The 101,826-nt window shown below is 33.7% G+C and overlaps 7 protein-coding genes and 1 non-coding gene across 13 annotated transcripts in view; 3 read left to right on the top strand and 5 right to left on the bottom strand.

Annotated features, from left to right (window-relative positions):
* LOC121261940 (protein SAR DEFICIENT 1-like) overlaps nt 1–1,212 on the bottom strand; it is a 4,861-nt gene extending 3,649 nt beyond the window's left edge. The window contains exons 1-3 of one of the 2 annotated variants that reach the window (XM_041164372.1): nt 1,018–1,212; nt 463–715; nt 304–370 (exon numbers count right to left, since the gene is read on the bottom strand). In XM_041164372.1, the coding sequence (XP_041020306.1) occupies nt 304–370; nt 463–539 (144 nt within the window). In that variant the 5' untranslated portion in view covers nt 540–715; nt 1,018–1,212. The remainder of the gene's footprint in view (nt 1–303; nt 371–462; nt 716–1,017) is intronic. The other variant, XM_041164373.1, reaches the window with a different exon arrangement.
* A 20,454-nt stretch (nt 1,213–21,666) lies between these two features.
* Nucleotides 21,667–39,615, top strand: LOC121261938 (exonuclease mut-7 homolog). Of its 5 annotated transcripts, XR_005940026.1 has the most exons (13): nt 21,667–21,705; nt 21,738–21,828; nt 23,159–23,328; nt 24,329–25,010; nt 25,201–25,285; nt 25,523–25,610; nt 25,926–26,110; nt 27,549–27,681; nt 28,063–28,199; nt 28,425–28,499; nt 29,848–29,967; nt 30,159–30,332; nt 39,605–39,615. XR_005940026.1 is itself a non-coding variant. In XM_041164361.1 (12 exons), the coding sequence occupies exons 2-12, from the start codon at nt 21,740–21,742 to the stop codon at nt 30,255–30,257; spliced, it is 1,863 nt and encodes a 620-aa protein (XP_041020295.1). In that variant the 5' UTR covers nt 21,667–21,705; nt 21,738–21,739; the 3' UTR covers nt 30,258–30,385. The 5 variants fall into 5 exon arrangements, 4 of the variants coding, with proteins under 4 accessions (XP_041020295.1, XP_041020297.1, XP_041020298.1 ...); XM_041164361.1 differs by lacking the exon at nt 39,605–39,615 and having other exon boundaries at nt 30,159–30,385; XM_041164364.1 differs by lacking the exons at nt 21,667–21,705; nt 39,605–39,615 and adding an exon at nt 21,985–22,059 and having other exon boundaries at nt 21,774–21,828; nt 30,159–30,385.
* A 3,762-nt stretch (nt 39,616–43,377) lies between these two features.
* On the top strand, nt 43,378–44,845 carry LOC121261949. Its single transcript, XM_041164385.1, has 2 exons — nt 43,378–44,269; nt 44,500–44,845. The coding sequence occupies exons 1-2, from the start codon at nt 43,425–43,427 to the stop codon at nt 44,540–44,542; spliced, it is 888 nt and encodes a 295-aa protein (XP_041020319.1). The 5' UTR covers nt 43,378–43,424; the 3' UTR covers nt 44,543–44,845.
* Nucleotides 44,846–50,020: 5,175 nt separating this feature from the next.
* Nucleotides 50,021–55,442, bottom strand: LOC121261946 (probable protein disulfide-isomerase A6). Its single transcript, XM_041164382.1, has 11 exons — nt 55,159–55,442; nt 54,126–54,210; nt 53,825–53,922; nt 53,653–53,708; nt 52,165–52,282; nt 51,968–51,995; nt 51,779–51,870; nt 51,454–51,610; nt 51,247–51,371; nt 50,957–51,056; nt 50,021–50,370 (listed from the first exon to the last, which is right to left on the bottom strand). The coding sequence occupies exons 1-11, from the start codon at nt 55,314–55,316 to the stop codon at nt 50,305–50,307; spliced, it is 1,083 nt and encodes a 360-aa protein (XP_041020316.1). The 5' UTR covers nt 55,317–55,442; the 3' UTR covers nt 50,021–50,304.
* A 1,451-nt stretch (nt 55,443–56,893) lies between these two features.
* On the top strand, nt 56,894–62,560 carry LOC121261955 (zinc finger matrin-type protein 2-like). Its single transcript, XM_041164397.1, has 10 exons — nt 56,894–57,125; nt 57,350–57,430; nt 57,527–57,554; nt 57,785–57,867; nt 60,248–60,280; nt 61,278–61,356; nt 61,461–61,513; nt 61,826–61,886; nt 61,980–62,062; nt 62,271–62,560. The coding sequence occupies exons 1-10, from the start codon at nt 57,105–57,107 to the stop codon at nt 62,358–62,360; spliced, it is 612 nt and encodes a 203-aa protein (XP_041020331.1). The 5' UTR covers nt 56,894–57,104; the 3' UTR covers nt 62,361–62,560.
* Nucleotides 62,561–67,534: 4,974 nt separating this feature from the next.
* On the bottom strand, nt 67,535–70,294 carry LOC121261956 (GTP-binding protein SAR1A-like). Its single transcript, XM_041164398.1, has 3 exons — nt 69,987–70,294; nt 69,046–69,177; nt 67,535–67,936 (listed from the first exon to the last, which is right to left on the bottom strand). Exons 1-3 carry the CDS (start codon nt 70,113–70,115, stop codon nt 67,616–67,618), a joined length of 582 nt encoding a protein of 193 aa, XP_041020332.1. The 5' UTR covers nt 70,116–70,294; the 3' UTR covers nt 67,535–67,615.
* LOC121263890 lies at nt 68,448–68,568 on the bottom strand. The gene has a single exon (XR_005940376.1). It is a non-coding gene; the product is annotated as a small nucleolar RNA snoR83 (small nucleolar RNA).
* Nucleotides 70,295–72,934: 2,640 nt separating the features above from the next.
* Nucleotides 72,935–77,067, bottom strand: LOC121261944 (calreticulin). The gene is made up of 15 exons (XM_041164379.1): nt 76,865–77,067; nt 75,569–75,676; nt 75,255–75,447; nt 74,891–75,149; nt 74,736–74,792; nt 74,589–74,636; nt 74,384–74,470; nt 74,244–74,301; nt 74,037–74,104; nt 73,851–73,946; nt 73,693–73,740; nt 73,490–73,519; nt 73,299–73,406; nt 73,079–73,209; nt 72,935–73,047 (listed from the first exon to the last, which is right to left on the bottom strand). The coding sequence occupies exons 1-14, from the start codon at nt 76,962–76,964 to the stop codon at nt 73,198–73,200; spliced, it is 1,272 nt and encodes a 423-aa protein (XP_041020313.1). The 5' UTR covers nt 76,965–77,067; the 3' UTR covers nt 72,935–73,047; nt 73,079–73,197.
* Between the last annotated feature and the right edge of the window lie 24,759 nt (nt 77,068–101,826).

Here is a 101,826-nt window from a genome sequence, read left to right as displayed (position 1 = left end):
AAAAAGGGTGTCTGGTAATAGTACTTGATGAAGTAATCTAAAAAACAAGGAAGTTAAACTAACAAATTGACGTATCCAGGCAACTTTTAAACAGTCAAGATACCCAAGTAAAGTACTCATTAAGATCATTCGATTACTAGCAAAAAGTCCAAAGAATATCCAATCCTTTAGTCAGAAAAAGGTCTGGTACCAGTTGTGATCAACTAATATCAACAAAGTGACTAAGTGAGAAACCAGATAACTAAGAGTTGAGTCCTGAAACTGAGTTAAGATAACAGAACAGGTAACAGAGAATCAACTTACCACTTTTCGAACAACAGGCTCGAAGATATTCTGAAGCTCACGCTCTGAAATCCTTTGTGGAAAAGGCCTGCACAAAACAAGAACAACAAAAACATGACTCACATTTAGAAACCCACAAAACATTAAAGACAAAAAAAAAAATCAAACCACAAAACCAACCCGATCCGAAATTCTCGTCTGCTTGTCGACCTTCCAAAACCTTCGTTATCCTCGTCAAACATCCTCTTCTGCGCCATCAAAGACTCAAAACAAACTTACTCCTCAAGACAAACTTACTCCTCAAAACACAACACCGAGCAACCAAGAGTACCCAATCAACTCAAGACACTAGACCTAACCGCTATCGAATCTAGCATTTTAAAGAGAATCGGAGAAGCCACGAGGAAGCTGCTTCATTGACAAATCTGAGCTCCTTAAAAAAAATAAAACGCGCTAGTTATAAAAGTCATGAAGAGCATGCTCTATATCCCAAAAAGATCACTTGACATAAACAAGATCAACCAACACGATATTATATTAAAAAACCCATATGCATGATTTTCAGCAGAACTTCACATAATGCGCAATGCACCATTTCGGAGGAGTTTACAAGTTTATCTTACAATTTCTCTTACATTTCCATGCATGTTTCCTTTCATTTTCTTTTTGACTTCATGAATTCACTACAAATAGAAACAAATCTAGGAAGTACTTAACATAATGATTGAAAGGTACATGAGTATGAAAATTAATATGCTACTGCGCAAATTTTCCACATGATGTACACGGTTATTTGTCGTCTGTGACGGCTTTCATGAGATTGACACTGATCTAGAGTCCATCCTTTAAAAACAAGATCAGTGTCGGGAACTCGGTTCCAAGGAGTTTCTTCGCAGAGTCGAAGAAATTCAAGTTTCGATTCTTTTAGATATATATATATATATACAGCTCAAAAGAAAATTCTTTTTCTTCTTTTTGTGTGGTGAGAGTCGTGCAAATGGTGCAAATGTATTATCTTTGACCGGTAGGTTTGAGAGGTTGCAGGTTTTATTTTCTTTTTTTTCTGGCAGGGGGGTTAAGTGGTTGCGAGTTGATCTGTGTTTAGTCAATCAGGCGTGCTGGGGATATTGGATTTACAGGGTTCTCTGCAATTTCTGGCGTGTGCAGTTTTTCCACAAATCCAGTTTCCGGGAAAGATTCTTGAAACTTTCTTTGACATTAGTGTTTTGTTTTTACCATTTCGGTTCTCTCCTTTCGAACCACATCAATAAACGAAGCATAGTTTGGTTAGTACTTTGAAGCATCAATATTTTTTCTGTTTTTGAAATTAAAAGAGCATAAATGAGATAGGCAAGAAAACATGATCTAGTGCTATTTTACGAGTTTAATTTGTAGGGTTTTGGTTTTTTGAGACAGCTGACTTGTAACAAATTGATTCAATAAAAATTAATTCTACAAATTGACTTGGCTTTATATAATATATCTTATCTACTTTACAATAAAATTAATTTAATAATCTAACTTACCATATCAAATTACGTCAGTTTGTAATTTTATTTTTGTAAGTTTTTTTTTGTAGGTGAAATATTTATCTACAAAATATAGATTGCACATAAAAAAATAATAAATAAAAAAGACATAGAAAATATATGTATATATTTAGGTCAAGAATCGATGTGAGTGGCTAGTTTGGAATGAAATATTATTCTATCTCATCTCATCTCAATATCTAAACACCATTTAAATACAAATACTTTTCAATTTTAAATTTTTAACTTTTACATCATTACTTTATTATTACAGCATTTCCAAACTTACAAACAGAACACAAAAAATAATTCAACTTCTAATAATATTTTAACTTTATAATATTTTTATTCAACTTTTTCATCTCTTATTTCTCAAAACTCCATAAAACACTTTAACTTAAACAATTTCTAACTCATCTCATCTCCACTCAAATATTTTAATATTATTCATAAATTATCTCAACTCATTTCATTTCAACTCATTATCCAAACTAGACAATTACCCAGATAGTGAGTCTTCACATGCAGTAAAAATGGCCAGCATGTTTCCTCTCTATTAATGGTTATGAAATGTTTGATTAAAACATTAAGGTTAGGTGGCTATGATGACTCATTGATGGACTCTACATCTCAATTAAGGGTAGCAAACAAGAACTTTATTATAAAAAATTAAAGAAGAAATAGTAAACAAGAACTTGATTAGTGGAATTTCACATTATTCGAAAAAGAAGTTCTTGATATTGATAGATGGAAAATCTATAGATGTTGATTTTCTTAATAAAATCATAAAAGATTATTTTTCTAGATTACAAATTTAGAAAAACAAGATGTCACGAGTCTAGACCTAAAGTAGACAATATTAGACGCGTGAGATTTCAGTCGCAATATCTTGAAATAAATGGCTTTAAGGATAATGATTCATGAATTTGTCCTATGTTTTCAACTGATCAGGATGTAGAATTTGTTAGTATAGAAAATGAACTGAATTTTGAATAAAGTCTCACATCTTGTTTTGGTGGACGTGCTCTTCTATTTATATTGATAGGAGTTTGTTACAAGTGATAATTACATTGAGAGATAAGTACACTTGAATATTTGAAATTTAAGCTATAATAGATACATTTGAAACATAACAGATAGTATCTTAAGTGCAGCAGATTCTATCTTGTAGACTTGGAGTTATCAGATTGTAGATTGTTGTGTGGATGAGTTGCTGGTAGGAGTTTGTGTGTTGCTGGAGTCTTGCTTGTGATCTAGAATGTCAATGGATGTCTTGATAAGCCCCCGCAATTCCAACGGTAAGGGACAAACCTTGAGATTGTGACGTAGAATGGAAAACCAAGGGGAAGCAAGTGGCTTAGTAAGAGTGTCTGCGAGTTGATCACGACTGGAAAGAAAGCGAACATGCAGTTGTTTAAAAGCAACCTTGTCACGTACAAAATAGTAATCAAGTTCAATATGTTTTGTACGTGCATTAAAGGCGAGGTTGGCCGTGAGGTAAGTTGCTCCAATGTTATCATAATTTGGAAGTGTTAGCAAGGAGATGCCCAATTCAGACATGAGATGTTGCAGCCAAGTTAGTTCTACTACTGTGTTGCCAAGGCTTTACACTCTACTTCAGTGCTTGATCGAGAGACGATGGGCTGTTTGTGAGAGCTCCACGAGATAATGTTGTTGTCAAGATAAACACAGTAACCACTGGTGGATTTGCAGTCATCAGGGCAACTAGCCTAGCCCGCATCAGTGGATGTGGAGCTACGCCTGATCAATAAGCCAAAAGAGATGGTTTGTTTGAGGTACCTAAGGATGCGTTTAAAAGTTGTCCAGTGCTCAGTACGAGGGCTTTGCATATATTTGCAAACTTTGTTGACTACAAATGATACATCCAGGCGTGTTAAAACAAGATATTGAAGAAAACCAACTGTGCTACGATAAAGAGTTGCATCTGAGAGAGAATGACCATCTGTTGTTGTGAGCTTGGAAGATGTAGATATTGGCATAGACACTGGTTTGGGCATTAGCATACTTGTACGATCCAGAAGGTTATGGATATATTGATGCTGAGACAAATACAAGCCATCATGCATAGGAATAGCTTCAACACCAAAAAAATAGTGCATGTCACCAAGATCTTTGATTGCAAATTCAGGCTAAAGGTTGGTGATGATGGACTGAACTGCTGGAGGAGAAGATCTTGTGATTAAAATATCATCGGCGTATACTAGCACATATATTCAGGTATAGCCAGTAAAAACAAATAGTGAGGCATCGGATTTGCAGCATGTAAAACCAAGTGCAATGAGTCAGGAGCTGAGGCGTGAGTACCATGCCTGTGGAGCTTGCTTTAAGCCATATATAGCCATTTTCCAATTTACAGACATAGTGAGGATGAGTTGCATCGGAGAAACCTGGAGGTTGAGACATATAAAAATTTTCATCTAGAAAACCATATAAAAAGACATTGTTTACGTCAAATTGACAAATTCTCCAACCTGCAGAAATGGCCAATGAAAGAATTAATCGGATAGTGATGGGTTTAATAATGGGACTGTAGGTGACACTATAGTCAACTCCAGCTTGTTGGTGGAAGCCCTTGGCAACCAAGTGGGTTTTGTATCGATCAAGGGTGCCATTAGCTTTTCTTTTAATTCGAAACACCCACTTACAACCAACAACATTTTGAGTAGGTGAAGGTGGAACTAGTGTCCATGTGTCATTGCGGATGAGAGTGTTAAATTCATCACTCATGGCAGCACGCCATTTCGAAGATTTAACGGCCTCTATGTAACAGGTGGGCTCCCGAAGAGGAGCAGTGGTGGTGGAGAGGGCACAAGGGGTTGGGATGGTATCATATGTGCCCAACCTAGGACAAGAAATATTGTCCTATGACTGAGTTCTCATGGAGTGAGTCCTACCAGGCAAAGCCAAATCCATAGAAACATGTGTAAGTGCTGAAGTATTGGGTGAAATAGAAAGTGTTTGATGAGATTCTGAAAGAGTATGAGTAGAGGTCAGATGAGAGGATCTCATACTATTGCTAGGGGAATTAATAGATGGGGAATGAGGTGAAATACAAGAGGGAGTGGTAGATAAACAAATATTGTGGAAGGTAGTTGTACTGAATGAGAGGGACTGGGATTATTGGATAGTACAGGTTAAAACTGCTTGAAGGGGAATGAATATTCATCAAAGATAACATGTCGTGCAATGTAGACACATCCAGATGTAGGATCTAGACACTTATAACCAACATGGGAGTTGCTATAGCCGGTGAAGACACATAGTTTGGATTGAAATTGTATTTTGTGATTATTGTATGGGTGCATGAAAGACCAACAAGCAGCTCTAAATGTGTATAGAAAGGAATAGTCAGGTGGTTTTTGATAGAGTTTGAAATGGAGACTGATTGAAATACTTATCCCAATAAAGATGAGGAAGACCATTGTGGGCAATAGAGCAAGTCCGATCTCAACAAGATGATGGGGCTTGCGCTCTACAACCCCATTTTGCTAGTGTGTGTGAGGACACGTGAGGCGATGCTAAATACCTTGGGTTTGGAGAAAGGAATTGAGAGGTCAAAACTCAACCCCCCCCCCCCCCCCCCAAATCGCTTTGGACTGCTTTTATTTTTCTTTCAAGGTAGCATTCAACTTGTAGCTGAAATATTTGAAAAATGGAAGTACCATCAAATTTTGAGCGAATTGGAAGAATCCATGTATATCTCATGTATATCTTGAAAAAGCATCTACAAATGAAACATAAAATTTATTTCCATTTCTTGAAGAACACGGGGCAGGATCCCATACATCAGTAAAAATTAACTCCAAATGAGTTTTAGCTAAAATATTAGAAATGGGAAAATGGAGTCGATGACTCTTTGCTTGTTGACATGAAGAATAGACTTGAGACACTTTATTGGACGACACTGGTAGTTGAAACTTGGAGAGAATATTGCAGACGATACGGAGAGCAAGATGACCAAGTCAAGAGTGCCAACAATTAATAGAGGTGCACTCACCAACATAGGCCACAGAGGAGATAGTAAAAGAAGTGGAGACATGTGAGAGCCAAGGATACAGACCATGTTTACTCCGACCTTTGAGGAGGCACGCCCCCGTCTTGTAGTCCTTAACACAGAAAAGATCAGAGTGAAACGCAATAAACACATTATTATCACGAGTGAATTGAGAAACAGAAAGAAGATTTTTTTGAATTAATGGAACATGTAAAAGATGAGGAATAACGAGGGTACGAGTGGGATAAGGGAGAATAGAAGATCCAATATGATGGATCAACAAACCTTAACCGTTGCCCACTTGAATTTGATCATAGCCACGATAGTCTTCAACCTAGAGAAAGAGGTTGTTGAATTCTGGGGTAAGATGGTTGGTAGCGCTAGTATCAAGATACCAGTTGGTGTCAAGTCCTGAGGAAGAGCCGATAATGTATGCTTGAGGAGAATTGTTGGTGGCTTGTGGTCCTTGATAGGAAGGATCGTATCTATTGTAGTATTTAGTTATTGTGTAACAAAGTTTGCCATAGACTTGGCAAGTTGGTCTGGAATTACCAGAATTATAGCCTCAGTCGTGGCCTCGACCATGATTAAAAGACTGGAAGGACCTCGAGGAGTAATTGTTGGAGTTGTCATGTGGTGAAGATCCATTGCGAGGACGAGGCTGAGGAGTTCCACATGAGGCAACATTGACTGTAGAGTTATTGAGATCACGTAAGGACTTTTGCTGAGTGAGGCGCAATTCATGAGTTAGAAGATGTCCATAAACAACTTCCAAGGGCATAGGTTCCACTCGAGTGGTGATTGAATTGTAGTCAGATCCAAGACATGCAAGAACATAGGAAACAATATGATCATCATTAAGAGGCTCACCACTAGCTGCGAGGATATCAGTGAAATCTTTATTTTCTGAAAGTAATCAGCAATGGAGGAATTCGCCTTCTTCATCGAGGCCAATTGAATGCGAGTTTGAGTGATGCGAGCATGAGAGCTGACAGAGTACATTGCTTCTAGTTGAAGCCAAACATCTCTAGAAACATGTTTGCCAACAACTTGAGCCAAGACAGTTTCAGATAGAGATGGAAGTAGGGTTGAGAGAATTAATTGATCCTATTGACACCAGTGGGTGTAGGCAACGTTGGATAAAAGTTCAGTGGAACCATTTTGAGAGACAACAAAGACAAATGGTAGATGACATGAAATACTGCCATCAAGATAACCAAAAAGTTGTTGTCCTTTGAGATAAGGAACAACTTAGGCCTTCCAAAGTAGAAAATTATCGCAGATGAATTTAAGAGTGAGGAGAGTTTGAAGGTTTGAAAGAGATGTAGGGGATTCAGAAACTATAGGTTGAGTAGTGATGAGCGGAAGAGTGGTGGAGCCAGAGGAGGCCATGGGATCAAAAGACGTGGGTCAAAAATGGCTAAGTTGATACCATATAGAAATTGAACTGAATTTTGAATAAGTTTCACATCTTGATTCGGTGGACATGCTATTCTATTTATATTGATAAGAGTTTGTTACAAGTTATAATTGCATTGAGAGATAAGTACACTTGAATATTTGGAATTTAAACTATAACAAATACATTTGAAACATAACAGATAGTATCTTAAGTGCTGCAGATTCTATCTTGTAGACTTGGAGTTATCGGGTTGTTGTGTAGATGAGTTGCTGGTAGGAATTTGTGTGTTGTTGGAGTCTTGCTTGTGATCTGGAATGTCAATGGATGTCTTGATACTTACTAATGAGTGAAAAGTATGATCTTGGATTATTGGAAAGTGAGTATAAAGATCATAAAACAATGGTGAAATCTTTATAATTAAAATAAATAAATCGACCATTCTTTTTAAATATATTTTTTTCTTCCATAACCTCAACAAAAAAAAAAAAAAAAAAAAATATAGTGAATCCTATCATCATGACTCCGTCAATTTTCACCAAAAATAAAATTTTTTCTTCTCCAAATGTATATAATTTTTCATTCATATGTTCAACATGAAACATCTAGTGTAGTTTCATAAGCTAATCAATAATGCATATGATCTTGTTTATCTATAATGAAGCCCGTGTTAAATATCATTCTAGTACCATAATTTATAGTAATAACAAAATAATTTATCCAAGTTGTATTTTTTTTTTTATCTCACCTGATAAAAGCAACAATTTGAGTGTTGAAACAGAATCTCATAGAATAATGCTAAATACAATGCTAGGTTAGGGTGTGTCGTAGTCCATTTGAAAAAAAGTGGAGACTATCGTAAAAAAAATGAGTTTAACGTGTGGATGTCACGTGTGAAGTTGTGCTCCCTTTTTTTTTTTCTCAAAAAGATTGCACAATCTAAAAATATACAAGTCATTTTCCAATCTTATGTGATATAGAAGAATGAAAAATGAGATCTCAAACCATCTAAACAGAAAATTTTTATCCTTTCTAGTTATTTGAATCACTTTTTACTGAAAGAAAAAAAAAATTGGAATTGGAATTTCAATTAGGGATTTGCTACCCCTACACCCCACATCTAATAGATTTTTTTTTTTTCTTCATAAGATGTGGGATGTAGAAGTGAATAGTAACTGATAAGAGAAACTATTGTTTCAATTGAGTATGGATGGTAGCAAGTTGGGTATCCGAAATTGCAGCATATGTGTTCCTTTTTTTCTTGCTCCAAAATAATACGAAGGCCTTGGGCCTAAAACATTGATCAAGAATTGCCTACGTTCAAATGAATAAGTAGAGAGGCTCATTACTGCTTGATCCATAAATTTGATTCAAAGTTAAGATAATTGAACATAAATACGACAAATAGTGTTTATATATCATATAATTACCATCCTTTCATATTTTTTAATGTAACATCTAATAAGGATTAAAAAATAAATAAATAACATTTCTATGAGTCAAATCACTCCCTCAATTTGAACTAACAATGATTTTATTTAAACCAAGGTTCATGACGTGGCATTTAAAAACATAAAAGTGTCTATTATTTTATTTTTAAGGCATGTTTAGGGTTGCGGTGGGTAATCTAGCTTTTAATTTAAGGCTTATAGTTGCATAGGTTAAGACCTTGTTTAATTACACAGATGAGATAAAGTTAAATAAAATATTATTAGAATATAATTTTTTAATTTTATTTTTATTTTGATATTTGAAAAAATTAAATTGTTTATTGAATTTTGTATGAAAGTTTGAAAAAGTTATAATGATTAGATAAAATAAGATGATTTGTGAAAACAAACCAAGCCTAAGTAATAAGCACTACTATTTAAAAATTATTTACTATTTAGGAATTATATGTCTAAAGCATTTTCAAACATGTTACATTTGTTTGCAAACAAATTTTAAAAAATCAATTGAGGTAAAAATGACATAAAAAGTCATTTAATTTTTTTTTTAAAGATCGTGATTATATCCTTGATAGAAATCAAATTTTATAATAAAAAAATAAAAAAATAATCTAATAGAGATTTTATTAAGTACAATGGAAAAAATCCCTTCAACGATGCATTCATGTAATAGCAATACAATTATGAATAAGATAAGAGCAAAGTTGTAACTAGGCCAAAGTTATTTGGGTATTTTCGCCTATTAACAATTTTTTTTTAAATGTGTAACTATCTTCTAAAGTATTTGGATGAATATTGGAGGAAAATTTGGTAATTTTCTCAAAAAAGTAACTTTTTAGCATTTTTAATATTAAAAAGTACTTTAATTTTTTTTTTTTTTTTTTAAGATATCAAACCATAACTTGCATTAATCATAGAATATGACCTTCAGCCATTACAATTGTCTTAATACAATCAGCTACACAATTTAGATCAATTATTTATGCTTCATATTGACAACTTGTTGTGCTAATTGATGAGCAACCCCATTAAGTTCCCTCTTACCATGACGAATTATCCATGTTGTGTTTGCTATTAGTTGCTGCAAATCATCTGCAAAACAATGAAACTTTTCTGTAGTTTGTTCCCTTGGGTCAGTCATTGCTTGCACCTCCTAACATGAGTCCCCTTCAAAGATCACATAATTCAAACCTAGTTCTTTACAGAAATTAGCAGCAGTAAGTAGACTCTTAGCTTCTGCAATAGCTGGATCAACACAATAAAAATTGGGTTGCATTAAACTAGCAAGAACATAACCCATATCATCCCTAACTGTGACCCCAATACCAATCTTGTTATTCACAGTTCTAATTGCTACATCCCAATTAATTTTAATCCAATGTGATGGAGGAGTTTCCCAATGTGTTGCTGTCTGTTGATGAGGATTTCTGGTTACAGTTTGCTGCTGCATTGCAGTTTGAAAATTCTCAAAAGCTGTAACAACTTGCTTATAAACCAAGGCTGGTGCCTGGAAAGAACCATCATGTATGAGAGTGTTTCTTTTGAACCAAATGAACCTGGTCAAGATAGCAAAGAACACCAAATCTTGTCTTGACAGTCGAGCTGCAAGTTGCTCAAAAATACTAAAAAAATCAGATGTTGTTATTGAGCCTTTTGTATTGATCTGGAACCAAGCAACCACACATCCCTTGCTGAAGGACATGCTCATAAAATATGGTCTGGTGTCTCATCTTCATGTAAGCACATAGGGAATACAGATTCTGTTATGACATGTCTTTTCTATAAGTTGACTCTAGTAGGTAGACCATACATGAACGTCTTCACTCCATTTGATGTTTGTAGAGACGACAATCTCTTCCATTTCTTCTCATGTATCCCTTGAGTTGAAGATGCCCCATCTAACCATGTCAAGAGGTGCCTATGCAGATGGTAAGTACTTTTAACATAAAAAAGTCCAATTATAGCTCCCCTCCATATCAGTTTGTCTGCAATAGACATGATTCCAATAGCTATCTTCAGTATTTCCTTAATATCACTCTCATTAAAAATATTCTGAACTAGTTCCAAGTTCCACCACCCTGTGTTCAGGTCAACTATATCAGCAACCACAACATCTTCATTGAGTACAGAAACAAGAGATTAGATTTTGCAAGAAAAGTCTCTATTAATCCATGTGTCCTTCCAAATTCGAATATATGAACCATCCCCAACTTTCCACATCATACCTTCCCTCGACAAAGGAATAGCCTGGATCATACCTCTCCATATGTATGAGGGTCTGTGACCTAATTCAGTTTGAAATAAATTCTGGTTTGGGAAATATTTTGCTTTAAAAATCCTGCTAGGTAAGGAATCAGGACATGCCATGAGTCTCCATGCTTGCTTGGCCAGAAGAGCAAGATTAAATCTATGCAGTTCACGAAAGCCCAATCCGCCCTTCATTTTACTGACACTCATTGACTTCCAATTCCTCCAATGAATTCTTGATTGATTGTCTTGATTCCCCTATTAGAATTTTGCAAAAAGGGACTGAAGTTGCTTACAAAAGGACTTTGGTAGCATAAAAATACTCATACTGTATGTTGGCATTGCTTGCAAAACAGCTTTGATAAGAATCTCTCTTCCAGCTTGAGAGAGGAACTTGTTTCTCCAATTGCCAATTCTTTTACCCACCCTTTCTTCTATCCCTTTGAATTCATTTGTTCTAGGATTTACCAACAAGTGATGGAAGACCTAGATATTTATCTAGATTAGATGAGACTTGTAAGCCTACCACCTCCATAAGATATTGCTTAGTTGATGCTCTTGTATTTCTACTAAAAAACAAAGAGGTCTTATCTCTGTTGAGTTGTTGTCTAGAAGCAGCTTCATAGATGTCAAGGATCTGATTCAGATTAGCCCATTTTTGCATGTTTGCTTTACAACAGAGGAGGCTATCTTCAGCAAAGAAAAGGTGGTTCATTGTGATTCTTCCTTTAGCAATTGGTACCCTAGTTAGGATCTGTTTCTGTTCTACTGCAAATAATAAGGAACTTAAGGCTTCAGCACATATAATCAAAACATATGGTGATAGAGGGCAGCCTTGCCTCAAACCCCTCCATGGTTTAAACTTCTGTTGGGGAGCTCCATTAACCAAAACAGAAAAGGAACTGGTGGTGATACAGCTCATAATAAGTTCAACCCATTGTGGTGCAAATCCCATTTTGACCATCACAGCCCTTACAAATGCCCATTTCAGCCTGTCATAAGTTTTGGTCACATCCAACTTCAGAGCCATATATCCTTGACTACTATGGAATTGAGTTTGCATGGTGTGAAGAGTCTCATAAGCAACTAAGATATTATCTGTGATGAGTCTACCAAGGACAAATGCGCATTGTGTTTGTGAAATAAGTATAGATAAGATGGGCTTCAACCTATTTGTAATCATCTTTGTAATGATTTTGTATAAAACATTACAAAGACTGATTGGTCTATATTCAGAAACATGTTTTGGGCTACTAGATTTAGGAATCAGAACTAGATAAGTGAAATTGATAGATTCAATATTAGCATTGGAATTCAAGAAGGATAAAACAACATGACAAACCTCTTGACCAACTACTGACCAGTAATTTTGATAAAAACATGCTTCATATCCATCTGGATCAGGAGCTTTGTAAGGTCTCATTTGAAAAACAGCAACTCTAACTTCCTCCTCAATAAATTGTTGTGGCAAGGCTGCACTCATATCTGGAGTCACTCTTAGGTCCAGGTCTTGTATACAAACATCAATCTGAGTAGGTTGTATTGAATGAAAAAAAGATTGATAGAAATGTGTAAAAGCACTGCCAATCTCAGTTGAGGTTGTATGTACAAGTCCATGTTCATCTTCCACCTACAAAATCTTGTTTCTCTTATTTCTTTGACTTGCACATAGATGGAAACCTTATGTTTCTGTCACCATGTTGTAAACAATGGACTTTAGCCCTCTGTTTCCACTTAAGATGAAGGCTTTCCTGAATCTTACTTATCTCCCTTTGTAATTGTTGTACTTCCTCAACAAATGATGCTGTTAAAGTATTCTGCAAATCCTGTAATCTTTCAGTCTTCTCTTGCAATGCTTTATCAGAAACTGATCATTTACCTCGTGCCCATCTTTTTAAAGTTCTCATGCAGGAGCCAAGCTTCTGTGAAAGGGATTCAAAACCATAAGACTCACCTGTTTATCTCCAAGAGTTTTTAATAACCTCACCACAATCCTCATAAGAAGACCAACCAACTTCAAATCTACACAATGTTTTCATAGGGGCTAAGTGACTTTGCTGCTGCTCCACAGATAGTAAGATAGGACATTGATCAAAAGTAATGAAACGCAATACCCTTATTTCCCCTTCTCCAAACTCTTCACACCAGTTGGTAGAGGCCACTACTTTGTCAACCATTTCCCTAGTAAAATAGTCCTCTATTATAGTGTTAAACCAAGTGAAGTTCCCATAAGAGAGACCCAAATCATGAAGTCAACAATCATTCAAAGTACATTGAACAGATTAATCTGTCTGTCACTCCTTCGAGCACACCCTCTTTTTCACTATGGAATAAAATTTCATTAAAATACCAATGCATAGCCACTTGCCAAGATTAAATGAATGAAGATGTCTTAGAATGCTATACCCTTCTATCCTAATTTCAATAATAAGATGTCCATAAAAACAAGTAAGCATCCAAGGAAGGTTTGGGCTATTACCAATCTAGCAGTTGATGTGTCTATAGGAAAAGCTTTGAACATCCAAACCTATATCATCTTTTCAAAGAATAGCAAGACCACCCCCATGGCCAAAGCCATCCACAATAAATAAGTTTTGAAAGTCCAAACCATACTTTAACTTACCCAACTTTATTTTATGAATCTTAGTTTCCATAAGAAATATAATACTAAGCTTTTTATCCTTAACCATAAGGTTAAGTTCATGAATTGTTCGAGGGTTGCCAAGCCCTCAACAGTTCCAATTTAAAAGCCTCATTTTTCCCAGCGAGGCTGTCTTCCAGCCTCCGTCGATAAAAATAAATATTTTTTTTGCCTAGTCAACTTCATCTTATGATTACTTGTTGTTTTGCCCATAAGCAAGAACTTCCTTTTTCGCGTGACAGTAGTAAATTCAGTAGAGTGTTTAACATTAACATCAGCAGACAATCTAACCTTGTTCTTCAATTTCTCCAGGGAAGATCCAGCATCTTTATCTTTATCCACTGACTTCTTCAACAAGCCACATATCATCCCATCATCAGTAATGGGATTAGAGTCAATAGAAGTGTTATCTGTTAGAACAGGTGGTTGTGGGGGATTCTCTGCAATTTCAAGCATGGTAGTTGTTTCTTTTGCAGTTAAGACAGTTACAGTTCCTGATAAACAGCCAATCTCATTCCCTGGTTAAGGATTAAACTTCTACCACGTCACTTTCTCCTTGTCAACTGCCACATAACTGTCATTACAATTCGCTGAAAAACTGGAAGAAGATAACTGATGTTCATGTTGCATGCAAGGAGGCTGTCCTGCCTTTCCAGGAATAAATTTCCCTACTCCACCTCGAGAATTAGTTGCCTTTAGCCATGAACCATACTGCTTATTAGTGGTGGTAGAGGATGATGAAGAAAGAGATGATACCATACACCCAAAAGGTCCATGCATAATGATTCCACATGTGAAACGAAAACATGACAATCTCGCATATTGGAAGGACACAAAAACTTACTGCCACTTCAAGAATACCATAGTCCCACGTGCTAGTGGTTTGGATAAGTCAATCTCCACAACTATCCGTAAATATTTTCCCCAACCATGCCCATTATCATCCACATCCACATGAATAATATTGCCTATTGTCTTGCCAATCAGAGCACCCAACAACATAGTTCATACAGCCAAGAGGCATGTTATGTAATTGCACCATAAACATGCATGACTGAACACCAGATCATTGAGAGTAGTAAAACCATCAAAATATTGCAGGCAGATTAATTGCTAATCAAAGAGCCAAGGTTGACCCACCTATACACGTTGCAAAGCATGTTCAGAATTGAATTCAAATAGAAATAAATTTGTCGCCACTTCAAATATCTTAATCTCATCAGCAAATTTCTAGACTTTGAGTATAGTAACTTTGAAAGCCTCTTTATTAATCATTTTATCCTCCATAATCTTCCCCACGAGATAGAATTTTCCTTCAGAAAGTGTAGGTTCAACATCATTGTCAGCCACAATTACACCACCCTTCTCCACATTAGTAAGACAAAATTCCTTCCATTTCTTAGTAATTTCATCCGACATTCCGTAATTTAATCAACACAAACCAAAAACACAAAGGTTCAAAAGCAATCCACTACAAACCTACCACCCGAAAGTGAAGGTACTACTCTTCCTTCTCAAAGAACTCATTAAGAGAATTGAGAGGAAACCATTTCCGCTATTGTGAATTTACGTTTAACTAGCAAGAAATATAAAATGTACTTTAATATGTGTCAACCAAACAACCTAATTTTACTATTAAAGTGTTTGTAAAGCTATTTAAGCATTTTTTTAGCCTCCTAATACAATCTGTATTTTCTTTTTTAAGGGGTTACATTGGATTCGTTGAAATTTTGAGAATAACCTTTTTTTTTCTTTGAGTAATGTTGTATGCGCCACCGTCTATACATTGTCCACATAATATCATAATGTGATAGTCGGTATTAACCATGAAAGGTTTGAAATTCGAAAATCAAATTATAAGTGTATAAACTCTAATATATAGTAACATCAATGATGTTACGTCAATATTACCCTGATTGTGCTACAAATACCATTACTCTTTTTCTTTTTTAATTTACATGTGAATGGAGTATTTTAACAAAATTTATCAAATGAACCTACCTTTAGATTCACCAAAAGATCCCAATGACAATGTAAACTCTCATGCTTTTCAATGTGCTTGCAACTTTCGTGTCCAAACTTTAATTCTTTTATGTTAGTCATATAGACATAATAATGCTCTAATTAATCCTAAATATAGATATAGATGTAAAATAATTATAAGTGTATCGTGACCTTAATAAATTGATGAAAAAATATAACTTAATAGATTACCAATTTAAGAGTAGCAATTTGGTAGGGCCAGAGTCTAGAGATGTGATTATTTTAGTGATGAATGCAGCAAAAGTAGTAGTTGATGCATGACGTTTTAATTTAATTCAAGTTGGATAAGTGCAACCCAATTTTGGCAATAAATTATCACATCCATGATTGGCGTATCGGATAAGAAAAATGATAGTTACAATCGTGAATATATAAGTGTTATGTAATCACTTTAAAAAAGTGAATAGATACAAAACCTATATAAAAAAATTAATTAAAATTAATTTTTTAATAGTAAACTTCACTTTTTTTAAAATAACTATACGACACGTGTACATTCGCATTACTCATTATATAAAATAGTGGGTCAACTTTCCATTCATTGTTGCAGACCTATCCTTAATGTATAAATTGTTTAAAACTCTTGAGAGATTAAAGTTTGCCGAGGTCTGTTTAGATATAGAAATGATTTTATTTTATTTTATTTTATTTTATCATTATAGTATTTTTAAATTTTTACATAAAATATAATAAATAATTTGATTTTTTTAAATCTTAAAATAATAATAATATTAAAAAATAATATTCTAACAATATTTTATTTGACTTTTAACTTTTATTTAAAATTATCTCATCTCATCTCACTATCCAAACGAGACCTAATATAAAATGTTTTGTTTTTATCTCTTTTTGGAGATAATATACAAGATGTGCTTATCCACAAATAAATAAATAAATAACTTAAAAAAACCTATGTAAGGATAAAAAATAAATGACAATACATAAATTTGATGGCGGACTTGTATTATAGCCATCTTTTTTCTTTTTTCTTTTTTTTTTGGAGAAGTTCTATTTACAAATCGATAAAACTTAACAAAATATTTATTTGACATAATTTAATTTAAAAGAAAATTTTCAAAATTCCAATATCATAAATCAAAATGTTATAAGGGATAAATATTCTTCTCTCTTTTTCAATTGGTTGTATTACAACTGTACTTAACAAAAAAAAAAAAGCAATAATTGTTGGCTTGTATTGTAATGATATTTCTTTTTTATTCATTTTTTCAGTCATGTCAGATGTGAATCAGTAATCTGATATAAAAATGAATTTCAAATAATAAAAGAATAATTTAGTGGTATTTATTATATATATATATACTAACCTCAATCAATCATGCTCATAAAGTATTCGTGCTCAGGATGATCACCATCGAATGCACCCAACCTCTAAGTATGTAATTAGCACAGGTCAATAAAAATTAAAAATGATGAATTTTATTTAACAATGCATATTTTCTTATTTAAAGGAACAATATTTATTTAATCGGATGTTCTTTTAAAAATATTTTTCTAATTTTATTTGTCGTTATTCTTTGAAGAATATAATCTTGCTGAAGGCAATCAAGATTCTCTTCGATCATTAAAATCATACACCAAGAATACTAAATTCTTTAGGCTTACATGATGTGTGTAATTATATTTAAAATGGGACATTCAATTCGGTCAAACAAATAGAACGAGTTTTTTTTTTTTTTTTTTTTGAGGGGCTTTCGAACTTCAAATTTTCATTTTGAAAGTTGAGGGTTATGTCAATCAAATCATAGGCTTTTGACAACAACGTAAATTATTATGTTATCAAATCGGTGTGTAGAACACACTATCTACATATATAATTTATCTTATACGATAATATTTGATTTGTAAAATTTAAATTTTAAAATTTATCTTTTAAATCGAATTATGCTATATAAACTGTACTTTACTATACATACTCTCCACGCTGATTTAAAAATGTAACTTTTTTGAAAACAGACTTTCAAAATGCCAAACAAATGCTATTAATGTCTTTAGATCTTTTAAAGTCTTTTATCAAAATAAAAGAGGGATATATATACTTGAGTACAATAATATTAGTTAAATATTAACTAATGTTTTCCAAGGAATTTTATTGGAACATGAAAGATGAAACGAGTTTTTCTCTTTGTCCACTATTTCTGACTTCGTTTGTTAATTAGAAATAAAAAAAAAAATATAAAAATTAGTTTAAGGAATCAAAGATATAGATTTTATTACTTATATTTATATTTATGTATTTTATAACTGCAAATATCATTTATCTCGTATTTATATTTTACCATTTCTTTACATGTGGGTCAGATTCTTACTTAATAAAGAAACAATTTGAACAAATCGCAAATAGACAAACTATACACAAGCCTTTGTAAAATGTGAACGGTACCTAAGGGTATAAATTTAAATCAGGAAATCGGAAAAGGACTGGACTTGTTTTGGAGCGGTTGGGTCGGGGATCGGTTCTTGTAACCGTAAAACCAGTTGGACCCGGTCCGGTTCCCGTTTCATGGTTTCCGAGATCGGACCGGACCAATCGGGAAAAAAAATATAAAAATTAATATTTTATATATATATATAAGTTTTATACAAAATTAATATTATACAAAATACTTTTTATATATAAGTTTTATATATAATATATAATTATATATGAAATAATTTGATATTATAATTTATAAATTATGACACAAAATGTTAATATTAAATATGAATATTTGTAATTTGTTTGATCATATGTTGTTAATACAATTATATATAAGATAATGTTATTATAATTTAAAAAATAAAAGTTTAATTTTAAAGATGAAAATTTAATTTATCATATACTTTAAACATAAAATATATATTTAAATTATTAATAACATTTTATTTATAGCTATACTAATATTCCAATATTAATACTATTATATAGTCTAACTAATATTAATAGTCTAATATAGACTATAGTTATATATTATTATAATCTAATAAATCATATAGCTATAATAATATATAACTAATACTAATAGTCTAATATAGATTATGGTTATATTTATACTAATATAGTTATACTAAATCATTATAACTAAGAAATACTAATATATAACTGTACTAATAGTCTAATATTAATACTATTATATAGTCCAATATATTATATAGCTATACTAATAGTAATATATAACTATACTAATAGTCTAATATTAATACTATTATATAGTATACCTAATATTAATAGTCTAATATAGACTATAATTATACTTATACTAATATAGTTATACTAAATCACTATAACCAATACAATAACATTATATATTGTAATATATTATATAGTTATACTAATATATAACTAATACTAATAGTCTAATATTAATGCTATTATATAGTCTAATAATCACTATAGTCTATAACTATGTATTAAATGGATTGCAAATATATATAAATTATATAAATTTTTCCAAACCATAGAATTTTTTTGGGAATAGCCTAAAAAATATGATGTTTACAGCTTCATGGTCATCCTCTGGAACCGGTCATGGGGATGAAGGCCTTCTGCTCGGAAAGGGGGCAACTCTTGACATCTTTGCTAAAGGACATCCACACGCTGGGAGCTACGAAGCTAGCAGAAATGGTGGATCCGCGGCTGGTCGAGGACTATAAATGGGAAGAAGCCAAGGCCATGCTTTCCATGGGATAGTCACCGGTTCGAATCCCCTTAAGGTCATTGGAGATTTACCTGGTCGTTAACTTCAAAGTCCTATGGAATAGTCGAGTTGCATGCAAGCTAGCCTGGACACCCACGGTTATAAAAATATTTATATATTTTTTAAAAAAAGGCCATGCTTTCCATCTCGACCATTTGCCTTGGCCAGTCGCCTGTACTCAGGCCTTCTACCACATTCATCTTGAAAAGTCTTCGGGAGAATATATCTTCTATCTTCGGCCTATTCTCGTCGGAGAAGCTGGGTTCCCTAAAGACCCGTAGACTATAGTCTATGTAAGTAAGTCCTTAATCGTTGAGGATGATCGAACATCGGGAATTGACTGTATATAGGTAGTATATAGAAGAATTGTGTTTCTATATAATTTTAGGTGCTAATGCCACGCCACCTAGGGTGTGCAAGTCATGCACCAAATAGACTGTATATAGAAGAATTGCGTTTCAGGTGCAATTAGATTTTCTGCCATAAAATTTTTAAGGTTAGATATAATCTATTGTGCACAAAATTCATGTACTTTTTTTAAAAAAAATGAGATTTATTATTAAAAAATCAATTTTTTTTATATAATTTTCATATTTACTCAAAATTTTCAAATCTCAAAACAAAAATAATATTTTAATAATATTTTATTCAATTTTCATCTTATCTTATCTTATCTTATCTGTTTAACCAAACGATACTTTTTGTACTTACAATTTTTACTTACATAACAATATGTGTTGACGTGTCAACTATTGATATACTGATGATTGTGAAATCTAAAACTCAAAATTTGAACTTAAAACTAATAAAATGAGTTTTGTATATAAAATTGTAAGTAAAATTATACATAATATAACACTACTGGAAGAGATAAAATATACCAGGCTCAGAGTGTTTTCTTAGCCAAACCTAAGGTGGGAAGACTCATTAGGAGGGAAGAATAAGAAGAGAGAGAGAATGGACAGAAGGCTGAAAAAAGTGTCAGGAGGAAAGGAAGAGATGGAACATAAATAAAAAGTAATGTGACATAAAGGAAGGGTGAAGAGACGTAAAGTAGGAAGATGGGGCAGAAGAGATAGGGGGAGCTAGATGACTCCAAGGACTTTTGGCCAAACTTCTCCAGGGGGACTTCGATTTCCATAGGGGCTTCTTCAATTTGGTGATAGGAGCTCTAACGATGATGTCTCCATTAAAAAATAGACATTCGATATCTATTGTACAGTGAGGATAAGAAAATATGAAAGACTGTAAAACAAGCATATCATAGTGGACTATCTTCCCTCCTCGAACCCTCGTGGACGTAGACCTAGTATTGAACCACGTAAATTTATGTATCTTCCACTATTTATTTTTTTTGTATTTATTTTCTTTTGACTGCTATGGATGTATGCATCTACACTGTACAGCCGCACGACCAGCACCGAACTACTGCAAGGGGCTCCACACCACACCGATCGAGACCCTGATCGCCATAGTGGGTTGTGAATGACTCTTTCTCCTATTCATATCAGTGGTGCTGATTTTAAGCGTTAACAACTACTTTTTTAATGATAAAAATTTGTGAGATGGGTAGGTGTTAGGTGTATAAAAAAATAGATTTGGTAATAAATTTTTTGTAATTGAAAATATGAAGATGAGTATAGAAATATGAAAAATTCTACTTATTGTTTCCTACACCAAGTATTAATATGTAATTTGTTATTATTCGAAAAATTATACTCATCATCCTCACACCACACATAATTTTTTAATTTTTTTTCTTATACCAAATGTGTGGTGTATGGATGAAGAGTAGAAAAATGAATAATACAACCAAAACAATTTAAAAAATAAAAAAATAAAAAAGTGTGGTGTGTGGAGATGATGAATAATAAAATTTTTTTGTCCTTTTATTTTTATTTTTTTTAGGAGAAACTTTCATAAAAAAACTTACATTCATGATTGGATATATTATATGATGTTCTCATATCAAACATGACGTCATAAACTAAAATAATACATTTGGAGCTCTAATAAACTTCGAAATATGTGACGACTTGCAAAAGTAATATACTTATCTCTTTTCAGTCATAAATATTATATTTGAAAGGTCTGATAATAGTGAGTCAGGCTGATAGGTGTGTTGAGAATAATTGTCATAAGGGATGGTACATAAGGACCATACATAAATGTGAGTGGCGCTCGAGGATATTAAAAATAAGAAATCGCATATTGAATAATGATATAGAGAATAATAAATAACGTTTCTCTAATATTGAATGGACAGAATACAAACGAATTAAAAGTATTATATTTTTGAAAATAAATAGAGCTTAAAAGCGTGGTTTTGGTGCTTATCTACTCCAACCCGAGCCAATCGGGATCAAAAAGTCGAAAATGACCATCCGTTGCCCTCTGCAGATCTCCATGCGCACGTTAGCCGCAACCGCTGCAGATCTCCATGCGCACGTTAGCCGCAACCGCAGCTATGCACAGAGGTTTATGGAGAGAGAAAGAGAGAAGCAATTTCACCCTTTTTGGAAAGATCCGGTGGGCCCGCGCGCATCCTAGCATTTCCTTTTCTTAATGATATCACTCCCTTTTATTTTTTTTTCCTTTGTAAATTGAGAGTCTTCGCTCCGTTAATGAATTCATATATATATTCAAATTCAAACAAATGAACACATAAAAGTCAAATTCAAACAGTAATTGCAGCACAGAGTGAGAGAGAGAGAGAGAGGGAGAGATTCAGAAACTTTAGAATTTCATTGAATCATTTCGGTATGTTTCCCTGTGTCTACTTTCTTTGTTTTTTGTTTGGTTGTTAAGAAAAATTTGCGAAACGAAAAGCTGGCTGTGAAATGTCTTTATCCCAGTCTTTCTGTTCGTACAAATTAGTATTGCATTCTACAAGCCTGAGAAACTCGACGCTTTTAAGCTTAACATTTTTCCTTCCTTCCTTTCCATTCCATTCGTTGTTTGGTTGCTGAGAAAACCGAGGGAAGGAAAGGATATTTTGGTTGAGTTTTGTAGGTTGAGGAACTAAGGAACCAAGCTAGATAATTGCATTGCAGCGAGCGGAGGGTTATTATTTGTTTTGATTTTTTCGCTCTGAAGTTTTCCTCACGTTTTCTCAGGAACCAAACAGGCTAAAAAGCGTGTAAATTTGTGTTGAAAAAGCTTGAGATCATTTTTCCTGAAATGCTCGATGAGCGCTTCGTAGTGGAATTGACCTTTATTCTCATTATTATCTGTTTTGTGCCACGACTCTGCCATTTGCTAATGCATGTGCTTACTGTTTTAGTTTATTGTGGGCCGTGGATGATTGTGATGTTAAGTTTTTTTTTATTAGTTTAAAGTTACGTTCTGTATTTTGGTCCAATTGTTGCTTTACTTTCTAGCCTGAATCGGAAGAGTATAGAATTGAGTTGGGAGAAATTAAATCCAGCACTAGCATTGCTCACCTGTCTAACGTATTTATATTAAGAAGGGCGGCTCAAACAAAAAAATCAGTAATTGAGAACTCAAATTCTCACTTGCTAAGAATTAACCCATCCACCAGGTTCTGGAGCTATCTGCATATAGATTTCTGTTTCACCTATTATAGATTCGAGTTTCTTCTGCCTTATTGTAAAAGCAACTTGTCTTTCCCAATGGAACTTTCATTTTGTGCCTCATTGATAGTCTTTGAGTTGTATTTCTTCCTAGGCTTTGAAGGCCCATTTTTAAGATTGGACTGGATTTGTTTACTTTCTTTAAATGATCTGGAGGACAGTTAGTTGTTGCGTAACTTGTGCAGTTGGTGGACTGGATTTATGGCACCGAATTAATTTTATAATTGATATGGATATTTCAAGTTAATTTTTAATTCTGTTTGTAGGATCGTTACTGATTTTTCTGGCATGGGTTTGGTGGAAAGATCTACAGACCTACACAACAAAAAAGACAAAAGTGACCAAACAGGGACTATATTGGTTCATGCCTTTTCAGATCTAACCTACATTTCTCCGGTGGTATTCTTATACCTCCTGAAAGAATGTTACATTCATGGTATGGTGTATCTTCCAATCATCACTTGTTTCATTAGATAGCTTCTCACCTCAACAGCTCATTTGGGTGGGTGGGATAAAATAGAAAGGGAATGATGGGAGCCTTTATCTTGTTTTGAGAGATCTTTTAAGAAAGGAATTTTTTTCCCTTTATCATTTTTACCGCTCTCTTGGAAAACACAAAAGAAAGAGGAACTGGTTGTGAAATCACAATTTTTTCCGTTTCTTTCCCTTCCTTTATAAAGTCCAAATCGACCGGGGGAACACCCCAGTCATTTCTATTCCATTCCAGTCCATCTTAACTCATTATTTCTTCTCCATTCATTCCTTTATAAATTCCCTAAAACACCATGACTTTCGGTTCTCAAGCTAGTATATTGATTTACTACAATACGGTCAGTTACGTGTTGGATCACTGCCAATGTCATCCTGCTTGGATACTGGTTGTCATAAAGTTGGATTTAATGGAAAGGTTTTGAGTATTTTGTTATCCTACAATCTATAATTACAGCAGCGAGGTGTAGTCAGATCTTAGGTTTATTATTGGACATAATATTTCATTGAGCAATGCTACACTTCATTATAAAAATTTATCTTCCTTAGTCACACCCACTTATGTGACAGATATTAAGTAGTTTCCAATATCAAGCACTTAAATATAAGTTACTGATAAAGATATAAAGAGTCACATCAACCGACGTAACTGAGGACAACAAAACGAAAAATAAAGAATAGCATTTCTATCTTTCACTAGATGTTTAAATTGGCCTCACTGGAGCTTGGAGGCTGGATGTTAACAAATTACTTTAGTATTGTCCAGGTCTTACTGATTTTCCCATTATTTCTAGGATAAATAGCTGTACATTGTAAATTAATCACTCTGGGACATTATTTAGCTGGTCCTTTAGTGCATCTACTTTGACCACTATTTGCCAACTTACTTAGTATTTACTTTCATGCTTCCTTTCGCATGTTTGCTTCTCACTGAACTCATTTCGTAGGCACATGTAAGGCAACTATGAAGTTCCGAGCTCTTCAACAACAAGTTTATCAAGTGCTTCATAACAATCCCCAACCTGGCCCAGCTACATTTGTCATTCGATGTCTATATATCTTGCCCATATTTACATTATATTGTGAAGGCTTCAGTCATTTAATTGTATCTGCCCTACGGCGTTACCTAAAATTAGGACTTAACCCCACAGATGCCTTGGAAGCAAAAGACATAGCTGCTCAGTTATTTCTTGATATTGTAGGGGGCTTTGTGAATCATGATGAGAGGATTGTTGTGAAGATAGTTGAAGTTTTTGATATCAAATTGGATAATGTCGAGAAAGCCATGTGCCAACTAAAGGAAAGGACTGATAGTGGTTGTGATGCAGCAAAAACATTCGTTGAGCATTATGTTTTTGAATTGATAGAATCCCAGTCATTCATGACAGCTGTATCTCTATTAGAGCAATTTTCCATCCGCCAATCCGGAAAATCTTTTCTCTTTAGTATGATACAGAACAAAGAATTTAAAGCAGCTGACAAGTGGGCAATATTTATGGGTAAGCAAATGTTATGTGTACTTGTTCAGGAATACATTGACAGGAACTTGCTGAAGCACGCATATGATATTATAAAGAAAAACAATCTGCAGCAAGAATTTCCAGATGTTTATCATAAGTGTAAAGAAAGGTATTTTGAATGATTTGCATTCCAGGGCCATGCCTATCTTTATTTATCATCAATAGAAATTCTTATTTACTGGTAAAAAAAAAAAAAATGATTTGCATTACTCATAACCCATATATTCCAACACTGTCCTCCCCAAGGATATGAACAATCTTATATATATGCACAATCTTATATACCACCAACATTACAGCTCACTAAAAAAGCTAGCAGAAAAAGGATGTTGGGATGTTGCAGAGGCAAAGACAAATGATGATAGACAACTTCTTGAATATTTGGTTAGTAGCTTTTGGCATGAGTAATTGTCACAGTTACATATATATCATTTACTTGCTTTTGGATGAGAACTGTGTCAAAACTTTACCTGGAAGAGAGTTGTGAGATGGATAATAATCCTACAATGATTGTTTGGAGCAATAGTTACATTTTCTTTGTTTTTTATTTAAAATACTTCTCTTCTTTTCTGGAGGGGCTAATTTCTTAGATTTTGCTCACTAATTCTATTACGTTTTAAGGTTTATTTGGCTATGGAAGCTGGTTACTCTGAGAAGGTCGATGAGCTATGTGATCGATACTCCCTTAAAGGTTTTCTGGATGTCAAAGGTATCTCTGACAGTCAAGTTTATTAAATAGATTTTTCATCCTAGTACTCAACCTTTTGCTCTTTATAATATGGCTTGCATTTGCATATTGATAGGACCATCCACTATTTCTTGAAGCTCAATCTCTCCCCCTAACTATAAATTTATATGTAGAAATGATGGGCATCCTATGAAGAAAAAATTCTGAGGCCATTTATATTGTGTAGAGAACTTGTTTTACTTGGCGTTCAGTTATCAATTCTAAATTATTACTTGTAAATTTGTTGTTGAATTTACACAAAAATATCCTTATATATCACTATTTGACGTTATATAGTGCCTGAGGCAAGTCATCTACATAGTCGCTATCTTCATCTTAATGAATTGGTTGTGGAAGACATCATTTGGGTTGATAATGTTGATGGTTTGCAAAATGCAACATGCCATATTGAGGGGTGTAAAGTCGTGGGTGTTGATTGTGAATGGAAGCCCAATTATGAAAAAGGCAGCAAACCAAACAAGGTAATCAGATTGATCTACCATTTTTCTTGATAGCTCTCTCTCTCTCTCTCTTGGTTTTTTTCCCTGGATAAGTATCTCTCTGGATTTCTGTACTGGATCCTTACTAGATAGGTGTTCTCTTATTACTGGATCCTGAGTATATGCACTTCCTGGTTGGCATACTAAGGCTGCGTTTGGATGTTGAGATGATCTCAGATAGTTTATTAGTGAATAGTAATATTTTGTGAGTCCCATTGAGATGTGTTTGAATGTAAATAGGTTGAGATATGTGTTTAAATGTATGAAGTAGGTTGAAATGAGTTTAACTTTTTATGGGAAGTTGAAAAAGTAGTGGATCCTATCTATGATTGATTTGAGATTTGTTGAGGTGAGTTTGTGTTCCAAACATAGCCTAAATATGGACCTTAAGGGCTTGTTTGGGAAGTGAGATGATCTCATCTCAACATTTCTCATAATTTCCTTCCCAAACATCACTCAAATACAAACACTTTCCAATTTGAAATATTCAAAATTTTCATCTAATCATTACAACTTTCTCAAACTTCCAAACAAAACACAAAAACAATACTACTTTTTTAAGTTTCAAAACAAAAATAATGTTAAAAATTATATTATAATAATATTTTAACTTTTTAATATTTTTATTCAACTTTTTCTCTCTCCCTTCCCAAAACTCAATAAAACATCTTAACTCAAACCATTTCACTACTATTCACAGAATTCTAATCTTATCTCACTTCTCAAACAAGCCCTGTTTTAGTGGTTCCTTTTTTTTTCTTTGCTTGACTTGGATTAGAAAAATGCTCTTCTGAATCTTGGAATGTTTTGTGGGCTTTATCTAAGGTTGGCTTATGGCAGAAGACTACTTTTTCTTTTGTTGTAGTCTAAATTTACATATTACTTCACCAAGTACTCTGCTATTAAGCAGAAACCCAGTTCAAATTTCAATAATATGATCTCCTCCATGTGCATATAATGCAACGGAAGGTAGAAACTCAAGGACAAGGTGTAGCAGGAAATTCTTGCTCCCATTAGACCATTTGAATCTATATGCCAATGGAGTTGGAAATATCTTAATTCTTTGTGGAGCAATACTTTTTTATCACAAGAAAGACCTTGTGTGCAGGGATGTATATACTAGCATGGCACATCTATCAGCATCATCTGCAATCTGATGAATGATTATTATGTCTGTTGCTAGCAATATTTTGTTTCTTCGCCATTATGATATCTGGATAGTGCCTTCTATTTTAGTACTGTATTTTCCCTTCTAAAAGTAGCTTTGTTCCATGTCTCAGGTTTCTATCATGCAGATTTCTGATGAATATTATCTGTTGCTAGCAATATTTTGTTTCTTCACCATTATGATACCTGGATAATGCTTCTATTTTAGTTCTGTATTTTTCCCTTCTAAAAGTAGCTTTGTTCCATGTCTCAGGTTTCTATCATGCAGATTGCATCTGAAAAGATGGTTTTTATCTTTGATCTGATAAAGTTATTCAAAGACGTGCCTGACATTTTAGACAACTGTCTGGCCCGCATTTTGCAGTCTCCTAGAATTCTAAAACTTGGTATGAGAAATCTAAATGCATAAGTTAGGGTTCAATGACTTGTGAAGCTTTATACAAATCTGTGTCTACAAAAGTTCTCTACCTGACTTCTGAAATCTTGTATAATATGTTAAAAAAAGAATTCTCTACGTGGAGGGACAGAAGAACCCTTGCATTCCCTGTGATCTTTTGTATTTATTTCAATCGACCATGTAAACAGCTGCTAGGAAAGTTCCATCAAACTATTGAAGTGGAAATAATTAGGTGATAGGTTTTTCTTTCAGATGTGGATGTATACCTCTTTATGTTTGTAATGTTGATGAGAGTGTTGGAAAGTTCATTACTACAAAAATCTTGAGCTTATTTTGTAATGTTGATGGGGGTGTTGATAATGTTGTGTAGGATATAACTTTCAATGTGATACAAAGCAGCTGGCCCATTCATATGGAGAGTTGGAGTGTTTCAAGCAATATGAAATGTTACTGGACGTCCAGAATGTGTTTAAAGAACCTCAAGGTGGTCTCTCTGGGCTTGCAAAGGTAAATTAAGGATAGATTTATTTGAGCTCCAACTGTTATCTCTTGTATATTATATTATATGTTATCTAAACTGCTGTTTACCTCTCTCTCTCTCTCTCTCTCTCTCTCCCTCTCTCTCTCTCTCTCTCTCTCTCTCTCTCTCTCTCTCTCGGTTTGCTGTTGCAATACATCCAAATAAGTACCTAATCATTTGACATAACTTCTTGGTGATTATTACTATACTAGAAAATATTGGGGGCCGGTTTGAACAAGACAAGACGGAATAGCAACTGGGAGCAACGACCTTTGACACAGAATCAGGTAAATTCATTTTGTTCCTTTATCACAATGTAACTTCCTCAAACTGCATGAGGAAGAAGATTAAGAAAGATAATTACAGAAGCCTACTATGATTAAGGGAAATGAAGAAGTTCTCCTTTCCCATCCAATTACCGTGGATTCATGTTTGCAGTCCAACATATGATTATATCTGAGAAAGTATTAACTTACAAGTTATTTTGATGATAAATTATGAGCATCATTTAATTGCGTTATTAAGAGTTCTTTTATATCTAGTATGATGTGGATAGTAAACATAGATGACTGCTTGTCATTTGAGAACTTATTCGTACAAAAGATTTTTCACATATCCTTCAAATGTAAATCATTTGTTAGAATCATTTGAACCTAAGATTTTTGTTAGTTTTTGAGATTGGGAACATGGGAAACTGGGTTTCTGGTGTGCATTTGCTTTTTTTGTTAATCAAATACACATCACTCTAAATTACCAGGGGTTTTTACTTTACACCCCAAATTACTAAAACTGGCATTGCATTGAATCCTCCAACTACCAAGACTATCAAATAGCACTCTCCATCCAAATATGATAGTTAAGATGAAAAAAATAAGCTGTGGCACTATTTTTCCATATAATTCTAACAAAATGTGTTATTTGCTAGTTCTTAGTAGTTGAAGGATTCAATGCAATGGGTCAGTTTAGTAGTTTTAGGTAAACGTGTAATACCTATTAATTTAAGATTGAAAAGCAGCAAATAATAGCGTTCATCTTCTAACTACCATAAATGGCAAATAGCACCCTCTGTTAAAATTTAACAGTCAAGATTGTGCCATCTTGCTTATTTTTTCATCATCTCAACGGTCACATCTGAATCGAAGGTGCTATTTGCTAGTTCTCGATAGTTAGAAGATGAATGTGTTGATTTTGATAGTTTAGGATGCAGAGTAAAAAACATGTGATAGTTTAGGGGAGCAAACCGTAGAGTTCTACTGCCTATAAACACCACTTGATGTAGGAACCCATTACAGTTATAAAAAATAGAACACCAATACTTTGTTATCTTAGTTGATATGTAAGGCTTCCACATCAGTAGTGTGTTGGGTGTGTCAATCAATTGGTTTGCAAATAGATTTTTTCCGAAATGTATTCAACCCCTTTTAAAGAGGAGAGGGATGTGGTGTGCTCTTAATCTTATTGTGACATTGGCATATGGTCTTCTGAACTTAAGAGATGATTTTTTGGTAGAGTTATGAATATGTTATCTCTTTGTTGATTTGATCATGATTGACATTTAAGATCTAAAATCATTTATGCTTGGTCTTAAACTCATTGATTTATCTCGTTGAAACTGAAACAATACCTTGGATGCAGCTAGAATACGCTGCTCTGGATGCTGCTGTACTTGTTCACATATTCCTCAATGTTCAAAGTCATTCTCATCCTGCTACTGTCAGTGAGGGGCATGAGAAAATTGAGTGGAAATCCCACATTGTAAGTGGAAATCCCAAGTTGTGTTTGTGTCTGGATTATTTTTCTACAGGTCAGAACACGGGTAGCCAGTACAGTCATGCGAGTGTGAGGATACACACTGTAGCCGCCTTTAGTGCAGCGTAGAATAGTTGTATGCATGTATTAATTTTTCTGTCTAAACCTTTTCTTCGATGTGTTGGGACTAATGACAGGTTTCGCGTATGGATAATGTCAAGAAGTCCAAAAAAGGAGTTAGAAGTAAAAAGCAGTCTAGAGAATCTCCGACCGACCAGCATTGTCAATCAAGTTAGTGCCATGTTACAGACTTTCATGCTCACTGCGTTAGACCCTTATCATCTGTAAATATTTTGAAGCAGACAGAAACTGTTGCTGAATATATTCTGCATGTTTGTAAGGAGTAAAAATCTGTTGTTGAAAATGATGCGTCCAGTCCTGTTGTTTATGATTTTAACGCTAATGGTGGTCCATACAAACAAGTAAAATAGGTGCATAGAGCGGTGAGTGTCAGCTGCACAATAATAATTGAAGCAGCAGCACAAACAATTCCCGTCGAAGCTGGGGACTACTTTCCAGTTTCCATAGAAACAAACATAACCCAGAAAAAATCTTATGATTCTGTTTGACTATATTTGCTTAAGAGGATGCGGCGGTATTCGCGCTGCTTGACACTGTTTGAGTTTGATAGGTACGGAATGTGGAGTATGGATGATGTAGTACTCTCATATTGTCACAAGAAAATTATTTATATAAGCACTAATTATGAAATTCAGAAAGAAAACGGTAATTTATAATGAGAATGAGAGTATTGCCTGTTTGATTTTCGAGATTTTTATCAAGCATATATTCTCCCTACTCTTTTAGTGGTACTTAAATGTCAGTCTCAAGGCAGTATCCCTTTATTTGTCCAAATAATAGTTCCTACTTTCAGGTTTTCTTTCTTTTAATGTTAGCAGTGTACCCAAGAAAAGTAATAAACAAAGAGAATATAACCCAGCGAATTTAAGGCGATTCAGGAAGTTTATCTATATCACAGCACAGGGCAGCAAGGATAATACCTTTTTTAAACCCTCTAGACTTTAGAGTTTAGACTAGTGTTAGCCTATTTGGAACATTAATATCATTAATTTCAACATTTCTTTGATGCATTTTGGGAATAACATAAAGCATTTTAACTCCTCATGGTTGACTCAAGTGGTAAGAGTCTCGGCGGTATCCTCCCTTCAGGTTTAAAATTCAAATCTTTGGGTGTTAATAATTTCTAAAAGTTATAGGATTGAGAGAAATTTCTCCTTGAGTTACCTTATGTGCACTTATGAGAAACTCTTTATTGAGAGCTTGTGAACCTCCTAGATTAGTCAGTATTTTGTTATGGACACTCTATGCAAATAATAATAATAATAATAACAAAATGGATTTAGAGTCGAAGTTGAAGTCGGAGGGTAAAGTTGGAGTTGGAGTTGGATCGGATTGGAGTCGGAGTTGGTCCAGTGATACCTCCAACTCTGACTGAAAAATTAAAAAAAATATCTAACTCCAACTCCATTTTGTCTTTAGTCGGAGCGGAGTTAGATTCATAGTCGGATTTTTAAATTTTTGCTTAGCACTAGATAGGAGACAACCGAGAGGTGGATTGTAACTAATCTAATTCATAGAAAGACAACATGGGAGGTTCAAGCATGTTTGCAGTTCAATCCACTTATAATTTGTACCATCATTTTTGTGACTGGTTTTATTATTTATGTTGATATTCATTTAAAATTGGACACATAGCTCGGACCGTTATATACCTGTGAAACTATTAGTAGACAGGTTATCCCACACCTCAAGCTAATTTATAATTTGAGTAATTTTTCAAAATATGATGAACACGTGGTATTTTGTGATAGGATAAAGAGTAAACGAATAATACATTTTTGGGCATAACCAAAAATATTGGAGAAAGAATACCGACCAATAAATTTCCCCAAAAATCTGGGACCCTGTCTCAAGTCCTTCCGCTCCATCCCCCAACAGAAAAACACCCTCCCTTCATAATAAAAAGGATGTGTGGTGTGTGGCAAAGGAAGAAACTTGGAGGAGATCGAGATCGAAGGGATGCAGGGGCTGCGGTACAGCTCCTATGGAGTTGGCCTGAACGGAGGTCAGAACTCCGTGGGTCGGTCTCGCCGCCGCCCTTCGTTGGATCCTTCTTCATGTTCTCCGACAAAATACCGAGCTTTCAGGAGCACAAAGACCTCATCATCATCCAAGAAATGGTGGAATGATCCTGAGATGAAGAGAAGAAGGAGAGTCGCTAAATATAAGCTTTATAGCGCTGAAGGTAAGATCAAGATTTCTCTCAAGAAAGGGTTCCATTGGCTCAAGAAAAAGTGCATCGTCATGGTAAGTCGGTTATGATCAAAAGAGACTGCAAAAATAAGAAAGAAATAGAAGAGAGAGAGAGAGAGAGAGAGAGAGTTTCTGTATTTAATTTCCCATGCAAGAATCTTTGGTCGTTACGTACATATATATATATATATGAGAAGTTTTTTCTCTAGCTTAATGTGCTCTTCTTTTCCTAATGTGTACGTATGTTTTTATTTTATTTTCTTTTTTTAACAACCAGACCAATACCCATGCATTGCTTGTTATTCTCTCACTGCTTAATTTGCTTTGTTAGCATTCATCCTTATAAATTTTTTAATTAGTTTTCTAATAATTTAATATTAGGCATGAAAAGAATGATGAGTAATAATTTTCTTTATTTAATGTATTGACCTTTAGTTTCGATATCGAAAGATCATGGAAATACGTTGATCGAATCGTGGGATTCAAGAAAAAGCCCCCAAAGATAGGTAGTGAAATTTAGAAAAAGGTTTAGGGTTATGTTTTGACCCGCTACTTTATCAACTTTTCATGAAAAGTTAAATCTATTTCAACCTATTTTATATATTTAAACACATATCTCAACTTATTTATATTCAAACACATCTCAATGAGATTTATAAAATATTATTATTTACAAATTAATTTAAATCATCTGAGATTAACTCACTGAATGTTAGGATTTTTCAAATCAGTGCTATTCTTTTGCTTTTAATATGGGGTTTTAGATCTCGATTCTGAACAGGAGCGACTACTTCTCATACTTTTATCCTATTTATTGACAAAAGTCTCTTTCTGATGAGTTTTTGTCTGTAAAAATGCTATATATCAAGAAAGTTTATATTTATATTTATGTTTAAAATTAAAATTTTATGTTATAAGATTGAAACTTATATGTTATATCAAATGTTATATTAAAAATTATGATTAATATTATGTTATTTCAATTTATGTTATAAGATTAATAGACATGAATAATAAGATAAAACTTCATTTTATATTAATTAACAATTTGACATATAATATCGATAATATAATATACAAAACTTATATATAATATAAAAAATAAAAAATATATAAATATAGAAACCATTTTAGTTCAAATCGATTTTTAAAATGTGGAAATCGATACCAGACCGGTTTTCAATTGGTTTTTGTTTTTAGAAATCGGAACCAGACTAGGTGGGTTCGGCCGGTCTGACCGGTTTTCCAGCTTATTTTTACAACCCTAAATACAAATACAGTGTGCCTACCATTATGATTCACGTATTGTATCAATATCTCTTTAAATTTTGGAAAGCCTTTGAATCAGCACATTATAAAAAATTTCAATATACTCATAAGACACAGTCTGAGTTGATGTTGGAAGATATTGCACAGGATCAAACCAGTAAGGTTATGGCCTAGATCTCTTTGATCTGTTGGAGACTAAGGGAAATGGATAAAAAAGAGAAGGAGAAGAGTATTTCAAGCTTGGGCAGAGGGTTCTATTTGATTGTGTGAATGAATATTGGATTTGAGGTATTGGCCAATTCTTGTTGGAAGATGCAAATCAGGGGCTAACTTGGTGACATGGCCTGGTAGGAAGATGTGGGTTGCAGAGGAACTGTACAAGGAGATTTTAGGATGGAAAAGCATTGAGAACTTGATGCTAGATGAGCACTCGGCAATCGGCATGGAAGTGATTAAAAAACTTTGATAAGAGAGAAACCGAGAGGGAAGTCGAGAGAGAAGTTTGGAGAAAATTCTAGAATATTATCATTCATCTGAATATGTATTTACATGAAGTATTTATATGCTAGAGTAAAACTAACTAAAGCACATGCTAGCTTATAGTGCACATGAGTGTAGATGAGTTAAATAAAAAATCTATCTAAAGCTAAAGGTTTACTAAAAAAGTCTGCTAACTAATGTTCAAAAGAAACATGAAGAGTTACAAGATCATTATTTTGAACCATATCTCTAACTATATAGCAGTTTATTTTCAATGTGTTTAGTTCTTTCATGAAAAACTGGATTAGCTACAATGTGGAGTTCTGCTTGACTGTCACAGTAGAGAACTAGTATTGAAGAAAAAGAAATCCCAAAATCATGGAAAAGATATAGTAGCCATTTGATTTCAAAACAGGTAGAAGCCATTGACCGATACTCAACTTCTACAGATGATCTGGAAACTGTGACTTGCTTCTTGGATTTCCAAGAGATTAAAGAATCTCCAAGAAAGAGACAAAAACCAGTAACTAATCGTCTGGAATCTGGACAGGTGGCCCAATCAGAGTCACAAAATCCTCTAAGTTGCAAGGAGGAGTTGCTGGGGAAGAATAAGTTTTGTCTTGCAGTAGCTTTGATGTATCTCACAACTCGGACTTCTGCATCATAGTGTATTGACGAGGTTGATCCATGAATTGACTCAATGTTGCAACAGAAAAAGACAAGTCACGCCTAGTAAGAGTCAAATAAAGAAGATGTCCAATTAATTTTCTATAAGAAGCTGGATCATCAAGTAAAGAACCTCCAGAATCAGTTTTGGATAATCTTAAATTATGATCCATTGGACTGCTAGCAGGTTTATCAACTAATAAACCAGAGTCAGAAACTATTTCAAGTGCATACTTTCTATGAGAAAGAGATATGCCCTTAGTAGATCGTGCAACTTCCAAGCCCAAAAAATATTTCAAAGTACCAAGATCTTTCAACTTGAAATGCAAATTGAGAAAGTGCTTGAGATCAAGAACAGAATGAGAACGGTTAGAAGTAATGACAATGTCATCCACATAAACCAACAAGGCCATAAAAGAGTCACCAGAACACTTGGTAAACAAGGAATAATCAGACTTTGATTGAGTAAAACCATAAGCAATCAGTGTGGACGAGAATTTAGAGAACTATTGTCTAGATGCTTGTTTCAAGCCATATAAAGACTTGAAAAACTTACAAACCCGAGTGTCTCCAGATTTAGAAAAACCAAGAGGAAGCTTAATATACACCTCTTCATCCAAATTGCCATGAAGGAATGTATTATTAACATCTAATTGATGCAATTGCCAATTATGAATAGCAGCTAAGGCAAAAAAATAACGAATAGTGGTTAGTTTGGCAACAGGAGAGAAAGTATCAAAATAATCAATCCGTTCTCGTTGGGTATATCTTTTTGCAACCAACCGAGCCTTATATCTTTCCAAAGTGCCATTAGATTTCAACTTACACTTATAAACCCATTTACAACGAATTGACTGCTTGCCAGGAGGTAACTTAGTTAAGATCTAAGTTTTATTAGCTTCAAGAGCAGTAATCTCAGTTGTCATTGCATCCCTCCAATGAGAATATGAAATGGCTTAGTGAAAGAATTTGAGCTCATAAAGTGAATCAATAGAAGCACAAAAGTGTTTATAGCAGGTTGAAAATTTGGAATATGACAAATATAAAGAGATAGTATAAGGAGTACCTGATGAGGAAGAACCATCAACCAGAGTAGATATAGTAACTTTTGTATTTGAAATCAAGGAATAATGATAATGCTGCAAGTAATCAGGTGTCTTTTTATTTCTTGTAGATTTTCTTATAGGAATTGGTGGTGATGTATTTTGAGTGGAAATAGAAGAAATAGGAGGATAGAGAGATCCAAAAGTTAATGTAGATGAAAGAGAAACATCTGAAAGGGGAATTGGTAAAACAGGGTCCAATGAAGAAGGAAGAGGATTCTGTTTTTCCAAAGACAAGTGATGATATGGAGAATCTGGTTTAAATGGAAAAAGATGTTCATGAAATATGACATCTCTAGAAATGAGAATTTTATGAGAATGAAGATTATTTAGTTTGTAGCCTTTGATACTAGTAGAGTATCCAAGAAAGACACAAACTTGAGCTCGAGCAGAGAACTTGGTAGACAGAGAATTACCAAATGAGGAAGCATAACAAAGGAAACCAAATGTTCTAAGGTGATTATATGGGGGTTTGATAGAAAAAAGTACTTCATATGGTTATTTAAAACAGGTGTAGGTATTCTGTTGATGAGGTAAACAACAGTGATGATACAATCACTCCAAAAATGTAAAAATATATTTGATTGAAAACGAAGAGATCTAGTAACATTAAGAATATGCTAATATTTTCTTTCAACAATAGCATTTTGTTGAAGAGTGTATATACAACTATATTAATGTATAACCTCTTTACTAGCAAAAAAAATTTTCATATCAAATTCCAAACCATTATCAGTACGAATAGATTTGATTTTGCAATTAAATTGAGTCTTCACAAGAGTAAAAAAGTATTGTAAATATGATCACGTTTCAGACTTGGATTTAAGCAAATATATCCAAGTACATTGACTGTAATCATCTACAATGATAAGAAAAAATCGAAAACCATAATATGAAGTGACTGAAAAAGGTCCCCAGATATCACAATGAATTAGTTCAAAAATAGAACTAGTAGTAGAATAACTTAAAGGAAAATGAAGTCTTTTCTGTTTAGCAAGTGAACAAACATCACAGTGAGTATTATTTGTATTTGCAGAATAGAAAATATCAAGAGCTAAAGCATGCAGTCTAGAGTCAGAAATATGTCCAAGTCGACAATACCAAAAATAAGAATTGTTTGTAACAGTATTACAATGAGAAACTGTAAGTCAATTACATGAAACAAAACTACCTAAGACTTGCAGTAAATGATATAAACCTTGAGAATGTTTAGCTACTCCAATCGTCCTCCAATTGAAGAGGTCCTGAATATAGCAAAAGTCATGTAAGGAAAATAAAAAACAAGATAACTGAGAAGTTAACTTGCTGACTGAGACAAGATCAAAGGTAAATGTAGGGACATAAAGAACATCAATTAAGATTAAAGAATAAGAAAGTCTAACTATACCTTTATGTGTAACTTGAATGCAAAAACCATTAGGTAATTTCACAGATATATTTACAGGGATTGGTGGTGAGATAAAAAATGAAAGAGAATTAATCATATGATCAGTTGCCCAGAATCAAGAATCCAAGATTATTGATGAAATGCAAGTGTATCAACAGTAGAGAATACTGAAGGATGAGAAATATCAGTAATAGATATGCCTGGAAAAGATTGTGCATGGGAGGTTGATGGTGCAGTGAGCTAGAAGGAAATGTACCTGATTGATTCACATAAGAGATATTAGTTTGATTTTAGAGAAATGTAAGGAGCTGTTGACATTGCTCTTGAGAAAAATGGAAAGTTGGAACCATAACCGAATCCGAAACAGATTGGCTAGCAGTGTCCTAATTGGCAATGGCCTGATTAGGATTTCGTAATTTGGCCTTATACCCTGGTGGATAACCATAGATATTATAACATTTGTCAATTGTATGGCCTGACAAGCCACAATAGGTACAATAAGGCTTATCCTTACGAGGAGCCGAGGGTTTATCATTTCTAGATCCAACAACAGAACCTTTCATCTGACTATGTAAATGAGCATAAGACTCATTAAACCCCATAAAAAATTGCAGGACATAATCCTCTTATTGGTAATCAACAATCCATTTGATAGCTCCACAGGAACAAGGAGGCAGAGGATGAAAATGAATCATTTCTTCTCAAAAACTTTTCAAACGTGTAAAATAGGAACTTATAAAAGTATTTTCTTGAAGTAAAGAAGCAACAGCCTGCCGGATTTGGAAGATACGAAGCTGATTGCTTTGTGCAAATCGTTCCTTCAAGTCACTCAACATCGCTTATGCAGAATCAATGTAAAGGACCGGGGATGCGGTTTCTTTGGACAAAGCATTAAGTAGCTAAGAAAGAACAACAATATTACAATGAATCCAAGCGTGATACATAGGACACTCTCAGAAGGTTTCGTCAAAGCACCATCAACAAAACAGAGTTTATTTTTGGCAATAAGAGCCATGGACATAGATCTGTTCCATGTAAGAAAATTATCACCAGTGAGGGATTGGGAGACGAGCATCACACCGGGATGATCTCCACTCTGAAGATAATATGGATTCAAATAATCCACACAAGAATGAACAGCAAAAGGGTTAGGGTTGGTAGAAGATGATTCATCGGTGAGAATGGGCATGACGGCGCTTCAGTGGTCGAGAGTTAGGATTTCATCTGATACCATGATAAGAGAGAAACCGAGAGAGAAGTCGAGGGAGAAGTTTGGAGAAAATTCTAGAATATTATCATTCATCTGAATATGTATTTACACAAAGTATTTATATACTAGGCTAAAACTAACTAAAGCACATGCTAGCTTACCGTTCACGTGAGTGGAGATGAGTTAAATAAAAACTTAATACAATATATGATAATAAACTTGATTCCTAAAATTGATTAAAAAACTTCTATTCTGGTGAATATGCAGGACAATCGTAAGAGTAGTGTTAATGATGTTACAATATAGACAGTGGGGAGATTATAGATATGGTGAGTTAAAGGTGGTTGGCCACAACCACTGCCGCTAAAGCCATAAAGGTGCCGGCAGCTTTGAAAATTGGCTACTGGCACCAAGTTTCCACATTCAGCCAGGCCCACATGGTCATCCGCAAGAAGAGCCGGAGTGGGGATTGGGATACTGGTATTCAGCCTCACCCCCAGTCCATTTGAAAACAGCATTTTGAGCTTTGATTTGCAATGTTAAACATATCTTGACGTCTGAATTTACAAAATGCATAAAATAAAACGTATGCCTTTTATTTTCTTCTTTAAAAAGCCAAAAATAAAGGGTTCATTTATTCCGAGAATCCGAGTGGTCATGGGCTTAAGCATAGCCTGTTAACAAATAACAAGTACATTGACCGACTTTTGCATTAAAAAAAAAAAAGAAAAATCTGTTATATACAGTTATTTTTATATATTTTTTTTTATGTATTATATTGATGTAATTAATTAAAATAATTATTTTATATTAAAAAAATAACACAATTAATTATATTAGTAAAATGCATAAAAAAAATACCTAAAAATCATTCGCTTGTGCAAAATTTTTATTTATTTTTGAATAAATATAGATAGAAGTTATTGTTGGAAGTAACTATTTAGTATACATGATGTGACATCATCTAAACTACAATCTTCCAAATTTAAAATAAAAAAATAAAAAGTAAAAAATAATCATATAATGAGTGTAAAATATATACGATTACAATAACTTCTTTTTAGTATTATTATTAATATTTTTATATGCAAAAGTCGGTCAATGTACTTGTTATTTGTTAACAGCCACATGGCAAAGTTTATCCTCCTTTTTGTCCTTTTCGTTTTTGTCTTTTTCTTTTTTTCCATAAACGAGGCTAGTTTTAACATTCACTTTGCAGGCTTGCTGATGGGAAAGTAGTTGTGTTTGTTTATTTTCAATTGGAGTTGCAATGCTCAATGTCAACACTCCTCACATGGCCATGGTATGGGGCATAGAAAAAAAAAAAAAAAGCATATCTAAGAACATATCACGTGTAATTTCCTCCACAGTTTCTCATTTTCTATCACCATGATATTTTTATACAAGTTATTTTCTCTGGTGATTCCATGAATTTCATCACCCTTTCTAGATTCTTGACTACTGAGGAGATATCCAAAAAAGAAACCCAGAAAAGAAAACAGCAAGATATGAGATTATCTAATGTAGATTTTGCTGCAAGTGTCAGCACATCCGAAGAACCAGTTCCAAGACATAGATAGTCCTAAGATTACCTGAGATCTTGGGTAAGGATCTCAACCCAAATTGCTTCCCAAAAAACTTGAACTTTCAACCTCTTTTTTTGTAAATGATTGAGGAATGGAAACGTTTTGTGAAGAATTTTATAAATCTAACTCATCTCATAAAATCGGTTTTAAAAGAGAGGATTGTACATTCCTTATAAACATGTCCAAGATCTTATCTATCGGTAATATGAGATTATTCTTCAATACCCTCCCTCACGTGCAGATCGATATTTTTTTCTAGTCCTTGTCACAAGGTAAATAGTATGGGCCCTGTTCGTCCTGTAACAGATTCTTATACCATAAAAATTTTATGGACCTAACTCATCTCATAAAATTAATTCTATAAAAGAGAATTGTCTATTTTTAATCCAAGCATATACATTGCTTCAAGTTAACTGATTTCTGGGTAAGAAATTAAGAATCTAAAATCTGAAGTGCCAGATGTTTGCTCTCAAATTCAATGCTTTTTTAATTCCTGTGATAGGGCTTGGACAAAATGCACATGATTTTTAATTGGCTGGTGCATTCTCTTTCCTACCTATTACAGTATGGCTAACACCAATATTCTTTCTTTCTTGGTTATAGGGAAACTGAAAAGAGACCCTTGCATTCTTTATCATAGTCTGCAGATTAGTATGCTATATTTATTTGTTTATATTTGATGAATGAATAGTTTAAGGAAGCAGATTATTGTTATGATGATTAAGGCTTCATTTGGTTATTTAATTCCTTTTAATTCATCTCAATTTATCATTATAATTTTTTTAAATTTTAATATAAAATATAATAAATAATTCAACTTTTTTAAATTTTAAAATAATAATAATATTAAAAATAATATTCTAATAATATTTTATCATCTCAATTCAATTCAACTCAACTTAACTCACTTCAACATTCAAACACAACCTAATTATTAATAGAGAAGATGGTGTGTGGATGCAGACCCTCAGCCTCGTTGCTGCTGCCCTAAACTTAGGATCCTATGAAGAGAGCTAAGACTCTCTGTTTCAAAGGTGTACCTTGGCCTTAGATAAAAGTCAGGTAGAAATGGCTTTTCGCCACCTTGTAAACCCTTCTGCAAAACTGGGTACTATGAATAAGAGCCCCTTTCCTCTTCTTTTCCTGAAATCGAATAAAAACAGTGATTGTGCCAGAATTCTAAGATGGCATCAAGTTTTGTTCTAATTTTCTCAGCTTTGTTGTATTTAAAACTCACTTTAATTTAATTTAATTTATCTTATTTTATTATTATAATTTTTTTAAATTTTTATATAAAATATAATAAATAATTTAACTTTTTTAAATTTCAAAATAATTTTTTTAAATTCTCACACAAAATATAATAAGTAATTCAACTTTTATTCTACTATTCACAAACCATCTCAACTCATCTCTAAATTCAAACCACTCCTAAATCCTCCAATTTTAAGAAGAAGACTACTACAACCACAAAGAGATTACATAAAAAATAATTTTACAAAATAACATGGCTTCATCTTTTAGATATATTTCACAATAAAAGTAACTTTACAATCTGACGAACCATATCATATCAAATAAGTTTGTAAAATTATTTTTTTGTAATTTATTTATGATTAGAACTATCTATGATTCTAAATATCCCCCTCTATAAGAAAATGAACATTTTGATGTTCCATTTCAAATAATGACTGAGCAAAATAGAAAAAGATACCCAAAATTAAAGGAGTGCAGCAAAAGAAAAACACTTATAGCAGATCGCTTTTAATGGTTTTTTTCCCCAACACAACTTGTAAATGCCATTAAATGCTCTAAGAATTCAAAATTTTAACGATAAAAAGACATAACAGATATCCAAATATTAAAGAAGTGCAGCAGGAAAACTTCATCACAAGATTTTAATGACTTCTCTCTATCTGTTTTTTCGCATGATACACATCTTTTCACTGCCATCATATTCATTGCGAAGAGTTTCAAGCTTTGAAATTTGCATGACATTAAAGAAAGCTGTACAACACTGCAACTTCCGACTCAGATTTTTCTACCTTTGCTTGGGACAAAGGTGGAAGACACCGACGTCTGCATTGTAGTCAAGGCGGGTCCTACTGGAAAATGGTCGGTCTGCATTAGCCAGGAGAAGAATCGTGGGGTGGCAACACAGAAGAACATAACCTACAAACTTGGGGAAGGTGAACGTGCCGCCCCCTGCTGTTCTGCAATGAATTTTTTTTAGGCTAAAATGGGACCCTTTTCCATTTCCCCACGCATACAATCAATCCCCCGTTCTCCTATCTCAAGTCTCAATCTCACTACTCCTTTTCATTCTTTTTAGGTCACATTTTCCCTTATAACATTCTATTTCTCATGTATATCCTTCACCACCACTATGTTCTGCAATTTTTAATAGTTTTGATTAGTAGTAAATTGAGAATATCATTTTTGTGTATTTTGAAAAGTAGAGAGTTTTTCTTCAAATTTCGTCTAATTCATCTCTAAAAATAGATAATTGTCTATTGAACATGTAATTAGTACATATTTTTTTTTTAGAATAATTCTTTTTATTAATTACTATTTACTATTCCACATCTCACACCCTATAAAAAAATTTAACGCATTATAAAAAAAATTATCAGTTATAAAATGTGAAGTGAATAATAGATAATATATAACAAATTCACCTAGTATATATATTTTCTACTTTTTTTTAACTAGATATTTTGTATATTCAAGATCTAACTATAAGGTACACATTGCTAATTTTTTTAAAAAGAAAACGCTACTAAAACATAACATACCTAATATAAGAAGATAGGGAAGTGTTGCATCTGTAAAGAGATTTTATAAAAATAAATTTATAAATTGATATAACGAGATATCAAATATAAATTATTCATAAGTTTATTTTTATAGATTTTTTTTTATAAACTAAGTATTTCTCAACACAAACGTGCAAGGAATACTTCTGTAATTCTAAATAAGATGTACTTACTTTAATAAAAATCTTATAAAAAAATTCTATACGTTATATTATTATTTTATTTTTATTTTATTATATAAGATGTGACATATTTATTAATATTAAATGATCTTTTATTAGATAATTTTTATCAATTAATAATAATAAATATGTTATATCTTATATAATGAGATAAAAATAAAATGAAAGGATGAAATATAACGTACTCTTACAAAAAATTAATTGTCATTTTTCACGTGATAAATCAATTATAATTTATAAATAAGTTTTTATTATATCAAATCATATTAATCTTTCAAATAGTAAAAAATGAAACTTGGCATTGACGTAATAAAACCCAAAAATAAGGGGCAATTACACTCACCCACTCCCACTCTGTGTGCATTTCATTTGCTTTGCCTCGCACAAATACAATTCACTCATTCGCAAACGCTGACAAACTAACGACGCAATGGACCTCGAAACTCCGAACCCCAACAACAACAATGGGGAATCCTCAAACCCAGAGCTTCCGAACCCCAGCAGCTATAACGCAGACGAAACCCAACCCTGTTTCGAAGACATGGATAGCTCTTGTTCTACTCCTTATGTCAGTGCTCCCTCTAGCCCTGGCCGTGGCGCCCCTGTCTCCGGCTTCTTCTACAGTGCCCCTGCGAGCCCAATGCACTTTGCACTCATGAGCTTGGCTTTGACATCATCGAATACAACAAAGCCTCATTCTTCTTCAACAATGGACGACTTTGAGTTCTCTGCGAGGTTTGGTTCGGGAGGGTTGGGTAGCACAGGGCCGTTTATGAGCTCTGCGGACGAGCTTTTCTTGAACGGGAAGATCCGCCCCATGAAACTTTCCACCCACTTGGAGCAGCCTCAGGTCTTAGCTCCGTTACTGGATCTTGGAGCAGAAGTGGATGAGTATGACGCGGATCAGCATGGCGTGAGAGGTAGAGATCTGAGACTACGCGATAAGTCTCTGCGCAGAAGAACCAGATCTATGTCTCCGGTGAGAAACACAGGACATGAGTGGACGGAGAACGAAGATATCGAGAAAAACACGAGCATGGCAGAGAAGGGTGGTTGTTTGGAAGTAGAAGAAAATGAGAGGGAAAAGATTGAAGAGTTGTGCTCAGAGACTACCACTCCTTCGGTTTCTGCTTCGTCTTCAAGATCTTCTTCGGCTGGGAGGAGCTCAAAGAGGTGGGTTTTCTTAAAAGACTTTCTCAGAAGCAAAAGCGAAGGGAGAAGCAACAAGTTCTGGTCTTCGATTTCGTTTTCTCCCATTAAAGAAAAAAAACCTGGAAACCAAACGCTTCCAAGCCTCGTTGCAAGAGATAAGGATAACAAGGTTACCAACTCGGTCACTGCGGCTTCAGAATCAGAGAAAAGTAAGGGAAATGGACGAGGTTCGGCCAAGAAACCGGCCGGAAAGCCCACCAATGGGGTCGGAAAGAGGCGCATGCCACCGTCGCCACATGAGTTGCATTACACAGCTAATAGAGCCCAAGCTGAGGAAATGAGGAGGAAGACTTTCTTGCCTTACAAGCAAGGGTTGCTTGGGTGCTTGGGGTTTAGTTCAAAGGGTTATGGAGCCATGAACGGACTCGCCAGAGCTTTAAACCCAGTCTCCTCCAGGTAAATATCTCTGCTGGGGTTGAAGAAAAACTGTACAGATTTTTTTTTTCCTTTCTATTTAGGATTTTTATGATTATAATTATCTAAGTATTTATTGTTGGATCTTCTCTGTCTGCTTAAAAGAGAAGCTGTCCCTCATTTTGATGGGGTTGATGAAGTAATGTTTTGTTTAGAGCTAAAGTATTGCAGCAGCTGTATCAGTTTGATATGTAATGGAACTTTCTCTAATGGGGTTTGTTTGTTTGTTTGTTGTAAGCAACCACGAGGAAGATGAACTGTGGATTGCTAAAAAGTTAACAGTCAAAGTCAATCTAGTTGTTGTACCAATGATCTGAGGCTTTTTCCAGTGCTGTAATGGTGAACCCAAACTGCATCATTAGGATGCAGAGGCTTTATTTGGATTATTGTACCAATAATTTGAACTGCATGGTGTGTGTGTGTGAGAGAAAACTGGAAAGAGCTAGAGGAAATGTACGCGTGTTTGGTTGTATCTTCCTGGCTCAAGCGCTATGATTCATATGGCGCATGTTGCATGATGCAGTAGTTGGGATTCTTTGGAGTATAGATTAGACAATCCGAGATAATATCTACAAATCGGAGATTCACAATCTCCCATTTAATTTTATTATAGTACATGTTTTGGATTAAAGTACCCTTTTTTTTTTTTTTTTTTAAAGTTGCTGTGGCGGATTTGGCTTTTATTTCAATAATGTCTTTATTATGTTAACAAAAAAATAAACTTGCAAATAGATTTTAATTTTTTTCTTGCGACGGAACCTACTCGAGCACTTTCAATTGGATTAGTTAAAATTAAAAGATATTTTTTTTTATGAAGGTAAAAAAAATTTGAATTTTGGCTATTCTATTCACATAAATTTTTATATTGAAATAGTTATTTTTTTATTATTTAATAATAAAATAATATAAGATGAATTTAATTTTAATTATTTATATTAAATTTTTATATTAGATTATATATTTATTTATTATATAGTAATAAATAATTAATAATTTTAAAAATATTTAATTTTTTTAATTATTAATTTATTTTATTTTATCATGTTTTACTATTCTATTTATTATATATTAATTAATAATTATATTCTTATTAGATTAATATATCACTATCTCAAATTATTATATTAATTGTAATAAAATATGTGATAGAAAGAAAGAGTGAAAAATAATTAATAAAATATGTATTTGATGTATGTACAATAATTTTTAAATTTAAAAAATTTTTTAAAAGTTATTATACAAATTCTAAATATTTAGAATTTGGTTAATTTAATATAAATATATTTTGTTTTTTAATAGTTAAATATTCATTGAATTTAACTTTTATAGCTTTTTTAACTAATTCAACGAGTGCTCTATGAAATAATTTTACTTTGATCGCAATTGAACCAATTAACTAGGGAAGATCTAAATGTAGGTGATTAGGCTAAGGGGATATGAGATTATTTATAAATGGTAATGAAAAAATAATGAATAAAGAATGATAAAATATTAAATAGTAATAAGTAATAAAAAGTAATGAAAAGGAGGAAAAACAAAAAATAGATTACTGTTTCATATGAGATTATTTTTTCATATCTTTAGATATTTTTTTTTAAAAAAATTCATATCATTTAAAAAATACTTTAGAAAAAAAAATTTGCCTCGGGACTCATCTTCGGGACGGATCTTGGTTAGTGTAGATTTAGAGTGTGTTTAGATGTTGAAGTAAGTTGAGTTGAGATAATAAAATATTGTTAAAATATGATTTTTTAATATTATTATTATTTTAAAATTTAAAAAAATTAAATTATTTATTATATTTTGTGTTAAAATTTAAAAAAATTATAATGATGAGTTGGAAGGAGTTGGAGATCCAAATTAAGTCTTATTTTTTTCATATTACGTTACTATTATTCACAAGTTATATATTATTATTTACAAACTATTCATTACTTATTAAGTGAATAATGTTAGATACAAACGGCCTAATAATCTTTAAATTCAAATGGGTCACGCTGTCACAAAGGTTCATCTTATTAATGTTAGAGCTGGTGAGATGACAAGGAATAGAAAATAGAAGCAAACTGCAAAGCCAAATCATATTGGTCCCCATACCCATTAGTTTTCATTGGCTTTTATATCCAAATTTCCAAGGAATCAAACAGAAAGTTGGGGTTGTAGTAGAAAAGATCCGGGTGAAAATCCCACACCGTTGGATCAAAATGTAGGTGGACGTACGCGGAAATGTTGGTTACTTCTGGTCCCATTTCATCCCTAAATCTCCTGTCTAAAGTCGAAATCTATGACTTTTCTTCACCAAACCCTATCTTCTGAAAAGAAAACTGTCTTCTCCCTATCCTATCTTTGCATTTAGTTACCCCTCTGTAATCGCCACAGAAGATAAAAACAATTACTGTCAAATTTTATTTAACAAGAGGGATCGATCTGAGATAGGCGTTTCTTCTGATACCAGGGAGCACTTCTAACTATTTCTAGTTTTTTTTTTTTTTTTTTTTTTTTTTTTTTTTTTTCAGGGCGAGACAAAAATAAAAAGCCATGAAAAAAAAAAACCCAAAATAAGGATTTGCATTTGGGTTTTAATTCTTAAAAAAATAAAAAAATCAATTTTCTCGACTTCTTTCAACTCGATAAAAAAAAATTATTCTCATTAATTACTATTCACCACTTCATACCTTATGAAAAAGTTCTGTATTAAAATATAAAAATAAATAGTAACAGATACAATACCTCTTTTGTAGAAAGGACATTAAAATGACTATATAACAATGTGAATTCTATATGAATTTGCATTTGCTTTCGTCAACCACGTTGAAATCAAAATTAGAATTTATTTTCCAAGAGGGTAGGTAGACGATTCTCAACTTAATCCGAGAAAGCAGGATTTGAAAAGATCTGAAAAGAGGGAACTTTGCAGTGCGAGTTTACCAAGGTTTGGGTAAAAGCTTGTGTGTGTGCCAGCATCAAAGACAATATGAAAGGTTCAGTTTTCTTCAATAATAAGAGAATCGAATCTAATACGAAGAAAGTAAAAATTCCCCAACCCCCAAGAAAAATCTCTTTGCAATCACATCGATCTCATCGATCCCTCCCTTCGCACAATGTGTACATGAAGCTCAGGGATGTGACGGTGCGAGGGCGTCCTTTTGTCTGTTCCTAATCTGAACAAAGAAGCTCACACCACATCATGAATCATGAAACAGTCCACACTGCTACTGCTGCTGCTGCTGCTGCTGCACCCTGTGGGACTAATGTTAAGCACCACTTTCTGATTGGATTGCCTTGGTTCGTGGTGCGTGATCCATGTGAAACTTTTCAGAGTCCCTCTGCAGGCACTGTAAAAGTTCTTCTTCATTTTTCCTGGTTTGAGTTTTGTTTGGGACTTCAATCGCTCCTTAATCAGCTGGGTTCGGTCGACTGGCTCTCCTGCAAGACTGCAACTTCAATCCGCACACATTCTGTAATTTTGGAGCTTAACATGTGTTACTACTCTCACTTGGTTTTGCCCCCATTGGCCTGCCTATGCACCAAAAAGCATGCAATCTTTACAACAATGGTGGCCTATGTAATGGCGTAATACACAAACACTGTCAAAGCTGAGCACCCATCTCTACTAGGACAGAGGCATTAGATACCTCTAGGGGAATTGTTACATATCTAATTATCCCAATTTGCTGGCAAAATATCAGATCAGTTGCTCACCTTTATAATCAAAGGGAATGCAAGTTCTTTGACAGAAAAGTCTGGCACGCTACACAGTAGGGTTTGGCTGGGAACACCCAATAATGTGAAAAGAAATGATACTATTCTCTCATGATTTATACCATTCATTTTGCCAGTGGGGCCACAATATACTGCCACGTCACTTGTTAAAAAATTAAAAATATAAATATAAAAAAAAAAAATCTATTCATTATCTCAACTTTAAATATACGATAAATTTATAAATAAAATATAATAAATAATTTTTAATTATTTAATATCACATCATAAAATAATAAAAGAATAGAAAAAGTTATAACGATAAGGTTGCTAAAAAAAATTATGAATTTCAATATTTCTTCTACGCCATGGAGGCTACCCTCTACTTCTCTTGTTTATTATTGTAGCTTGAAAAAGTGCAGAGTGTTGAAAGAAAAGAAGTGCGTTAAAGGCCCACTGAAACAGTATATATTTCCCACGCTCAAAAAATAGAAATCCAGGTACTGGATTGCTGGTACCTTCAGGCTTCATGCTAGATAGGATAGTCTCACTTGCGACTCTTGTGGATCACACGAAGGTAGAATCAAAGGGTAGATAGGATAGTCTTCTTGAGAGTAACTCATCTGTGCCTTCTCTGGGCTACTGTAACCCACAGTACACAAAATATAGGAGTACGCCGAGTATAAATCTGGTTCATGGGAGTTGATGACAAAAGGGAGACAGCAACAAACATTCCACTTTTTCATTCTATTCTTAAAAATATATAATCAAGATTAACTTTTTCTGTTTTCTATATTAATTTTTACAATATATAATACATCAATTTATTTATTTTTTATTTATATCATTTAAATATTTTTTAATCATTTCAAATATTTTTTTCTAACTAATTATTTTCGTATCTTTTTATATTTACAATATCTTTCAGTATATAATGTCATATAATTATATATTATTTTAAATTAACCCATATTTTCAACATCTCCATGTTATTTATTTATTTATTTTCCTTAAGCTTCAACATCTCCATGTATTAACGATTCGATTCTTTCTGTTTTGTAACAGTGGCTCTGGCCCCAGTTGGAGTAACCATCATTTCTAATACCGACAGCTAGGTTTGGGCTGGTGTTTTGAACTTGGTAAGCTACATAAAATCAAAACCTATGTACCACTTGCCCAAACCCAGAATGTAATGGACAAACGACTTGTCTCACTGATGAACCGTCCTCAAGAGGGCATTAATTTCTAGGGATGAAAGCCGCAAAGGGGTCGGTCAATAAAAGGAGCCTTTGGTTGTTATCGGATTTTCGCTTGAAGTGGGATTTAGCAAAGGAAAATGATGCTATGCACTGAGTTTGCCCATTTACCGTTTATATATTTTATTTTATTTTTTAATATATTTTTTATTTACTTAATAATTAAGGAAGTGATTATTATAATATGTATTGAAGTTTTTTTTTTTTAAAAAATATTTGCACATTTAAAAAATGTTTGAAATAAAAAGCTAAAAAAAAAAAAAAAGTCATCGCAGGAGTATTTCTATAATCAGATCTTAGGGTAGATTATTCTTCAGCTTCCTCGTCGAAAATTCTTCAATCTTAGTTTTTATTAAAAATAAAATAAAAAATACAAAAAATATATTCAAATAAAAAAAGATATCCAAAAATATAAGAAGAGACTGAAACATGTTGTACAGTCTTTCAATCAACGTCTAGTCATGCCATAAGGAGCATATGATAATTCTGATTTCCAATGTCAAAACACTACATTACTGTCGATCGTGTACTGACTAACCTTATCTTCTCTGCTACAATTATAATTTAAAAAGTTCAAAATGTGAAGAAAATCATAAGCATTAAAGGTAAATAGAGAGAGTATATTTCCCGAGCTACAAAACCTCAAGAATAGAAACGCTTGTAACTGGGTTGCCCATACCTCCAAGCAAAATGGAAAGAGGTGGCTCCTCCTATGAATCCCACAGATCAAGCGAAGGTAGATAGTATATTCTTCTTGAGAGTGAACTCATCTGCCTTTGCTGGGCTTATAGACTGTTCCAACAACACAAAATGAAAGAGCCCATTGAGTTATATGCAGGTTTGTGTGGGTGCCAATGAAGGCATCCGGGATACCTCTCATTATAATTAAGAACAGCACAACAACATGTCACATTTGTTACCGTTCACGTATTAGTTATGGACTATTATAATTGACTTCCATATTATATTAAGAACAAATCATAGTGGTATGACATGAAGTAATATATCTCATATTTTACACAATTAAGAAGTGTCAAGTAATAGTCTAGGTCGACTGTCGCCTGACACTGTTCATACATACAAACATTTGGGTAGTGATAGGGTTACTACCTTATTACTACCCATTTACTACTCATAGTTCATTTCAAGTTTTTTATTTTTTTATCATTTTCTTTTAAGTATTTTTTTAACATCCTTAACTATTAAGAAAAAATTAAAAAAATATATAATTTTATTAATAGTCAATTCCTTAACCATTAAGTAAAATAAAAAAATAAAATATAAAATGAGTAGTAAGAGGGTAGTAAATCTATCATTTTCCCAAACGCTTTTATTCTTTGTGGAGAAGGATTTATGGAAAAGTGATGAGATATATTACCTTCTCAAGAATGCGCTCCAGTCGCTGAACTTCATTCTTGGCATAATCGGCACCTTTCTCCATACAGTTCTTCGCAGCTTTCAAGTAAATCTTGCCATATCTAAAAGGATGTAATTAAGTCACAAACTTGGAAGAAGAAAACTCTAGTATTTTACACAAACAATTCCTGTGGCCAGTAAAAAATTCATACATGGTGACAGCCACAAAACAATTACATTCTGACAGACTGTTTGGGTATAAATAAAATCCAACAAAAGTATTGGACAGGAGTATGAAGTAATTGATATAACCTGGTGGTTGAACCTGTGAGCTTCTTGACTTCTTCTTCTATCTGGCTAAATACTGCCTTCTTCTCTTCACTTCCCGCACTCAATAACTCTTTCACCAGGTTGTCCAAACTTGCAACTAGACCAGCCTACATCAAGAAAGATAACATCGATCAAGAAAGTTAAAATATGTTACCCATGACCCATTTATGATTATAATCTCTCACTAACTTTGGATGTGAGTTGCCCTTTCCCATCACGACTAGTGCCACATTTCTCATTAATGAAATTTACGAAGTCATCTAAATCTCGGCCGCCAGCAAAATCTTCACCAGCTTTGTTGCTCTTTGGGAAAAACTTTATCGTGGGAAATCCACTGACATCATACCTGCAAAAGCAGCATTTTTGCATTGCTCTTATTCAATCCTTTTACAAAAGTCCTATTTGGTTTGGTGGATTTTAACAGTCCCATTTAAGTCCATAATTATCAATCACAGAAATCTGAAATTTGATGGCAAACACCCTAGATATCTTTCTACAGTACTAATGAACTCACTTTTCAGCCAAATCCTTGTATTTATCGGCATCAAGATTAGCAATTACCACGTCTTCCTCCAATTTAAATGCCGTAGCAACCTTTTCATAAATCTAGAGAACAGACAACAGACATAAGAATAACCATTTTTTAGACACATGATAAAGATCTGCAACGATAATATTATCAAGAAGCGAACAATATACTGACCGGAGCAAGGGATTTGCAATGGCCACACCTGCCACACAAGCACGCACAAAAAAAGGGCAATTTAGAGATGTCAAATTTCAAGTAACCGGAACAGACCTTTTCTCCTTATCTGAACTGAAATAGCTTCACTGATTTGCAATGTTAAGATCGTAGAGTACATGAAAGGGTCTAAGGAAAAATCGAACGCCCAAACTTACCAGGGTGCATAGAACTCAACCAGAACATCTTTAGTTTCATCTAGGACAATCTCATTAAAACTCTCTGGTGTTAGCACCACTACGTTGGAAGGGATTGAGGCTATCTTCACATTGACCCCTGGAACAAAGCAACGCTTTGATATCAATATTTGTGTTGACAACTTTGAATGCAGCATGATATACCATGTAGAAGTACTAAGATGATAATAACTACAGAGACCCTTGAGATGGAGCCCCATGTAACAAAGTTGCAGCAACAAAACAAATAGGCACCAATCAATGGAGTAACTCAGTGCATAACATGGCAAAACTCAAGAAGAAATCCGCTGACAGGCATAAGGATCTTCAAACATACCTACCCATATCTACTCAATGACTAAAGGAGCAACATTGGAAAATAAATTCTCACCTTCAAGAAGTTGGCCAATGGTAAAGTTATTCCACCGCCAATATTATGGTAGGTCCACTCGAGCAAATTTTTTTGATAGGTAATAGTAAAATTTTATTAATAGAAACACAATCAAAGACAGAAGCCCAAGTAAACAAAGTGTTGGAAAAATAATCGCCTCAACTCGCCCAAAATGCACTCCCAGTCTTCGAAGCACCTACCATTTCTCTCCATCCAAATGCACCACATGATACAAAGATGAATCATTATCATTTTCCAAACAACAACAATATGAGCATTACCCCCAAAGACCTTTCCAACACTGAAAAATATCCACAACCCTATTAGGCATCACCCAAGTCGTGCCAGTCCAGTTGAAGATATCATCCCACAAAGACCTGGACATCTCGCAGTGTAACAAGAGATGATCCACAGTTTTCCCATTTTTCTTACATAAGCAACACCAATCCATAATGATAAGACTGCATTTCCTCAAGTTGTCAATGGCAAGAATTTTCCCAAGGGATGCAGTCCAACCAAAGAAAGCAATCTTGGAGGAAACTTTACATCTCCAAATATTCCTCGAAGGAAAGTGGTTACTATGAGGACCCAAAAGAGACTCATAAAAGGATCTAACTGAAAATTTCCCCTCCCATTTGGAAACCAAATTATTCAATCCTCCACAGCATTACCTAAATTCAATGCATTAAACAAACCAAAAAAAACCAGCTATACCATCAAGTTCCCAATCTTGTGCCGATCTAATGAAACAAACATTCCACAAGATTGAGCTATTGGAACAATTCATCAAATCAGACACTCAAGCAAAATTAAGGTAAGATGTGCAAGTATTCCAATGAAATTTGAAAAAAAGATAATATATCTAGATAATACATAGGAAGTATTCAAACTCTCAAAAATACATATGCGACCAGAAGAAAAAAAGGATGAAGCAAACGAAAAAAATCCCAAGCACAAGAAAGAAAGATGGAGCAACTTAGAGGGGGGAAAACAGATGCAGCCAAATACACATAATGAAGGAAATATCGACAAATTTTTTGGGATTGCCATATTCAATTGCATTACAAGCATATTAGTACCTGCTTCCATGTTCACAAACTCAGCAAGGGCTTCTGCAGTACGAGCACCTTCATACCTAAAACATGTAGAATTTGATTAAAATCTTTGAAGTAAAATTCTTCAAGGCCACAAGAGTAGTCAAAAAAATTGTTCTATGGAGGGCAGAACTTTGGGGTAATGGAGGGCACTCACTTCTTGGGTTCAAGGGACCCTTTAGGAAACCATTGAATAGTTGGGTATCCAGAAACCCCATATTTAGAGCATACATCCTTGTGTGCATCACAGTCCACCTACATCAGAAACCGTCAGATGAAGCGAAATAATATGCCCATGAATTTCCATTGAAAGTGTAGCAACATAAGAGCAATAAGTCATGCTAATACAATTAAACTTACTTTTAATTGGCAACTGGAACAATTGATCGAAAATCTTACATCAAGAAATATAGCAATATTAGAAACAAATAAAAAAAAATAGGATTCGTGGAGCCGACCTTCCCAATAAGAACAGATTTTGCTTTCTTGAAACTTGTGCCAAGCTTCTCATACTCTGGGGCAAGCTTTTTACAGTGCCCACACCTGCCATGGGGCACAAAATAGTTAAGACTTTACAACTGACATCATAAAACAAGCTTTCTGTCAACCGTATTACAATGATAGAATTTAGTCGGGGGTTTCAAACAAAGCTGAGCCCAGAAACTAATTCATCAAAAATAGAAAAAACAGAGATAGAGTCAGTTAAGCTTCTGATTGAATTAATGAACCCCATGCTTTCACAAAATGCAGCAAGGACACCAGAGTACCGCACTTCATTGTTCTGTTTAATACATGCAACACAGGATATATCACAGATGCCTTGATCCAAGAAATTATGTACCTTCTTATTTTATAATTTTAAAAATACAAACAACTCCTTATTCTAACGAACGATAAGAAATTATCAACAGGAACGGATTCATCCGCCGTCGAATTAAGTCAATGAACTATTTGATCATTTACAAGTTAATAAAATGCAAGCAAGTAATAGGCTAGCATAAGTCCAAATTGAACCCACTAAATACACAGATCAAAGACAAAAATTTCGGAAAAGCATTGTATTAATCATTTGAAATTTACGCTTTATAGCATTGAGCAAAGTCAAAGGACTTTCTCTACCCCCAAAAAGATAGTTTCCCAGATCTATATAGAGTCAATCGGCCAATAAGGATTCCAATATGGCAATATCGAGCTCCAAATCACAGATCTCCAATCACACAGCTTCAATTATCATCATATTCCAAAAAAAAAAAAAAAAAACTGTAACAAGGTACGAGGCTACGAGCTCATCGAACACTGATCTGATCCGTAACAAGCCGAGAAAACTAAAACGAAAAAAAGAAAAAGAAAAATAAACTATAACTCTTAATCTTAAAGTCTCTCAGTCCAGTGAAATTCATCTTAAGACTTTATTTTCGTTTTGCAACGTTTTCTCAGGAATCGAACAAAGAATCGGGAAGGGAAAAGCAATGATCGATCGATTAGTTGTACCAGGGAGCGTAGAACTCGACGAGGGCGCCTCGATCTTGACCGACCTCCTTGTCGAAGTTGTCGTCGGTGAGCACAACTACGTCTTCAGCGAGAGCCGATGAGGTAGCGAGTACCAAAGCCAGGACCACCAACGCGAATCGAGTACTTGAGCTCAACATTTTCGGTGATTTTTCTGTTTGATGCTTGCTTTCTTGTTTTGAAAATGGAAAGTGGCCAGAGAGGTATGCGAAGATGTATATAGCCTCGATTTCTATGTTCTTCCCTCTTTTGATTTTTCAACTGAGCAATACTTAATTTATACAGAAATTTTAAACAAAAAAAAAAAAAATTATGTAGTAACCTAATTTAATGTAATTTATTAAATTGTAATGATTTAATTTAATTTATTATAAAATTTATTTATTTATTATAGAACTTATTTGAAAATTCATTTTAAATTGTAATAATTTAATGTAATTTATTATAAATAAAATAAATTATAAAATTTATAATTTATTATAAATAAAATAAATTATAAAATAAAAAATAAAATAAATTATAAAATTTATAATTTATTATAAATATTTATTATAAATAAAATAAATTATAAAATTTATAATTTATTATAAATAAAATAAATTATAAAATAAAAAATAAAATAAATTATAAAATTTATTTTACTAAAGATATATTTTAAATTGTAAAATGTAAAAGTTAAATCATGTTATAAATTTGTTAATAAAAAATATGAAGAATTCTACTTATTATCCTCACACCACACATATTTTTTTATTTTTTATTTTTTTTCTCTTACCAAATATGTGGTATATGAATCATTAGTAGAAAAATTCAATTAGTTTAGGAACAATAAAAAATTTTAAAAAATAAAAATAAGTATAGCATATGGAAATGATGAGTAATAAAACTCAAAAAATATTAATGATGAATGTTATTGTCCAAATTTTAAGAATGTGAATGTAGAATTTTAAATTGAGAAGAACTTCATATACAAAGAAATTATATTAAACTAAGCTCATAAATTTGACGTGATTTTATGTGACTTGCTATATCTATTTTATGATAAAAGTTATTTTACAATCAAACTTATTACATCAAGGCATGCTATTCTGTAGATATATTTTTATGTAATTTCTTTATAATTAAAGTGTTTCTCTTTTAACTCTCTTTGTAAGAACTAAGAATAATGGATTTAGATTTTTTTATTGGTTTTCTCCAAAATCTGATGAGGCCAATAATTTTCAATGTGAATATGTCATGAAGAAGAATTTAGCAGTAGAAATTGAAGGTATATGCATGTACTTTTTTTCATGTGCTTGCTTTCTTTTATGTTTGTTTGTTTTTTTCTTTTTTTTTTTTTTTTTTTTTTTTGGTCCATTGTTTCCAACAGTTGATTTGTTTATCCTGGTAATTTGCAACTATTTCAGGTTATGGCAGATGATATTTCAGCTGAAATCTTCATCCAAATTACATTTTTTTTTAGAATAAATTTTTATAGTCTTTATAATTATTTATACAGTGTTAAGATTTTATGATCTTTCAATCAAGATATATATTTTAAATGGTTTTATATATTTAATATCAATCTGTAAGTGTATTTAGGATAATAAAAAATTGGATGAAAAAACGTTTTTCTCAAATTTATTTGTAAAATTATTTAATATAAATAAAAAATTTAAAAGTATTTAATATCAATTATAATTATTTAATATAAAACATAAGTAAAACAAAAGGAACATACTATAAAATTTTCCCGTTATAGTGTAGCTTTACCCGCCCCTTCCTGTCCTTCGTCGGTTCCTCGATCCTTGCTCACTTTTCTTCGACTTCAGTGGCTCGGAATCTGAATTAGGGTTCAGCTCGAATTACTTGGAGACTGAAGAATTCAATTGCGGTGTTGGGCTAATCTATAAATTACCTCAAGAATTTCGTTTTTTTTTTTTTAATCCATGGCACACACCAGCGACGATGTAAGTTCGAGTCCCTTACTATTACTTTCTGAAGCGTTAAAATTTTATCCTTTTTTTCTGTTTTGTTGCCGAGAAAATATTGGAAATAGAAAATTAAACTAGATAAGACTATGAATCTTTTTTTTTTTTTTCTTTGTTTTCCAATTTATATTGTTTTCTCCCTTTTTGGTTGGGGGAAGTGTTGACCTTAATGTGTTGTTTTTTGCCTGCAATTGTTTGTGCAGGTTGTAGGGGTTGATAACACTTTCAGAAGGAAGTTTGATCGGGAAGAGTATTTGGAACGAGCCAGGGAGCGTGAAAGACAGGTTTTTTAATCCACTTTTTCTTTTTCCTGGTTAAATGTTTTTCTTGTTTCCTGATTAATATTGTTAGTTGACGCTTCTTAGTTATGTTGTTTATAGGAGGCGGACGCGCGGGTTAAATCAAAATGTGAGTCATTTAATCCGACAATCTTATTCCTTTGATTGTTGCTGGTTGGTAGATTTTTATACGTATTTGTGTGTTTGTTAATTGGACCCTCTGAACTGTACAGTACTGGTTTTGTGGGCGTTATACTCGTGTGAGTATCATGTTGGGAATTTTTTGCTTCAAAGAACCCAATGTAGTGAATTCTAGACTGATGGGTGAAGAATTATTGTTATTGGTTGCTTGTGTTGCAGCGAGAGGTCCTCCAGTGCAAAGGAAGCCCTTGAAACATAGGGATTTTGAAGTAGACCTTGAATCTCGCTTGGGAAAAACTCAGGTGTGTAGCTTTGTATCTATATCTTTTCTAGAATTGTGTATCTACCTAGATATGTGTCAGGTCATTTTTTTGTAAGTTGTCCTTTTTGGTAAGCTAGTCTTATATGAGCTACTCAATATTATGTTCATGACGTTGTTTGCACTTTTTTTTAGGAGTACAATCACTTTGCATAAGCAATGGTTAATGGGCGTTGTGCATTAGATTCCCTGGTTATGGGTCCCATACAATCTATCAAACATGATAAAGTTGGCTTTTAAGACACAATAACAGCAAGAGCATTACTGTGAAGTTACTTATATTAAGGAATATATATATTTTTTTTCGGGTCACCAGTTAATAGTATCATTTGTGTGCATTGCAAATGACATGGTTAATCTGTATAATGCTGGTAGATGTGCTCCTTTTTTTTTTTTTTTTGATAGAAGGACATATTTCATTCATAATGAAAAACCAAGTACAATCAAAGGTAATTACATAGCAGCATCAATCATAACTCTAGAATGGATAATATCTAGACATTGATACCACCACTGTACTATGTCTTCCACTAGCCTAGCATGTCTGGCAAGCAAATGAGCTGCTTCGTTACCTTGTCTTCCAACATTGAGTACCTCAAAGTCCCTAAATCGATTCAGTAGAACCTGAATTTCTGCAATGAAAGGTCCTTGTCTTGATAAATTATCTTCCCTTGATCTAATAGCTTCAATAACAACCAATGAATCCCCTTCTAAAACCAAACTTGAGATACCCAAGTTTAAAATCATTTGTAAACCGCTTAAGGCAGCCATAGTCTCAACATCTTCAGCCTCTAACACATGCACTTCCTTCCTACTCATAGCAAACAAAACTTCACCTTTATCATCACGTAAAATAGCTCCAATTCCTGGGGCATTAGAGGAACTGAACAAAGCACCATCAAAATTAAGTTTAACTTAACCTTGTGAAGGTGGTTTCCACTAGCAAACTCTCCTTCTTACAACATGCTGATGGTTCTTGATAGTATTATAACTTTCAACATATGCAAGACAGTTTTCATGACTTCCTTAAGAACAGTCCAAGTTCTGAAAGCATATGGTAGATGTGCCACTTTTGAGAGCACCAAATAATGTCTTTGCTCAACTTGGTGCATTTTCACATGATAATTGTCTGTAGCTTGCTGGGATTCTGATTTTTTATTACTATTGACAGTGGCAGAACCGGCAAATTTTCTGAGGGGGGGCCAACTTTTCTACCGTGTGACACGATTATGTAAAATAAAAGAAGACAAATCTTAATCTTAATAGTTAGATCTTGATAATTTGCTACATACATGTAGAAGTAAACTTCTAAAAACACTACTTAAAATTTGTTTCAGATTTCTAACGACAATGTTTCATGGAATAATATTCATCTATTATTATTTTTGTAATGAAATATTTAGAATTTTTTTTCTTCATAGAAACTATCAAGTGATCTCTTAGAAGACCTTGTTTCATTCTAGTATGTAAGTTAGTTTATCAAGTTTCATGTAAAATCTAGATATTTTCGTGTCACATTAAGCATATAATAAGTTTATAATTTATTATTTCTCCTAAACTAAGTTTTATTTTAATTTTGGTGGGGCACATCGTCAAAAATAGATAATATATAGAAATTATACAAAATTTTGGGGCTATAGGAAAAAAAATTGAGAGAGGCATTTCTATTTATATTGAAATGAAAACTTTAGAGCGCATAGGGGGGAATTATAATTTTTTTGGGGTTCCATTTTCTATATACATGGAATTATGAATAAAACTTAGTGGATATTTTGAATTTCCCAAACCTTAGATTCCTCAAGAATCTAAGGTTTGGGATTGACACTGCTGGTGCTAGAGATTGGTACAACATTGTATAATATTTAGGTTTCTCTATGTTTTTAAATGCTACTTTAGCGAAACTAATGATTTGAAAAGGAATTGGATGGGGTGACTGCCGATATAGAGGATATCACACCTTTGAAGCAAGCATGCTTCTAACAGTTGCCCATCTTAAAATCAGGCATTCCAATTTTACTTTGGAAGTAGAAATACAGTGTGTCTCATATGGTAAAAGAAACAAATACTAACATCCTATAAGAGTATTGTTTTTCATACTTAAGCAAAACTTGTGGGCCTTAATCATATTGACGTGCAAAATATAATGGGCGGTGCTTGGTACAATCGTGGGGTGTGTTTTGGCTCTGGCTTTCATATGTTTTGATTTGCCTGCCTGATTAGTTTGTTGCACATATAGCATGAATTTTTATTTCCCTGTTAGTTTCAAAAGTTTGAAACATCTCTCAGAATTTATGTCGATATTTTGTGCACAACTCTTTGCTCGAATAATTTATGCCTTCGCTGTGTTATTTTTATTTTTGCAGGTTGTTACTCCAGTGGCACCTTTAAGTCAGCAGGTATTCGACCATGTTCTCACATCTCCTTTATCATGATGTCATCATATAGTTACTGTTGATGTCTACATTCTCAATGTACTATTTTAATGTGAGTATGGCCACCTTTTTTCAAAGTTAAAGTAATAAAACATATGCACCAGCCAAAGAAACAAAACCTAAGCCACATTTATGATTTTTTGGGTGCTATTTTGATACTAGTTGAATGTGAACTAGTTCAATACTAGTTCATATTTACAGACATAAAAAAAAGACCGTTGTAAGAGGTTGGTTGTTATTTAAATTTCTATGAAGGTCTAGTTTAATATGATTTTTAATGGGATTAAATTTTCAGATTTGATTATATCTGGTCTCTATATGAAAATAGTGCTTGGTTAAACCTAGGATAAGATTAAAGAGTTTTAAGCTAACAAATTGACCACATCGCAGTCATATAGGATAATGTGATTGTTGTTGTGATCTTAGGCGTTGTATCCATGGACTTTATTTCAAGCACAACAATAAGTTCACTAAATTGGTTGTGTTGACTGTAGATGTCTATTATCTATATCAATGCATCAAAGAAGAACATTCGTGACAAAAAGTATTTCCTTTGCTGAAGGAAATACTTAACTTGTGACTGTGTGCTTCTATATTTGCTTTACCCATTTTTCATCCAGGATTGCACTGTGGTACTTTCTGATAAGCGATTATTTGGTTTTATATTCATTGTCGTTAGTTGGGGATGCTGGAAATGTCTTAAACCTTGTGGATGATGTACATCTCTTATGACTGCATTTTAATTCATTACTAAGAATGGAACACTAACTATATTAGCCTCTTGAAGAAACTGGAATTTCAGGCATGAGGACTGTCTTTTTTTATTTACTGCTATATGAAGGTAGAACAATAGTGGTATTATCATTGAATGAGCTGAGTTGAGTTTTTAACTGAAACTCTTTTCATGTTTAAAATTTTTGTTTGCACGCATCAGTTTGTGAATAATTATGTTCTTTTGCAGGCTGGATACTACTGTTCCGTTTGTGAGTGTGTCGTGAAGGATTCTGCAAATTACTTGGATCATATCAATGGAAAGAAACGTATGTGGTTATCTGTAGACAATGTTGTTTAATCAATTCTTTTAGAGACCTATATCTCTAAGTTCTTCCATTTTTCTAATGGTTCTATTGATTTGGTTTCATAGATCAAAGAGCGCTGGGTATGTCTATGCGGGTAGAACGGGCATCTGTTGAACAGGTATGCTTCGGAAAGTACTTTGAAGCTTCATTAACGCACCAATAATTAAATATGCGAGAAAGGATGCAACCTTTACTTATAAGTGAGACTTCTCTCGAGCATAGTTCATATGTAGGCGACAATGTTCACAAGTGAACCACATAATATATAGAATATAGAGGCTAAAATCCTACCTTCTGGAGATTTTGGAAGAGGAGTTTGCCACAATTCTTTTGAAGATAAATCAGTTCGTCTGGCCCAGACATTTCATTGATCACAAGTTCATATTTATCTAGCAATGGTGAATGTTAGCTGCAAGTTTTATGGTCGCAGGTCAAGGAGAGATTTGAAGTTCTCAAGAAACGTAGAGTTCCTGGCAGCTTCACGGAGCAAGGTAAAGAATTTGAAGGTTTAGATGAATATGCATGTATTTTTTCTTTGGAGGTTTATCTGATAGGTGGTGGACGATTGATGTCTTCTCTTGCAGATCTTGATGAGCGGATCTTAAAGCAGCAGCAAGAAGAGGAGGAACGGAAGCGCCAACGTCGAGAAAAGAAAAAAGAGAAGAAGGTCAGCACTCGACCACCATGGTTTGCTTGTTATACTTGAGAGCCATTAGGTTGCAGGGGCGAAAAGCATATGATGTTTTTGCCTATGGCCAGATATTTCTCACAGACCAGCATTGTAATTCAAGATCGTATTTTCTTTTCAATGTGTAAATATAGTATGTTTACCATTAGTTTCCTGATAATTTTTGGCTTGTTTTTTGTGAGTTCAGAAAGAGAAGGCAGCAGAGGAGGAAATTGAAGTGGATCCTGATGTTGCAGCTGTGATGGGATTTGGAGGATTCAGTTCATCCAAGAAGTGATCATGTTTGATAGTTGTATCCTGTACTGGGAGTGAGCTTTATAGTGCTTTCTTGATGTTCTATATTTGTGTCAAAAAGCAAAATTCACGGTATGACTCAACATTTATGATACATTTAACAAGTGATGTCATTCATGTTCATTCTTGTACATTTCTCTTTGCAGGAGATACTGAAAGTGAGATTTAAGGCTACCTTGTACATTTCATCCGGCTCTTGTGAATTTGGAAAACGCAATTTTTGCTTGACATGCAAACCTTGTGTAAAGTAATAGTGTAATAAGAATCCCACAAAATCTCACCAGTATCCTCGGAAATTCAGAAGATGGCAAAAACGTAGTTGCTAACCTGAGAGTGGGGGGTGGGGGTGGGAGAGAATGGGTTCTTGCACCTCCTCCCTCCCTCTCCTTGGGCAAATGTATACATGAGTGGCAAACTGTGAGGTTGTATTGCTTTGTAGAGATTTACTGGCAGATTGGAAATAGAAGCAGGCTGGGTTCCGGCCCATCCTCACAGTGCCTCCTCCGTGAAAGGTTGGGTTGTCAAGCTTGCAAGACAGAAGACGGGGATGGTGTAAGCCACCATTGGCAGTTCCCGACCGAGGAAGACTTTGGTGCCAAAGTTTGTATGGAGGGGGGTTATTACCTGTTGCTATTGTTCTTAAGAGAGTAGTTGAGAAGAAGGGCTTACCTTCCAAAGGAGGACAAGACCATTTTTACTATTGTGCCGTTTGTGAAAGGTTGAGGTATCATCGTGTTAGGTGTAGGGCTTATTGAGTGAGGTTGAATTGTTCTGTTGTAGAGTTAACTTAGGATGACTACAACTTTGAGGACTTTTCTTTCTTGGTGGATATGCAAGGTTCCCTGAGGCCCTTGAGTGCTGTTTGAACTATTCATATTCCTTGAAAGGCTCTCCTGAGTAGGAAATCTTTTGGCTATTAGGCTGGTTTGGAACGAGAGATGAGATGATATGGTTTTAGATAAAAGATAAAAGATAAAAGTTAAAAAAAATATTGTTAGAATATTATTTTTAATATTATTATTGTTTTGGGATTTGAAAAAGTTGAATTGTTTGTTATATTTTGTGTGGAAATTTAGTAAAGTTGTAATGATGATATGAGATGAAACACTTTCCGAATTCAAACGGGGCCTAGAGTTGTTTCCCAACAGTTCTTTGTAAAGATTTTTGTATCAACTTCATATATTTAGCTATTCGTGATGTTCTTCATACTTGAATGTTAGTTTCCTAGAGTTGGGGAATATTTGCTGAAGCTTGGACCAGTACAATAAAGATGGCTCATGTGGCATACTGGCTGCTTTCACAAAAAATGCATGGTTTCAGGCAAAATGAAAACCCACGGTAGCATGATTAGTTCGTTTTCTATTAACTGAGCAAACATGGAGGCGATAAAGAGCTTGCAAGCCAACACGCGGAATGCAACGTTAGTCGTTTTACTTGCAATTCGAGCAAAAAGCAACCACAAACGACTCCTCGTTTAATATACCTCACTTCTCGCAACCCCACCAAAGTCTTTCAAACTTCACATATTTTTTATGAAAAATTTTATACATAACACTATCATCCCACTATATAAAATGTGGCATATTTATTACAATTAGATGATTATTTATTGAATGATTCTTTATCATTTAATAGTGATAAATATGTTACATCTTACAGTAGGATAAAAGTAGGATGTGAATGTGGTGTATAACATTATTCTATTTTTGTAAGAAAAATTCTATACACCATACTCTCATCCTACTTCTATCCCACTATGATGAAGTGGCATTGTCCATCAACCTTTTATATTTATTCTTTAAAAATAAAAATAAAAGATAATCCAAGGGTGATAAATGTGCCAATTTTATATAATGAGATGAAAGTAGGGTGAGAATGTGGTGTATAATATTATTCTTTTTGTATTCTTAATCTAAGACTGTCAATTTTGACATAATCCAAGTACTAGATATGAATCCAACACCTAATAATAGGATTAGTGTTAGACATAATTGAATTCGAGTCAATTTGGGTCGACTCGGATTTGACCCAATTAATAATCGGATCGATCTCAGGTTCAAGGGTTAACTCAAGTGACTTGATTAGTCAAAAGAAAAAATATTAAAAAAATATTATTTGGGTCAGTTCGGGTCACAGATTACTTGTCACTCGGGTCAACCCGTTAGCTACCACAAGCTTTAACTAGAAACCAAACTTTAAGGCCTCATTTGGATGCATAACTTAGCAGAGTGTACTTTATTTTAAAACTGTTTTGAACATCCAAACGCATGTTTCATCCTCTTCTGAGTGCAGTTCAAATGTGAGATTATTGGCTGGGCCCCACACCTGACAAAGTTCAGATTTTAGATTATTGCTGGACCCCACCTGACAAACCCACGTGAGCCTACTTTGGTTGCAAGTGCAGCTTCCGTTATTTGCCTTTGATTTTTTTTTTCTTTTGCTTGCAAGTTTGGCACCAAAAGTGGGACAAATGTGTCATATGAACAATATTGTTTAACGGAGGAATCAATTATTTTACGACTTCTCATAAATATATATAAACTCAGTTAACATTTAAACACACTTTAAATTCGTTTTAAGTGTATCTCACAAAACTTACTCAAACATTTCAACTCATTACTATTTATAAAGCACTCAGTTCAGCTTAACTCAACTCAACATCCAAATACAGCCTAAATCGAGAAATATACACTTCTTTTAAATATTTTCTTAAAACTTTTTATATAGCCTTTGTCTTATTATCCAATAGTAAGAATAATAAAATATTTATGACTTTTTTAATTTTTTTTTTTAATTTTAAAGCGGGTTAAATAGATCATGTTGTGTCAATCTGTAAAATAGGCGTATCGAGTTCAAATTGAGGTATTTGATACATTTAATTATTCGTGTTAGATTCAGGTTGACTAAAAAATGACCCAACACAATCTCAACAAGATTGATAGTCCCATGTAAAATGTATGTTTGAGATTTCGGTCGAAAATATAACTTATAGTTTTAGGACTTATAATTTATAATTTAAGTAATAAATTTTACTATTAAAAAGTTATTTACTATTTGATAACCATATATTTAAAACACTTAAAAAAAATGTTACATTTTTTTGGAAATTAATTTAAATAGTGGTTTCTAAGGTAGAAATGACAATCATTTGGTTTTTTTATGGATCATTAAAAATTTGAAAGTTGTACCTATCTAAAAGTTATAAGGTCATTTTTATCTATTGACAGCCTCTTTAAAATTTAAACTACATTTCGGATTATTTGGAAAAACACGTTTGATTTTTAACTTATTTGAAATTAAAAAGTACTTCAATAAGTAATATTCACAAAATTTATTTTTTTCATTGAAGAATTTTTAAAATTATTTAAATGCATTTTAAGACTCTTAACACAACCCTAAACAGGCCTAAGTGCAATCCGTTTGTCTCTCCCACCGACAATACCAAGATTGCATTGTCAATAATACCCTTACCACGCTATACTACCGGTCTAATACTGATTTATTTTTTTAATTTTTTTCCTCTGCAGGTCAGGACTTCATGAGCCCATCTGCTCACTGCTTAGATCACACTCTACCAAAGATTTGACCGAAACTCAGAGGAAAGTGTCAGCTTTTGACAAAAATAATATAAAATTCCTTTATGTCAATATTCAAAGTAAAATGGTAGCCCACGAGTTTACTTTTTTATTTTTACCGTTCATCTATTTAATTTTAATTTTTAATTAATTTATTTTTTATTTAATAATTAAAGAAATGAATTTTAGAATATTGATATTTTTTTTATTTTTTAAAAATATGAATAAAATAAAATAAAATAAAATGTGAAATTTATACTTGTGAACATACTCAATCGTATATTAGAAATGTGAATTTATATTAGAAAAAAGATAATGCTAGTCTTATGCTACCGTTTGCATTTTTGTTTTATTTTTTACTTTAAAATTATAGAAGTATTTTTTAATGATATTATGAATTTTAATTTAAAAAATTATATTTAACAGTGTTAAAAAAATAAATGTAAAAAAAATGAGAAAAAAAATATACCAAAATAATTAGCAGAAATCAACGATAGCTATAGTGCCGTCCTAAATTTAAAGAAAATGCATTACTAATTTAGTGTTACTGCTGAAATTTTTTATTTTACTTAATTATTAATAAAATATTTTTTAATAATATTGTGATCTTTTTATTTTTTTTTAAAATATATTTAAAAGTGTAAAAAAAACATATGTAAAAAAAAAAAAAAAAGGACCAATTATACTTAACTGTCGACGACGCGACGTAGCACAAAAGCCAAAAAAAAAAAAAATTTAAGTCCATTTATTTATGTCAAATCTTACCGAAAATGTGTAGACTGAGGAAATGAATGGTAAATCTGACAGCAAATTCGAAGCGAAGGGAGCCTGCAGTGCTGAGGCAAAATAAATTTAAAAAAAATAAACGGGTAGTAGACCGGTAGTACAGCGCAGTAAGTGTATCATTTTCCGGATAAAAATGATACACATGTTGATGTTGAGACCACATAACGATGATGGTTTGTTCTGAATTTGATCATAGTTGCAGCAGTAACGATGCTTTGCTCGATCCGCATGACAAAACAAACCATCAAATACTATTAGCTGCATGCCAGTGGTCGACGAGCTGCTTTAGGCCCTCGAAACCTCTAGTGAGGGATGCAATTTTTCCACGCTTTTGGGGTCGTGAGCAATCTGCAATCCACTCATCTAAGAGGAACAAAACAGAACACAAGTTACCGCATTGAGTGGACTTGGCATTGTCATTGCAGCAGCTGACGAGTGAATATTGGCTCTTGAAAGAGCAGCAAAAATAGTGAACCTCATAAAAAATAAAAAGCAAAAAGCCACAACCCAAAAAAGAAATCTGCAACTGCATACTCTTTCTGATGGGTGACTTTAAAGCAAACAAACGAATTAATTGCGATTCACGCATAAACGCGGAGGTTGGAAAGAATCTTGAATCCATCCTTCAATTACCAAAGCCAAAAAATGGGTTTTACTTGTCTTTAAAATGCCCCTCTCCCCTCTCTCTAGGAGAGCACAAATCATCAATTTCTTCTTGCTAAGGATATAGCATGGTGAGGTGAGCTATCTCTGTGGATTCACCATAAACAAGAAAAAAAATTCGGAACAAGTGAAATATCTCCAACAGTAACTTTCGAACTGACATATAGAAATAACATATAGAAATAAGATGGCTAACCCTCACTTCTAGGGCCTACTAGTTAATGTACTGAGAAAGCCATTTGAAACCATCTCCATAACCCATTTTCCGGACAATACTACACATGAAAACCTCAAGGGGACGGACATTCGAGTCTGCCAGGTTCACCTTACCCTTGCCTGTGGTGAAGTTGCTTAGGCCAAGATGAAAACGCAACTCATCCTCTGAGGCAGCGTATGGAATATCAATCTTATTGCCAAGAATAAGGAATGGAACATTTGCCAATGCCTCATCAGAGAGGAGAGCATCCAGCTCTTTCTTAGACTCGGCAAATCTTTCCTTGTCGTAAGCATCCACCAAGTAGACAACCGCATCCACCTTCACAACAAAGATGAAATGTATTTAGCAAAAGAGCATTCAAAAATTAACAAGATAGACAGAATCCTGTGGCACGAAGGAGCAACATACAAGAAGCACATAACTGAAACATATTCATTATTCATATTCTCAACTATAACGATCTAAGGAAGGCCCAAACCACATCTAAACCCATACTCCAAAAGCACTAGTCAATGTTACAATTAATGCCCCTTGGAATCATTATAAACTTCTCCTTGCAAGCAATGTGGGATCTCATTCACCGCCTTCCTATACAAAATCACACATTCAGGATATTACACCCACCAAGAATCTAAAGAGATTTATTTATTTATATACTAAGTAATTTTTCATGGGCACCTGGCATTTCATACTCAGCACCTAAGATGTTCATGATTGACATGTCAGAAGACATTGAATACTCGTAATTATGAACTTCTTATTCTAATGCAAGAGATCTGCATGTACTCTTTGACCTCGAAAAATATGGTAAAATGGCAACGAAAATGGATCATTTATGGTGAGATACTATTAGCACACATTTTAAAGACAAAAGGTGCTATCAGCGAACTCCCATAATCAATTTCTGCCTCCCATGAATCAGATAAAACATAAAAAGGTTTGTCTGGGATTATGAAGGCAGAAGTATCTTACGATTTAAGGATTCTATAGGCAATAACATAAGCCCAAAAACAATAGCACAGGCTGCTGGTGTTCAATTGAGATATCAAAGCAGAAGGATATGGGCCAGATTTCAACAAGCTAGGAGAGAGAGAGAGAGAGAGAGAGAGAGAGAGAGAGAGAGAGAGATTTATGCATGTGGATACAAGCACCAAAATTCTCATTTGCCCATTATTTAATAAAATAATTAAAACTACTACAAAAGGCGTAATTTTTCCATACTAAAAAAGGTTATTCAAATTTCCAACTTTATGGGCTATAAAATCACAATCGTATCAACACTTCATATAATGCTCCCTAGTGTAAATGGTCAAGCACGATCACTATAAGATTACTTTGCATCTACTATCAACTATTTATTTATTTTTATTTATCAGTAAAACAGCTAATATTCTCATAAGAGATAATTGATAGGCTGAGAAATCTACCTTAGCGTAGTAATCTTTCCAAACTCTACGAGCTATCTGATGTCCTCCCAAATCAAAAGCCTTGAACTTTATTTTCCCAATACTCAACTCCTCTGATGTTGGGTACTGCGTTGGCTGGTGTTGAACTAATCTCTGCAATATCCCATTACCAAGAGCCAGAAAAACGAATATCTAGTAAGTGGAAGTATTTTTCAATAAAACCCTGCCCAGCATTTGTTTGCCCAGAAACAATATGATTGAAAAACAATTGCCCTCTCAGTCCAAGTTTCATATTAATGCGACTTCCAAAATTTAAAATTTCGTGTAAACACTAACAAGTATAACTTTTTGAGCGAGGGGTTCGAAAATCTCTCTCTCTCTCATCACTTTTCCCAATCTCCTGTCTATGCCATGCAGCCAAAGAGAACTTTCAATGAAAATGAAATAAAATAAAATTACAAACCAAAAATAATTCAGGACTTAGCTCAACATCAGCTTCCAGTCAAGTCGAACATGCTGCACTTATCATGTAGTTATGGTCATACCCGTTAACAATCTCATCCCAAGTCACTTTCTAAGTGTTGGACATTCTCTCATCAACAAAGTACGCGATTTGATATCAAAATTAAGATTTTCAAATTAAAAGCTAAAAGCCCAAAATTTCTCAACACTCTAAAAAGTAAAAATAAAAAATCCAAGTCGAGACCTTTTTCTTTTCCACATTTAGAGCAAAGAATATATAAAATAGAAATCCGATTCTTTTTCTTCTCTTTCATTCCATTATACCACAATTCTTTTTTTTAAGAACCCAATTTTCAATCAAAATACCCAAATTAATTTTTTGAAAAGAATCATAATACCAACAGATGAAAATAAACAAAAAACAATTTCGAAACATCCTAAACTTCTCTCGGCAGCCAAACAGAAGAATTTAAGACTACAAAAGATTCCAAAATAAGTACCTCATCTTTAAGCATATGAAGCAACGTCGTTTTGCCGGCATTATCGAGACCTAAGAACAAGATCTTGGCCTCCTTTTGCCACAACCCAAGCGACGCAAGAACGCCGTAGAACCAGTCGACCAAAAACATGGTTTTTACGAGAACAACTCTCCGAAACGCCCAGTATTTACCGCGACTGCCACCCAATCGACACCAAAACGGTCACACACACAGAGAGAGAGAGAGAGAGAGAGAGAGAGAGAGAGAGGGAGGGAGTAGGGTTGGCTCTGTGTGGAAAATGGAAATGAATCTGTTCAATGTCCAAAAGTTACGTGGGATTGATTGTTGGAGGTGTTCACCGGTGACAGGCTGGACCAGTTGGAGATTGGGGGTAGGTGCCCAGGATCTGAGGTGTGGGTGGACCGGTTTACCGGGTGAAGGTGCTGGGACCGACTACGATTGTAGCTACTGTGATTCTGTTAGTATTATAAAGCGGTGATACTCTGCCGCTGAGTAGGACCGCTCAAGTGTCCAACTTGTTTATTTTAATTTTTTTTCATATTTTTTTTCATATTTTAAAATATTTTAAAAAAATAAAAAATATACTAATACATTTAAAATTATTTTTTTAATTATTAAATAAAAAAAATTTAAAAAATAATAAGTGGTACACTTGAGCGGTAGATTTCACACAACAAAATGGTATTTCTCTAAAACTATTAGTATTACATATACAAAATAAAAAGAATACACAAAATCAAATTTATAAATTAATGTAATTTTATGAGATTCGTTAATCTATTATATAATAAAAATAATTTTACAATATGATATATCATATCAAACCATATCAATTTATAAATATATTTTTATGTAATTTTGCTTAATACTATATGACCACATTGCTTTGGATTGTATAGAGTAAAAACCTCTACTGTATTCTTACCTTATATTTTTAAATTCTACATGCTGCTCATGTTAATTAAGTAATTTATGTTTCATGTTTATTATCATTAAATGTATTAATTCTCTAATTTATGGCGCCTTACGGAAGTATAATTTCAAAACATTAAATTTGAATCATATAGTTAATTTTCTGTGATATCAGAATGTGTAACCTAGAATAGGGTACTTATGGTGTGTTGAGTCTATGTATTTGGAGGTGTTAAAGCTATATATTTAAAGGTTTTTAGACCACATATAATCTATATAGTATAATTTAATTTGTAAAATTTATGTATTTAGAGTTAGATAGGTAGACTTAGAGGTTGGATTTGTCGATTTAGGATATGTTTGGAATTTAAAATCATCTCAATTTATCTCAACTTATCATTATAACTTTTTCAAATTCTAATACAAAATATAATAAATAATTCAATTTTTTCAAATCTCAAAATAATAATAATATTAAAAAATAATATTCTAATAATATTTTATTATCTCAACTCATTTTAACATCTAAACGCAATCTTAGTATTTGACACGTGAGTTTTAGGTTGGTTTGACCAATACCAGGCAATGAGCTTGAAAATATGCTTGCCCGATCGGCGGGACTAGTGATCAGGGTGTTCGGTCAAGAGCTGCTGAGGGCGGCGCGTAGGTTACATCCCTAACTAAGTGATCTTCTAAAATAAACATAAAACTTATTATTTCTCAACGGATAACGTGACCAAAATGTTCACATTCTAATACAAGAAAATTCTTAATAAGATTTTGTATGTTTTAAATTGTATCAAGATATTTTTAAATTTATAGGATAAAGACTATTTTTTAATCATTGCTTTGAAATTTCAAAATAAGAACTTTGTTGTGTCACATGTTAATTGGTGTTTAGGATAAAAATCAGCGATAGTGAGCACCCACAGTAACGGACGGACGCTTCTACGCCCACCGCTCCTGCTGGCGCTGGGATTGGGAGCCACCGGTAGTTATTTTGGTATATTTTTTTTTTTCTATACATTTTGCATGTATTTTTTAATATTTTTAAATATTTAAAAAAAAATCATTACATCAGTAACAAATACTTTTTTATTCATGAAGTAAAAAAAATAAAAAAATAAAAAGTAAAAACAAAAAAAATTGCCACGGTGGGACTAGCAATATTCATAATTGAAAGGAAAAGTAAAAAGAATATTGATTAGTGAATCTTTATCTCCCTAGAACCCATGGAGATAGACTTGTATTGTTTAACTATATTAAATTGATGTCTCTTCAACTTTTTTTTAAAGGAAAAGTTTGCTAAAAACATATACTCCTGCCTCTGTGCATCATTCTTCACAAAGTGATCAATTAAATGAAGGAGAAGCCAATTTCACTCCCATATGAAAGACTCCCAGAGGTCACCATACCCATTCCCTACTGTAAGGTCTTAGTAGAAAGTTTAAATCACATTACATATATTTTAAAAAGATTAACTAATGATATAATTAAAATCTCATTAAAACTTTATAAAGAATAAAAACTTTTCTTTCCAAACAATATAAAATCACATTCACTACTTACTCTTATTCTTATCATATATATTACAATCTTTCTCTTAAATTCCCATATTACAATCTTCCCCTTAAATTCCCAATGTCTTGGTAGAACTTGTTCGTTATAGATAACACAACTCAAGTCTCACATTTTTTTATTGAGATAGATTCTAATACCATTTATCACGGCCCACAAAAAATTTTTTAACCTCATTATATTCCCAAAAATTAAAAATCATATTCCGTCAAAACAAATATTTCCCGGAGTCTATACAAGAAAAAATACTCGGTAACTCAATTCAACTTTTAAATCCAAAAAATTTAATTTTAGAAAGATGCAGGCGCCGAGTATTACACCTACTGTATCTTAATTAGTTTGCCATATTACCCTAAAGCATAATAATAATAGCTCCGATACTTGCGGTGTACCTTGGTAGGCTGGTGGTTGGTTGGTTGGTTGGTTGATTCATCTAAAGCAAAAAACAAACAAAAGAGTGAAAAATTAAAAATGCCAGTCGACGAGAAGCCAAATCCAAGCTACTTCAGAGAGTTTTTGACTATATAGATCAGACAATATTCTCTTTGTTCGAAAATGGATCAAATAGTTTGACTTAAAAGGGCCAATCAGCCTCGCAGTTTTTGCATGAAGCCTACAACCGTTTCTGACAAAAACCCCCCTACACCACTAAAAGCTTTCTTTAAAAATTTTGGACCATTTCATGCCCAAGGCTAATCTCCAGAACTGCAAGTTCTCTTCCTCACAGTTCATCCTGCAAACATAAAGCACAAGAAAGAAAGATCAATTACACGTTTACAGACAAACATGATATTGTTTAATTAAAGTGAAAAGAAGACCTACATGTTTCTCCTCTTCCTTTGTTTCATCTGTGCTTTCTTCTAGTTTGGCGTCTGCATCATCGGAATCTTCTCCTGCATCATCATCAGCACCATCATCTCCATCCTCGACCTGAAAAACAGGTTACCAATATTAGGACCGCAGCAGCAAGTGATGCTAAGTCATAATCGACAGAAATCAGCTTGTAGGCTTACATCAGAATCAATTGGGTCGTCCTTTGCTTCCTGTAAATAATCAAACTCGGGAGTTAGGAACGAGCAAAAAAATAATAATCATAAACTCTGAATAGAACCAGCAAATACTTTCAGCATTCAGAACTCCCATATGTACATGCATTTTTGCTTTTAAAAGCTTTTTCGTATAGAAGAGAAACAGAATATGTGGGCAAATAGAGTACCTCTTCTTCTCTCTTCTTTTCGGCCTCATCAAATGCCTTCTTCTCAACCTGTAAAATCGTTTGATCAATCAGATCATATCTCCAACTAGTAAGAACTGAGAGCTTTCTTATAAAACATGAACCTGAATAGATTAAAAAATAACACAACTGCCACTTACATCCTTGTGCTTGCCCCATGTTTCCTCTGCCAACTGCTTGGCATATTCCGGATCATCAGTGATCAAAACATTGTCAAACAAGGTACCGGATTTCACCTGGAAAATCACACATCTTGCTTGTCAGAATTAAGCTGCTACATGGAAACATAATAGTACCAGAAAAGAACAAAGTTCAAGCATACAAACCTGCCACAGTTCAATGCCGACATATTTCAAATTGGGGTAGACATAGAGATCTGGGTCATCCTTGAAGTCTGTTTAATATTGAAACTAAGGAGTGTTATTGAATACACTTAACAAGTTAAACAAACAGTGATCAAGATTCTTGGTGTGTCGCCACACAAAGAATTGTTGGTATTATATCCTATGCTTATTATGTGATAGGCAACGAACCTGGGTTGTCAATCATTGGTGCCTTCCACTTCCCCTTGTAGTTGGGGTTCTTGATTTTCTGCATAGAGGTGGAGCAATGTGTGAAAAAGGGGATTCTAAACCACACTACACACTATACCTTGTAGTAGTATTCTACAAACCTTTGGCTTCCATGGGCCCTTGTACTCAGGGTTTGCAATGGTTGGGGCAGTCCACTCACCATCCTCCTCATCATCCCAGTCCTCAGGCTGAAACAACAAACCATCTTGTCAGGAACTACATTAATTTTCTTTCACGATGCAGAGCCATTAACTACATACATCCCAGAGACGTAATATTTTCAAGAACAGGAAATTCAGTGGCTACCTTCTTGGCGTCAGCATCAGGAATTTCCTTTGGGATGTCATCGTAGCCCTATACACATATTGAAAGTCATATTCCGTGTACTTCAAAAATAATTATATAGAAGAAAAAGGATTTATGAACTAGGGAAAAGTTCAAGGGATCCACTACCTCTGGCTTTTTGTCCTCAGGATCTGGAATGTACTCTTTGTCATCCCAATCTTCGGGCTGCCAACATCAATAAAGTTGGGACAGCATCAATATCCAGAACCAGAAAAGAGAAGCTAAAATATAACTAGTCAGACTGTGCATGGATAAGTATTTACTTTCTTAGCCTCAGGATCCTTTATTTTCTTTGGAGGAAGGATACTCCAGTCGCTGTATACACTCCCAGATTGTTTCTCCACATTGTCAATTAGAATGCTGTAGGTTGCATCCGGCTTGAGGATAAAAGTATAAACATGACTGAGCTGGTCAGTCTCACACGGGACATCCTTCTTGATCAAGTGGTTCGTTTCATTGTAATGGAGAATAGCATGGACTTTCTTGGTGCTATAGCCACAGATATCTGGCCCAAACATGATACTGCACAACAAACAATTTTTCAATACAAGATCAGATACTTTCAACAAGAAATAAATGCACAGTGAAAGTTGAAATTTTCAAATCGTAAGGGAATAGGGTATTGACCTGTAAGGGGTATCTCCACCAAATTTCTTCTGATCAATTCCTGCACTAAGCAATTTCATGTAGCCACCTCCACAGTCAAGCTTTTGTTCATGCTTGACAGAAAATTGGAAGACTAGAACCTTATCCTTGTTGCTGAATTCAGGGAACTCAGCTGAAATGGCATAAAATCGGTAGTCTTCGCTCGTCTGGATACCTGTTGAGAAATCATACGCCAACGTCAAAACATTCAGCCTGAAGAAAGCAGCATTATATTGAAAATGCTAACATATTGTACCAGTACATGTACACAAGCATTATGCAGTTTAGAAGGGTACCTTTGTCATTAGGATCTCCATGCCATTTACCCGCAGTGTAGTTCCATTCCCCAGCCACATCTTCATCTTTCTTCCAATCAGATTTAACCCAGCGACTTTCCCATCCGTCTTTAGTATTCATCCAACAATACAGGCACAAAGAACCCAAGGAAATCAGTATCAGCGAGCATACAGTGCTAAACGGAAGCAAAAAATAGCAAACGGTAAAGCAACATTCAGCAATGAACAATGCATAAGAATTCAGCTTATTTGCAACAAACGGGTACATATCCGTGCCCCTCATATAGAAGCAGTGGACGACCCATGGACCCCATATGTAAATGAGTGGGCAGGATCTACACTCGCACACGTGTACATTCCCCAGTTCAACACGAGGCTATTGTTTTGTCATATGTCACGGATTGGAATATGTAAGATTCGACAGTTCTTATAAGTATTTTTCTTCCTTTATCTATCTTTGATTACTCGAAATTAAGTTAATCATAAAGAAAGGTTATGTATTGATCGCCATAAAAACAGATGAACCTTGAGGAAATGCTACCAAAATATGATCACCTAAGCTTTCTTCTAGCATGCCTTCCTTATTCATTCAAAGTGCACAAACCAACACATCATAAAAATACAAGACTTCTTATTCCAATCATTTTTGTAGTTTTTCCATCTAATTCCACGGCCGAATACATTACTGCATACCCACACACAATAGACATTTGTTAGTCCGTTATGTGTGTGTGTGTGTGTGTGTGACCAACGCATATAAGAAGCAGCCCTTGTGTATCTTGGCTTCAGTCTTGACAACAAAAAGCAAGCTTAACCCTAACACTAACCACATGTCATTTCATAATAACTAACCATTCTCATCAACGCTACGCCATCACACATGTTTTTTCAAGATTTAGTACTCAAAATACAAAAGTAAGAAATCAGTTCAGCACACAACATGGAAAATTCTCAAACAAAATTAATCATATCCAATCCCAAATGTTTGACATTACAATCCCGATCGTGAGCGAAGCCACTATTTCACCATTTCGACAATGAAAAAATCGAAATGTCAAGGTTCTCTCAGATCTAATACAAAACATGGAAATTATGACATTCGCACAATTTCAAAATCCAAAACCATTAGATCGAACGCAAATACACACAAAAACCCGATCCTTCACGAATCACATAGCCATTTATGTGAACAGACCCTCGAAGACTCTAATAAGCTAAAATGCGATCGAAAGAAAAAGAAAAACACACGCACGAACACAACATATATTTTATACATAGAGCGAAAGAGAGAGGTACCGTCGAAGCGTTCTTCGAAGAAGACTTTGGCGGAGGCGATTGCGAGGAGAGAGAGAAGGAAAAGAGAGAGGAGGTTAGGGTCACGAGCCCCAAACGCCATGGCTGAGAGACAGATAGATAGAGAGAGTAGGAGCCTCAGAGAACAAGTGTGAACTCCGGGGGAACTATATAGATCCCGTACTTGGGTTCGTTTTCGGGGGTAGGGGCTAGAGCCGGTAAGCTCAGAGTGGTTAAAAGCTTTTGACGTGTCAAGTAGTCGACTGCCAGGTAAGCTCAGAGTGTCATTCATTTGACGTGGCTCTTTTTGATTGGTCTCCGTTCCAGCTTGGGAGGTTCTAATTGGATGTGACACGTGGGTGATACGTTTCGATTTTCAGGTTTCCGGAACTACCCTCGAGTACAAGGGATGCCTTAAAAGATAACTGCCGTTTAGAATTTGATGTTCAACTTTATCGCTTACAATTGCATATCTACTTTTTATTTATTTTTTAGGAATGTTATAAACACCAAAAAATTACATAAAATAAATTTAGAAATTAATGTAATTTTATAAAATTTATTAAATCTACTTTATAATAAAAATATATTTATAATCTATCGTATCACATCAAAATATATTAATTTATGAATTTATTTTTATATAATTATTTTGTGATTAAAATACTTTTCTTTATTTTTTCCTTTTTATGGGCAATATGAAGTTAATTAAAATTAGGACTACTAAGAGTGGTGGACCCCTAACAAATACTCAAAAAGAAATTTTATAATGCTTAAAATACAATTAGAGATAATAGCAATCTAGGGTTTGAATTTAATTTGATATTATCTTAATTAATTGATTTAATTTTGATAATTATTAAATTAATATATTTATTTTTATCTTATCTTCATGTAATTTTTTATAAATTTAAATATCTATTTTGGATTAAATCGAAACTTAAAATAAGAAAGATGTACTTTTTAAATCTCTACCTCATCCTCCACTCTTATTCACCTTTATTCACCTTTCCATTTCAATTCCGGTTATATTTTAAAATTTCGATTTAATAAAAAAGGTGAAATAGAACTTAATGGTCCCGGTCCCATATTTATTGATATCAAGTTAGAAAAAGACAACTTTAATATGTTTTTTGTTTTTGTTTTTGTTTTTTTTTTTAAGGGGGATTCTACAATAATAAAATGAGCACTAAAACAATTCATTTTGAGGTGGCAAATAAGAAAAAAGAAAAAGCTATTATCATCAGGAGTGTAATCGGTGTTGTTCGGTTTTGGATAAAGTTTAGGACCAAATCAATATGTACTAATTTTGCATTTTTAAAAACTTGTTATCCCCTAAACCAGTACATCCAATTTTACCGATTCCAGTTTGGTTCAGTTTTCTAATTTTAATAAAATGTAAATTTGTAAAAAAAATATTTATGTTTATAAAAAAAAAAAAACTACTTTAAAAAAATCTGTTTTATACTTTTATTCTAAAATCTATTACTATTACAAAAATCTACTTTACTAAAAAAAAATCTACTTCACTAAAAAAAATCCGATTTACTAAAATCTACTTTACTAAAAAATGCTTTACAAAAATCTGTTTTACTAAAAAAATCTGCATATATGGTGTGTAAATGATAAGAGAATATATGTGTAAATGCATATATTAATTGTGTGAATGGATTTGTGAGAGGGAGAAGCATTGAAAGTAGCTAGCAATCTAGAACTTAGAACAAATATATGTGTGAGAGAGAGACAAATAGCTGAAAAGAAAGGCATGGAATCTGAAACTGCATCAAAATGATACCTAGCTAGAATATTATTATAGATTAGATTCATCACTATATATGGAAGCTGGTGCTTTTGGTCAATGAAATTTTTATGTTTCAGATTAAATTTTTATTTTATAAATTATAATAGTATTATTTTATATATGATTATAATTTATATTATTATATATAAAAATGATAGATAATATAAAAAAATTTCTATATAATATTTAAAAAATAATTTAAAATATATATTATATGAAACCGGTTTGGTCCGGATCGAACTTGGACCGGTTTTGGCAGATTTTGCCATTACGAAAATCGATTCTGGACCAGACCAGTTCCACCGGTTCGGGTCGGTCTAGAGCCACTAGAAGCAGTGGCAAAAGGCGGTTGCAGTGGAAGGAGGTGGTGGGTACAAGGACTGAAATATTGATGATGGAGTGCATATTTGATGGTTGTTGACAAATTACAATGAATTAAGTCTCCTATAACTTTGAAAAAAGATGAGAAAATACACACAAAAAAATATATAATAAATAAGTTATAAAAAAAAACAAATATTACCACAAATCTAATACCTAAGTGAGGGTAGTGGATGTTCGGAAGGATAAGTGGTTGTAAGTAGTGGTTATGAGGTAGTAAACCTAGTGGCGCGTGTGCCATACACGTTGATAGGTGAGAGACAACAACTGCATGTTTGGGAAGACAATGATGAAGGAAAGTAAAATGATAAGCACATGGTGGATGTTTGACATGTAGGGAGAACAATGTCTAATATTTTTAGAAGTTTGAGAAATGACACATGAGATCCATATGCACCATTAGATTGACTTATAAAACTATTTAAAATATGTCGCTTCTATAAATACAAGATTATAAATCAAGAAAGAAAATGTCTTATGTTATATTCTCATCATATTTTAACAATGTGACATTATTTATCAATTATTGAATTAGTAATTTTAAAAAATAAAAGTTGATCTAATATTTGATGAATATTATCATATCAATACAACATAATGAAAATAGAATATGAGCATTATATATATCATAATTTAATCGAGAATAAAGAGTAATATTGTTGTAAAGAAAAATTAACCTCGGTCCAATAAATTTATGAGTTTTTTTTTTTTATTTGGAAGTCGGTGTGCAAAACACACCCTCAATTTTATTGACATGGTAAGACTTAATTTGTAAAAGATTTTAATTTTAAATTTTTTTAACAAATCAAGTCTTATCATGTCAATTAAATTGAGGGTATATTTTGCATATTGACTTCCAAATAAAATTTTTTTAAATTTATCAGACATGCCTTGTTAAAAAAATAAAGAAGAATATTTATTTATATATTAATAATGATGAATGATTTTTTTTTTTTTTTTTTTTTATGTTGTTAATCTTATCACGACAACTCACATCGTCTCGTCAACCCCGTTCAACCAGCCATCACACAATCACCCCTTACTACCGATAACAATTGTTGCAATAGTTATTCAAATTCTCTTAATTCCTATAGTTCCTGTGTTATTCAAATTTAATTTGCAAGCATCTATTATTATACAGTTGCTTGGTATCATAGGGACAATTGTTTAAAATTAAACTTAATTGTTGCAAGCATAACTTCTTTTAATTGTTTCAGTTCAAAAAGTAAAATTTGATGATCAATGCAAAATATACATTACATTTGAAATAGTTTTGAAGATAAAGACGATTTTTTACCAAATCACGATCTTAAAGTTTCAACTATTTGACATTATGCAAATCTTGAGATACTGCCACACACGATATTTATTTGATAAATATTTGGACATTTTAAATGCTTGCTGGTTTGGTTTGACTTGGTTTTGATCACCGTGTCCTCTTGAAAATCTAGCCTTTCTGATTGTAAATCTAATTATTAGACAAATCTTTTATTTCTCTAATATTCTTAATTTAATTGTGAGAATGAATTAAGCTTATAACATAAGAGATTGTTTTCTTTTTTACCCATAAATCAAAATAAATGCAAATGATAAATTTATAACTGAAAATTTGGTTGTTATGAAGTTTAATGACGATATAGAAGAAAATGCATTGGATGTCTTAATGGCTATGTAGATGGAACCAAATGTTGGAGATGTAGATGTTGTTGAAAAGTCAAAGTAGTGAATGTCATTTTCCTTTGTTGAGGAAATAAGGGCATATTATACAAAGTATGCAAAACAAGTTGGTTTTTGAGTGACAAAGAGAAGTTCCAAAGTCGAACAGATGGGAAAATAAGATATTTCACCTTTACTTGTGTCCGTCAAGACATGTTTGTGAGCACATTGTCGAATATTCTTAAATCGAGACTGATGGAACACAATTGATGCAAGGCAAAGATCAATATCATATTGGGTTCTGAATCAGAGTTTTGCTTGAACTATGGTGTCCTTGAGCACACTCATGCTCTCAGTCTTGAAAAGGCAATATACATTAGATGTCATTAGAGGTTAGATGAGTCGATGAAGAAAAGATTAGAATACAATGATATGGACGACATTCAATTGAGCAAGAACTATAGTTCTTGCGTCGCTGAGACATGAGAGTATGAGAATCTAATGTTTGGAAAAATAGATGCATGTAATTACATATGTGAGGTTAGATTACTTCGGCTTTGGTTAGGAGGGGCCGAAGCACTACAAAACTACTTTACTTGTATGATGATGCAAAATGATGGTTTCTATTATGTCATGGATGTTGATCATGAAACCAAATTGCGAAAAGTGTTTTGGGCATATGCTCGTAGTAGAGTTGCGTACGAATTGTTCCGTGATGTTATAACTTTCGACACTACATACTTGACCAATGCATACAAAATTCCATTTGCTCCTTTTGTCAGAGTTAATTATCATGATCAATCAATTTTGTTTGGATGTGACTTGATTTCTGAAGAGGACACATACATATTTGTATGATTATTTGAGTTGTGGCTTAAATGCATGAATGGCTGCGTACCAGATGTCATCATAGTAGACCAAGATAAAGCTATGCAAAATGTAATTATAAAGGTGTTTCCAAAATCTTGAGATTGATTTTGCTTATGGTATATAATGAAAAAAGTTTCGAAAAATTTTAGGTCATACAGTTAGTACGATAGCATCAAAAGTCAGCTACACAAGTATTTGTTTTCCATGATTATTTATTAAATGTTGTGTTGTCTCCTTCAATTATTATGGAAAATGGTTTTTAGTGTTTGGACTGTGTACACAAGTGTGTTTATGACACATTGATTGGTGATAAATTCGACAATTGTTGGTTGCAACTTCTTGATAGTTTTGATCTATATGATAATTTATGGCTTGAATGATTATATTCTGAGCGTCATCTGTGGGTGTCAGCGTACGTGAAGAATGAATTTTGGGCAAGAATGTTAACTACTCAAAAAAGTGAGGATATGAATGCGTTCTTTGATGATTACGTAAATTCAAAAATAACATTAAAATAGTTTGTATAGCAATATGATAATGCACTTAGGCAGAAGATTGAGAATGAGCTTGCAGTTGACTTCAGTTCATTCCACACACAAATTCTATGCATAACTTTTTATGGCATTGAGTGGCAGTTTCAAGTATTTTATACAAATATAAAATTTAAAAAAGTTCAAGAAAAGTTAAGAAATTTGATTTATTGTTGCGCATCAATGGTTTAGAGTGAACGAGGGACTTTTACATATCATGTGGCTCATCAAGTTCAAGTTATGGATGAATTTAGAAAAAATACAAAATATGTTGTTGAGTTTAATAAAGAAGAGTGCGAAGTAAGCTGCATATATTAGTTATTTGCTTTTAAGAGCATTTTGTATAGACATGTCATCTGTGTGTTGACACTCCATGACAATGAAGAGTTTCTTGTAAAATATATTCGTGATAGGTGGAGGAAGGACCTGAAACGAGATTATATGTTTGTCCGAAGTAGCCATAATGATCTGATTTATAGTCCAAATGCACACCGAATGAATAAATTGAACAAGGCTTTTCACGAGATTTTTTCAATCACAGGCACCTTAGATGAAGGTTGTGTGAAGTTAATGACTTAGTTAAGTAGGTTGAATCTGGAGTGGGTTGAGGTCCTGCCAATGTGTGATACTCAGTCTACTGAGTCAATAGGGGCGACAAAAGGTTCTGACAAATTAAAAAGTCATATAGCAGCTTGCAGTAAATATGTTGAAATAAGCAACTTTCTAAGAGGAAACAATCAAAGACTGAGAAGACAGTGAATGTGTTGAAATCAAGGAAACTCAACGGGCTTAGGTAAGTTTGGTAGTTGAGGTAACCTATCGACATTAACTATATGTCTTGCAATTCAAACAGAAAAATAGGTCGCGTCCTAGATAGAACTGTTGTGGCAGATTTTGGGTCACCTAACTTGGTCGAGCATGACTTTCCCATAGCCTCTATTGCGCAGTCAACTATGGTATTGTTTGCAAGTATTGTTTATATAATATGATTCTTTGACAATATTAACTGGAGGTTATCTTCTCTTCCCTTGTTAGGTACAATCGTCTTACCTATTTTTAGACGAAGATAACTCTTGTTATACTCCTACATACCAAGATTTAGACGTCGAAATCCATACGTATGATACTTTTACACTTATGCTGAACTTAAATATTACTCAAAATAGTACAATCATTGATGTAACTGTGATATACAGATTTAGATTTGGTGCTTGCTATTAGAAAGAAAGCAGAAAGAGGATTGGAGGAACTTGAGAAGGTATCTTGTGAAGCTCTCTGTGAGAAGGGATCTTGTGAGTGATAGTAAATTCAAAGAGAACATGAAGAACTGGATTTTTTTCCTTTTTTTTTTTTTTTTTTTTTTTTTTTTTTTTTTTTTTTTTTTTTACGGATTTGGGACTCTAAAGAGTTTTACGCATTTGTAACCATTTTGAAAATTTGACTATAAGCACAAGAAGTATAACCAAGGAGATGTTTTTTTGTTGGCATCTAATAGCAACATTCAGTTTAGAATTTTGAAAAGTGACCAAGCGCAACTTTGTTTCCTTTATTTCCCATATAATGTAGCATTTGTGTACTTTGACAAATCTTATCGTAACACAGTATTTATTTACTTGTCATTTGAAATGTTGAATGTTGAAATTCCAAGATTTTGTGTTTTATGCAATTCTCGTTGGTTGGGAACTAGAAAGCTAAGATTCTCAATTTATAATTTATTTGTAATTTATTTTAAAACTAAGAACAATATTGTTTTATTTGCTATAGGCATAGAAGTCCAAACAAATGGAAACTAAGTTCCTCTAGAACTCCTTATTGTTTTATAAGCAGTGAACTCACCAACGCTACAACCACCAATGCACGACAATAACGTGCAAAATATACCATACGTAAAGAGTCTTTTTCTATATCAATCTGGTAGAGGCACATATCAATTTGAAAACCATAGATAAAGAGGCTTTTTCCATATCAATCTAGTTCCAACATCATATACATATTTTTGTCAGATCAGAGTATACATATACATACCAAACATGATATCTAGTCAAATATGATTCAAACAATATATACAAGATTTTCAACAAAAAACCAGCAAAATTTTCAAGATGGTTCAAGGTGGTCAAATTAAAGTAACACCCACGTTAATACAAAAAAGAAAAACATCTACGACACTATAAGTGCAACCCTATATCTACATAAGAGAATCTTGATTTAAATGCTTCGTTCTGAATTTCTACTTGATGTCGGGTAGCTTCAATTTCTATTGAATTGTGAAACTTAGATGTTTCTTGTTGAACTGGTAAATTGTTTTGAGCAGTATTTGCCAGCAATTGTTTGTTCATTATTTGGAGATGTTCTATTATAGCCACATTATATTTAGGAATTTTAAGATCTACTCAATTGAAAAACTTGCATGACAGCCATATTGTACGACAAAATAGCGAACACGTGGGTCAGGCTTACTTTCCACCAACAATAAAATGGTTAAGTTATCACATGTTACTTGTCAATTCTTATAAGTTAAAAAACGTCTGCCCTTATTTGCACCCTTAGAACAAGTCCTTAGACTTACTTTCATACCACATCGACATATTGGATAGTCAGATGTTAATCTAGAAGTGGAGTTTGGCACATAGTTTGTGGATATTTTATACTATTATTATTCAAATTCTCATAATTCATGTATTATTCAAATTTAATTTGTAAGCATCTAATATTATGCATTTGTTTGGTATTATAAGTGCAACTATTTAAAATTAAACTTAATTGTTACAAGTATAACTTATTTTAATTATTTTATTTGAAAAAGTAAAATTTGATGATCAATGCAAAGTATACATTAGATTTGAAATAGTTTTAAAAATAAAGACGATCTTTTAACAAATCATGATCTTAAAGTTTTAACTATTTGACGTTATGCAAATCTTGAGATGCTACCATACAAGAGATTTATTTGATAAATATTTGGATATTTTAAATGCTTGCTAGTTTGGTTTGACATGATTTTTTGTTACGGTGTTCTCTTGAAAATCTAGCATTTCTGATTGTGAATCTAATTATTAAACAAATATTTTATTCCTCTAATATTTTCGATTTAATTGTGAGAATGAATTAAACTTATAGCATAAGAGATTATTTTCTTTTTGACACATAAATCAAAATAAATGCAAATGATAATTTTATAACTGAAGATTTGGCTGTTATGAAATTCAATAATGATATATAAGAAAATGCATTGGAAGTCTTAATGGTTGTGTAGATGGAACCAAATGTTAGAGGTACAGATGTTGTTGATGAGCCAAATGAGGGAATGTCATTTTCCTCTATTGAGGAAGTAAGGGCATACTTTGCGAGGTATGCAAAACAAGTTAGTTTTGGAGTGATAAAGCGAATTTTCAAAGTCGGAGTCGATGAAAAAATAAGATATTTCGCCCTTGCTTGTTTTCGGCAAAGCATGTTTGTGAGCACATCGTCGAATATTTTTAAACTGAGACCGATGGAACACAACGGATGCAATACAAAAATCAATGTCATATTAGATTTTAATTGAGTAAGAACTACAGTTCTTGCGTCATTAAGATAGGATGGTATGAGAATCAGAAGTTTGGAGAAAGTGATGTATGCAATTACATATGTAAGGTTAGATTACTTCAGCTTGAGGTAGGAGGGGCCGAAGCACTACATAATTACTCTACTTGTATAATGGTGCAAAATGATGGATTCTATTATATCATTGTTGGAAAGCACAGCGGAAAAATACCTCAAGCTCAGCTTATAAAATTGCTCCACAAGTTTTTTCAGATTGACAAATCACAAGCTTTTCCTCTTAGTGGCGAAGTGTACTACGTAGTATAAGAACTAGAGTAACACTTAACAAATCTACAGCCTAAATATTTTATCAAGAGAGAACAAAAAGAGAGATAATTTTTTGTGTATTTTCAGTTCCACAAAAAACAATTGAGGAGGACACGGCTGGCCTTAAAGGCCAGCCTTCAATTGTTGTAACGCATGGCTTTAAGCCATGCGTTAAATGCTTATAATGCATGGCTTAAGAAGGGGGTCAGCCCCACGTGGGCGCCCTTCCATCTTACTTCTCCCACTCGCACACAGTGGGCATGACCCCAGGTCTACATATTTCTAATCTTCTCAATCTTGTTCATACAAATAAATAGGCCGTGCGACCACCAAGCACATCTGTAGAAAGGTGGGAGTACATATACAAAATCTCTCCCAGAGAAGACCAGTATAGTAACATCCCTAAAGTGTCTGGTCATGTCCTGGACTCATTTGATCGTATCAAGATCAAACATTTTCGAACCCTCTTGAGTTAAAAAACTCAGAACAATGCTTGACTACCTCCAAATCATTTTAATGTGTTCACAACATTTAGCCGCTACCATGATGTAGCGTCATTGTATGACGTCAGCAAACACTATCGAATATACGATATTGAAGAGTCTTCCCTTTGCACTCATATCACTCAATTTTGGTCGAACCGCTTTTCCAACAATGCCTCTTTAGACTTTATCAATCATGGCCATAGACAGCATGCCAAAGTAACAGATATCACAACCTCCATCTCGTGACATAGTCAAAAGTAAAGGACATTTAAAAAAAAAATGAGACTCACACAGTGAGAAAGAGGGAAACATTTTACTCACTTCCTCATATGGTCGAATAAGCACATATAGTATGAAACACATGCTACGGTGGATTTCTCTTTCTTAAAGAGCATATGTCTATATCAACACCGTACAGATCTTAGCCTAGCCGCTCCTTAAGCGTCTAATCCGAATTTCTCTATTTGCACACCTTCAAGACGTCAAAGAAGAATTCGCATCTGGCTTACTACAAGCTACATGGATGGTGGGGTAACCCATGCATAGTCCTATCAATAGACCTCATCTTAGCTCCCACTAAGGCAACATAACTTTGTGTCAACCAACTTATCCCTTTGGACAAGTACCTAGGGACACAATTTCTCATCTTTACTCGCTACTTAAGCGCTAGAGGCGATTGCTCGTGTGAGTGAGCTGATCTAAGCCTGTTGACATATCTTGTGTGTGTGTATTTTAAAACAATACGATAAAGACAAGAACTGAATCATATTGTATTAATATCCCAAAGGAAAGGTTATATCTCAATGTTATTTGAAACATAAATTACATTTACAGTCTACGCAGTCCTAGATTCCTAACATGAGCCTCAAAGACATCTCTTGCAATAGGCTTCTTTAAGGGATCAGCAACCATGTGACTTGTAGAAAGGTGTTTCAGAACCACTTCCTTTTGTGCTACCATGTCTCTGATGTAGTGATACCTGATATCTATGTATTTGGTTCTTCCATGATACTTTGAGTCCTTAGCATATGCGAGAGCTACCATACTATCGCAGAATATCGTCACTGGATCAGAAGTATCCGTGTCAATGTCTAAATGCTTAAGGAACCTCCGTAACCAAACAGCTTATTGAACTACTGCAGAACAAGCTATATATTCTGCCTCCATAGTGGATAAAACTATATAGGGTTGTTTCTTGCTGCTCCATGTAATGGCGCCTTTATTGAGTAGAAAGACATACCCAGTAGTTGATTTGCGCTCATCTAGGTCACTGCCCCAATCGGCATCACTGTAACCTCTTAGCTGCAAATCTGAACCCTGATAACACAACACATAGTCTGCAGTTCCCTTGGGATATCGCATAATCTTTTTGATCGTTTTCCAGTGAGCCAGTCCGGGATTAGATTGGAATCTACTCACTAAGCCAACTGCATAGTACATGTCAGGCCGAGTACACATCATTGCGTACATCAGACTACCCACAGCATTAGCATAAGGGACACGGACCATCTTTTCCTTTTCTTTTTGAGTCTTAGGACACAACACTTTAGACAAGTTCTCGCTTCTTGCAACAGGGGTGTCAATGGGTTTATATTCATTTATTAGGAAGCGCTCGAGGACTTTCTTTATGTAAGTCTGTTGGGACAAACACAAAAGTCTCTTTGAGCGATCTCTATAGATTTTAACTCCCAGAATGTATTCTGCCTCACCTATATCCTTCATCTCAAAATTGAAGGATAACCACTCTTTTGTAGCGACTATCATCTCTTTATCATTTCCAGCTAGTAATATGTCGTCAACATACAATGACAACATAATGAAACTCTTCTTGGACCTTTTGACATAGACACAATGGTCCTCTGTGATCATCGTAAACCCATTCGAGAGAATGGCTCGATGGAATCTGAGGTACCATTGTCTAGATGATTGCTTTAGGCCTTATATAGATCGTTTGAGCCTGCACACTTTGCGCTCTTGACCTTTGACCACAATACCCGTTGGTTGATCCATATAAATCTCCTCATCTAGTTCTCCATTGAGAAATGCTGTCTTAACATCCATTTGGTAGAGTTCCAAATCCATATTTGCTACTATAGCTAGAATCAGGCAAATTGAGGCAAACCTCACCACTGGTGAAAAAGTTTCCTCATAGTTTATACCCTCCTGTTGGGTATATCCTTTCGCCACTAAACGAGCTTTGTACTTATCTATCGATCCATCCGACTTGCGTTTGACCTTAAGAACCCATTTGTTCCCAATAGTCTTACGCCCTGTCGGTAGATCAACTAGATCGCAGACCTGGTTTGTCTTCATAGACTCAATTTCATCATTAAGAGCTTTCATCCACTTATCTTTAGTAGAAGATGAGAGAGCCTCATGAATCGTCCTAGGCTCATCATCATCATGCGGAGCTACCATAAAAGCTTCCCCTTCAATCTCAAAACGACGATGGGGAATACTTGCATGTGTGCTTCTACACGGCTGAGGTTGTTGTGATCGATTGACAAGTGGTGTACTCCCACTTGGATTCAAATCCTTTTCATAATTTGTAGGAGCTTGAAGAATTTCTTCCTCATTCTCAACTAAATTCCTTGGAGCACTTTCCTCCTGTTCTACGATCTCATGAAGTTCTAAACTCCTATCAACCTCACCTCTACTTAGAAACTCATCTTCAATGAAATCCACATCTCGTGATTCAATCTCAATCACACTTCTATTAGATTGTTCACCTATTAACACATACCCTTTAGAGTGTTATGAGTACCTTATAAAGATACACTTCTTCCCTCTAGGGCCTAACTTCCCATACTTACGAGAAAGATTGTGAACAAAACTCGTTGAACCCCATGGCCGCAAGTTATTCAAATTGAGTTTCTCGCCGGTCCATAGTTCATATGGGGTGGAAGTTACTGATTTGGAAGGCACTCGGTTAACAATGCAGACAGCAGTCAAAAGTACATCCCCCCAAAAAGAAATTGGTAGGTTTGCTTGCTCCATCATTGATCTAACCATCTCAAGCAGTGTTCGATTTCTCATTTTCACCATGCCATTTTGCTGCGGCGTATTTGGCATCGTCAACTGTCTTTTGATTCATTTTTCATCACATAGCCTTTTAAATTGCACAGAGAGATATTCTCGTCTTCGGTCAGTTCTTAGAGTTTTTAAACTCTTATCTAACTGATTCTCAACCATTCTTAGATATCGCCTAAAGCATTCCAATGCTTCGGACTTGTGGGAGATTAAGCAAACATGATCGTAACGTGAAAAATCATCTATAAATGTGATGAAGTAAACACCTCCGTGTCTTGCCCTCACACTTATTGGACCACAGATGTCTGAGTGGACTAATTGCAGTGAAAAAGATGCCTTAGTGGCTTTTCCAAATGATTTTCTCTTAACTTTTCTCATTAGACAATATTCACATGTGGGCAAGATGACCTTAGCGAGATTGCCTATAAGGCCTTCTCTAGTTAACCTAGTCATTCTATCTTACCCTATATGGCCAAGCCTAGCATGCCATTTATATGAATCCAAATTATCAGATGTAGAAAGAAAAGCAATAGACTCATTTATATTTGAATAATCCAAATTTAATATCATAAAACCGTCTTGTAGAAAAGCATTACCATAAAACACATGGCCCAAATAAAAGGAAACATAATTGTTTTCAAATTCAATTCGAAAACCAAGTCTTAATAGAGTGACTACAGAAAGTAAGTTTCGTCGGATCTCGGGAGTGTATAACACATTGTGAAGGAAAAGAGCACGATCACCCTGCAAGTCCAGCTTGTAGGTACCAAGACCCAGTACCTCCACGCTAGCTCCATTCCCCACGTTGATATCACGGCTCCCAGTTGGAATTCGGCGATACTCCACAAATCCAACTCTATCTCGCGCTATGTGTTCGGTCGCTCCTGAATCAACAGTCTACACAGGATAGGAGTGAGCAACCATCACATGGCTAGTTACAAAAACAATGCGAGAAAAGTCAGAGTGTACCTTCTTCGGCTCAGTGCAATCACGAGCGAAGTGGCCATTCTTTCCACAATTGAAGCACTCTAATTTTGACTTGTTCTTCTCGCGCTTGCCCCTCTTGCTGTGCTGAGAAGTTTCTGACACCTTCTTAATTTGTCCAGCAGCTATCCCATTCTTGGACTTCTTGCGCTTAGGCCTTGATGCCTTATGCGAACTAGAATCAGCCACATAGGCTGTATGATTGGGCTCAACAGCCTCTAGGCGCTCAGCCTCCAATTCCAAGTGACGCGAGACATCATCAAAGTCTTTGATATTCTCGTTATGCATCAGGTTCTGGCTCATATTCTCCCAAGAATTCGGCAGTGATCTTATTACTGCCTGGACTTGCTGTTCATCAATCAGGTTGTTTCTTGCCAACTTAAGTTCGCGGATCATGGTCGACATAGCCTTAAGATGCTGCTTCATCGTGTGGTCAGAGTGCATCTTATAGGAGTCAAACTTCATGGTTAACCCATGCAACCTAGTGGTTAAAGTTCCACCAAACTTCAACTTCAAAGCCTTCCACATGCTTTGGGCAGTGTCATAGATCTTAAACTCACACATTAGATCATTATGCATGCTGCTTAACATTATTATGCGCGCGCACTGACTTTTCTTAGCCCATTGAGTATAGGCTAGTTGATCTCTCTTGTGTTGTTCTGAGGTCCCTTCCTCGGGCGCAGTAAGGGAGTGAGATAAGGCCTCCAAGACCTCTTGTTCATCTAAGACATATTGGATCTTGTGATGCCAAATGTCGTAGTTCTCCCCATCCAATTTTTCCCTTTTGTTAAAATCGACAACTATACTCTTGGATGCCATTTCACTACAATACACAAAGAAAAGATATTACACACACACTTAAGAAATTTGTTGCGTCCATCTAAGCTAGAAAAAGAATAATTTAGACATGTCGCAAGATCAAAAAATCGCTAGACTTCATAATCATCTCTTGCGCCACAATATCTAATTATTAAATTTCTAACCTAATTCCTGTTCAAATTTAAAAAAAAATATGGGAGAATTAATCATCATAAATCTCAACCATACTCCCACTATCTTAAATAGTTATCTAGTCCTAGTTACATATAAATACATAACCTACTAAAATCGTAGTAATCTTTTGAGCCAGTCTACAAGGACAGCTACTCCAACCACAGCAACCTGTTGGGCTAGTCTATAAAGATGGTTCATATAAGATCATTACGTCCATTTTTCTTGTTCCATCAGTGCATTTACAGTTCTTATTGGGGTCACTGTGATCTTTTGGCTATACAGTGCATTTACAGTTCTTATGGGGGTCACTGCAATTTTTTCAGCCTTTCATTTACATTGACAATTCTAACTAAGACTACTTAGTAGGAACTTTTCTATTTTATCATTAAAGACTAATGTATAAACATTCAAACATAACATTCATAGATGATAAAATAATCACATATCCACATGTTTAATTCACATATACATGTAATTACATTTAATCTAAACAATTAAATAAAAGATCACATGTAATATTAACATAATGGAATTAAAAAAAAAATAGCATGAATATAACCATATATTCACATGTAATTATATTTAATCTAAAATATTAAATAAAAGATCACATGTAATATAACAATATATCTAAGCATATATTAAATCTTGCAATTTTTTTTTTTTAATAATGTATAACAAATACATTTTAAAAAAATACCCCACCTAAACCAAAGGTAAGTCGCAACCCAGTGGTGCGTGCTGCCTTTGACAGGTGGTCCTGGGTTCGAGTCCAAGAGGTGCCATTTTTTTTTTAAATTTTTATCCCATTCTTTTTATTTTGTGTTTTTTTTTAAAAAAAAAAACTTAAACAAGGTTGGGCTTAAAAAAAAGTTTTTTTTTTTTTTTCACAGTAGGGCCAAATGGCCCAGCCCAGCCTAAAGAGCCCAAGCCCAGCCCGTGCAAAAACCAATAGTCTTCTTCAACCTACAGAATTGATACTGTTCATGTGAACAGTATCGAGAAAACACAATGGCTTGAAGCCACCGTGACTGGGTGCCATGTGACTAGGTTGGACGGCAGAGCACTCACCGGAGTGCTCTGAACGCCGTGGGCTGCACCACACGGTGCGCGCAGCACCACGCGTTGCGCGTGGCACCGCTAGATGCAAGCAGCACCCTCCAAGTGCGCGCGGCACCGCTGGGTGCGCGCTGCACCCCCAAGGTGCGCGCTGCACTAGGTGCACGCAGCACCTTGCGATGGTGCTCGCAGTGCAGCGCGGTCTCAAATTTTTTTTTTTTTTGAATCCAGATAAAAAAAAAAAAAAGAGGATAAAAAAAAAGACAAATCTCAAGCATATGCGAGAAAAAAAAAACTAGAAACTGGAAGCAATTTAAACATGCTCTGATACCAATGTTGGAAAGCACAGCGGGAAAATACCTCAAGCTCAGCTTATAAAATTGCTCCACAAGTTTTTCCAGATTGAAAAATCACAAGCTTTTCCTCTTAGTGGCAAAGTGTACTACGTAGTATAAAAACTAGAGTAACACTTAACAAATCTACAGCCTAAATATTTTATCAAGAGAGAACAAAAAGAGAGAGAATTTTTTGTGTATTTTCAGTTCCACAAAAAACAATTGAGGAGTAGTCCTCCTCCACACGGGGCCAGCCTTCAATTGTTGTAACGCATGGCTTTAAGCTATGCGTTATAAGCATTATAAGCAAGTAACGCATGGCTTAAATTAAGGATGGGGTCAGCCCCACGTGGGTGCCCCTCCATCTTACAATCATGAATGTTGATCATAAAACCAGATTGCAAAAAGTGTTTTGGGAATATGCACATAGTAGAGTTGCGTTCGTTGATGTTATAACTTTCGACACAATGTACTTGATCAATGCATACAAAATGTTATTTGTTCATTTTGTGGGAGTTAATTATCATGATTAATCGATTATATTTGGATGTGGCTTGATTTTCGGGGAGGACATAGACACATTTGTATGGTTATTTGAGTCGTGACTTAAATACATTAATGGCCGTGCACCTGATGCCATCATAACAGATTAAGATAAAGCTATACAAAATGCAATTGCAAAGGTGTTTTCAAAATCTTGATATCGCTTTTGCTTGTGGCATAAAATGAAATTTTTTTTTGAGAAATTTGGGTCATACAATCAATACGATGACATCAAAAGTCAGTGGCACATGTATTTGTTTTCCAGGATTATTTCTTGAATGTTGTGTTATCTTCTTCAATTATTATAGGAAATTATTTTTGTTCTTTGGACTGTGCACATAGGTGTGTTGATGATTCATTGACTAGTGATGAATTCAACAATTGTTGGCTGCAATTTCTTGATAGTTTTGATCTACATGATAATTCATGGCTTGAATAGTTATATTCTAAGCATCATCTGTGTGCAAGCGTACGTGAGAAATGAGTTTTAGGCGGGAATGTCAACTACTCAAAAAAAGGAGAGTATGACTGCGTTATTTGAAGAGTACATAAATTCAAAGACAATATTAAAGCAATTTATAGATCAGTATAATAATGCACTTAGGCGTAAGAATAAGAATGAGCTTGCAATTGACTTCAGTTCAGTCCACACACAAATTCCGTGCATAACTTTTTATGGCATTGAGCGGCAGTTCCAAGCATCTTATACAAATGTAAAATTTAAAAAATTTTAAGAAGAGTTAAGAGCTTTGATTTATTGTTGTGCATCAGTGGATTAGAGTGAATGAGAGATTTTTACATATCAAATGACTAATCAGGTTTAAGTTATGGATATGTTTAGAAAAAATACAAAATATGTTATTAAGTTTAAGAAAGAAGAGTGCAAAACAAGCTACACATGTTAGTTGTTTTCTTTTAAGGGGGTCTTGTGTGGACATGTCATCTGTGTGTTGATACTCCATGATAATGAAGAGTTGCTTGCAAAATACATCCATGATAGGTGGAGGAAGAACCTAAAACAAGATTACACGCTTGTTCGAAGTAGCTGTGTTGATCTGAGTTATAATCTAAATGCATATCAAATGAAAAAATTGAACAAGACTTTTTATGAGATTTTTTCAATTGCAGGCACTTCAGATGAAGATTGTGAGAAATTAATGACTTCGTTAAGTAAGTTGAAGCTGGAGTGGATTGAGGTCCAGCCAATGTGTGATAATCAGTCTACTAAGTCAATATGGGTGACAAAAGATTCTGACAAATTAAAAAGTTTTGTAGTTGCTCGCAGTAAAGGTATGTCAATTTTTAATAGGAAAAAGTTAATGACTGAGAAGACAGTGAATAGGTTGAAAGTAAGGAAGACTTAACGAGCTCAGGTAAGTCTAGTAGTTGAGGTATTTTATGTTTTTAATGGTATTTTGTAACTTATTAACATTAGTTATACGTCTTGCAATTCAAAATAAAAAAATAGGCCTTGCCTAGATAGAATCGCTGTGGCGAATTTTGAGTCACCTAGCTTGGTTGTGCATGACTTTTCCATAGCTTTTACTGTGCAATCAACTGTAGTATTGTTTGTAAGTATTGTTTATATAATATGATTCTTTGATGATATTAACTAGAAGTTATCTTTTATTCCCTTGGTAGGTACAACCGTCTTACCAACTTTTGAATGAAGATAACTCTTGTTGTACTCCTAGATACCAAAATGTAGACGTCGAAATCCGTACGTATAATACTTTAACACTTATGCTGAACTTAAATATTGTTCAAAATAGTACAATCATTGATGTAACTATATAATGCAGGTTTTGGGATTGTAGATCAATTCTCCTCACCACATTTTGCAAGGAAGTTGGTATATTGGAAGAAATTATTGTTTGTACATTTTGTAACACAATTAATATTTATATATATATATATATATATATTAAGATGTTTGATACCTTAAGTAAATTGATCGATTCTTGAATATTATTATATTGTTGAGTCTGGTTATATTTACATGTAGAATTATGTTATATAAATGTTCATTTTCCTAAGTTTGGTGTAAAGGCTAGTGTGTACTTAGGCAATGTGGTAGTTTTTTTACATTATATTGTGGTTAATTTTCGTGAGAGACTTGGTCATCATTTGCTACCACTAATTTTTGTCGTCAATGATATGGTCTTGATTTTTGTGCTAATTTTATTCCTATTGCTGGAAAGGCATTAAGTTGATTGAGCTTCTTAAGGTTGAATTATAACTTAGAATCTTATTTTGAATTCATTTTGTTGTTTATGATTTTATGGTATATGAACTTCTGTGTTCATTTTTTCTATTAGGAATGAATTCTTTTGTAAATGTTTGTGTTCATTTTTCTCTATTTAGTCTGCTGGTCTACCCCATTGGATTATATTCTATGATAAACTTTCATAGTAAGTTTATGAAATTGTCGAAACTCTGCACAAAAGGTTCATAGTTTGCTTTGTTTTTTGTCTTTGCATACTTCATTCTTATTTTACCAATTTTGACGTGGAAGAATGATTATGGGTTTGGAAGAATGTTGCAGGAGAATGTGAAAGTGACAAATACATATCGAAATGAAATGCAAATCTATTATTGCATAGATAAAAAATGTTTTTTTATTCTAACTTTTGTCTCGTGTTTTATGTTAGCACTTACCTCTATTAAATTTGTGATGAGATCAATTGTGATATGTAGATTTAGATTTGGTGCTTGCTATTAGAAAGAAAGCAGAAAGAGGACTGGAGGAACTTGAGAAGGGATCTTGTGAAGCTCTCTCTGTGAGAAGGGATCTTGTGAGTGACTGTAGTAAAGTCAAAGAGAACATGAAAAGCTGAAAATTAATGTTTGTTTATGGCTTTGGAACTCTAAAAAGTTTTAAGCATTTGCAACCATTTTGAAAAATTGACTGTAAGTAAAAGAAATATAACTAAGGAGATGTAGTTTTGTTCTTGGCATCTAATAACAACATTCAGTTTGGAATTTTGAGAAGTGACTAAGCGCAGTTTTGTTTCCTTTATTTACCATATAATGTAGCATTTTTATATTTTGACCAATCTTATAGTAACACAACTTTTGTTTACTTGTCTTTTGAAATGTTGAATGTTGAATATTCAAAATCTTTTATTTTATGCAATTCTCGTTGGTTGGGAACTATAAAGCTGAGATTCTCAATTTGTAATTTAATTGTAATTTATTTCAAAACTAAAGACAATATTGTTTTACTTGCTATAGGCACAGAAGTCCAAATAAATGAAAACCAAGTTCCTCTAAAACCCCTTATTGTTTTACAAGCAGTGCTCTCATTAATGCCACAACCACTAGTGCACTACAACAGCGTACAAAATATACCATACATAAAGATTCTTTTTCAATATCAATCTGGTAGAGGCACATATCAATCTGAAAACCATACATAAAGAGGTCTTTTCCATGTCAATCTAGTTCCAACATCATATACATATTTTTGTCAGATCAAAATACACATATACATACCAAACATAATATTTAGTCAAATCAGAGCCCAACATCATATACAATATTTTTAACAAAAAATAGCAAAATTTTCAAGATGGTTTAGGGTGGTTAAATTGAAGTAACACCTACATTAATACAATTAAGAAAAACATCAATGACACTGTAAGTGCAGTCCTATATCTACACAAGAGAATCTTGATTTTGTGTGCTTCGTTTTGAATTTCTACTTGATGTCCAGTAGCTTCAATTTCTATTGAATTGTGAAACTTAAATGCTGCTTGTTGAACTAGTAAATTGTTTTGAGTAGTATTTGCGAACAATTGTTCGTTCATTGCTTGGAGACGTTCTATTATAGTCACATCATATTCAAGAATTTCAAGATCTACCAAATTGAAAAGCTTGCATAACCGGCCATATTGCAAGACAAAATAACGAACACGTGGGTCAGACTTACTTTCCAACAACAACGACATGGTTAAAATATCACATCTTACCTATCAATTCTTATAAGTAAAAAAATGTTTTCCATTATTTGCACCCTTGTGACAAGTGCTTGCTTTCATACCATATCGACATATTGGATAGTCAGATATTGATTTAGAAGTTGAGCTTGACACAAAATTTGTGGACATTTTACACTATCAAAGTTATCACACAACAAAGTATACACTAGCCAAATTAACATAAAATGAAGATGACACTAAAATACAAGCTGCATGCAGCTTCAACTTCTTTAAAATATAAAAGTTTCAACTTCTTTAAAGTCAAGTACTTATGAAGTCCTTCTTACATCTTATTCAAAAGGTGAAAAGCTCCCCAAACTAGTGATTTGTGATGGAGCACTTATGCAAAACTGCCTTAGGTAAGAGAAATTAAAATAAAAAAATAGAAGTATGATATTCAATGGATAAATTATCTACCAATAGACAATTCTTAGTATCTGATATTTTATTTGTCAGAGTGGATCGAGTGGAAGTGTTATATGTTCTTCCTTGAGTTCTTTATAGCTCGTGCTAAACCCATTTAGACATCTTTGGAGATGTCATATTAGAATATTTTTAACTAGACTTTGATATTGTGATTCACTGCTCAATTCTTGATCAAAATATTTTCTTTTATTGCAATGGATGGTTTAGAAAAAAGCTTTTAATATGTCTATTGATATTACTTTTGGATTTAGCTGGTAATTCATTATGTGACATTAGAAGATTATTTTCTTTGGGAAATAATATCGGGGACTTGCAATCTTTTGTTTCTAAGCCCTAACATTTTTCGTTGATAAGGTTTCTCACAATTTATTGAATATAAGATGTTGGGACACATTCCTCTTTATAGGTTCAATGAATATGACCTTTGTATAAATTAGTTTTATGGTAGAAACTAATTAAGAAGCTGAAAAAAGAGGAGCTCAATCAGGTTACAGTAATTATATTCAGGATTTGGGACATTCATAAATGCTTTTATATTCATGAATCAGTTTGAAAGTCCTAGAGATGGTTCTTGTAGCAGCCACTGCAATTCTTGATGAGTTTTCAAAAAAATGTGTTGGAGATACAAGGGGATTCAATGAATGCAAGAAGCAATGCTAGATGGCATATGAGGTGAACATTAATTGGGATGCAACAATGGATGTGAAAAAAAAATAAGTTTGGCTAGGAATGAACACATGAATGAGGTTGAATCCATATTAATAAGATGATATAGAGATAACTATTTGTTATCTCCTAGTTATAATGAAACTTTTGCTTTGAGGAGAGCTATGGAATTAGTTATTGAGCTGGGATTTTCAATAATTGTATTTGAGGGTGATGCAATGAATATAATTCAAGCCCAACTAATTATCGAAGAAAATAAAATCGTAGAGAGAGGAAAATTGTGAGGGCTTACATGGCAGCTTAGGAGTGTGGACAACTGTGCAGGGCGGCGGCGGTAGACCCTGGTGTGATTTTGTCGAAATCTCACAAACCCGAGATAGATAAAGAGTTAGATAGAGAAATCTGGTGGGAGTTAGACAGTTCCCTCACCTTTAAAGGGGCCGTTGAACGGTGACCACACTGCAGGAGGCGTAACTCCAAGGGGAAAGGAGGCTTGGCCTGGGAGCGACGCCAGGGCTTCTGAGAGAGAGAGAGAGAGAGAGAGAGAGAGAGAGAGAGAGAGAGAATGGGTATGGGAGATGGGTATCTCACCTTCAACGGTACCGTTGTCCCCATGGTGGGAGAGGAGGCTTGGCCTAGGGTATCGTTCGCTATAGAGCTAAGGAGAACGTTGTTCCGACGACGGGAGAGGAGGCGGGCTTATCGACCTGGTTGGTTCGCGGTGGAGTAGAGGAGAACGTTGTTCCCATGATAGGAGTGGAGGAGAAAAGCAGTCTGAGATTTTTGCTTTTGAATCTCAAATTGAAAATAAAACTTGAAAGGGATGGACATGATTGACAACAATCACATCGCCTAACAGGAGCTTCAGAAAACAGAAGGCAGAGGCAGGTGTTCCGAGAAGGCATGAGAAAATGAAAAAAAATATGTCCACGTAGGATGAGTAGTAAACGAGTAGTTGTCAGTGGTAAGGGTATCATTTCTCTTTATTCGGAGCATGTAATTCCAAACCCTTCAGCAACATTCAATTGCTCTTCAACTTCTCTTTGCATTAGGTTGGTTTGTCTATTTGATTATACAGATGAGATGAAATGAGATAAGATAAAATAAAAGTTTAAAATTAAATAAATTATTATTAAAATATAATTTTTTAATATTATTCTTGTTTTAATATTTAAAAATAATAAATTATTTATTATATTTTATATGAAAGTTTACAAAATTTATAATAATTAAATAAATTAAAATAAGATGACTTGTGACAGTGTGACCAAACGAGTCCATCTCCTCTCCTCTCCAGTCCTCTCCTCTCCGTTCTTTTTCTTCCTTTCTCAATTTTGGTGTTTCTCCCTCTCTCTCTCTCTCTCTCTCTCTCTCCTCCAAAACGATAAGATTTGCATCAATACCAATAAAATATCTAGATAGATCGAAGCCAACCGCTTGGAACTGTACCCTCGATGTGGTCCAATTGACACACAACACAAGTGAGGTTTGATTATTAAAATCTAATCCGGATTCTAGCCAATAGTTTTCTACAACCGCATATTATCTTCGCTTCTAGATTTCTTTAAATCCATTGCGGTATAAAATATAGGAATATTACTATCTTTATAAAAGAGTTGCTTTATAGAATAGTTTCATTTAAAGAGCATTTAATACCATTGTGAGATAGGAAAATGTCACTTTGCCACTCACTTTGATTACTTGTATATTTAATTTTTTTTTATTTAATAATTAAAAAAATAATTTTTAGTATATTAATGTATTTTCTTTATTTTTTAAAAATATTTAAATATGTTGAAAAATATGAAAGAAAAATAAGAAAAAAATAAAAACCTATATTTAGCCTAACGGTTAGATTGGGCGGGCTACTCTACTGTGAGATAATAATTTATATAAGTTACAAACATACAAGTCTTGTATAGACCTTTTATTAAAAAAAAAAACTCCAGCATAGAAAATATTATTATTTATACAACAAATATGTGCAAGATTTATAAATATAAAAAATTGTACCTAATATTATTATTTTTAGCTAATGGCTTATAATAATTATTAGTAAAGGAAGGAAGAAGGGAAAAAAAAAAAAAAACTTGTTGGGACCACTCTTGAACTATAGAAGTAGAGAAATATAATAAAAGGTTGAATTGTATTTATTAAGGTGTGGATGAGAAGTAACTTGCTTGGCAACAATAGCATGGTATATAATATAAAATAAATAATAATAATTAAAAAAAAGTCAGGAGTAAAGATTTAAATTTCGTACCGTACCGGCCGGTATAGCCGTCCGGCCGTTACAGGTACTATACCTGTTCCGTACCGGCCAAAATACCGGCCGTACCGGCCGGTACCGGTCATACCGGCCTCAATTTCGGCCTGTACCGGCCTATATTTCGGCCGGTACCGGCCGATATTTCGGCCTGTTTTTTTTTTTTTTTTTTTTTTTTCGTTTTTTCAAACTACAAACTTATTTTTTAACCCTCAATTCAAACTAAACTATTTATAATTTATATATATATATATATTTGTATATAATTTATTTATATATAGACTATTATTTTAGAATATAATTTTTATATATATTTATATATATAATTTATTTATAGATCGACTATCCCGAAACGCTATCCCGAAACGGTACTGGTACCGAAATATTTCGTTCCAGTGCCTTGACCGGTACGCTGTCCGGTACGGTATTCAAAACATTGGTTAGGAGGGCTATCTGCAAAAATCTTCGAGGTGGGCCGGCACTCATTTTTTTTTTCTTGTCAGCTTTGTAGATGCTTGGATATAGTCATGTTTGTATTCATAATTCATCTCAATTCATTTTAATTTATCTCACTATTATTTATTATTATTTATTAATTTTGACTTATAAATCTCATTATTATTCACAATCCATCTCAATTCATCTTAACTCATCTTTAATCCAAATGAAACTATAAGTCATTCCTGCCGTCGATATAAAGGGACAAAGGTTGGACCTTTTACATGTCTACAAACTTTTGTTTTGAAAGATACTATTGATTAGCCTTTTAAGTTTTTATCTAATGTCTTTTTCGTCAATTTTTTTTAATAAGATATTAAATAATTAGTAGATAAGTAAAAAATAATTAGTACTCATATTATATCTGAAGATAATTCTAACAATCTCGTATTATATCTGAATATAATAATTAAAATAATGATAATTAAAAAGATTATAAATAACGATTCTCTTTTATTTTAAAAAAAATTTATACATCAGTCACTATTTACTATTCTACATCCTACACCTTATAAAAAACACTCCCATACTTTATGAAAAACTCCAAAATCTTATGAGAAAAAAAAGCTATAGATGTCGAGTATGAAAATAAATAGTAATTGATGCATAG

This window comes from Juglans microcarpa x Juglans regia, chromosome 4S (genome assembly GCF_004785595.1).
Source record: "Juglans microcarpa x Juglans regia isolate MS1-56 chromosome 4S, Jm3101_v1.0, whole genome shotgun sequence".
Taxonomy (NCBI): domain Eukaryota; kingdom Viridiplantae; phylum Streptophyta; class Magnoliopsida; order Fagales; family Juglandaceae; genus Juglans; species Juglans microcarpa x Juglans regia.
This window is presented reverse-complemented; position numbering and strand designations above follow the sequence as displayed.

Excerpts from the sequence above, each read along its gene's own strand:
- LOC121261944 (XM_041164379.1), bottom strand. The coding sequence starts at position 76,964 with ATGGCGTTTGGGGCTCGTGACCCTAACCTCCTCTCTCTTTTCCTTCTC. Across the intron at positions 75,677-76,864 it reads CTTCGAAGAACGCTTCGACG|ACGGATGGGAAAGTCGCTGG; the intron begins GTACCTCTCTCT and ends TGAATACTAAAG. Across the intron at positions 73,741-73,850 it reads CATGGGGCAAGCACAAGGAT|GTTGAGAAGAAGGCATTTGA; the intron begins GTAAGTGGCAGT and ends ACGATTTTACAG.
- LOC121261946 (XM_041164382.1), bottom strand. The coding sequence starts at position 55,316 with ATGTTGAGCTCAAGTACTCGATTCGCGTTGGTGGTCCTGGCTTTGGTA. Across the intron at positions 52,283-53,652 it reads GTTTGTGAACATGGAAGCAG|GGGTCAATGTGAAGATAGCC; the intron begins GTACTAATATGC and ends GCTTTGTTCCAG. Across the intron at positions 51,057-51,246 it reads CTCACAGGTTCAACCACCAG|ATATGGCAAGATTTACTTGA; the intron begins GTTATATCAATT and ends ACATCCTTTTAG.
- LOC121261938 (XM_041164361.1), top strand. The coding sequence starts at position 21,740 with ATGCGCACGTTAGCCGCAACCGCAGCTATGCACAGAGGTTTATGGAGA. Across the intron at positions 25,611-25,925 it reads AGGTTTTCTGGATGTCAAAG|TGCCTGAGGCAAGTCATCTA; the intron begins GTATCTCTGACA and ends GACGTTATATAG. Across the intron at positions 28,500-29,847 it reads GACCTTTGACACAGAATCAG|CTAGAATACGCTGCTCTGGA; the intron begins GTAAATTCATTT and ends CCTTGGATGCAG.
- LOC121261955 (XM_041164397.1), top strand. The coding sequence starts at position 57,105 with ATGGCACACACCAGCGACGAT. Across the intron at positions 57,868-60,247 it reads CTCGCTTGGGAAAAACTCAG|GTTGTTACTCCAGTGGCACC; the intron begins GTGTGTAGCTTT and ends TTATTTTTGCAG. Across the intron at positions 61,514-61,825 it reads AACGGGCATCTGTTGAACAG|GTCAAGGAGAGATTTGAAGT; the intron begins GTATGCTTCGGA and ends TTATGGTCGCAG.
- LOC121261956 (XM_041164398.1), bottom strand. The coding sequence starts at position 70,115 with ATGTTTTTGGTCGACTGGTTCTACGGCGTTCTTGCGTCGCTTGGGTTG. Across the intron at positions 69,178-69,986 it reads TTCATATGCTTAAAGATGAG|AGATTAGTTCAACACCAGCC; the intron begins GTACTTATTTTG and ends GGGATATTGCAG. Across the intron at positions 67,937-69,045 it reads GGAAAGATTACTACGCTAAG|GTGGATGCGGTTGTCTACTT; the intron begins GTAGATTTCTCA and ends TTTGTTGTGAAG.
- LOC121261949 (XM_041164385.1), top strand. The coding sequence starts at position 43,425 with ATGGACCTCGAAACTCCGAACCCCAACAACAACAATGGGGAATCCTCA. Across the intron at positions 44,270-44,499 it reads ATTAAAGAAAAAAAACCTGG|TCTTGCCTTACAAGCAAGGG; the intron begins AAACCAAACGCT and ends GGAGGAAGACTT.